This window comes from Rhinoraja longicauda, chromosome 23 (assembly GCF_053455715.1).
Source record: "Rhinoraja longicauda isolate Sanriku21f chromosome 23, sRhiLon1.1, whole genome shotgun sequence".
Classification (NCBI taxonomy): Eukaryota; Metazoa; Chordata; class Chondrichthyes; order Rajiformes; family Arhynchobatidae; genus Rhinoraja; species Rhinoraja longicauda.
In genome coordinates this window covers 33,858,739-34,002,917 of record NC_135975.1, presented here as the reverse complement: position 1 = coordinate 34,002,917, position 144,179 = coordinate 33,858,739, and the positions used below count along the sequence as shown (strand labels likewise).

At 44.8% G+C, this 144,179-nt stretch overlaps 2 protein-coding genes across 3 annotated transcripts; one reads left to right on the top strand and one right to left on the bottom strand.

Moving 5' to 3' along the window:
* The first annotated feature begins 6,138 nt into the window (after positions 1–6,138).
* Positions 6,139–32,983, top strand: ube2na (ubiquitin-conjugating enzyme E2Na). The gene is made up of 4 exons (XM_078420031.1): positions 6,139–6,281; positions 28,732–28,978; positions 29,097–29,237; positions 31,893–32,983. The coding sequence occupies exons 1-4, from the start codon at positions 6,243–6,245 to the stop codon at positions 31,940–31,942; spliced, it is 477 nt and encodes a 158-aa protein (XP_078276157.1). The 5' UTR covers positions 6,139–6,242; the 3' UTR covers positions 31,943–32,983.
* Positions 32,984–41,868: 8,885 nt separating this feature from the next.
* Positions 41,869–105,601, bottom strand: LOC144605130 (diphosphoinositol polyphosphate phosphohydrolase 2-like). Of its 2 annotated transcripts, XM_078420201.1 has the most exons (5): positions 105,254–105,601; positions 70,701–70,811; positions 58,664–58,708; positions 51,349–51,433; positions 41,869–44,149 (listed from the first exon to the last, which is right to left on the bottom strand). In XM_078420201.1, the coding sequence occupies exons 1-5, from the start codon at positions 105,350–105,352 to the stop codon at positions 43,944–43,946; spliced, it is 546 nt and encodes a 181-aa protein (XP_078276327.1). In that variant the 5' UTR covers positions 105,353–105,601; the 3' UTR covers positions 41,869–43,943. The 2 variants fall into 2 exon arrangements, with proteins under 2 accessions (XP_078276327.1, XP_078276328.1); XM_078420202.1 differs by lacking the exon at positions 58,664–58,708.
* Between the last annotated feature and the right edge of the window lie 38,578 nt (positions 105,602–144,179).

Below are 144,179 nucleotides of genomic sequence, written 5' to 3'. Positions count from 1 at the left end.
GGGGCAGGGTGTGGTGGAGAGAGACGCCCCTCCAAATAAGGGATATGTATGTAAATGTATGTAAATGTCTAAGTAAATGCCTGTATTGAATATGTAACCTCCGGGAATGTCGGATGGGTTTGTTTTAAAAATGATGTTTTGTAAATGATATTTATAACTTGAATAAAGTATTTTTTGATTAAAAAAAAAAATTAAAAAAAAATCACCCTGATCTACAAGCAGAAGGGGGAGATGAATGACTTAAGGAATTGGAGACCCATCACATTGTTGAATGTAGACTACAAGATCCTGTCTAAGGCCATCGCCAACCGGGTCAAGTCTGCTCTGGGACAGGTGATCCACCCGGACCAAACCTGTGCTGTACCTGGCAGGAAAATCTCAGACAGCCTGGTGCTGCTGAGAGATACCATTGCCTACGTGCAGGACAGACGGGTGGATGCCTGCCTGGTCAGCTTGGACCAGGAGAAGGCCTTCGACAGGATATCGCACACGTACATGAGGGACGTGCTCTCCAAAATGGGCTTTGGGGAGGGAATCAGGAAGTGGATACAACTGCTCTACTCCGATATCTGTAGTGCAGTCCAAATTAATGGGTGGGAATCAGACAGCTTCCCCGTCAGGTCTGGAGTCAGGCAGGGTTGCCCTCTTTCCCCTGTCTTGTTCGTCTGTTGCATTGAACCCTTTGCCGAATCCATCAGGAAGGATGCGAGCATAAGAGGAGTGACACTGCCAGGCAGTGGGGGCACTCAGGTCAAGGCCTCCCTGTACATGGACGATGTCGCCGTCTTCTGCTCGGATCCAGGGTCGGTCCGCAGACTGATCAGCGTCTGCGACCAGTTTGAGTTGGCCACGGGGGCCAGGGTAAACCGCAGGAAGAGCGAGGCCATGCTCTTTGGCAACTGGCCCGACCGATCTTCCAGCCCCTTCACCACCAAGCCTGACTTCCTGAAGGTGCTGGGGATCTGGTTCGGGAAGGCTGAGGCATGTAACAAAAATTGGCTGGAGTGGATAGCCAGGGTGGGGAAGAAGCTGGAGCTGTGGAAGCAGCGCTCCCTCTCCATCACGGGGAAAAACCTGGTCATCAGGTGTGAGGTGCTCTCGGGGCTGCTGTACTTGGCGCAAGTGTGGCCCGTCCCTCCCTCCTACGCCACGGGGATCACCCGGGCCGTCTTCCGTTTCATCTGGGGGTCGGCGATGGACCGGGTGCGACGAGCCACAATGCACAAGTCGGCAGACAACGGGGGTGAAGACGTGCCCAACGTCGCCCTCATTCTGATGGCCACTTTCGTGTGTGGCTGCATCAGGCGGAGCATAGAGCCAAGGCACGTGGGCACCAAATGCCACTACCTGCTGAGGTTCTACCTGTCCCCGGTGTTGCGAAGGATGGGCCTGGCGCAGATGCCACGCAATGTGCCAGTCAGCTGGACATTGCCGAACCATCTGTCGTTTGTGGACAGGTTCTTCCGGACCAACACCTTTGACCACAAGTCCATCGGGCAGTGGTCAGCACGGAACGTCCTGCAGGCACTGCAGGGGAATGACTCCATGGATCCTGTGGCGTGGTTCCCAGAACAGACAGCCCAGCTTGTCTGGCAAAATGCCTCATCGCCAGTACTCACCAACAAGCACCAAGACCTGGCTTGGCTGGCGGTGAGGGGAGCCCTCCCAGTCAGATCCTTCCTGCACCGCCGGAACCTCACTACCAGCGCACGCTGCCCTCGGGACGGCTGCTACGGAGAGGAAACGGTGGCCCACCTCTTCAAAGAGTGTGGATTTGCCAGGAGAGTCTGGAGAGGTCTGCAGGGGTCCCTGTCACGATTCATTCCGAGCAGCTCCGTCACAGAGGACTCTGTGCTCTACGGACTGTTCCCAGGGACGCATTCCGAGACTGACATTGAGTGCTGCTGGAAGGTCATCAACTCGGTGAAAGACGCTCTTTGGTCTGCCCGATCCTTGTTGACCTCCCAGCGGAGCGAGCTGTCCGTCAAGGAATGTTGCCGACTGGCCCACTGCAGACTGCAGGAGTACGTGCTGAGGGACGCTCTGAAGCTCGGTGCAGCCAACGCCAAGGCCCTGTGGGGGAGGACCACAGTCTAGGGTCCTTCCGCTGCTGGACATGGGGGGCAGGGTGTGGTGGAGAGAGACGCCCCTCCAAATAAGGGATATGTATGTAAATGTATGTAAATGTCTAAGTAAATGCCTGTATTGAATATGTAACCTCCGGAAATGTCGGATGGGTTTGTTTAAAAAAGATGTTTTGTAAATGATATTTATTACTTGAATAAAGTATTTTTTGATTAAAAAAAAAAAAGTCCATCTCCCTCTAAACCTGTCCGACCCATGTACCTGTCTAAATGTTTCTTAAATGTTGCAATAGCACCTGCCTCAACTCCCTCCTTTGGCAGCTTGTTCCATACACCTAGCAACAACTGCATGAAAAAGTTACCCCGCAGATTCCTACTAAATCTTTACCACGTTTAACATGTTCATGATTCCTCAACTCTGGGCAAGCGACTGTGTGTCCACCTGATCTATTCCTCTCATTATTTTATACACCTCTATAAGATCACATAAGATTCTATTGGCAATGTATCAACGCCATTCAATTTTTCTCTTTTAACAATAAGGCGATGAAACTCAATTGAATATTGCCCAGCAATGAAACCAGGCCCCACACCTGGAACAGGTAGACCTTTAGCATGTAGTGACACATGGTGTTGGTGTACTTGCATATTGTGCACAGCTTGATGCAACCATATAAAACGGCAGCCATTGGGACAGGGACTATGTTGGAGTGTGTAGGAAAGAACTGTAGATGCTGGTTTAAATCAAAGGTAAATACAAAATGCTGGAGTAACTCAGCAGGACAGGCAGCATTCTGGAGAGAAGGAATAGGTGTTGCTTTGGGTCGAGACCCTTCTTCGGACTGATGTCAGGGGAGTGGGTGGTACAGAGATAAAATGTAGGCTGTGGGAGAACTGGGAGTGGGGAGGGGATGGAGAGAGAGGGAAAGCAAGGGCTACCTGAAGTTAGAGAAGTCAATGTTCATACTGCTGGGGTGTAAACTTCCCAAGCGATATACGAGGTGCTGTTCCTCCAATTTGCGCTGGGCCTCACTCTGACAATGGAGGAGGCCCAGGACAGAAAGGTGTGATTGGGAATGGGAGGGGAAGTTAAAATGTTGAGCAACTGGGAGATCAGGTAGGTTTAGGCGGACTGAGCGGAGGTGTTCAGCGAAACGATCGCCGAGCCTGCGCTTGATCTCATCGACACATGGAACAGTAGATAAGTTGGAGGAGGTGCAAATGAACCTCTGCCTCACCTGAAAGACTGTTGGGGTCCTTGGACAGAGACAGGGATTAACAGGTCCCTTTCAGAATGGCAGGCAGTGACTAGCGGGGGAACTCAAAGCTCGGTGCTGAGACCGCAGCTATTTACAATATATATTAATGACTTAGATGAAGGGATTAAAAGTAACATTAGCAAATTTGCAGAAGACACAGAGCTGGATGGCAGTGTGAACTGTGAGGAGGATGCTATGAGGATGCAGGGTGACTTGGACAGGTTGTGTGAGTGGGCAGATGCATGGCAGATGCAGTTTAATGTGGATAAATGTGAGGTTATCCACTTTGATGGCAAGAACAGGAAGGCAGATTATTATCTGAATGGTGTCAAGTTAGGAAAAAGAGAAGTACAACGAGGTCTGGGTGTCCTTGTTCATCAGTCACTGAAAGTAAGCATGCAGGTATAGCAGGCAGTGAAGAAAGCCAATAGCATGTTGGCCTTCAGAACAAGAGGAGTTGAGTATAGGAGCAAAGAGGTCCTTCTGCAGTTGTACAGGGCCCTAGTGAGACCACACCTGGAGTATTGTGTGCAGTTTTGGTCTCCAAATTTGAGAAAGGACATTCTTGCTATTGAGGGAGTACTGCGTAGGTTCACTCAGGGAGTTATGAATCTGTGGAATTCTCTGCCTCAGAAGAGGCCAATTCTCTGGATGCTTTCAAGAGAGAGTTAGATATAGCTCAAAGGTAACGGAGTCAAGGGATATGGGGAAGGCAGGAACAGGGTACTGATTGTGGATGATCAGCCATGATCAGTGAATGGCAGTGCTGGCTCGAAGGGCCTACTAATGCACCTATTGTCTATTGTAAAGGGACAAGTGTTGCATCTCCTGCGGTTGCAGGGGAAAGTACCTGGGGAGGGGGTGGTTTGGGTGGGAAGGGACGAATTGACCAGGGAGTCGCGGAGGGAACGGTCTCTGCGGATAGCAGAAAGGGATGGAGATGGGAAGATGTGGCTAGCAGTGGGATCCCGTTGCAGGTGGTGAAAATGGCAGAGGATTATATGCTGTATGCGATAACTGATGGGGTGGAAGGTGAGGACAAGTAGGACTCTGTCCTTGTTACGAATGGGGGGGGGGGGGGGGGGGGAGCAAGAGTGGAACTGCAGGATATCAAGGAGACCCTAGTGAGAGCCTCATCTATAATGAAAGAGGGGAACCCCTGTTCCCTAAAGAATGAGGACATCTCCGAAGACCTGGTATGGAAACCTCATCCTGGGCGCAGATGCGGCGTAGACGGAGGAATTGGGAGTTGGGGATAGTCTTTACAGGAAGCAGGGTGGGACTAAGTTGGATATAGTTTTCCCTGTTTATCTCTGGAGACTGCACATCACAACCTATTGGGCACTGAATCTTGAGTGAACTGGAAGGTAGTTTGGGTGACAGCCACAGTACAGGAGGAGTGGGGTGTGGCCTACAGGTTCTCATCGTAATGGAAAAGGTGTGCCACTCCCAGTTTTTGTTTAACCTCAGTTATCTGGCAATTTTCTATTCACTATTGTCTATCTACTCCAATCAATGCTTGCTGAACACCCTAGCTCCTCCAAAACAATGTGATCTGGTTTCAGAATGAACTGAACTGATGAGCATTTTTATTTTTTATTATTTAATTGCAAAACGTCAACTCATTTTGTACTTTTGCTTTCACTTCCCAGCTACCACAATGTACTCACTTACACTTCCCAGCAACATATACAAAGGCACACACACCACAACAAGTAACCCTTGCTTTCCCCCTCTCTCCTCCCCCCCCCAGTCCTCTGACTAGTTTCACTGTCCTGATTAATTTTATTGATTGTATGCCCCATTGTCACTTTCCCCATAGCTAACAATGAACCATTGTACAATTCATTGATCATCGTCTGCTCGGATCTGTCGTTTTCAAACTTCCACATCTCTAGTCTCCCTCTCCCCTGACTCTCAGTCTGAAGGGTCGCGACCCTAGTCACCCATTCCTTCTCTCCAGAGATGTTGCCTGTCCCGCTCAGTTTTTCTGACATTTTGTCTCTATTTTGATACTTCTAGTCTCCCTCTGCCCTGACTCACTCTGAAGAAGGATCTCAACCAGAAACATCACTTATTCCATTTTCTCCAGAGATGCGCTGCCTCTCTGTTGAGTTACTCTAGCATTTTGTGTCTATCTTCAGTGTAAACCAGCATTTGCAGTTTCTTCCGACACACTTCCCACCCACAAAACCTGGCTTTACCTTACCGAATAGTGAAAGGCCTGGATAGAGTGGATGTGGCGAGGATATTTCCGCTTATGGGAGAGTCTAGGACCGGAGGTCACAGTCACAGTATGAAAGGGAGTAGCTTTGGAAAGGAGATGATGAGGAATTTCTTTAGCCAGGGGGCGATGAATCTGTGGAATTCATTGCCACAGACTGCTGTGGGGGCCAAGTCAATGGCTTGGGGGGGAGATTGACATATTCTCAATTGGAAAGGGTATCAGGGGAGATGACCAGAGAGTGGGGTTGAGAGGGAAAGATATATTAGCCATGATTGAATGTCGGAGTGGACTTGACCTAGTTCAGTTCTGCTCCTGGAATTTAATTTATGGCCTAAAAGTGAAGGAAGCCGCGCGGCATCCTGGGAGTTATAGTCGCCCGCAGCCAGACGCCAGGGTGAGCCCGCGCGGCATCCTGGGAGTTGTAGTCGCCCCGCAGCCAGACACCAGGGTAGGACTGCATTCTGCGTGAGCCCACGCGGCATCCTGGGTGTTGTAGTTGCCTTTGCAGCCACACGCCATTGCGGGACTACATTCCCCGTGAGCCCGCGCGGCAGTGGCGCATGCGGACGTGGGTGGGGGGGAGGGCGCAGAGAAGCCGCCGCCGCCGCTGCCCTCGCACTTCCCCGGGAAGACAAGCAGAGACCGGAGAGTCGGTGCACGGCGACGTGGAGAATGGCAATGGCGAGCGGACTACCTAGGCGAATCAGCAAGGTATGGGGTCCAGAAAGCGAGTTTGTTTGTTTTTTTAAATATTAAAATGAAAATACCTGCTATTAATAATTCCGTCAGCGTTTCTTCTCCTCTGGCGCAATCACTTCCTCTTTCAGCGAGCGAAGCCCGAGAAGAAAAAAAGCCTCATGGCGTCAAGATGGCGCAGGGCCGTGCATCGGAGGGGGGGGGAAAGAGAAAGAGAGGAGGAGGACGGTCGGCCGGCTAGATATAGTCCCCCTCTCTCCTGGCGTAGCATCGCCGCCGCCTCATTGAGGTGGGGGTGCGTGTCGAGCGAGGGAGGGAGGCCGGTGGAGGGAAGGAAGGGAGGGAGGGAGGGAGGGCGGTGGAAAGGTGGGGGGGAAGGAAGGAACGAGGCAGGGGTGGGGAGAGACCGAGACGTGGCCCGGGCGACGACTGACGAAACGGGAGGGGAGATGGAATCGGGTGTGCTGGGAACTGGGCGGAGGGGGGGTCCGTACCAAGCGCTGAGGGGGCGCAGGGAGAGGGAGGGAGGGGAGGCTGGCAGGAGGGGGGGGGGGAGATAGGGAGAGGCCGACTGAGGGAGCGGCTCGGGCGGAGCGCGCCGCGTTTAAATGGGCGCTAACGGCCGAGGCCCGCCGTCGCTGACGTCACGGCCGGGGCCAGCCGCGGGGGAAGGGGCCGAAGGGCCTGGGTAATGCATGAATTGCGGCTAACGCCCGCCTCCATCTGCCGTCCAACTCCTCAACCGAGTCAGGGCAGGGCCGATGGCGGCTGCGGCCTCCAGCTTGTGGGGGCCTGTCGTGGCGAAGTGTTTAATAACCAGGGGCGTGGATTCCAGGGGCGTAGCTGTCGCTTCAAAGTTAGATTGAGTGACATTTAACAGTTACTGACTGCTGCTGCTGCTACTACATAGTTTTACTGCCCTGGAAGCTTCTGGAAATCTTCATCGTCCAGTCTTTGGAAAAGGCTCTTATTTGTTTATTTTAGAGTTGCGAGTTTATTAGCTTCCTGGTTTATTTGCCCGGTCACAAATCTAGTTTCGAGACTCGGGTTCACATGACAGCGATACTGGAAAGAACTGCTGAAGATGGTCATGATGTTACACAAGAGGAAAAAATGACTATTAGCGAAAAACTAAATAATAAACAAGCAGCTGATTTTTGTATTCTGCGATTTCAGTTTCTGATCATTTCAAAATCCACATAAAATTAATTCCGTGTGAGCTGTAACATTACATTTCAGAGATTTGGGGGAAATCCAAACTGACAGGCTACCAAATTAACATGACAGTTTATTCCATGCAGAGATCTTTGAAAATACCTTTCCTTGCATCGACTATTGTATGTTGGAAAGGCCCATCTGCAGTCAGCATATTAATGTAATTTTATTCATGGAACGGGGTGATCTCACTATGACATACAACATTCTTACAGGACGTGACTGGATAGATGCAGTGATGCTCTGGGTGTGATCGTGGTATTAAGAGAGCCTTAGCCATTTAGGATCAATGAGAAAAAATATTTTCCCAGAGGACGGTCAATCTGGAATTTACTAGACAAGATGGGAATGGTGCTTAGATGTGTTAAAACCAGTGATTTTTTTAGATATAAGATTTGTGCAAGAAAGTGGTGCTGAGGAAAATGTCAGACATGATCTTATTGATTGCCTCACTCCTGCTTTATTGCTTCCATTTATGTTGTCTGCAAGGATGGAGCAAGAGTGAGTATTCATTTTCAGCTGAGATTTTATTTTAACTGATTCTGATAAGAACAGAAATTTGAAGGCCTGTGCATGGAATGGTGGTAACGACTCGTGTTCAATCTGATTCTGAAATAGTTTTTTAAAATACATCACGAGAAAAAAAAAAATTGTTTCCTTTAATCTTTCAAACCTGATAATCTTGGATCAATATGAGCATGTCAAATGACATCAGACAATAGACAATAGGTGCAGGAGCAGGCCATTTGAGCCAGCACTGCCATTCAATGTAATCATGGCTGATCATCTACAATCAGTGCCCTGTTCCTGCCCTCTCCCCATACCCCCCAACTCCGCTATCATTAAGAGCTCTATCTAACTCTCTCTTGAAAGCATCCAGAGAATTGGCCTCCGCTGCCTTCTGAGGCAGAGAATTCCACAGATTTACAACTCTCCGAGTGAAAAAGTTTTTCCTCATCTCCATTCTAAATGGCCTACCCCTTATTCTTAAACTGTGGCCCCTGGTTCTGGACTCCCCCAACATTGGGAACATGTTTCCTGCCTCTCGCGTGTCCAATCCCTTAATAATCTTATATGTTTCAATAAGATCCCCTCTTATCCTTCTAAATTCCAGTGTATACAAGCCCAGTCGCTCCAGTCTTTCAACATATGACAGTCCCGCCATTCCGGGAATTAACCTAGTGAACCTACGCTGCACTCCCTCAATAGCAAGAATGTCCTTCCTCAAATTTGGAGACCAAAAATGCACACACTACTCCAGGTGTGGTCTCACTAGGGCCCTGTACAACTGCAGAAGGACCTCTTTGCTTCTAATTAATCAGAAAACCTAGATAAACCTGCCTGCCAATAATAACTTATCTAATTGTGAAGTATAGATCAGCATCACAACAGCAGGATGGTTGGATTAAGATGACATTGAAACAGGGAAAACTTGAAAAGGTAAATGTTAGATTGGTTACTGCTGAGTGGGTAGGTTTGGATAAGAAATTGATAGAATAGTACTGATTAGAGATGTAATGAGTAATATTTGGAGAAGGAGACAAACCAAAGTTTGATTGTCATAGAATCATTCACTAGCTGCAGGACATTATTTGGGCCTTTGTTTCACTGTAGGATATTTTGAAGAGTTGTCCACTTAGTAATTATTGTCATTTGTCATGTCATGCCATGTTATTTTCACCAACATTGTTTACAAATATTTATCCAACTTTCTTTTGAAAATTGTTTCCTGTTTCAGGTTATGCAATCCTGATCATCATTTAATGTATAATAAAAAATTCCCCGCTTTTTTAATGTTGGAATTGAGGCGGTTTTCAGTTTACAATAAATTTTGGCTTCTGTTCAAATTTTTGGAATGGTACCAACAAGAATTGAGAGTTAGACTGAAGAACTGAGATTGCAGGTTATTTTAAAAAGAGAAAAGGCAGATGAGGTTTGATGACAGTAATGCACCTGGATTGACTGAAAGTTAATGTTTAATGCGTTTTGTTAGATGTGTTGAAATAGCCTTCCGTGAACTTGCTACTTAGCTTTCACAAACGTCACTCTTCCTGTCCTCTTCTTTCCCCCCCCCAGGTTTAGTAGGCAGTTTGAATCAAGGAGTCTTTCCTTTAAAACTTTAGGCCCTTCGTGATTGTATCAGAAAGTATTGCTATATTAGTACCAGGAAATACACTAAAGGCGGTAAATCTGAAGTTTTTAAAATAATTTAAAATGCTGTTGAATTAATTGAATGTCAAATGGCAATTCTTTGGTTATTCTTCACCTTAAGTAGCATGTCAGTTGCTAAGAAACATGAGTATTATCAGGTGTCAGTATCTAGATGACAATATACATATCATATTTTGGCAGTATATCCTGAACTGAACACTCTTTGAAAGGATTTAAGATGAGTTTGAAAACCATGCTACATATAATTTTAGAGATTAGCATCTCTTGATTGGCAATTAGCTCTTTGTGAAGGTTTCCTGGTAAATTTTATACCCAAGTTAGAGTATCCACCAGATGTAATTGAAGAGTGCAGTTTATTATTTCAATGAAGGAATGAAACCCAAATCTAATGTGCTGATTAAATGCATCGTTATTTTTGTTACTGAGAATCTGCTATACACAAATGGGCTTCTCTGGACCTAAATGGGCTATTTAACGTTTTTGTAGAAACAAGGTGCTGGTTTACTAAGGAAAGACATAAAATACTGGAATAACTCAATGGGTCACAGGCAGCATCTCTGGAAAACATGGATAGGTGACCTTTTGGGTCAGGAAGCTCATCTTTCAGCTGTTTTGTTTTTTGTTTGGCCTACTCTTACCTAATCCCAACTGCACCTATACAGTTGAAACATTTCTGTGCTATTTCCTTCATCTATTTTGTGTGGTAGCCATACCCACATGTTAATGCTTCACACAAAAAAAAGTATTCCAGCCGGGAAAGGCATGTTAAACATAAGGTGTCAATCGCAAAATGCCAACCTTGTCCCTGTATCCTGGCTGCTTTCTTCCACACGTCTTCTGATAATCTTATTGCTAGAGAATTGTGCAACATTTACATGACAGAGCTGTTTAGCCCACTAAAACAACCTTCCTGTAATATGACAATCAGAGCTGTGTGTAGTATTCAACCTAGAAACATAGAAAATAGGTGCAGGAGGAGGCCGTTCGGCCCTTCGATCCAAAGTCTCGCTGCCTTCTGGGTTGATTTTTCATCTTGGTTTTGAGCACCCTGTCCCTTCGTCTGAGACTGTCGCCTCTGGTTTTATGGTCCACATCCAGGGGAAACATCCTCAATGGATCTAGCCTGTTAAGTTCTGGAGGAATTATGTGTGTTTCTAATTTTCTTGAACTCTTGAGTAAACTAAGCCTCTATTCTTCATATGGCAAACCTATTATGCCTGGAAACAGACTTGTGAATCTTCACTGCACTCCTTTGGCGAGTAGATTTCTTGGGTAAGGAGACAAAAAGATTTACCCACTCTAGTGTGATTTTTACAATGAAGTAATTATATAATTAATTCAAGAATTGGCAGCTTCACAGCTGAGTCAGAATTTAATTGCCCATCCCTAATTGTTGTTAAAAGGATGATGGCGAGCTCCTTTCTTGAACCTGCAGTTAGAAGTTTCACCATAGTGCAGTTGAGAGAGTTGCAGGCTATTGACCCAGGGATGGTGAGGGAATGGTAGTATATTTCCAAGTCTGGGTGGCGTGGGGCTCAGAGAAACTTCCAGGTGGTGGTGTTCCCAAGATTTTGCTGCCCTTGTTCTTCCAGCTGGTAAAGGTCTTGGGTTTGGAAGGTACTGCCAAAGGAGACTTGGCGAGTTGCTGCAGTGCATCCTGTCTATGGTACTTCCTGCTGTATACAAACCCTGTTGTATAAAAGGTGAACAAGCACTTGCCTTTCTAATTGCTTTTGCATCTTTATGTTGACTTTAAAGAAAATACCATGCTTTTCTGTTTGTGCACTGATGTGCGTGACCTCGCGCTTTATTCCATCTTTCATGCTCTTGCCCATTAGTTTTCCTATATCTCTGAAATCACTCCATCCTCTGTACTCTATTCCACTTGGTTTATTGTCATTAGCAAACTCGGGGTAATATGACAAAAAGACACAAAATGGTGGAGTAACTCAACGGGACATGCAGCATCGCTGGAGAGAAGATTCTCTGGAGAGAGACGTTTCGGGTCGAGACCCCTCTTCAGACTAATCCGGGGACCCTTTACCTGGAACATCACCCATTCCTTTTCTCCAGAGATGCTGCCTGTCCCTGCTGAGTTACTCCAGCATTTTGTGTCTATGACTGGGTTTATCTTGCCTTGAAATAATGGTACGACATTGGCGGTCCTGCAATTCCCTAGCACCCTTTCTATGGCCTGGGAGGATTAAAACAATGTTGTCTGAGCCATTGCAATTTCCTTTCTGCTCTTAGCAGCCTAAAATATATTTCAAACCATGTTCAATGCACTGTTACAATGCTCAGTACATAATTGACGCTCGTCCCTGGGAATGTATCCTGAGAACAAATTATATCATGAAATATAGAGATGCGTATTGCTAAAGTGGTGCTGTGTTGGGAATCCCTGCCCAGCGGCTACTGCTCCAAGAGTTTAGAATGCAACCTACAATGAATCCCCATATGGCTAGATGTGGAGAGATTGAGTGCTGGTGTTGGGCAGGGTGGCATGTTATTGCTGGGGACTGGCAGCAGCTGCTCTGTATGGTGACAATATGCCTGGATCATTTGGCTTCTCATTGTTTTCTATTGGATGTGTAGAAATCTGTGTTGTTTCCCCCATCGTTATTTGGGACACAGTTCATTTCATTCTGGAGATTTCACAATGACAAAAAATTGTTCCAGCCCAGAGATTTATCTGTGGCAAAACAAAAATCAATGACCACCATCGAGCTTATTACTGCAGATAAATCTCGAAGCTGGAGAGAGGTTGCATGCAGACAGATGGGACAATAGCAGCTTGCATCACATCCAACAGGAAGATCTGAAATATTGTATGGTCCACACGATCAATCCACACGTTTCTGCAATGCAGCAAAGAATGCACTCGCTATACTGACAAGGGTGAACTCTCATTCCAGTGCTGATTTGCTGCATCACTTGTTCTGTCTACCCATCATCAGCCCTCAGAGGCAGTCTCCTCAGCAACCGATCGTGGGATTTGCATCTGTCATCTGACACAGCAGCATGCAGCCTGAACACTGTTCGTTGTGGGAGCAGATGTGGCATAGATGGAGAAATTGAAAATAAGGATTGGTGCCCCTGTAAGTGGTAGGGTAGGAGAACGCAGTGTCATGCATCACAAAGCCCATCAAAGTGCAAAGTATGTTGTGAGCTAGATTCCATTATTTTACCGTTCTACGTAAACTGAGACAAGTTGCATGTTGCTGGCTGAATGTTTTTTCAGGTTTGGAGATTTGGACTCTGGGACAAGATTTGTCCAATTCTTTGAAGGGCCAAGATGTGTGTCTTTTCAAGGAGTTGAGATCATTTTCAAAGAATTAATTTTCGCCGTGTTAATTGCTTATGTGAACTGCAATTAATTGAAATGCTAAATCAGTACAAGATGGAGGGGAACAATTTAATTAAATGCTCATCATTAATAATATGTCATTTTAATCAGTTACCTTAATTTAACATCAAGATAAATGAACTTAATTAAGGAACATGGACCTTAAGTAATTAAACCTTTCTGAATACAAAATAAGAAATATGAGTTTGAGTAAGATGCTCAGGTTCTCAAGCATGTCCTAGCATTATGTTTTGGATAGCCTCAACTCTACTTTTCTGCTTATTTCCTGTAATATCCAAAAGACAATCACAAATTTTAATTCAGGGTTACAAATACATTTTGGGGAAAGAAGTTCACCGCTTCAGTGGAAACCATTCTTCATTTCAGTCTTAGGGATGCATTACTTTAACCCAAAACAATGCTCCTAATTCCAATTTCCCAGCGAGGGAAAACATCCTCACAGCATCTACCTTGCCTAGTCTTCTTGGAATTGTGTATATTTTGATAAGATTACAGAATATAGAACAGTACAGTATGAGAACAGGTTCTTTGGCCCATTGTGTCTGTACCAACCATGATAAGAGAGAAATGGAGTTAATGTTTCAGGTTGATGACACTTTTGTTGTCAGTTCTTGAATAACTCGTTGATGTTTACCTGGTCCTATTTTATTTGCATTTGGATTGGTTATTAATTACTATTCTCTACGCCTCGTGTAAAGAACAAATAAACCTAATAGAAATTGCAGGAAAGTGGTATTAATAAAGGACTGAGGAAAAGATCAAATGATGAACTATAAAGAAGGAATAAGGACAACCTAAATGGTCAGGTTGGATATCATAGCAAAATTATCATTAACAACAGCGGTACAGCAATATTGTTTGAAAGCAATATGGATGAAATGGCCATAATTTGAGAGGGCATCTGCTTACGTTGAAATGTGAAACTATGAAAAACAAAAAAATGTTAAATATTGCAGGATACAATGCATTTGGGAAGAAGAGGTAGGAAAGAAAATGGCTGTAGGGATAAACTGGTAACCAGTTGGTAACATTGGATGTAAAATAATCTATATACTAATACTCTTGTTTGTTTGGTTGTTTCTGAACTACAGCCAAAACGGTACACGATAGTGCGACAATTTTAGGCCCACCTTACTCACTGTCGTCCCTTTGGTGCTAATGGAAGAAGTTTCATTGAAATCGATGTTATATTTTTAAAGTTATTCACATTTTTAAGTTTAAATCTATCTCCGAGGGAGGGGGGGTGGAGGGAGGAGGGAGGATGGGGGGGGGGGGGTGAGGGGGATGGAGTGGGGGGGAAGGGAAGGAGAGGGGGGAGGAGAGGGTGCTGCACCAATGCAGGAGAAGTTTAGGCCCAACGGGTCCACTTGGTCTAGTTTAAAATAAAAGTTAAGGAATTGGGGTAAAGCATGAATCACCATGATTGTGCCAGATTATGTGACCTGCTACTTGCAGCAATTCACTGCTTAGGTATAACATGCATTGCCACTCGGCTTTTATGCATTTACCAAACTCTTTCATGAAGCAAATGTTAGGGATTGGTCGGCAGCATTGGTGGAAAGACACCATTAATGCACCTGCAGTGTTTTTCCCCACTTTTCCAAGAGTTCCTAAGTTCAATGAGCTGACCTGCTGGTAGCTTCCATGCTGGTTGTATGGGGAAGGCTGCATGACTGACCCTTCTGCTGCGGTATCATAAATAAAGCCAGTGACCTTCCCATCTTGCATGCCCTGCTGACTGCAAGGCGAACCATATGTACTAGAGCAATTGCTTATACAACAAAAGGGATTTATCAGCCAAATTCTGGTGTAATGAAAAGTGCTTTACAAATGTAAGATTTTAATGATGAATGAAAGGTGTGGACAAATCCTTGTCCTTGTACAATTTTCTGTCCTACCTTAACTTTGTGGTTTATGTTGTTAGGCCAGTAATAATCCAGAAAATATTATTTCAAATCCTATTATGAGAATTTGGAAATTGGTTAAAACTATTTCACCATCCTTAATTGTCCACAAAGTCAGATGGTGAATGGCCTGGGAGGGGCTAGTGACAATGATAATTTCTCTGAAAGATATTATGCCAGGGAGAAATAACTGTGGCCCACCAACGAATGATAATTTTACAATAAAGAATTGATCTGACTGGTTTATAATATTTTTGTTGAAAATGTGTTTATTAGTCTCAACCTGAGAAATTTTACCAACTTAATCTCGAAGTGAACTGTAACGTGCATTTTCATTACCACCAATAACTATGATCATTCTTCTTGAGACATTTCCTGGAGATTAACAATGAGCTCACACCTAGAATGGAGTTGTTATTCTTTCAAATGTTGCTATGTGCAACACAGCTGAGTTTATCCCTGTAAGTGAAGGGTTTCCACAGCAGAACAACTTGCAATGCCTAAATTGAACTGTCATTCTGCAAAGCCTTTCAGGACACCTGAGATGATAGAATGCATTACAAAAACAGGATAAGAATGGAATCTTATAAATCCAAAACAGGGGTACAAATAACAATTAAAGTGCAATGTCAACATACACTCTGCTCAATTTAAGTTCAGATTTTACAATGGAATTATTTTTCACTTGGAAGGAAAATGTATTGATGCAAGCAAGGGAAGAGAATGTGAATGAGGGGAATCCCACCTATCAATCTGAAAATAAACAGTTAAGGCAGCTAACTAAGCAGTTAAGGCAGTAGTGGGTTGGAGGAGCCAACCTGGTAAAACTGGCAGCAATTTAGAGACAAAATCCACTGATTTCAAAAAGAAAAGGCAAAGTGTTCAATGCCCAGCAAGGAGTATAATATAAATCACGAAATAGTGATTGAGAATTGTAAAAAATGTGCAAATATACAATATTATAACATATAAAAATATATAGAAATATGCAATGAGTTTACTATATCAGTAAATGTCCCAACAAATTGGAAAAGAAAGGCACATTGAGGTTTGTTACTGGAATTCTTTCTCACTCATCACAAAGAATCATCATTTATGATATAGGAACAGAAAATAACCGTGGTGAGGATGGAGAGCATATGTAATGAGCTGTTTACACAAAGGGGTAATATTGTGCCAAATCTTGATTTTTAAATGCTTTTTCATCCATCGCCCAGAAGTTGTGTGTGTACTTCACAAATGTTAAGCCATAGTAATAGTTGTGGCAAATTCTTGGGAAAATTTAAGGGCTATTGTAAATTAATAGTAATGATAATGTAGTGGTTATTTACATGGAACATTATCCAGAGGCCCTTATAAAATGACACTCTATTAACGAAAGAGCCTACCACTGGTAAGTTACAATTCAGTTAATGAATTCTAAAATTTAAAAATTAATGATAGTAACATTGAGACCGAAACTATTGTAATATTGTTTAAAACAATAAACTGGTTCACTTTGTTTCATTTGTTTCAAATCTGTCCTCCTTGGTATGTCTTTGACTGCAGACTTGCAGTTGTGTGGGTGACCCTCAAGTGATATAACTTGCTGTACTACTTGCTTTACTGGCAGCTACAAATAGGCCTTTTCAGTGTATCGGGGACATTTAGCACAGATTTGTTCAGTAGTTGTCTGCATTTTGAGGCCAGTTCCATTGATCCAATGTATGAGCAAGATGTCTCAAGGTCCCACATAGCAGACGACCAAAGAAGAGTTGCACTTGAATTATCTATCAGAAAATGACTGGTGAACTGTATGCTGTGGATTTCTGAATGGAAATTTGTTCTTTGCTTTTTTTATGGAATATATCAATGATTTCGGTTTAAATGTAGAAGCCATGATTAAACCTTTTGCAGGTACCTTTACATGAAATGTGATAGTGAAAAAGAAAGCTGTAGTTTGCAGGATGATATTAATTGGACGAGTTGGGTATCCAGTAAAGACTGGCAACCAGGAGTTGAGCCTGGAGAATTAGCAAGGGCATATGACAGGAAATGAATATTGAAGGAATTTGAATTGCATAGTCACAGATAAAATGGTTCCTGGTTTCCAGAGGAAAATATATGGATGAACCTATATGCACGGTAGCGCAGCGGTAGAGTTGCTGCTTTACAGCGAATGCAGCGCCGGAGACTCAGGTTCGATCCTGACTACGGGTGCTGCACTGTAAGGAGTTTGTACGTTCTCCCTGTGATCTGCGTGGGTTTTCTCCGAGATCTTCGGTTTCCTCCCACACTCCAAAGACGTACAGGTTTGTAGGTTAATTGGCTGGGTAAATGTAAAAATTGTCCCTAGTGGGTGTAGGATAGTGTTAATGTACGGGGATCGCTGGGCGGCACGGACTTGGAGGGCCGAAAAGGCCTGTTTCCTGCTGTATATATATGATATGATATGATATTTAGTGAAATAGACTAAAACCGTTGAACTATATTATTTGTAATAGTGTGAAAAGTTCGAGAATCTTTTTTTCAATAAGTGAGTAATGAATATCCAGATGGCAAGTATTTTGAAGTGAAGATGGGTATAATGGATAATTTGGAATCTTGAACTAATTGAAGAAATAGAAATTATTGGCAGGGTTATACAATACATTTATTTGAGATTTTAGAAGTCTACTAGACCAAGTGGACCCGTTGGGCCCAATCCTCTCCCTCCTCCCTCCCTCCTTCCCCCCTTCCCCTCCCCCTCAACCCCCACCCCCCCCCCCCCCCTTCCTCCCTAGGATATAGATTTAAACTTTAAAATGTGAATAACTTTTAAAATATAACACTGATTTCAATGGAACTTCTTCCATTAGCACCAAAGGGAGGACGGTGAGTAAGGTGGGCCTAAAATTGTCGCTCTATCGTGTACCGTTTTGGCTGTAGTTCAGGAACAAACAAACGAGAGGTTTAGTATATAGATGTAGTAAAATACAACACAGTAAGATCGTGTTGGATTGGGGTGTTTTGAATTGAGAAGCAGATTACTGAATGTAAAGAAAGATAATAGGAGGAAAAGTTAGCTGCTAAGATTATAAAACACCCTCTTACATTTTCTTGCAAAGGATTGGTTCTTAATACTTATTTGTCACACATGATGAAATTTGAGCCTGGAGGTGTGAAGGCAGGTGGTAAAGATTGTTTGGCATGCCACCCTTCATCAGTCAGGGCATTGAGCACAAGAGTTGGGATATTGTGTAACACCTACACATGTTGCATACTTGAAGCCCTGTGTGCAGTTCTACCCATCTAGCTCAAGGAAGGATGTCTTTCGGTTGGAAAGGGTGCGGAGAAGAAGATTCACAATGTTACTGGGAGAGACTGGGTAGGCTAGGCTGTTTTTACTGGAGCTTAGAGGGGTGAGGAGTGGCCTGTTAGAGATATAGATAAAATCATGAGGGTGTAAATAAGGTGTATGGTCAATCTTGTTGCCAAGTTAAGAGGATCTAAAACTGGAAGGCATAGTTTACGGTGAGAGTGGAAAGATTCAAAAGGGACATAAGGGTAAATAAACCCAGGGGGTGGTGGTCAGAGGACGTTACAGAGGCGTTACAATTATAGCAGTTTTTTTTAATGCTTAAACCAGTACTTCGATAAAAGTTTAGAGGAATATGGGCCAAACACAGGCAAAATGAACTAGCTCAGATAGGTAGAGAAACAAGGAACTGTAGATGTAGTTTCACAAAAAAGAGACAAAGTGCTGGAGTAATTCAGCGAGTCAGGCAGCATCTCTGGAAAACATAGATGGGTGACGTTTCTGATCGGGACCCTTCTTCAGTCTCGGATAGATATTTTGGTTGGGATGAAGGACCTGTTTCTTGCTGTATAACTCCATGACATGACAGGGAAATGCACAATATATAGTAGGATACAAAAGGGTAAAATAATTGTCAGCATTTCTAAATGGTTCCAAGATGGATGTAACCTACACTGATTTTCTAATCACTGCTATCACTAACAGCATCTGTCTCTACCCTTCACTACACCCCACCTAGCTTCACCTGCTTTATTTTAATGGTTCCACCTATCACCCTCTGTCTCAAATTCCCCTATCTGGCTTCACCTGCCCTTCATCCTCCCCCTCCAACTCCTTTGTGTGGCCTCCTGTTGTCTACTAGACTCTATTTCACCTGTTTCATTTTTGTATATTGGATATCATTCCTCTGCACTATCTCCTGATGCAGAATCTTATCTGAATTGTCAACCATTCCCTTTGCTTCCACATAGCTGCTTGACCTACTGAGTTTTTTTCCCAGCAGTTTATTTTTTGCTTCTTATTCCAGCATCTACATTCACTCGTGTCTCCATTTGAAACAGTCCTTTTTGGCTGTCCTGTGTGATTGAAACAGTCCTGTGTGATTGTGTCAGGGCTCCTTTAAAAAGGGTAGATTGGAGTGAATCATAGTTTTGTGTGGGTTGGCACATTGGACAATGTTTTTCATTTATAGGAAAATTCAAATCTGTAGGCCCAAAGCAGTAGCTACTAATATTTCTAACATAGAAACAAGAGGCATTTTACCTGGAATGATTGGAATTTGGAACTTATTTGATGAGACCGCTGTTTTTTTAAAGAAAGAAATCTATTTTCCTTGTCTTTGTATACTGATGGTGAAAAGTAGTTAAAAAGGGAGGAGGTGCCATAAACATCATTTTGGGATTATTGGGTCTAATAACCTGATCTTCTACTGAATATAATGTTATCCCTTGTAACAGTTTCCTGTTTGTTTTCATCTGGTAATAGACTACAGTGATCATTTTGCTATGCCATACCATTTTCCCCAAGGACTCTATGTATTTATGTGAATTTTGAATAGGAGTGTAGTCATAGTTTTGTGTTCAGAGCTGGATAACTTTAGGCTTCTCATTGTTGTGGCCAGCTAAGCTCTAATTTAGGTTATTTTCTAGAGTTGTGCTTTAGTGCTGGGTGTAATATAGTCTTCGTGTAGAGGATTATAAAAGATGTTCTGAGATGTTGGCTGTTCCATGTTTCATTCCTGTTTGTAACTGTTGCTGTTCATTACTATGAAAGTAAAATGCATGCAATTAGGGTTTGCCTTGTCCTCAATAATGTATAGAATGAATGAATGAGGCAAGTAATTTCATTTTGTTTACATTCTATTGATGTAGGTTTATTTGCTCAATTGAATGACTCTTGGGTAAGTTATATACAAATTTTCATTTTTTAACTTTTTCTTTACCTTTAATCTTCATATATGGTTATTTCATGCAATGAAAACTGTAACTTTGAATTTGGATTTAATAATATTCTGCTAACACTTCTGGGCACAACTTTATATCTTGTAATGTTTTGCTTCGTGCCATTAGCTTTTCTCAGTTCTGCACCTCCAGGTTTATTCTCCACATCTCTGCATTTCTCTGCAATTTAAACCTATAACATTTTTCATGTTGATGAAAGCTCATGAAATATTAAATGTTCTTGTCCACAGATATGCTGCCATACCTGGGTATTTATCACATGCTTTGTATTTTAATTTTGAATTTCTGACATTTATTGTCTATTTACCATCTGCAAAGTGTACTTTGCTCATGGCCATGATTTTAGCAGCTACATATAATGACACCTAATTTGCCTGGAGACCATCTCATTGTTTCAGTTACCAGTTTGTTTATTCAAGTTGAGATCCTGCAGTTTCCTACGTGAAGACCAAGGTTATTATCTGTGCTGCCCCCCAAACTCCATAACTTTGCTTCACTCCCCTTCTAGTCATCGTTGCAGAATTGTAAAAGGAGCCATTTGACAATTGTATCTGTGCTGGTCTGAAAAGTTCAATGTATTTTGATCCCGTGCTCATCTTTGTTCAAAGTCTGGTACAAATGGCTCTTCATTTGCATCTTTCACCACACTTGTTTGGCAAAAATCTCGTAATTTCCTTGATTCCTTTTGGTAACTAAGACCTGGGGTTCTTGATTTCTGTTAGGCGAAATAGGCTCTATCTGGGCACTTGGTTTTATACACAGCAGCTGACTTTCTCCTCTATGACTAACATAATCAAAGTCCCTTGGCAGTTGGAACCACAAGCAGGATTCTAGCCATGGGTAACTGCCATCAAGAGTTTTGCATTGGCTCCTTCCCGGTGTTGTGTGCCTTGGCTCGGGGAAGTTTCAATTACGCCACCTTGTACACCTGCCCTAGTACTAATTTTTCTCTATTTTGCGGCAACTCTTGGTCCCTTGTCTTTACTCAATCTAACAGCCAGTTTTCTCATCCATTAGCCTTGATACTTCCAGACCACTATTTAAATGTCCCCCAGGGCAACTTCCCTTTCTCAGTGTAAACTGAAGTAATCTGAGTTTTAGATGAATATAATGTGCTGATCCACACCTCTTTTGATTTAAGATTTTACTCACCCATTCTATTATCTCCTAATTGGATTGGCTTTGAATTATGTTAGTGATGTGAAATTGGGGATTAGAAACTAAATTGGATTTCTTTGGATAAAACTTTGGGACTGATTATATAGCATTTTAATAAGAAAGCCTACTCTGTCAGCAGAGTGATCCATAAAAATTTGAAACCACAAGCTGAGTGGGATAATTAAAATGTCATTCATAATGTTAGTATAGGAAATCAGTGACGATGAAAGCCAAATGTTTGCAATATGAGACCATAAGACATAGGAGCAGAATTAGGCCATTCAGCCCATTGAGTCTACCCTGATATTTGATCATGGCTGATCTATTTTATCCTTCAATCCCATTCTCCTCACTTCTCCCCATAACCTTTGACACCCTTGCTAATCAATAATCTATCAGTCTCTGCTTTAAAAATACCCAATGACATGGCCTCCACAGCTGTCTGACAATAGATTCCAGGTGCCCTCCTTACCACTAACTCAACCTGCAAATTAACCGTTTCTGAATCCTGCACCAGCACTCCCCAGTACCGTTGCACCTCTGCTCTCTGAATCCTCTACATATTTAGAAAGTAGTCAGCTCCATTTTTTGCTGCTGCCAAAGTGCATGACCATATAGTTTGCTACCCTATATCTAATTTGCCTAATCTTTGCTCACTCACAATCTGTCCAAGTCCTTTTGTCACCTCCCTAATTCCTGAACAGTACCTGCCCCTCCACTTATGTTCGTATCATCCACAAACTTGGCCATTCAGCTATCAATTCCCTCATCCAGATCATTAACATATAACACAAAAAACTGCAAACTCAACACCAACCCCTGCAGAACACCGCCAGCCAAAAGGCCCCCTTTATTTTCCACTCTTTGCCTTCAGCCAGTTTGTTTAGTTTAGAGATATAGCGCAAAAACAGGCCCTTCAACCCACCGACCAGCGATTCCCGCACGTTAACACTACCCTACACACACTAGGGACTATTTTACATTTACACCAAGCCAAACAAACCTGCATGTCTTTGGAGTATGGGAGGAAACCAAAGATCTCGGGGGAAAACCCATGCAGGTCACGGGAATAACCTACAAACTCGGTACAGACAACACCTGTATTCAGGATCGAACCCATCTTCTATTTGCCAGTACCCTGCATCTAATACTATGGGCTCCTATCTTATTTAGCAGCTTCGCATGTGGCACATTATCAAAGGCCTTCTGAAAATCCAAGTAAACACCATGCACTATCCTGCTTGTTACCTCCTCAAAAAAACTCCCAACAGATTTGTCAGGCAAGATCTTACCTTAAGAAAACCATGCTGACTTTGGTCTATTTTATTATGTGCTTCCAAGAACCCCGAAACCTCATTCTGAATAACAATATATCCTGAAACCACATCTTATAGGTTTTCTCTCTTACTGACTAAGGCCACCATGTGGCTGACGATAGTATTCAAGTTATTATGAAGTTCAGCATGTGAAATTGAAGGCAGTGTTGGTCATCTAAACTGACCTCCCATCAACCAGAAGCTTTCTAACGTTTAGCTGATTGTAAAAGGGCAGAATTCTGTATTTGAATTAAGATCCCACTGTAACACAAAACAAGAGGAACCTGGCAATAATACTTGTGCTGTATACGCGCAGTTAATCTTCCACATAATATTGCTACCTATTTCAGAAAACCTATCACATCATTAAATGTTAAATTTACAATCTATTCTCCTTCGATCTACATCTAAAGTCAAGAATGTTTAATTGTCATTCATACTGGCAATGGAACAATGAAATTCTTATGGATTTGTGTCATATTCTTAAATGGGGCACAAGGATTGCTATTGTATGTCTTGTTTGTTTTTTGTGCCACTGTGGGACTTAAATGCAAACATGCTCATATTTTAGCCAAAATAGGAAAGGCTGTCTTTGATTTGTGTGGGAATATTGCTGAGTTGTAAATATCTTCTCTGCTTGGTATGTTTGCTGAATTAAAACCCACTGCTATCCCTATTTTTAAATCATGTCTGAATTTTCCATGTTTTTACGATTCTGTTTCTTCAAAAAACTGAATTATTCCTTAAGTGTAAGAAAATAACTGCAGATGCTGGTACAAATTGAAGGTATTTATTCACAAAATGCTGGAGTAACTCAGCGGGTCAGGCAGCATCTCAGGAGAGAAGGAATGGGTGACGTTTCGGGTCGAGACCCTTCTTCAGACTGACCTGAACTGGTCATTCCTTAACCTATTTTTAAAACTTGCAGGTGTCAGATTTGCAAAAAGTGTTGAGATTTTTAAGTCTGGGTATTCGTCTGCACTTGGTGCTGACCTACAAAAGTCTTCACTTCTGTTTATGCTCTGGTGCCACTTTGCATTAACAGTTCTTGTTAACCTTGTCTGACCATTCTCTGGCAAATTTAATACCTCCCTCAAAAAATGGAGCAGGCAGGCGCTTTGGACAAATGTTGCAGAGGTCCATCACTTTCCGTAGTGACAACAAATCTCCAGGTTACCCTCAAAGCTTCAGCACCAACCAAAAGACGTAACAGCAAATTGTAGTCGGAGACACTCGACTTGAGCACAAAACAGAACTTCTCTTCAAAGGAAATTAAACGACAAGAGGCTATATTTGAACTTTTGGGGAGACCAGAACAAGTCCTACCCATAAAAAGGGTTAGGAAAGCTTGACAGTTAGCCAGGCCATACTCTGACTCAGCCAGATATCCGGTTTAAATAGTCCATACAGCAGCGAAACAGGCCCTTCGGCCCAACTTGTCCGTGTTTGACACTTGGATATACTTTCCAACCTTAAGTGTTTAGCTATTAAATTATTGATTGCATTTACCATTTTAATACTTGGTCTTGTGTGTATTTAGGTAAAACACTTTGCCTCTTAAAGATACGGTTTAATGTTAGGTGTAACCAGGCACAGATGGCTGGGATTGGGTAAATCAGTGCAAGTGCCAGAGAATGGCCCAAAATCCAGTTTGAGTACTATTTCCAAACTTCAGTTTTTAAAATTAAACTGGATTTGATTTATTGTGCCATAAGTGTTTTTATTTCTCCTTTTTAGTATTTACCAAAAACCTATCAATAATTTCTCTATGAAAAATGTAATTAAAGAGATGGAATGTACATATTTGGAAAAATTGTCTGTTTTGTTTTGGATTGTGTAAACTAACTTTTGAAGAGATCTAAAACAGCATTAAGGGAAGTAGAATGAATGCATGCTTTCTTCACAAAACATGCAACATTTCATGTGCTTAAGGTGTTTGTATGCACAGGGGTCTCCTGTTTCATACTGTGTGTATGTTGAAAAAACACTTGCTCTCCTGAAGACATTCTCACTAAGCAATACAACAGCTTTGAAATGTGACCATTTGCATTGTGTTGGCTGAAGTTCAATATGACTGTTGTGTCTTTTGGAGTGAAAAGATCTAAAGTATGTAGTTTTATCCATGTTGCAAAGATGTACATGTGGTTTGAGACTGTAGGAAAATAACTGCAGATGCACAAGTTTGAGACTTGTGTATGTGGGATAAATTTCATACAGTCCCATAAATACTGTGCTGTTCAGAAATTCACTGCTTCGCAGTATTTTTCATTGACAAGGTTGATTATTTTGCCGACCTGTTTGCTGTCCAACAACAATAAAGTATTCGGTTTTCTTTTCTAAAAAAACATCACCTGATGCATTTGAGAAATGCTATACGGAATAGACACAGGCTCATCAGTCCAACATCCATGCATTCCAAGTTGACTTCCTGAGCTAGTTCCGTTCACCCAACGTGCCACCTCCCTAGGCACCTTTCCCTGCAACTGCACCTATCCCTTTACTACCTCCTTGACTTCCATCTTGGGAGCCCAACTGCCCTTCCAGGAGAGACAGGCTCACATGCATCTCTTCTAACCTCATCTACTGCATTCAGTGTTCCCAAAGTGGCCTACTTTCCAAAGATGACTGTTAGCTGAATACCTGCATTATGTTTGCCCGTTTCTGCTGGAGTTCCTGCTTGCTAACTAATTTAACTTCCCTTCCTATCTCCATACTGACTTTTTTTTATGTCCTTGGCCTTTTCCAATGCCAGAGTAAGGCCACACACCAACTGGAAGAACAGAATCTCACTTTCCGCTTGGCTAGCTTACAATCCAATTCTCTTAACTTCAAGTAATTGCTATGCACACACACGTGGTCTCCCCACTCCAGTCACCCTACTGCTATCCCCTCCTTCATGTGTTCATCTTCCATCCCCAAGTCCCACATTTCCTTTTTATAACTCCTCTCCCCTACCCCATCCATCTCCACTCATATCCCTCCCTCTGGGTTTACACGTTACTCTTTTCTTTCCTTATCTGACTTGCATCCTTTTCTTTTCACCTCTAGCCTTTTTCACTTACTTCACCCATTTGCTATTCAACATCCCCCCCCACCAACCTGTATCCACCTATCACTTGCAATGCTTTGTCCCACTCCACTTCTCTTTGCCAGATATCTCTCCCCTTTAATCGTGCTTACAGAGGGTCCCAACCTGAAATCCTGTCCTTTACCCTCCACAGATGCTACCTGATCTGAGTTCCTCCAGCAGTTTGTCTTTTGCTCAAGACACCGACATCAGCAGTTCCTTTGTCTCCATTTGGCGTGTGCGTGCACGTGTTTTTCTCGCCTCGCCGGTCTCATGTGGAGCATCTCTGGAGAAAAGGAATAGATGACGTTTCAGGTCGAGACCCTTCTCCCTGAGTTACTCCAGCATTTTGTGTCTATCTGGTGTAAACCAGCTTCTGCAGTTCCTTCTTACACACCAACCTATGCATCAATGTGAATCTTTACTAAACCCTCCCTAGGTTAATCACATCTGTCCAATAGTTTGGCGATCGGAACTGCCCACAATATTCCAGGTACATCCTTTACAGCTGTCACATGACAACCCAACTATTGTAACTCCCTGACCAATCCAATGAAAGTAACCATGCTATTTGGCATCTTAACCACTTTGTCTACCTGAGTTGCCACATGCGGTCTCTTTGTTCTACAACACTCTTCAGGGCCCTTGTTTATTGTGCAAGTCCTGCCCTGGTTTAGTGCCTTAAAATACATCACTTTTCACTTGTGTGAGTTAAATTTCACCTTCTGTTCCTTTGTCCGCTTTTCCAGTTATTGTCACTGGTTTAGTTTAGAGATACAGCAGAGAAGGCCCTTTGGCCCACCGAGACCGCACCGACCAGTGATCACCCTGTACACTAACACTATCACTATCCTAAATTGCTCCACACTAGGAACAATTTTTACCAAAGCCAATTAATCTACAAACCTGTACATCTTCGCAGTATGGGAGGAAACCGGAGCACTCGGAGAAAACCCACGTGGTCATGGAGAGAACATACGAACTCCGTACAGACAGCACCCATAGTCAGGATTAAACCTGGGTCTCTGGCGCTGTGAGGCAGCAACTGTGGGGTGTGTTGAGGGGGAAGGGGCGGGTGGAAGCGTGGGGGAAGGAGAGGATGGATTTCTAGGGAATTTTCAGTACAAACTAAAACCAATGTCAAGTCAAGTCAAGTCAATTTTATTTGTATAGCACATTTAAAAACAACCCACGTTGACCAAAGTGCTGCACATCTGATTAGAAAAAAAAGAAAAGAAATATACAGTGGGAGGCAGCCAAACACAACGGCGCGGCCATCTTGTAGTTGAGGCCAGTTCATTGGCTATATTGTGATAATAAATGCTGTAGTCACTGGAAGTGAATGGTTCCACTAATTACAAAACAAAGAAATCCAATGGTTTTGAAAGGTTCTGTGAATAATATAGGATACCACTGAGTTTCTATATCCTCTGCTCAAATGTTTCTGCATATCAAACTTAGTAACACTGGAAGGCATGAAATTTGATGAAACCCAGTATCTTATGAAGATAGGATATAATATTGTATGAACATATATATTTGTGTTCGCGGCAAAAGTCCACCGCGAGTTGCACAAATAATAATTTTAATCGTCCATTAGGACAAAGTGCTGTGAATTTTTTTCACTAATACAATGGAGTTTTATTTAGTCAAATCTTAGACTGTAACCCGCAGCAAAAACAAGAAAATAATTTTCAAATACAATATAATATAAAGCTCAGGTTAGACATTATTTGGGATACCTGTTTGGGACGTAGTCAGTCAGCCAGCCTGTCATGACACTACATCTGGAAGATACTGTTCTATGGGAGTGCAGTACAGATTCACCCAGAGTTGAAGAGATTAAATCATAAGGATAGATTAGATAATTACCTTGTAATATGTATAGAAAATATAACGGATGATGTAAAGTGTTACTGCTTAACTGTTTCTTTCTCCAAAATGTGCGATCTTGCCAATAAGAGATGTTCAACATTGTTTCTGTAAAACAATGCTCAGTTGTAACATTTGACCTACTAACACATTTTCATGACTCTGCTGTTGCTGAATGTAGATGTTTGTTACAATCTCTGAAATGATCTATAAACCTCATTGTGAAGGCATGTCTTGTCTTGAACTTTTATGCTTTATAACTGCTGGAACTGCTGACTACCAATTTTTTGTTCACTCACAAAAGGTAGAATATTTTAAATGCTTTTATGATATAAAACACACAAGCAGTTTTAAAATGTAGTTGCCATTTTACAGAATGGTTTTAGTGCACAAGGAGGCTGTTTGGCCCATCATGTCCATGATGTTTGGCCCATCATGGCTCTAGCAGCGCCGCTTTGCAGTTCCACCAACTACTTTACAAGTTTTTTTATTTCCATCATATATTTATCCAGTTCTCTCTTGAATATTACAATACACCACATTGACATGCAATGTGGAAATGAATTTATGCACAGCCACAAGATGGGGAGAAAATCCCCACAGTAGCTGTTCTCCAAAATAATGTCATTGGATCACCCACAGACTGGAACCATGGTAATACGTCTTGCCCAAGCAATGGTATTCGACAGTGTAGAAATCCCACAGGCTAGCACTGAAGTGCCAGTTTGAATAGGATTTTTACAGTGCAAGCAAGTCATGCTTTTTATTTTGGATGAGTTTGAAGCATGCACTTTTCATATTAGTACATATGGTCCCCAACGTACGATGCTTCGACTTACGATATTTCGACTTTGTGATGGTGCAAATGGCTGCGAGCCGTGGCTCGCTTCCGGCCACGTGATCAGGTGTATTACATGCATTTCGACTTACAATATTTTCAGTTTCCGATGGGTTTCTCGGAACGTAGCCCCATCGTAAGTTGAGGAGCACCTGTAATTAATTTCATGAACAATTTGCTCTTTCAGGAGACAGAATCGTGTAATTCAAAACTTTAGGTTTAATTTGTGGATTTCTAGCAATGGGGTAGGCATGTAGTTCAGTTGTGAAATTGTTATTTGGATGCTTTACTAATAGTTGTCCTTTTAATCATTTTCAGGAGACCCAACGTTTACATGCAGAGCCAGTGCCTGGTATAAAGGCAGAAGCAGATGAATCCAATGCACGCTACTTCCATGTTGTTATAGCTGGCCCACAAGACTCCCCATTCGAGGGTGGAACTTTTAAACTTGAACTATTTCTTCCAGAAGAATATCCAATGGCTGCCCCAAAGGTTCGCTTCATGACCAAAATATATCACCCAAATGTAGACAAACTGGGCAGAATCTGTTTAGATATTCTGAAAGGTAACCATTGCTTTAAAATTTTTCAGTTTTATTTAACGTCCCATGACAAAAACATCTTTAATGCAGTTTCTGTAATAAGAGGTCTCATCCAATGTCTTGTAATGTTTTGATTCCACAGATAAATGGTCTCCAGCTCTGCAGATCCGTACAGTTCTGCTTTCAATCCAGGCATTGTTAAGTGCTCCAAATCCAGATGACCCATTAGCAAATGATGTAGCTGAACAATGGAAAAGCAATGAAGCCCAAGCCATAGAGACAGGTGCTTGATTGATTTGATGTTTTACTGCATGGGGAAAATCTAGAATTAGAACACCAATGGGGGGAACCTATTCTGCAGTGTGTCATCTTAAATTTGTTTGTAGGACATCTGGAATCTGTTTGAATGCATGTAACATTTCAATGTGATAATGAGTTGACAGTGTAGATTGTAACAGTAATATGATCTAGACTCGTACAGCTTAGAAACAGGGTCTTTGCCCCAACTTGCCCACACCGACCAACATGTCCCATCTACACTAGTCTCACCCTCCTCGTTTGGCCCATATCCCTCTAAACCTGTCCTATCCATGTACCTGTCTAAATGTTTCTTAAACATTGCGATAGTACCTGCCATCTAATAGTCATTATGGAGACTGCAGATAGACTGTGGGTGATTAATATTCCAGGTTGTACCTTTTTCCAAAATAATAGGGGAGAAGGAAAAGCAGGCAGGCAGGCATCGTTGATCTAGTGGTGTTGAGTGCTGAGAGAGGTAGAATCAGCTTGGGTGGAATGGCAACGAAAAGAAGATCTATCAGCCCACAAGGGAAATAGGGTGGAGAATAACTTGAGCACCTTTGAACTACAATTGTCATGGGAGATTTTAAGTCTCTAAATTAGACGAACCAAAGTGACGAGGGTTTTGTAGAAGAATTGAGGAGTGCACCAGGGATTGCTGCTTAGTGCAGAATGTCACGGGAGCTGCACAGAATGTGCCACTTTATATCTTGTCATGCGTAATGAAGGATTAATAAGAGGTCTTCTGGTGAAAGATATAGTGATCACTGTGCAGTACAATTCCAGATGCAGCGTGAGGGTGGAAACCACACGAGCAAAACCCACTGTCTTCAACTTAAATAGGGACAGTCATAATGGTGTGAAGGTTTTTAAAAATATTTTTTGAATTTGTTTTAAAACTTACTAAATTCTGCAAAACAGAAGATTGGAAAACAGCCAGCGTGACTCCATTATTCAAAAATGGAGGAACACAAGGTGGGAAACCATACGCCAGTTAATATTGATTATTTACTCTAGTAACATGCCAATAATCAAAGAGGAAATAACTAATCCTTTAAGAAAGCTGAACATTAAATCTAGTCAGCATGATTTTATAAAACAAATAAAGCTTGAAAAGCAAGTTTGAGAATGTGGCAGGGAAAATTGATAGAGGGGAATCTGCAGATATAATGCATTTGGGTTTCCAAAGGGCATTTGTCAAGGTGCCATATAAGAGGCTGGCGCACAGCTTTGAGGCCAAGGTATTGGAGGGAGTGCGTTATGGTGGACTGAAAACTGGCTGTTGTGTAGAAAACGCAGTTGGAAAAAATGGGTTGTTCTGGGACTGGAGGGATATAATGAGGGAGCACCCTGGGGATTGGATCTTGGTCTCCAGTTGGTTTACTACTTCAATTAATAACCCAAAGACAAAAACGGTGGGTTTCCAAGTTTGCCGTCGATTTGGATGGAAGGGCGTGTTGTGGTGAGGACACTGTGATGCTAGAACAGGATGTAGATAGATAGAGCAAGTGATTAGGCAAAAAACAGTCAAATTAAGTTTAATGTGGGAAATGTGAGTTTGTGTACTTCAGGAATGATTCAAAAGCCCAATTATTAATTAAATGGAATGAGACTGCAAGTGAGTGAAGTGTGACGAGAACTTCATCAATCTCAAAACCACATCTTATGGCTCATTTAAAGATGTGGATTTTTTTTACAAGGCTCACATTTTTTTTTTTTAATGTTCAAATGCCACAGAAGTGGGGAATCGTTTGAAGTTCTGTGCAAATTTAGCCCAACCCACTTCCTCCATCTATTTTTTTGAAACCAAGCTGTGCCCATTTTGTTTTTGAAAGTCATTACCCATTTTTGTGCAGAAGGAGATAGCGTAGACAGAAGTGAGCACTGGGATTTCTGTGGGCGTATAATGTCCCTGTATATGCACGAGTTTACACAGGAGTGGTGTTATACACAAGCATGCCACTAATCTGCATCAAACTAGACTACCGGGCGGAATACAAATAGAAGGATGGATGTGGATATTATTTTCATGGATTGCACAATGGCGCAGCTGGTAGCGCTGCTACATCACAGTGCCAGAGACCTGGATCTGATCCTGACCTTGGCTGCTGTCTGTTGAGTTTGCAAGTTTTCCCTGTGGCCGCGTGGGTTTCCTGTTTCCTCCCACCTCCCAAAGGCGTGTAGATTTATAGATTACTTGGCCTCTATAAATATTCCTTAGTATGTAGTGAGTAGATGAGAAAGTATGATAACATTAAACTAGTGTGAACAGGTGATCGATGGTCAGCGTGGACTCAGTGGGCTGAAGGGCCTGTTTCCATGCTGCAACTCCAAATGTTTAAAAGACACAAAATCTCTGTGTTCAAGGACAATTGGACAGGTACATGGATAGGATGCGTTTAAAGGAATATGGGCCAAATGTGGACAGATGGGACGAGCTTAGACAGGGCATCTTGGTTAGCATGGACGAGTTGGGCCGAAGGGTCTGTATGATTCTGATTCCCAAACCACTGCCCTAAGGCTGAGATCTGATTATTTTTGTTGTTGTTATGTGTAACTGGAGAGAGACAGTAATGTATAAACTGATGTCAACTGCAAGTATTTTCTGCTTTAAACAAAATCTATTTTTATCTTGCAGCCAGGACATGGACTAGGCTATATGCCAGTGGGAACAGCAACTCGAGATGAAGTTGATGCACCTTACAGTTCTTCTAACTCTGCCAAGATCTTTCCTTGTATTCAAAGAACTGTCTTAGACAACTGCAAAATAAACCCAGACAAATAAAATTCTTGGTGTTTAAATGCATATTAGAGACTATTTGTCATGTTCAGATTCACTATTATAGCATGAGCAGAGTCTATACCACTTTGCTTTTTCTATTCCTCCCTAATTAATTTGAAAGCAGTGGTGCACCTCTACAACGATTTTTTTTTCTTAGCACTGTGAATGAAAATAGGCTTAATTAGCTGCTTTATTGTAAGTTTTTATTTTTGTGAAGCTGAAAGCATTTTTGAAAGCAGCTAACTTGTACACAGTAGATCATGCCCTTTGCCAAGACTATAACTTTTGTTTTAAGGTGCAGTAGATTAAGCATTATAGCTGATATAGTTCATCCAGTCAGTAAGGAGAAAGGAAAATGCATCATTATTGTGACACAAATATAGATTCTGAAAAGCTTGTGACTTTGTGTAGCTTGTCTGGGTGAGGAATAAGGGAGGGAGAGGATAGGAGTGGTGTGGGTTTGGGGAAGAAAAGACTTCTGTAAGACTTTGTTTTAGTAAACTTTTTTTTTGTTCTGGCTGGCTGTTGTACTGTGTTAATCTTTCTGCTGAGAACAATACAATTTAAAGAAAACAAAATCAATTTTTAGTCATTTGTTTTCTGTTCATTAATGGAAATACCTTTAAAAAGATGCGGTGTGCTTTCTTTCACCATTTCCATGCCTATAGTATCATGTTCAGATCTTGCATGCAAACACGATGAATAGACCATTTAAGAAGTGCTCCAAGACAGCGATTTTGTAACATTGAAACTGCGCGTGTAACCTTCTTTCGAGCTGATTAGCCTTTATTAATGGAGGGTTCATTTGATTTCTTCCTGTGAATTTGACCATTTGTTTTGGACCTGTGAACTGTCAGAGCATGTAAATATGTTGTCTATTTTGACTCTGTTACATATTAAAAAGGAAATTCACAATGTGAGAAATAAAAATTGGGTTTTAGAAAGTTTGCAGTGGTACATTGTTATTTGAAAGCAGCAATTTGTAATGTTTCCACACAAAGGGCCAGAGACAATGAAGCATAAATTGGGCAACTGTGGAGCAGCCTGCAATTGTGAACGGAAATGCAATACTGGTAGTTCTGCTACATTCGCAATAGTTGCTTTCCCCCAAAAAAACGTGTGTAATAAAAATATTATGTCAATGCGGGAAAGAGGTTTAGAGGCTAAAGTTTCAGGCTCGCAATACTTTATTTTTCCTGCAGGATCTTCAAAATTAAAATGTGTAGGAAGGAACTGCAGATACTAGTTTAAACCAAAGATAGACACAGAAAGCTGGAGTAACTCAGCGGGTCAGACAAACTTCAGTCTGAAGAAGGTCTCGACCTGAAACGTCACCTATTTTCTCCGGTGATGCTGTCTGACCCGCTGAGTTACTCCAGCTTATCTTCAAAATTAAAGGTCTTTCTAATGGCTATTAGTTTATTTTTGTTACTGCAAGTTAAAAATATACAATGCTCTCTATAACATTGTTTAATAGAGTATCATTGTACAAGTGTCAATGGAAGCAATTGCTGGTCATTTTCAATGGTCACCCTGAGTGAAGCTGCAGAGAGAGGCTGCATGGAGACTTCCCTTTTTTCTCTTTTTGACAATTTCAAAATTAACTTATAGGTGGTTCTCCAGCTCCCAATCAAAATTGCATTGTAACCAATTCTGTCAAATAGTGTTCCCTTCAGTCATGTTATATCTAATTAGTGTCCTGGAAAACTCGCATTATACCAGAGCTACTTGCTTGTACTTTGATCAATAATGGATTTGCTAAAACCACAACATTTTGGTTTAATGTATTGGTCAGTGACTTTCATCCAGGTTACAACCAGGATAGGTTATGTGAAAAAGGTGTGAGCTGAGAAAGCCCCAGCCTGCTTTAATGTGGTTTCACGGTTAGTTACTTGAAAGAACAATCTTCAATTAAATCTTGGTTTTAAATTTTAATTTCTAACCCAAGGGCCAACTTTTTCTGCACATTATCTAGTAGATACAGGAAACGAGCTGCAAGATGAAGTAGTTAAGGCAGGTACAATACAACATTTAAGAAACATTTGAACAGGTACATGTATAGGAAAGGTTTGGAGGGATGCAGACTAGACTGACAAATGGGACTAGCTTAGGAGGGGTATATTGGACAAGTGCTGAATGATTAACACTATAAACTCCAAAGACGTACAGGTTTGTAGAGTGTGTGCTGACCAGCCATCCACGCGCACTAACGTCATTGTGTACACGCGAGGGACAATTTACAAATGTACCAAGCCAAAGACATACATGTTTGTAGGTTAATTAGCTTGGTAAAAATGTAAAAAATGTCCCTAGTGTAGGATGGTGTTAGTGCGCGAGGATCGCTGGTTGGTGTGGGCTCGGCCGAAGGGCCTGTTTCTGCTCTGTATCTCTAAACTAAACTGAAATTTAGAAAATTGTCTATGCTTTTATTCCTATATTTGATGCTGGAATTTTGAGCAAAAAATAAAGTGCTGGATTAACTTGGCAGGTCAGGCAGCATCTGGGGAGGGAGTGGATGGGTGATATTTTAGATCAGGACCTTTCTTCTAACTTCCTGTCCATAATGACATGAGTGAATCATAGAGCAGAGGTCATTCCTTAATTTCATGCAGAACAGAATGGTTCATGGACTTATTTATGATATTTGTCTGTTGTTTATTAACTTCCAGTCAATCACTTTAGTTTAGACATACAGCTTGGAAGCAGGCCCTTCAGCCCATTGAGTCCACACCGACTAGCGATCCCCACACACTAACACTATCCTACACACTAGGGACAATTTACAATCTTTACCAAAGCCAATTAACCTACAAACCTGTACGTCTTTGGAGTGTGGGAGGCAACTAGAGCACCTGGAGAAAACCCACGGGGAGAACGTACAAATTCCCTACAGACGGCACCCGTAGTCAGGATCGAACCCGGGTCTCTGGTGCAATAAGGCAGCAACTCTACCACCGAACCACCATGCCACCCTTGAACACTTGGTGTCAATAATTTCTCCAACATATTATCTATCAGCCTTGTGGGCCAGTCTTGTGCAAGAGCATGGAATAAAGTGAATTAACTGGGAGTTGAAGTGCAGACCTAAGACATAATGGATGTGGAACATTCTTAAAGGGTGAAGCAGCCACCCCATACTTGCTAGTTTCCTTCATCAGGTTCCAACTGTTTCAAAGTATCTGTTTGGTAAAGAACATAGAACAGTACAACACAGGAACAGGCCCTGCAGCCTACAATTTCTGCACCAAACATGCCAAGTTAAACTAATCTCTGCCTGCGCACGATCCATTCAGAATCCTTCTATTCCCTGCGTATCCACGTAAATATATATAATGCCACTATCCTGTCTGCTTCCATCACTACTGGCAGCACATACCATGCATCCACCACCCTGTGTGTAGTAAACAATTGCCCTGCACATCTCCTTTAAACTTTCCCCCTCTCACCTTAAACCCACGTCCTCGAGACCCCGACATTCCCAGCCTGTCTGTGGTAACATTGATTCTCAAGTTACGTGCAGCTTCCTTGAGCAGCAAGTTGCTACCGAACAAATATTCTGGAAATTAACTACTTTTATTACCAAATATAATTACATAATTTTCTTTCAATGTAATCTTGTGCTTCCCATTTCATTTCCAAAGACCTCACGTTTCCTCATTGACAACCTACCACCTAGTCAACGGTTCAAGCTACCGACAACTGGCGCCCCAGTTTTTACCCCAAATTGTCTTTTTACCTTCCTTTCCACCACCGTCCAGGGTTCTACACAGCCCTTGCTTGTGAGGAATCCTGAACCTTTTCTAACCTCTTCTAAGCAGGTGGCACAGTGGTAGAGTTGCTGCCTCACAGCGCCAGAGACCCGGGTTCGATTCTGACTATGAGTGCTGTTTGTACTTTCTCCCCGTGACCCGAGTGGGATTTCCCTGTGAGATTCAGTTTCCTCCCACACTCCAAAGACATAGATAGGTTTGTAGGTTAATTGGCTTGCTGAAATTGTAAATTTGCCCAGTATGTGCAGGGTAATAATGTGCGGGGATCGCTGGACATCGTGGACTCTGGGCTGAAGGGCCTGTTTCTCAACGCTGTATCTCTAAACTGGTCTGCTTCATTCGATGCTCACAGTGGTCTCTTCCACACTGGTGAAGCCCAAAGTGGACCAAGTGACCATCCTTCTGAGCACCCACGCATGGCTGCAGTGGCCATCTCGATCTTCTGGTTGCATGTCACTTTAACTTTCCTTCCCACTCCCATTCGTATGTTCTCACCCTCTCCATTGCTTCACTTTAGACTTTAGAGATCCAGCGTGGAAACAGGTCCTTCGGCCCACCGAGTTCGCATTGAACCAGCGATCACCCTGTACACTTAAGGTCCTGTCCCAGTTCGGCGATTTTTAAGGCGACTGCCTGCGACTGTCATAGTCGTATCAGGTCGCCGAAAAAACGGCGACTGGACTCCCCCTACGACAATGTCTACGACAAGCTACGACAACCTATCACCTAGTCGACGGCAAGCTACCGACAACCGGCGACCCAGTCATCGCTACTTAGGACGTCCACCTACGACAGTGCCTACGACAAGCTACAACAACCAAAGTCAACCTACCTCCACCCTCGACAAGCTACAACCCTGTCGGTCACAACTGATGACAACTGTAGCCATTTCACGTAATTTTGGCGCCAAAGGGGTGTGGGTAGGGTTTCCAATCATTCTAAATCATGACTGCCAGGAAGCAACATATGATGGCATTGCTCTTACAAGAAGAAGCCCTGCTGCTTGCAAGCCCTCATGCTTAAAATTCTGCAAGGCAGAAGGACAAGAAGAATGGGGAAGAAGAAGCCCAAGAAGAGGTCTGTGTGGTTGAAGCCCTTGTCCCTGAAGAGACCCAATGCAGTGCAATGTCAAAATAAATGAAAAGAGTTCGCTTTTCAATGCAGTGCAATGCTTGTGTTTGTGTTCGTTTTATTGGTCAAAATAAATGAAATTAAAATATTTGAAAGAGATGCCATGAGAAACTACTCTGAAATACAATAACTTCAAACATCAATCTTTTGTCAAAATGTCCAAAATTTACTTATTCGAACAAACAAAATTCTTATAAAAGGTGGATAAACCTTTGTCAGCACCGACGACAACCTACGACAACCTACGACAGCGCCCACGTCAGGAGACCACAAGCTTGGCATCAAACCAGCTGTCGGCAAAAAAAATTATGCCTTTAAAACGTCAGCGACGACCAGAAAAACGCTACGACTTTTTGGAGACGACTCACGACCATGCCCGCCCGCGACACCCCTCGACACCTGGCGACAGCCTAGTCGCTTGTAGTCGCCTTACAAATCGCCGAACTGGGACATGGCCATAACACTATCCTACACACTAGGGACAATTTACAATTTTACCAAAGCCAATTAACCGACAAACCTGTACGTCTTTGGAGTGTGGGAGGAAAACCACGCTGGTCACAGGGAGAACGTACAAATTCCATACAGACAGCACCCATAGTCGGGATCGAACCAGGGTCTCTGGCACTGTTAGGCAGCAGTTCCATTGTTGTGTCACAATGCCACAGTGTGGCCAAATGCAAATTGGAAGAACAACATTTCATATTCCTCTCGGGTAGTTTGAACAATGGTATGAATTTTCCAATTTCAAGTAACCACTCCACTGGCCCGCTTGCCCCACACCCACTGGCTTGCCCCACACCCACTGGCGTGCCCCACACCCACTGGCTTGCCCCACACCCACTGGCTTGCCCCACACCCACTGGCTTGCCCCACACCCACTGGCTTGCCCCACACCCACTGGCTTGCCCCACACCCACTGGCTTGCCCCACACCCACTGGCTTGCCCCACACCCACTCGCTTGCCCCACACCCACTGGCTTCCCCCACACCCACTGGCTTCCCCCACACCCACTGGCTTGCCCCACACCCACTGGCTTGCCCCACACCCACTGGCTTGCCCCACACCCACTGGCTTGCCCCACACCCACTGGCTTGCCCCACACCCACTGGCTTGCCCCACACCCACTCGCTTGCCCCACACCCACTGGCTTCCCCCACACCCACTGGCTTCCCCCACACCCACTGGCTTCCCCCACACCCACTGGCTTGCCCCACACCCACTCGCTTGCCCCACACCCACTGGCTTGCCCCACACCCACTGGCTTGCCCCACACCCACTGGCTTGCCCCACACCCACTGGCTTGCCCCACACCCACTCACTTGCCCCACACCCACTGGCTTCCCCCACACCCACTGGCTTCCCCCACACCCACTGGCTTGCCCCACACCCACTCACTTGCCCCACACCCACTGGCTTGCCCCACACCCACTGGCTTGCCCCACACCCTCTGGCTTGCCCCACACCCACTGGCTTGCCCCACACCCACTGGCTTGCCCCACACCCACTGGCTTCCCCCACACCCACTGGCTTCCCCCACACCCACTGGCTTGCCCCACACCCACTGGCTTGCCCCACACCCACTGGCTTGCCCCACACCCACTGGCTTCCCCCACACCCACTGGCTTGCCCCACACCCACTGGCTTGCCCCACACCCACTGGCTTGCCCCACACCCACTGGCTTGCCCCACACCCACTGGCTTCCTCCACACCCACTGGCTTGCCCCACACCCACTGGCTTGCCCCACACCCACTGGCTTGCCCCACACCCACTGGCTTGCCCCACACCCACTGGCTTGCCCCACACCCACTCGCTTGTCCACCTAGTTTTCTTCTCCCTTTGTGCCTCCTATCCTTCCCTCTATTCATCAACCCCTGCCCATCCTGATCCACCCATTACCAACTAGCTTGTAACCCACCTGGTATCATCTACCCGTTGTCCCCTTTCTCCTAGTTCCACCCACCAACTAACACTTCAACTCTGCCCCCTTGTGCAGCGATGAACTAGCCACCTTTCCCATTCCCTTTCAGTCCTGAGGTAGTGTTTATACCAAAAACATCAACTTGCACCTTTTGCTTCACAGATGCTGCTTGACCTGTTTCAGCAGTGTTCTGCTACACACGTCTGTTTGGTACCAAATTAACAATGTCAATATATTTCCCTTAGTCTAAGTGTATGAAGATCTCCAGCCACACCAGGAGTAGCAACAGCTCAACATTACACACCATCTCCTACACTTCCGCTCCCACCTTTTCTCACTAATCCCAGGAGAGGAGTCCCCTTACTGGTGTTTCCCAATGGTTCAATTGTGCCCAGTCCATCACGGCTCTGACCTCCCCACCATCGAAGGGATTTATGGGAGTCGCTGCCTCAAAAAGACAGCCAGCATCATCAGAGACCCACAGGTCTCACAATCATTTCACCCCTGCCATCGGGAACAAGGTACAGGACCCTGGAAACTGTAACGTCCAGGTTCAGGAACAGCTTCTTCCCTACAGCCATCAGGCTATTAAACACTACAACCTCAAATAAGCTCTGAAGTACAATAAACTATTATTATTATTATTATTATTATTATTTACAGTGTACTATGTTTACATATTCTGTTGTGCTGCAGCAAGAATTAATTTCATTGTTCTATCTGGGACATCCATATACTAAAACTCTCGTTTGTTTGTTTGTTCCTGAACTAAAACAGTTCTGCTCTGCAATCCTAAAATGCGTCCTGCACAAAGGCGTAGGAAGGATCTGCAGATGCTGGTTTACATCGAAGAGACACCGAGTGCTGGAGTAACTCAGCGGGTCAGGCAGCATCTCCAGATGAAAAGGAATAGTTGACGTTTCGGGTGACCCAAAAAGTCACCTATTCCTGTTCCCCAGAGATGATGCCTGACCCGCTGAGTTACTCCAGCACCTTGTGTCAATCTTCTATAAAATGGCCACGGAAAGGGAACCCAAGTGGATGCCACACCAACCAAATCCACGGTAAAAGCAACAAGTTCCTTTAATTTAAGCTGATCGAAGAATCTCCTGCTGTTCAACATGAAGTCACTCAGGGTCTCACCGAGTCAACCTGTGGCAGATGCATTTGTCTACGTCAGTGTTCGAGTGTGACAATCATGATTCCTTGTAAAAATAAAGTCCAATCTACACAGTGAGGATACACTCCATTGTTAACAGATTGGCATCTCATGGTGTCAGAGGTTATGGGGAAAAGGCAAGAGAATGGGGTGAGGAGGGAGAGATAGATCAGCCATGATTGAATGGCGGAGTAGACTTGATGAATGAATGAATGAATAAGTTTATTGGCCAAGTATGTGCACATACAAGGAATGTGCCTTGGTGCTCCGCTCACAAGTAACAACACAAACATACAGTTAACAATTAAGAATAAAGCATAACCACATCAAAACAATAAGGATACAACATTACGGTCTAAACATGTGGGTGGAAATAAACCACAGCAAAAAAGAGACTCCAGACTTTGGTTATTGAGTAGAACTATCACTCGTGGGAAACAAAAGCTGTTTTTATGTCCGGCTGTGGCTGCTTTGACAGTCCGGAGTCGCCTTCCAGAGGGAAGTGCTTCGAAGAGTTTGTGGCCAGGGTGAGAGGGGTCAGAGATGATCTTGCCCGCTCGCTTCCTGACCCTTGCAATGTACAGTTCATCAATGGGGGGGGGAAGGTTGCAGCCAACAACCTTCTCTGCTGATCGTACGATCCGTTGCAGCCTCCGGATGTCGTGCTTGGTGGCTGAGCCAAACCAGACCATGATGGAGAAGGTGAGGACGGACTCAATGATAGCAGTATAGAATTGGACCGTCATTGCCTGTGGCAGATTGTGCTTCCTCAGTTGCCACAGGAAGTACATCCTCTGTTGGGCCTTTTTGACTGTGGAGTCGATGGTGGCCCCCCATTTAAGGTCCCTGGAGATGATGGTTCTAAGGAACTTAAATGACTCCACAGATGTGACTATGGTGTTGTTGATGGTGAGTGAGGGGGAGGGGAACCAGCCCAACCAGCGATCCCCGTACACTGACACAACACATAAACGATGGACAATTTACAATTTTACCCAAGCCAGTTTACCTACAAACCTGTACGTCTTTGGAGTGTGAGTGGAAACTGGAGCACCCGGAGAAAACCCATGCGGTCATGGGGAGAACGTACAAACTCCGTACAGACAGCACCCGTAGACAGGATCGAACCTGGGTCTCCGGCGCTGTGAGGCAGCAACACTACCGCTCTGTCGCCAACTTGTCTCTCTTTTTTTCTTTTGTTTGCTTCCACCTACTACCCACCTGGCTCTGTCTCCCAACTCCACTCCTCAATCCACCCTTCAATAACCTCACCTTGTCTTACCCTCCCCATCCTCTCACCACTTTATAGGACAGTCTTCCCTACAAACCTGTAATTTACCTAGAAGTAAGTCGGAGTGCAGGAGGAAACCAGAACACCCAGAGAAAACACACACAATGATCACGGGGAGAAGGTGCAAACTCCGTACAGACACCTCCGTGGTCAGGATCAAACCCGGGTCTCTGGTGCTGTCAGGCAGCAATTCTACCGAGAGCTGATGTTTTTACATGGTCAGAAATAAGATGTCTTTCTATGAGCAGCAGTTCTTGCCTGTCTACAAGACGCTGAGCAGATCCACACCAGGTACTGACCATCTTGGACAAAGTTGCAAATGGCACAGTGTATAACAATGGTTGGTGCCAAAGTAAAGTATCAAGTACACTTAGATTACACCCATAATTTTTGAAAGCTTTGAGACCTTAATGAAAACATTCAATCAATTGTGTTCATTCTCTCTCTCCCGTTCCTCAGAGCACCACCCATCCACACGTCCACACAGATCTACACACTCGTATCAGTAAATCAAACCACTCTCAGAAGCAAGTGACATTGTTCAAAATTCAGTTTTATTCAAGACTATTAGTCTCATTAAGAAAATGATTTTTTTAAAATCAAATACAGTAGACTCTCTCAAATGGTGTCTTTGGGACCGTACAGAAAGATTGTAAGGTGATGGGTTTCTAGGACAGAGGTAGAAATCAACCAACAGTGAGGCACTGCAATGAAATGAAGCAATGTTGAAAACTCAAAGACTGCAGGCTGAGAGTGGAGAAGGCAGATTCATTCCCAGAAGTGATTTGGCTACTGTTTGCAATCACAATATTACAATTAAAATGCTTGTTGGCCACAGCGGAGATAAGACGTTTGGGGAGAGAAATGGATTATTTCCATTAATACAAACCGGGATAGTGCTTCATATTAGAAGGACTCTCTACAAATCAACATCCCAGTACAGTAAGTGGTGCCCCAGGTACACATTGACCACAGGGCAAGTCTGTACTCTAGGCCTTGACTTCATTAGAAACACTCCACCTCCATTTGAATGGGGACTCCTGTAACCAGGAGAGCAGGTTAGTCGGGTCTGGATTACGATAATCCATAAAAGACAACTGCAAAATCCACAGCGTTGCCTTACTTTTTCCACAAAAAAAAAAAATCTTCCCAGCAACTGTTGAAAACAAAAAAGAAAACTAGACCCCAATTCGTCCAAGCCACTTTAGCCAATCCCAGTTCAACGGGCAAATCTAGCCTCCTGGAGTGTTACTTTGCGTAAAACAGACCACCGCTTTTTGCAATGAGCAAGGTACAAACATGTCAAATACAAACTTGCAAGCTTGCAAAATTAAATAAGACACATGAAAGGGAATTGAATGTCCAGGCTGGCGAAATGTGGGGAACTTCCTTGGTGCACGGGCATTCATTAGATTCCATCATCTTCTGCAGCATCCTCCACATAACAGGGTGGCAGTCCTTTCATTAGATTCCATCATCTTCTGCAGCATCCTCCACATAACAGGGTGGCAGTCCTTTCATTAGATTCCATCATCTTCTGCAGCATCCTCCACATAACAGGGTGGCAGTCCATTCATTCAAGAGGCAGAGAATATTTGGAAAGACAAGCTGGACTTCAAAAGGAAGCAGCAATTTTTGCATCGCATGGTGAATTTGGTATGGGATAATTAGTTTGCAGAGAAGGCAAATAAAGAAAGAGAAAGCAGGAAGAAAAAAGGGGGAAAAAAATCAAAATAAAATCTACGCATAGTGTAGAAAGTTGCAGATTTGGTACAAAAGCCAAAGTGGCTGTGATTTTATGTGTAGGAAAGAACTGCTGGTTTAAATTGAAGGTAGACACAAAATGCTGGAGTAACTCAGCGGGGCGGGCAGCATCTCTGGAGAAGGAATTCTGTCTCTCCAGAGATGCTGCCTGTCCCGCTGAGTTACTCCAGCAATTTGTGGCTGCTATTTTAATTAGCAATAGGATTGGAGAGATGAACATAGCAAATAATCGCTGGAGATATTTATATTTTCAACTGCAGTTCGGTGGAACCTTGAAATGAAAGTCTGTTGCTGCATCACACCAGGTCAAGGATACAAGCACTTCACTTCAAGATGATTTTAGTGGAGACGAGTAGGGGAGTAGGAATTCCAATCAGTTATCCAAATAATTAAAAACGGCCAATTCATTTCTCAAGGCATACATTTTGAAATCGAGTGTTGAACAAAACCACTCTTAGTGGATCTTTCAGTGTTTATTCCGAGCATTTCTCAGAATGTAAGTGGAGAAACATTCATCAGTTACCACATTACCATTGTAAAGCACCAATGGAGAAAGTAATTTTCACATCTGTGGCTTGTTATGCATATTAAAATTGAAACAGGATTAAAGATATTCTCCTGTGCAATGCAATCTTAAAACATTTAGTAGCCTGAAAGGCACATCTAACAAAATGATGCTAACATAAATCAATGTATGGCTTTGGTTTTCAACACTATCTTACATATAAAAAGTATCATATCAACACTGCAAGTATTCATGCAAAAGTATTTATACATGTACAACCTAAACTAGACCACTCTGCTTGCCACAGCAGAGTGTCGGTGATTAACGCGCTGCACCATCTGCAAGGTCACGCCAATGTCCGTTTCATCTGAGGTCAGACGGCATTGTTGGAGACTGCGATGAGGTCACGTACAAAGTAGCTGTGTCCCCCGAGAGCGTGGAGACCACCGAGTTCCCGTTGGTGCTGGAGCAGGCCAGGTTCAGCTTTTCCAAGTACTCCGCGTGTACTGGCTTGTGACACTGCAAGATCTTGATGGCATCTTCAACTTTAAACCATTCCCTTTTCCTTCCTGCAGAGGGGGGGGGGGGGGGGAGGGGAGGGGGGAGCGGCGATAAAAGCAAATGTTACTGGCGACATCGCAAGGGCATCCGACACATCTGTCAACAAACCACCAAATTCTCACATTTTAGGTCATCCCTAACAATATGATGAGCATTTGACGGCACTGGCCCGTACTCGCTGGAGTTTAGAAGGATGGGGACGGGGGACGACGACGGGGGGGGACCTCTTTGAAACTTTGCAAATAGTGAAAGAGCTGGCTAGATTGGATGAGGAGAGGATGTTTCCACTAGTGGGAGAGTCTAGGACCAGAGGCCACAACCTCAGAATTAAAGGATATTTCTTTGGGAAGAAGATGAGGAGGGATTTCTTTAGTCTGTGGAATTCTTTGCCACAGAAGGCTGTGGAGGCTACCAGTGGATATTAGGCAGAAATAGATAGGTCCTAGATTAGTACGGGTGTCAGGGGTTACGAGGAGAGGCATGAGGGTGGAGGCAGAGATAGATCATCCATGATTGAATAGCGGAGCAGACTTGATTCTGCTCCTATCACTTATAACCTTATAACCAATCCCTCCCTTTCTCTCCCCTCCCCGGCACACCACCTGGACTCTCACTTAGTTCCACCCTCCCCTCCTGCTACACCACCTGGACTCTCACTTAGTTCCACCCTCCCTTCCTGCTACATTCCTTCCTCTGGCTTCACAAGTTGCAATTCTCCAATCCTCTCTGGCCTTTGTTTTATCTGTCTACCAAAAATTGGTGTCCACCATTTGTGTACAAAATCATGAGAGAAATAGGTAAACGCAGTCGTTTGCCCAGTGTAGGGGAATCGAGATCTCATTTACTCAGTCACATACTAGCGGGTCAGATAAATACGAACCTTATCTCAATCCAGGATCTTATACTGGCAACTCTGAGATCCAACTGTTTTGAGTTTGTGATATTATTCTCAGCAGCATAACTCTCACAGCAATTAAATACCAATCAATGCAAGTAAGAGTGGCACACAGCAGGGAGATCAGGCCACAGTTATTCTTGTTTAAGGCGGCACGGCGGCGCAGTGGTAGAGTTGCTGCCTTACGGCGCTAGAGTCCTGGGTTCGATCCTGACTACGGGTGCTGTCTGTACGGAGTTTGTACATTCTTCCATGTGACTGCGTGGGTTTACTCCGGGTGCTCTGGTTTCCTCCCACATCCCAAAGACCTGCAGGTTTGCAGGTTAATTGACCCTCCCTAAATTGTCCACAGCGTGTAGGATAGAACTGGTGTACGGGTGATCGCTTGTCGACGTGGACTGGGTGGGCTGAGGAGCTTGTTTCCCCACTGAAGATGGACACAAAATGCTGGAGTAACTCAGCGGGACAGGGAGCATCTCTGGAAGGAAGGAATGGGTGACGTTTCGGTTCAAGCCCCGTTGTGTCTATCTTCGATTTAAACCAGCAAGTGCAGTTCATTCCTACACATACTGTTTCCACACTATCTCTATTGTCTAAAGACCAGGGGGACTCAGTCCTGGTCCCTTCCACCAGTGCGTCCAGGTCTTAACTATATATGGTAAACAGCAGAGGTCCCAGCACGGCCACGGTGGAACTCCACTGGCCACAGACCTCCAGCCACAATATCTACTTCCACCTCACCCTCTGTATTCTATGAATAAGCCAGTTCCAGACACATAGAAAATAGGTGCAGGAGAAGGCCATTTGGCCCTTTGAGCCTGCACCGCCATTCATTGTGACCATGGCTGATCATCCACAATCAGTAACCCGTGCCTGCCTTCTCCCCATATCCCTTGATTCTGCTAGCCCCATGAGCTCTATCTAACTCTCTTTTAAATTCATCCATTGAATTGGCCTCCACTGCCCTCTGTGGCAGAGAATTCCACAAATTCACAATTCTCTGGGTGAAAAAGTTTTTTCTCACCTCAGTTTTAAATGGCCTCCCCTTTATTCTTAGACTGTGGCCCCTGGTTCTGGACTCCCCCAACATCTGGAACATTTTTCCTGCATCTAGCTTGTCCAGTCCTGTTATAATTTTATACGTCTCTATAAGATCCCCTCTCATCCTTCTAAACTCCAGTGAATACAAGCCCAGTCTTTCCAACCTTTCCTCATATGCCAGTCCCTCCATCCTGGGGATTAACCTCGTGAACCTACGCTGCACTGCCTCAATAGTAAGGACGTCCTTCCTCAAATTAGGAAGTCTGAGTCTACATGACCAAGTCATCGCAAATCCCGAACATCTTAATGTCAACGTATTTACATCGGCGAAACCAAATGCAGGCTCGGCGATCGCTTCGCTCAACACCTGCGCTTGGTCTGCGTTAAACAAACTGATCTCCCGGTGGCTGAGCACTTCAACTCCCCCTCCCACTCCCAGTCTGACCTTTCTGTCATGGACCTCCTCCAGTGCCATAGTGAGGCCCACCGGAAATTGGAGGAACAGCACCTCATATTTCGCCTGGGCAGCTTGCAGCCCAGCGGTATGAACATTGACTTCTCCAACTTTAGATAGTTCCTGTCCCTCTCTTCCCCTCCCCCTTCCCAGATCTCCCTCTATCTTCCTGTCTCCACCTATATCCTGCCTTTGTCCCGCCCTCCTGACATCAGTCTGAAGAAGGGTCTCGACCCGAAACGTCACCCATTCCTTCTCTCCCGAGATGCTGCCTGCTGACCTGCTGAGTTACTCCACCATTTTATGAATAAATCTTAATCTTCTGGATCAGCCTACCATGAAGGACCTTATCCATGTTTACAACAACCACCGCCCTACCTTAATCAATTCCCTTTGCCACCTCCTCAATAAAAGTCAAGTTAGTGAGACACGACCTGCTGTGTATAAAGCCTTGCCGGCTATTCTGATTTGCCCATCTCTGCCAAACTCTTCTCTACCTCGAGATAGACATATCAGAGAAAGGAACGTGTCAGAGATGGAGCAAATAAACGAGAGCAGGTTGGAAGTAGATGGCCAATGTAATGAAATTCAAGTTCTGTAGAGATGCAAGATGCCATACCAATGCAGTTGTCAATGTGTCAGAGAGAAAGGTGGAGGTGGTCCCACTAAAGAGTGGTCCCAGAGACCGTTGTAGGCATCCGACAAATAGACAGTTTAGCCAGAGCCCACTGCAGTTCCCACAGCTACATCTCTAATCTGGAGAAAGGGAACAAATCATAAAGGAGATGCGGTGAGTGCAAGAACAAGTTCCAGGAATTGAATGCGTGTTTAGTTCAGCGATGCAGCTTGGAAACAGGCCCTTCGGCCAACTGAGTCCGCACTGACCAGTGATCCCCACGCATTAGCACTATCCTACACTAGGGACAATTTTTACATTTATACCAAGCCAATTAATCTATAAACCTGTATGTCTTTGGAGTGTGGGAGGAATCCGAAGTTCTCAGAGAAAACCTACGCCGAATGTACAAACTCCGTACAGACAGCACCCGTAACCAGGATCGAACCCGGGTCAAGGCAGCAACTCAACCACTGCATCACCGTGCCGCCCCCAAACAATGGTTGGCGGCACGGTGGCGCAACGGTAGAGTTGCTGCCTCACAGCGCCGGAGACCCGGGTTCAATCCAGACTACGGGTGCTGTCTGTACGGAGTTTGTATGTTCTTGTTGGTGTATGTGTAAATTGTCCTGAGTGTGTAGGACAGTGTTAATGTGAGGGCTGATCACTTTTCGGCACAGTGTCGGTGAGCCGAAGGGCTGGTTGGGCCTACGTGTGAGGAAAAAAGGGAGGGCCTCAGATGTTCCTGATGTGGGATGGAGGTGTAAAGGCAGTCAACATTACGATGAGCCAGTTGGGACCGGTGAATTGGAAACTGGCAAAGGACATCGGGAGTATCACGGAGGAAAGTGGAAAGGGACTGGACCTTGGAAAACAGGATGGAGTTAGGGCAGGAAGTTTGCCAGGGCAACAGTAGGCTGAAGCAATGGGACAATGCTGTATGTGGGCCTCAGGTTGGAGGTGAAGCAGTCAATGCAGGGTTGGGGTACCACCAGACTGAATACCTAAACATTCAGCCTGATCAGCTTTGATCCAAAATGTTGACTGGGTTCTCTTTTCACGGATGCTGTTTAATTGACTTGAGATTTAGTTTAGTTTAGTTTGGAGATACAACATGGAAACAGGCCCTTCGACCCAGAGTCCGCGCCGACCAGCTATCCCCACACATTAACACTATCCTACACACACCAGGGACAATGTTACACATACACCAAGCCAATTAACCTGCAAACCAAACGTCTTTGGAGTGTGGAAGATCTCAGAGAAAACCCACGCAAGTCACGGGGAGAACGTACAAACTCCGTACGGACAGCACCCGTAGTCGGTATGGAACCCGGGTCTGGAGCTGTAAGGCAGCAACTCTACCGCTGCGCCACCGTGCCGCCACCATTTCTGACTTGTTTCACCAGGAGTATGATCCAAGAATCATCTTTTAAGAGTAGGAAAGTCATCAAATTCAAAAACTTGTATCTAGGACCAGTAAAGTGCAATTAATTTATCTCCGTCTCAACACATTTTCGGCTGAGCCAGTTCCATCTCAGGTTAATGATCCCACCGCATATTACTGGCAGGGAAGTCAACAACATTAATTGCCTTTAAAGGGCAGAGGTTGTATGCGTTATCGACTTAGAAGGTACTTGCGTGGTGCAAATGCAAATTGGCATCTAACCAGGCCAAGTCCAACTTCCGTTGCAGCTCGCAGCAGGCAGGTACAAACTACTATTAACTGAAGCATTTTGAATGGAACTGTACAATTAGCAAACGAGCCACCACACTTCAGACTGGAGGGAAGTTGATCGATGACACAACGGGAGATGCTTGTGCTAAGATTGTCCTCAAGAGGCGAGGCTTTCAAGATGTCACACGCAGAGAAAAAAAATCAGGATGGAATGATTCATTTCAAGCTGAACCCATAAAATCAATAATCTTTCATTGGTGTCTTTGGACCTTGCTTGCATTATCACTGCTAAATTCATATTATGCCAAGTTCTGTTTTAATTACAGCTCAATAAAAGGCTAAGCGAAACTTGAATTTTTGAATGTGTAGGAAGGAACTGCAGATGCTGGTTTATACCAAAGATAGACACAATGCTGGAGCAACTCAGTGGGTCAGGCAGCATCTCTGGAGAAAAGGAATAGGTGACATTTCGGGTCGGAACCCTTCTTTAGACTGTACCTGATGTTCCAGAGATGCTGCCTGACCCGCTGAGTTACTCCAGGACTGTGTATTTATCTTGAACTTTTGAATGCTTTTAAATGTCCTTAATAATTTCACAATCCACTTGGTGTTACAGAGTGCAATCAACCAAAACTATTTTGGGATCACTTTACAAGATAAAGCCATATTTTCTGTGGGCTTCTCAAATTTCATCCTGAATGCATTATCTTTTTGATAGCAATTATTTTTAGATATGACCCCCTGCATGAATACTGAAGTCTGGGGTGGTTTGGAAACATTATTTAGGTAGTCACCAGCAATACTGCTACAAGCTGGAAACTAGCCCCAAAACAGGAATTCCTTCCAGTGTTAGGGAGATGATGGTATGAAGAGCAAAGCTGCTGATCATGTCAAAGAGCAAGTTTGCTGCCTGATACTTTGGCCAGTTATTAGGTAGGATTTTAATTGCATTAGGTTCTGTGCTTTTGAAACTGTGCTACAGACAAACAGGCATCTTTATTAACTGCATTTAAAAAAACCCAGCTCCAAAACAAATATGATTGTTTGTTTAGTTTATTGTCACGCTTTTGTTGCGTGCTAACCAGTCAACGGAAAGACAATACAGGATTACAATTGAGCCACCCACATGATAAAGGGAATAACGTGAATAACGTTTAGTGCAAGATAAAGTCCAGTAAAATCTGATTAAAGATAGACTGAGGGTTTGCAATGAGGTAGATAGAAGCTCGGGACCGCTCGCTAGTTGGTGATAGGATGGTTCAGTTGCCTGATAACAGCTGGGAAGAAAGTGTCCCTGAATATGGAGGTGTGCGTTTTCCCACTTCTGTCTCTCTTGCCTGATTGGAGAGGGGAGAAGAGAGTGTGGCCAGGGTGCGACTCAATCTCGATTATGCTGCTGGGCTTGGATTACATCAAAATCAGCAATATTTTCTCCAGGTAATAACTTGATTTAGCAAGCTGCTTTTCGTTCATAAGAAATAGGAGTGAGCCACATGGCTTAAGCTTGCTTTGCCATGCTACAAGGTCCAGGCAGATTTCATCTTGGTCTTGGAGCATACCACACTACAATACAGGAACAGGCTCTTTGGCCCACAATGCCCGTGCTGAGCATGATTCCAGGATAAACTAATCTCATCTGCTCCATATGATTTTTGCCGCCCATGATCTTTGCTCCACTTCTTGTAGCACTCCCTGTATTCCTTGACTGCCACGGGCCGAACATCTATTTTGAGCACAAATCTATCGGTAACTCAGCTTCCACAACTCTCAGGGATAGTGAAGTCATAAAATATATGATTTAATAAATTCTCCACCCCCCCCATCCATTCTGAATTTTTATCTTGAAAAAAGAGGCTTCCCCTCACGAGAGGGAAGATCCTTTCAGCATTTACATTGTAAAGCTGCATCAAAATCTCATGCTTTAAAAAGATCTCCTCTCATCCGTTTCAAGTCCAGAGAGGTTAGGCTTAACTTACTCAACCTTTTCATCACAAGACAATTCCAGGAATCCACCGAGTGAAGCTTCTCCGACCATATTCCCCCATATACATCCTCCAAAATGAAGATCATGATTACTGGGTTTGAACTGAACTTGGGGATTTTTCTTTGTTCCAAGGTTCTGCATTTATTTCTGCTGAAAATCCAGTCTAGCACTCCGCCTGCTTTCCTGTTTTAAGACACAGTGGTGTGGATGCAATATTGCTCGTAAATCAACCGAGTTATCTTGGAGTGAGGACACAAAGTGCTGGATTCACTCAGCGGGTCAGGCAGCATCTCAGGAGAACATGAATACATGATGTTTTGGGTCAGACTAATCCAATATGTCGGCTATTCATGAATGCTCCAGGGAAGCTGACGAACTCCAGCATTTTGTACCCTCTTTTATAAGCCAGCAACTTCAGTTCCTGGTTTCTACATCTGATCCAGGAGTGGTTTTCTGCAGGGTTGCATGTGACATCTTGAAGCTTGAAGGTACAACAGCTTGTTGCATTACCTGCTATGATGAAAATATTTTACACTTACCAATGTTAACCGAATCTTCCCAATCTTCTAGAATCTCCGTCACGATGAGAATATACACGTAGGTCCTGTGCTTTCGGTCTCTATTCTATTGGAGAGAAAGACAGTAAAGAGCAATCGTACAGAATCTACAGATCTCATGGCCAAACATGCTGCTTAATGTTTCTCTGTGCATCTGAGAACCAAGTCTTGATCTCCAGTTACTGAATGCCTACATATATAAAGATGCATTTTGTAATCAGATTACATCGTCTTCAAACAATGGTCAGAAGAACTGATCTCAAAAAGAACAGGGCACAAGGAGGGGAGAGAGAAGAACAAAAAAGGGGAAAAATGAGAGCAAGAGGCAGCAGTAATTGTCTTATATATTTTTATTCACACATCATTTTAAATTTGATACGAGTCAGTGACAGATTTGCCCCATAATCACTTTAATCATGGAAAGTCAAGCCAAGTTACTTGTAAACTTGTCCAAATGCAGAACGCAAAATGTTTTTTGTGCAAATGGACACAACTAGATATTAGCTTTCCACAAGTAGGTAGTTGAACATTGTTTTTCTGAACATACGCTTCTTTCAAGGATTTGATAGAATTCTTCTTTGAACTTAAAAAGTTGACTAGAAAATAACTACACAAAGTTAAAAGAAAAAGGGGGGAAAGAAACACTGATGCAACTGTTCAGAATATTATAATAGAATAAAAATGATTGCGTTATTGCAACATATTTCAAGTTGAAAGAAAGAAATAGGTCTTAGAATTAACATCTTACTATCTTTAGGTAAATAGGGCTCAAAAATGAAAACATGGAGCTCCAGATTCATTTGGTCTACACATCAAAATAATTAGAGAGGCAGCAAAAGGCAAAAACGCCAATCTGACAATTAGAAAGAAAACAAAAATTGAAAGAAATGAGTGAGATGTTCAATGCAGATTTAAAAAGGTAAGACAAAATAGAAAATAAAACCTGCAGATGCAGGAAATCAAAAATAAAAAGAGATAATGGTGGCACGGTGACGCAGAGATCATACAACCTCCATACAGACATCACCTGTAGTCAGGATGGAACCCGAGACTGTGGCGCTGTGAGGCAGCAACTCTACAGCCTCACAGCGCCACAGTCTCGGGTTCCATCCTGACTACAGGTGATGTCTGTATGGAGGTTGTATGATCTCCCGTGACCAGCGTGGGGTTTCTCCGGGTGCTCTGGTTTCCTCGCAGCGGTAGAGTTGCTGCCTCACAGCGCCGGAGACAGGTTCGATCCCGACTACGGGCGCCGTCTGTACGGAGTTTGTACGTTCTCCCGTGACCAGCGTGGGTTTTCTCCGAGATCTTCGGTTTCCTCCCACACTCCAAAGACGTACAGGTATGTAGGTTAATTGGCTGGGTAAATGTAAAAATTGTCCCTAGTGTTAATGTGCGGGGATCGCTGGGCGGCGCAGACTCGGTGGGCCGAAGGGCCTGTTTACGCGCTGTATCTCTAAATCTAAATCTAAATCTGAAGCCATGCAGGTTTGTAGGTTAATTGGTTTCGATTGGTTTCGTAGCTCTGTTAAAACTATGCCAACCTCTAAGGCTGCGCTTTCAATTCGGTTGTTTCTTGATACCTATGGCATTGCTGATGTTTGGTGTACTCTTAATCCCACTGCTCGCAAGTATTCCTTTTTTTCAGCTGTTCACAAAACATTCTCACGCATCGATTATAAGCAAGTCAGGCAATCCCTGAGATCCGGGATGAATCTAGTATGATCTGTATGGATCATTCTGTCATCAACTCACGCTTAATGAGGTTTTACCGTAACTTGTATTCATCTGAATCGCTGAAGGATGATCAATTAATGAAATAATTTCTTGAAAGCGTTGAGATCCCTCACATAGACCCTGTGTCAGCAGCCGAACCAGATTCTCCGTTTTCAACAGGAGAAATTGAGATGGCCATTAGGAGTATGCAGTGTGGAAAATCCCCTGGTCCAGAAGGATATCCAACAGAATTCTTTAAGAAATTTTCTAATCAATTGGCTCCCATTTTTAAATGTGTGTATAATGGCTCGTCAGTTGGCTCACTGCCTGAAACATTGCGACAAGCTACCATTTCACTTATTCTGAAAAAGAGCAAAAATCAACAGGAAGGTGGCTCTTATCGTCCTATCTCTAAATCAACAGGAAGGTGGCTCTTATCGTCCTATCTCTAAATCAACAGGAAGGTGGCTCTTATCGTCCTATCTCTTTGCTCAATGTGGACAGCAAAATATTTGCAAAAAATGATCGCTCGCCATCTTGAAAAAATCCTTCCAACAATAATCTCACCAGACCAGACGGGCTTCATAAAAAGTCGGCAATCCACGTTCAATGTTAGGCGCCTGTTTAACATAATTTATAGCCCTTCTCACCCGACAGTGCTTATATCTCTAGATGCTGAAAAGACTTTTGATCGGGTGGAGTGGGACTATTTATTTCATACTCTTGAGAGATTTGTATTTGGACGAATTTTTTAATCATGGATCAAAATTCTATATAGCTCGCCAATGGCAGCAGTACCTACTAATAATAATATATCACCTTATTTTTCATTGACACGAGGGACAAGACAGGGTTGTCCACTGTCCCCCCTCCTTTTTTGCGATTACAATTGAGCCGTTGGCTATAGCCTTACGTAGCAATAAAGATATTAAAGGTATTACAAGGGCAGGGTTGGAACATAAAGTCTCGCTGTATGCAGACGATATGTTACTTTATTTGTCTGATCCTTCCTCATCTCTTCCTGCAGTTCTTAATCTCTTAAGTAAATTTGGCAAAATCTCTGGCTACAAAGTTAACACACAAAAAAGTGAATTGATGCCCTTAAATCTGGTGGCAAGAGAATCCCTGTTTATACGTACGGTCCCGTTTAAAGTGTGCATGGACAAAATAAAATATCTTGGTATCTGGGTCACACATAAATTTAATGACCTTTTCTCAGCAAATTGTCCCCCTCTCCTGTCCTCTATTAAAGAGGATATTGACTATTGGGATCTGTTACTTCTATCTCTGGCAAGTAGGATTAACACTATAAAAATTAATATATTGCCCAAGCTTCTTTATAAGTTTCAGTGTATACCAGTTTTCTTAACTAAAACGTTCTTCATTTCTCTGCATAGAAAGCTTTCTTCCTTTATTTGGAATAAAAATAATCCACTTATACGCAAAGCTATACAACAGAGACATCAGCAGGGAGGGCTTGGGCTGCCAAACTTTCAGTTCTACTATTGGGCAGCAAATATTAAAAGTATTTCTTATTGGATGGAAAGAAATGTGTTAACCACTGTACCTGACTGGCTAATTCTAGAGACTCTTGTACGAACACCTCATTATTTGCCTTATTATGTTCAGGTCTGCCATATCTAGAGCCTATTACCAAATACACTTCTAACCCAGGTGTTATTAATTCTTTAAAAATATGGAAGCAATTCAGACAATCCTTTGATATCTGTAAATTCTCAATACTCGCTCCTATTGTAAGGAACCATGCATTCCTGTCACCTTCAACAGATGCTTCATTCAGTGCTTGGCTCGATCTTCGGGTCTGTTCATGTAAAGACATGTTTATAAATGGTTTGTTTGCATCTTCTGCGCAGATTGTTCAGAAATGCAATATCTCTAGGTCGCACTTCTTTAGGTATATGCAAATCCGCAGCTTCATATCTTCTAATATCACTCAATTCCCTTCACAGCCCTCAGACACACTCCTAGACTCAATCAATGACATCACATCATTCAGAAAGGGAAAGATAGGTGACATATATTCTTTATTAACGAGAGAAAACATGACAAGTCTTAACTCCCTAAAAGAGCAGTGAGAAGGGGATCTGGGGATGACCACACTCCATCTGGTCAGAGATGATTGGGGGTATATACACATCTTCCATATGCATGAAGCATACTGTTATGCAGTTTACGATTTTCCAACGACTGCACTGGGCCAAAGCTAAGCTAGCCCAATTCACACCCAATATAGACTCCATGTGTGACCGCTGCAGGCAGAACCAAGCCACTTTAATTCATATGTTTTGGGATTGTCCTAAGTTATCTCATTTTTGGCAATTAATATTCGATATGCTCTCCCAAACTACTAATGAATCCTTAGAACCATCGAGCTTTATTTGGTGTGGTAACACAAAATCTTGCATTAAATAATAATAAACTAAATCTTTTGTCTTTTGCCACGCTGGTGGCCAGACGACAAATCTTGATCAGATGGAAAGATTGTAACCCTCCAACATTTGCACAGTGAATTAGGGATATGTATTTTATTAAATTGGAGAAGATTAGGTATACTGTTAGGGAATCAGCTGATAGGTTTACATTGATATGGCAATCTTTTCTTAGTTGTATTGATGCTTTAGGCTCTGATAATTTTATTATAAGAAAATAACTGCAGATGCTGGTACAGATGGGTGGGGGGATATCTAACAGCACTAATGTGTTCATGCATTGAATTGTCAAAGCTGTATTAATAAAATATCAGAAATAAACTTTGTTCAAATTTTTTTTGTAAATTGTCCCTAGTCCGTGTAGGGGATCACTGGTCAACGCAGACTCGGTGGGCCAAAGAGCACGTTTCCATGCTGTATCTCCAAACTAAACTATGCTGGAAGTGCTGTGGGCAAGGCAACCTCTGTTTCTCTTTTCACAGATGCTCTTTGACCTGCAGATTGCTCCCAGCATTTTCTGCTTTTTAGGGGTAGAATCGTTGATTAACTTTAGATTTGTTTCCAAAGAACAGTTGATGAGGGGGGGAGGGACAGGATTGTTTTGAATTTTGCGGTAATTGTAATATTACTACCACGTAAAAAAAAAGAGGCTGGGCAAATTTGTGGCATTAAAGGAATGAGAAAAAAAAAAAGCGTGATGAACGTGTTAGTACAACTGGCAAAAGCGATGGAAGTCTTGGCATCCAAAATACAGAAAAGCTATCAGTACAGTAAACCCTTGATATAACGGACCGGGGGGGGGGGAAGGGGGAAATGGCGATTGCCCGCTGCAACCGAGTGAGGGATTATCATTGTACGCGGTTGAAACAAAGAACTGCAGGGGATGGTTTGTCTCCCCTCCCACCCATCGCTTTGCCCGCTCCACCGCCTCCTCCTCCTCCTCCAAGGTGGAGGATCTCGGTAACTCCGGGGGTCGGGGAAAAACAAAACAAAAGATGGCAAGTGGACAGAGCAACGGGAGATGGGGGAAGGTGGCAGTAGAGGAGAGAGTGGCAGAGTCAACAAAGCACCGTGAGAAGGGGGGTGGGGAGGGGGGCTGCGATGAAGAGGCAGAGAGGGCTAGATGACCAACAGAAAAGTGGTGAGAGGGAGCCCCACGATGCCCCAGCACGTCCTGTGGGAGGCAGCGGCCTGGAGAAAGCGCTGTCCCCAGGGGCTACAACGTGAACCGCAACAACAGCTGCCTCAGTGGGGGGGGGGGGGAGAAGGGCTCGCTGGTGCACCTTGTGATCCTGGGGCGGTGTCGGAAGCCTGGACGAGAAGGCCGTGCAATACGGGGAGTGGGTCAGCGGGTCCATCCACTGTAGCTGACATGCGTTATAGAGGGATCCGTTAAAACAAAGGTTTATTGTACATTGATTTTGAGAGCTTCAGCAAGTGACCGGAGGTGGTTGCAAGTGATTTTGCTTTGAAGAATGTGAATATACAGTTTATTACAAGTGTTAAGGCAAGGAACTTAATGGACACATTTTGATTTATATCACGATTTATTCACAAAATGCTGGAGTAACTCAGCAGGTCAGGCAGCATCTCGGGAGAGAAGGAATGGGTGACGTTTCGGGTCGAGACCCTTCTTCAGACTGATGTCGGGGGTGGGACAAAGGAAGGATATAGGTGGAGACAGGAAGATAGAGGGAGATCTGGGAAGGAGGAGGGGAAGGGAGGGACAGAGGAGCTATCTGAAGTTGGAGAAGTCAACGTTCATACCACCGGGCCGCAAACTGCCCAGGCGAAATATGAGGTGCTGCTCCTCCAATTTCCGGCGGGCCTCACTATGGCACTGGAGGAGGCCCATGACAGAGAGGTCAGACTGGGAATGGGAGGGGGAGTTGAAGTGCTGGGCCACCGGGAGATCAGTGGCGTTAATGCGGACCGAGCGCAGGTGTTCAGCGAAGCGATCGCCGAGCCTGCGCTTGGTTTCGCCGATATAGATGAGTTGACATCTAGAGCAGCAGATGCAATAGATGAGGTTGGAGGAGGTGCAGGTGAACCTCTGTCTCACCTGGAAAGAATGTTTGTATCACATTGGAGTGCAGTAATGAAATCAATGTCCTGACAGACTAAACTGAAAAAGCCAGTAAGACAACAAATGAGGTGATTAAAGAGAATCAAACACAGATGACCGAGCAAAAGCAATGGCTTGGTTTTAAGAGAACAATGCGAATACTCTGCAGTTTCTGGTTGCTGATGACGATGGTTATTAGTCCTGCCGGAAGTGCGTTCAGAATGACCACGCCGAGAACAAGTTTCCTAGCATCGCCTACTGAATACTAAGGCAAGATTTGATAAAGCGGTGCAAAATTAAACACTAATACAGTGATTGCTGAAAGTATAAGAGCACCCAATGATGGTCACAAGATACACATTACAGAAAAATCTTTGAATTACAAAGCTGGCTGTTTTAGGAATGCTTTGGTGTGGTTAATGTTCTGGAAAAAATATTTCAGCAAATGAATGTAGAAGTTGGGAGCTCATGTTGCAGTTATACAAGGCGTTGGTGAGGCCGCATTTAGACTCTTGTGTTAAGTTCTGGGCACCATGTTATAGGAAAGATGTTGTTAAGTTGGAAAGGGGGCAGAGAAGCATTACAAGGATGTTGCCAGGACTCGAGGGTCTGAGCTATAGGGAGAGGTAGAGCAGGCTGGGACTCTATTTTCCCAGGAGTGCAGGAGATTGAGGGGTGATCTTATAGAGGTGTACAAAATAATGAGAGGAATAGATCGGGTAGACACACAATCTCTTGCCCAGAGAAGGGGAATTGAAAACCAGAGGACATAGGTTTAAGGTGGAAAGATTTTATAGGAATCTGAGTGGTAACTTTTTCACACAAAGGGTGGTTGGTGTCTGGGACGAGCTGGCGGAGAAGGTAATTGAGGCAGGGACTATCGCAATGTTTATGAAACATTTAAACAGGTACATGGATAGGACAGGATTAGAGGGATATGGGCCAAACACAGGCAGATGAGACTAGTGTAGATGGGACACAAGTTGTTCGGTGTGCACAAGTTGTTTCTAAGCTGGTATGACTCTATAAAAAGATAAACGCAAGCATTGAAGAATGACAAACTCACCTCAAATATCCCCAGTAATCTTCCCAACTTTCCTTTTACTCCAGCCTGCACAATTAAAACAAAGAGTTGAATTATCTGTATCACAAGCTCTCTAAAAAAATATTTCACAAACTCTGCATAGCGAGAATGTATAAATCCAAAAACATTACAATTTGCAATAAACTAGATTCACCTGGCAGCCCTGGACTAAGGATTGTTTACTGACTTTGAAAGGGATGTACATGAAACTAGTACCCAGTTGCTGTGAGGTAATGGGATGGGAACAAGACATTCACTGCTCTGGATGTCTCTGCTTCAGTGTGCATGTTGTGCCAACTCAGAGCTTTGGCTAGTCAGAGAGTCTTATAGCATGGAAACAGGCCCCATGGCCTAACTTGCCAACATGCCCCATCTACACTAGTCCCACCTGCCTGCGTTTCGCCAATATCCCTCTGAACCTATCCTATCCATGTACCCGTCTAAATGTTCCTTAAACATTGCAATAGTTCCTGCCTCAATTCCCTCCTCCAGCAGCTCGTTGCACTACCTCCTCCAGCAGCTCGTTCCACACACCCACCACTTTGTGTGGAGAAAGTCACCCCTCAGGTTGCTATCAAAATCTTTTCCTGGTTCTCAATTCCCCGACTCATCGGGTCAGACGGCATCTCTGGAGAAAAGGAATAGGTGACATTTCGGGTCGAGACTCTTCCTCAGACTGAGAGTCAGGGAAATGAGAGATATAGACAGCACATAGAACAAATGAATGAACGGTTTGTAATGCTCATCACAACTTCCTTTCTCTTGTCATTTACACCGTTTTATAAATCCATGGGTTTGTGTTTTAGAAAACCATTTTCTCGATCAACCCTACCAATTTCCATAGATGAACACAAGATCATATACCCCACAGAGGCTGTGGGCAGTGTGGCCGGTTGAGGTGCTGCCTCAAAACTCAAGCAACCTCGGCTCAACCCTGACCTCTAGTGCTGCCTGTGTAGTATTTGCACTGTCTGAAGAAGTCCTTCTGAAGAAAGTTCCTGACCCGAAGCGTCACCTATCCATGGTCCCCAGAGACGCTGCCTGACCTGCTGAGTTACTCCAGCACCCATCTTTTAAAAAAGTATATAAACCAGCATCTGCCGTTCCGAGTTTCACCATTTGCACTGTCCATGTTGGCACTGATTCAACGGTACTTTGTCACCTGTAGCCTAGAAGAGTGTTTTTTTTTGCACACAGTTCAGTGACAAACTGCTTTGTGGTGGGGTGGGGGGGGGGGGGGGGAGTGTGTGTGTAGGTATGGCAATACTTTACTGCACTGTATGCAAGAAGAGAACGTCACTGGGTGTTAGCATATGTAACAATAAAGCACCATTGACAATCCCATTATACATTAGGCACAATCATACCAAGTAAGAGAATAGACTACCGAGTCCAAACACAAGAGTCACCACATTTTGGGCGCCATCTCACACTGGTGTTAGTTTAGTTTATTGTTAGGTGTATCTTGGTACAGTTAAAAGCTTTTGTTGAGTGCTAACCAGTCAGCAGAAAGATTACAATCGAGCCATTCACAGAGTACATTTGCATGATAAAGGGAATAATGTTCAGTGGAAAATAATGTTGAGCAAAGTCCAATTAAAGATAGTCCAGGGGTCCCCTGTGAGGTAGATAGTAGCTTAGGACCACAATGTAGTTGTTGATACGATGGTTCAATAGCCCGATAGTAGCTGGGAAGAAACTGTCCCTGAATCTGGAGGTGTGTGCTTTCCCACTACTGTACCTTTTGTCCGATGGGAGAGGGGAGAAGAGGGAGTGACCGGCTTCCTTCAGGTCCTCCAATCTCTCTCACATCCCAAGAGGTAGATTGTTAATTGGCCGTTACATTTACACCCCCACCCTTCCTGTAGGAGGATGGTAAAATCTGGGTGGAGATGAGGAGAATAAGGTGTTGCAGTGTTTGCCAGGACTTAATAGAGTGAAGGGGCCTTTTCCATGTTGGGCAACCCCATAATAGTCTTTGCTCCTGCACACTTTTACATTTGTCCACCAACATACATTCTCTGTTCAAATCCTTCTTACCAAAATGTAACACTTCACAATAAGTTTCACCTGCCACCTTTTTGCCCATTCCACCAGCAGTTTACATCCCCTTGAAGTCCATTAGTATTCTTCTCAGTCAATGTGCCTCTGTTTCGGGACCATTCACAAATGTGGAAAATGTGTCCTGTGCACCCAAGTCCAAGTCATTGCATGTCCCACAAACAAAAAATAGTAGAGACCCTGGGGTCTCTCTGGTCAAACAAGCTGTCACCCTGGTACACACAAAATGCTGGAGTAACTCAGCAGGTCAGGCAGCATCTCTGGAGAGAAGGAATGGGTGACATTTCTTCAGAAGGGTCTCGACGTGCAAAACATCACCTATTCCTTCTCCCCAGAGATGCTGCCTGACCCGCTGAGTTACTCCAGCATTTTGTGTCCACCTTCGATTTAAACCAGCATCTGTAGTTTTCTTTCCCAAGCTGTCAGTCTAACTGCTTCCTGCCACTTATCATTTGCTAAAGTCAATAGACAATAGGTGCAGGAGTAGGCCATTCAGCCCTTCGAGCCAGCACCACCATTCAATGCGATCATGGCTGATCACTCTCAATCAGTACCCCGTTCCTGCCTTCTCCCCATACCCCCTCACTCCGCTATCCTTAAGAGCTCTATCCAGCTCTCTTGAAAGCATCCAACGAACTGGCCTCCACTGCCTTCTGAGGCAGAGAATTCCACACCTTCACCACTCTCTGACTGAAAAAGTTATTCCTCATCTCCGTTCTAAATGGTCTACCCCTTATTCTTAAACTGTGGCCCCTTGTTCTGGACTCCCCCAACATTGGGAACATGTTTCCTGCCTCTAATGTGTCCAATCCCCGTCCCTTTTATTTTATGTCATGCACAGAACAAAATGTAGCCCACGAGAACAAAGAAGGACCCGGTGGGGAAGGGGGGCGCCAAGAACAACGAAGGACCTGGCGCGGGGAGCCGCCAAAAACAACGAGGGACCATCGGGACTATAACGAGTACTTTATAAACGTTGTCGGCACCAGATACTCTTCACATGGTGACTCTGTGTGTACATTGTGTATTGTATGCGAAAGCAAAGAATATCACTGTACCTAGGTACATGTGACGAGTGAAGTGCCCTCCATAATGTTTGGGACAAACACCCATCATTTATTTATTTGCCTCTGTATGCCACGATTTGAGATTTGTAATAGAAAAAAATCACTGTCAGATTTTAATAAAGGCCATTTTAATACATTTTGTTTTCACCATGTAGAAATTACAGCTGTGTTTATACATAATCCCCCCATTTCATAGCACCATAATGTTTGGGACACAGCAATGGCATGTAAATGAAAGTAGTTATGTTTAGTATTTTGTTGCATATCCTTTGCATGCAAAGACTGCTTGACGTCTGTGATTCATGGACATCACCAGTTGCTGGGTGTCTTCTCTGGTGATGTTCTGCCAGGCCTGTATTGCAGCCATCTTTAGCTTATGCTTGTTTCGGGGGCTAGTCCGCTTCAGTTTTCCCTTCAGCATATAGAAGTCATGCTCAACTGGGTTCAGATCGGGTGATTGACTTGGCCACTCAAGAATTGACCATTTTTTAGCTTTGAAAAACTCCTTTGTTGCTTTAGCAGTATGTTTGAGATCATTGTCTTGCTGTAGAATGAATTTTGAGGTATTTGTTTGAACTTGACCAGATAGGATGTGTCTATACACATCAGAATTCATTATGCTACTACCATCAGCAGTTGTATCATCAATGAAGATAAGTGAGCCAGTACCTTCAGCATAAGAAAATAACTGCAGATGCTGGTACAAATCGATTTATTCACAAAATGCTGGAGTAACTCAGCAGGTCAGGCAGCATCTTGGGAGAGAAGGAATGGGTGACGTTTCGGGTCGAGACCCTTCTTCAGACTACATGCCCAGGCCATAACACCCCCACCACCGTGTTTCACAGATGAGGTGGTTTGCTTTGCATGTGTAGGAAAATAACTACAGATGCTGGTACAAATCGAAGGTATCACAAAATGCTGGAGTAACTCAGCAGGTCAGGCAGTATCGAGGAGAATGGGAATGGTGACGTTTTGGGTTGAGACCCTTCTTCAGACTAATGTAATGAGCTCAGGCAGTTCCTTCTCTCCTCCATACTTTGCTCTTGCCATCACTCTGATATAAGTCAATCTTCGTCTCATCTGTCCACAAGAGCTTTTTTCCAGAACTGTGCTTGCTCTTTTAAGTACTTCTTGGCAAACTAACCTGGCCATCCTATTTTTGCGGCTCACCAATGGTTTGCATCTTGCAGTGTGGCCTCTGCAATTCTGTTCATGAAGTCTTCTGCGGAAAGTGGTCATTGACCCAACTCCTGAAGTGTTTCTGATCTGTCGGACAGGTGTTTGGGGATTTTTCTTTATTTTTGAGAGAATTCTGTTATCAGCTGTGGAGGTTTTCCTTGGCCTGCCAGTCCCTTTGCGATTAGTAAGCTCACCAGTGCCCTCTTTCTTCTTAATGATGTTTCAAACAGTTGATTTTAGCAAGCCGAAGGTTTGGCTGATGTCTCTAACAGTTTTATTCTTGTTTCTCAGTCTCATAATGGCTTCTTTGACTTTCACTGGCACAACTTTGGTCCTGATGTTTCCAAAGGTGATGGAAAGACTGGAGGAAAGACTAGGTGCTGAAAGCTCTCTTATACCTGCATTAAGGAGGCAATTAAACACACCTGAGCAATTACAAACACCTGTGAAGCCATGTGTCCCAAACATCAGTCTGTAGAAGGGTGTCGACCTGAAACATCACCCATTCCTTCTCTCCCGAGTTGCTGCCTGACCCACTGAGTTACTCCAACATTGTGTGTTAACCTCCCAAACATTATGGTGCCCTGAAATGGGGGGACTATGTATAAACACAGCTGTAATTTCTACATGGTGAGACCAAAATGTATAAAAAATACCCTTTAACAAAATCAATGTACACTTTAACCACGTGATTTTTTCTATTACAAATCTCAAATTGTGGAGTACAGAGGCAAATAAATAAATGATGGGTCTTTGCCCCAAATATTATGGAGGGCACTGTATGTGTAGGAAGGAACTGCAGATGCTGGTTTACACCGATAGACAAAATGCTGGAGTAACACAGCGGGCCAGGCAGCATCTCGAGAGAAAATTAATAGGTGACGTTTGGCTTTGGAACCCTCCTGCAGGCATTTGGAAGGGTAGAACCCATCATGACTCAGTTACTCCAGCATTTTGTTTCCATATTCAGTATAAACCAGCATCTGCAGTTCCTTCCTACACATTTGACCTTTTATAAATTCATGCTGATTTTGCCACAACAATCCTTGCTTGTCCAAGTGACCGCCAAATACTGATCATTTAAGAATCTTCCTCTCCACAGGTTAAACTGACTGGTCAGTCGGTGGTTTACTGAATTTACCCCTAGATTTTTGTTCAAAATGTAGGCAAGATTAGTAATCTTCCAGTCCTGGGGAACAAATCCTGAATCTACCTACTTGTGGGGCCAGAATAAAGCATTGCAACTGATAATTGGATTCCGGCGAGGGGAAGGGAATAGATCTGTAGAGAGAATAGATAGATAAATTTAAATGAACAAGTCACGATTGGATATGTCCTTTGTATCTGAGGTTGGAATTTGCAGTGTCCGTGGTCATAACAGTACAAACATTAGGAAGATTATACCCAGGACCATTGCAAATTCCAACCGTGGAAACATCCAATCTTGACTAGTTCATTTACATTTAAAGTGTAGCCAACTTTTCCAATATCTCCTTCATCAACTTTTAGCCCACTCAGAACATCATCTTCCTTTATCAAGATTCAGCAGCCCCCCCCCCCCCCCCCCCCCCCCCCGGTGAAGAGTGAAAAAAGACAAGACAGACAGACCGTTGGCGAGGCTGCCCTTGCTGACGGCGCCACCTGGTGGAATATTTTTTACTAAGTTCTTACTTTACCCATCATTCCCCTTTTTGGTTCCTCTTCAAACTTTCCATAACCTGTCGGGGTACTTACTAACACAAGTGTCACAAACTCTTTTCACTCTGTATCATCATACATGTAGCTCCAGTTTTCATTTTCCCCAACTCTTCCTGCCTAGACGAGCTGAAATATTTCTCCATTGTAATCAAAGCTTAGTGTTTGAACAATTTACCCAGGACAGATATATTCTCTCCCCTTCCCTGTACCCAATTATCACTTGTGTAGGAAGGAACTGCAGATGCTGGTTTAAACCGAAGATAGACACAAAATGCCGAGTAACTCAGCGGGACAGGCAGCATCTCTGGAGAGAAGGAATGGGTGACGTTTCGGGTTGGGGCCCTTCTTCAGATTTCTGTCATTTGATCTGATAACCAATGCTGAGCAAAGATTACAGTTACAATACAAAAATAAGTAGACGTTTGCAGTACCGAATTTGATGGGCCAATGTTGCTACTTACTAACCTATTAGATCTGAAGGGAAGAGAACCTATTAGATCTGCCTTGAAGACAGATCACTTTATTTTGAGACTGTGACCGATGGTGCTGGACATCCCAACATCTACCCTGTTAAGTCTCATCAGAATTTGTTATGTTTCAAGGCGACAAACCAATTCATTGAACTCAGAAGTATGGATCTGATCTGTTCAACCTATTTTCATAGAACAACCCCCCCTTCTCCCCACACCAGCAGGAATCAAATCTTCTTTTAGACTTGAGGTATGGGATGGCACAGTGGTAGAGATGCTATCCCATAGTGCCAGAGACACGGGTTTGATCCAGACTACAGGCGCTGTCTGAACAGAGTTTGCATGCTCTCCCTGTGGATTGCATGGATTATCCCAGCTGCTCCGGTTTCTCCCAAACACATGCAGGTTTGTCGGTTAATTGCTCTGTTAAATGTAAATTGTCCCTAGTGTGTAGGATAGTGCTCAGGTATGGGGTCATCACTGGTTGGCGTGGAGTTGGCAAGCCGAAGGGCCCGTTTCCAAGCTCTAGAGATAAACAGGCCTTTTGGCCCACCGAATCCACACCGACCAGTAATCCTATACACCAGGGACAATTTACACTTTTACCAAAGCCAATTAACCTTCAAACCTGCGCGCCTTGGATGTGGGAGGAAACCAGAGCACCCGGAGAAAACCCATTTCACGTGTGTCTGAAGCAGTTTTTAATCCTTCCATTCCAAGTATGTTGACTTTTACAGATTCACTCAAAACATTTTCTTAATATTTTGGCACTCACAAGCAACTGCAGACACTAATAAAATCTAGTAAATGTACATAATCCAAAAGTTATTTTTAGTCATCACATTTACATCAGCAAGTGGAAGGTTTAGTACCTAGCAACCCTTCAGCTAGTCACGTTTAGTTCTTAGAATCGTATCCCTGTCTCTACAACTATCAGAGACACGCTACTAATGTGGCACAAATATTATGTCAACTGAAAAGCTGAAAATCAAAATACATGACGCACTATTCACAATGCACTCGCATGTTTGTAATATATACAAAGATCCGTATTTTTGTTGTACAATGTTTAGTAAAAAAACAGGGCATAACCACACCCCTCTCACCTCCTTTCTGTCACAATTCTCAGAATTCAGTTATTTTTCTAGCTTACGATTCAATGGGGTTATCCTAGTGATTAAGCTAAAAAGTGTGAAGTTTTGCATTTTTTACCGTCAATTAAGAGCAGGGCACTGATAGTGCTGACGAACAGAATGCTGACGAACTAAGGGTGGGATTTCAGATCTGTACATCCCAGAAATAGGTAGCATAAGCTAATAGGAAGCACATTGGGGGGGGGGGGGGGGTTGTATTTTATGCCACAACTGATGAAGGCAAGAACAAGGAACATAATTTTTCAACTATTGTGCACAGTTCTGGGTGGCACACTACTTTATGGCGAGGAGATTCACCGGGTCCACGTTGCCTGACGGGTGTTTCAATTACGAAGAGAGACTGGGTTTGTTTTCCTTGCAGAACGGGAGTTGAAGGTGTTCAAAATTAGAAGGAAAGATGGGGTAGATTGGATGAATCTTTTTCCAATTGTGGGAGTGTAAAAACAAGAGAGCAATGGTTTAAGAGAGAGGTTAAGAGAGGATTTGAGGAGTTTTGTCTCGCCTCGGGTGTTTAGAAGCTGGCATGGGGTGCATGAGAAAATGAAGATAAAAGGCTAGGGGGGGGCACAGAGGCGCAACAGTAGAGTTGCAACCATACAGCGCTAGAGACCCAAGTTCAATCCTGACTATGGGCGCTGTCTATATGGAGTTTGTACGTTTTCCCCTTGACAATTTTACAATTTGTAAAAACTGTAAAATTATCCCTCGTGTGCATAGCTTTGGGATCGGTCAGTGCAGGCTCGGTGGGCCAAAGCGCTTGTTTCCGCACTGATCTCTAAAGTATAAAGACCACCACACAGTTTTAGTATTTACTAGACCAAGTGGACCCGTTGGGTCCAAACCTCTCCTGCATTGGTGCAGCACCCTCTCCTCCCCCTCCCCTCTTCCCCTCCACCCCCACTCCATCCCCCTCAACCCCCTTTATCCTCCCTCCTCTCCCCTCTCCCTCACTCCCTAGGAGATAGATTTAAACTTAAAAATGTGAATAACAAAAAATATAACACCGATTTCAATAAAACTACTTGCTTTACCATTAAAGTGACGACGGTCAGTAAGGTGGGCCTAAAATTGTCAAGCTATTGTGTACCGTTTTGGCTGTAGTTCGATCACAAATAAACAAACAAACGAGAGTTTTAGTATACACACATTTGAAGTGGCCAATGTATAGTCGGCAGCAGATCAAATGAAGACTGGCATTGTTAAGTACAATGATTGGCATGGACACGGTGGGCTGAAGGGCCTGTTTTTCTGCTCTAGGATATGTGGCGAAGGTAGGATCATGTTTCTGAAGTGGATGAGCAGCCATGATCACAGAACGGTGGGATAGTCCTGTAGGACCTGCTCCTTTCCCCCCCCCCTATATTTTTGCATTAATAGGTTTCAACTAATGGTGTTCATCTAGCATCAACATTAAGGGTCAAATATATTCACCATATTTGTAAATAGATGGATTGGAAAACTAGGTATCAACGTTTGCTGGTCATACCATAAGAGATTATTTTGCCAGCAGAACTGATAGAAATTGTCTTTCCATGCAACAAAGGCTTTTCACAATCCTTGAAATAAACTAAACTCAATGTTAAATTATTGAGAGAATGGGTAAAACTGTGGCATCAATGGCAAATGCATGGTCGCTCATTCTGGCTCCAAAGAATAGATCGGCATACTTTTTAAAATGTTGTCACTATCGACGCCAGAAACAAAATCTGGTGTCCATGAACAGATACAGAAATGAACCAAAAAGGACCGAGAAAAATAACAGCACTTTAGCATCTCAAAGGATTAACAGAGCTCCAACTGTGCAACATTAAACTTTTCCCCCCAAAATATAAACTTTATTGAGAATAAAAAGTGTACAAAACAAGGACTGTGCAAAAACTCCTCCGACGTTCTGAGCGGCTATACATACATTCATTAGCGTAGTATTTGGCAGTGTTGACAAAAGCTATCTTTACACCGGGCTCACTTGCCATTCACGTGACCCTTCCTTGGGTGATATCCCTTCCCTTGTTTGAGGGGCATCTCTACCACGGTCTGCCCCTCCAATGTGCAGCAGCGGAAGGACCCTAGCACTGGTCCTCCCCCTCAGAGCTTTGGCAATGGCTGCAGTGAGCTTCAATGAGTCCCTCAGCACGTACTCCTGCAGTCTGCAGCAGGCCGGTCGGCAACATTCCCTGAAGGACATGTTGCTCTGCTGGGAGGCCAACAAGTTTAGGGCAGACCAAAGAATTTTTTACCCAGTGAATGACCTTCCAGCCGCACTTGACGTCCGTCTCCGAATGTGTCCCTGGGAACAGCCCGTAAATCAGAGAGTCCTCTCTTACGGAGCTGTTCAGGATAAACTGTGACAAGGACCCTTACATCCTTCTCCAGACTCTCTTCACAAATCCACACTCTAAAGAGGTGGGCAACCGTCTCTCTCTCTTCCCCCTCCCCCCAGAATTAAAGGACGTTCCTTTAGGAAGGAGATCAGAAGATATTTCTTTAGTCAAAGGGTGGTGAATCTGTAGAATTCTTTGCCACAGAAGGCTGTGGAAGCCATCAATGGATATTTTTAAGGCAGAGATAGATTCTTGATTAGGGTGTCAGGGGTTATGGGGAGAAGACAGGAGAGTGGAGTTAGGAGGGAGATAGAAAAGTATGCACGCCAAATGCGTGTATGCGTTGCGCTACATTCACGTGTGAAAAAAGACTTATTTCCAACAGTCTGTAGTTCTTGGACTACATGTACAATGTCAGGCCTATCATGAGTATATTCTGCTATTATAGAAAGGTTATTGAACAGAAATACTGTTTACAACAAAGAAAAAATGTGTTTTGTTTTTTCTAGTTTGCTTTTTCCTTACACATCCCAATTCTCCTGGTATTGAATAAATGAACATTGGCCATAAAATGTATGACTAAGTTATGAAGAAAGAGTTTCATTTTAAAACTGCACATACCTAATTTAATTGAAGACATACTTGCTCCAGTGGTCTTCAACAGCAAATCACAATGGTCCATGTCCCCCCCAACCCTACTTCCCACCAACCCCCTCTCCCCCTCCCCCTCCCTACTCCCGCCCACCCCCCCTACTCCCCCCTACTTTTTCTTTATAAAGTTCTTTGTAAATGAAAGTACATCAAACAACTGACATAACATTTCAAAAGGAATTCTGTTTAAATACTTGTTAGAGCATTTTGATCTAAACCAAACTGTGGCATGGAAATAGTATCTGGCACAGCACTATGTTTACTGAAAATAAATAATTTGGCCCATTTTAATGATTTTAAACTTCATCTTTGCCAAAATTACAAATTTCAGGACATATTCTGGAAATAGCACAGATATGTTGGCCAATACATGCGGTAGAGCACCGAGAGATAATGGAATGATTATTACGATCAAATTACACGAGTCCTGTAAACGTCAATGATGCTTGCAGAAAAGTGGGATTTAACAAGAACATGCATTAAAATGAAAGGCAAGATAAATAAGTGACAGATTTATTAAACAGACCTCTTCGAGATTTGGATTAAAGCATATCAGCATTTCATTCTTGATTTCATCACTCAAAGAATTAAGGGAAAGCCTTCATGCTTAATATAGCCATAACAGTTACCAAAAAAATGGTGGTTTATAGCAATCAGCAAGATGGGTGTAAATAGAACGTCACACGCAGGGCAGTTAATCCCACATCGTGAGGCACTGCAGAAACTCAGACAATGAAACAAGCGTCTTGGTCTATTACCACTGCATCCGACATGGGCGGTTACTGACGTATAAGACCCAGAGTTGTGAATTCGTGGAATTCTCTGCCACAGAAGGCAGTGGATGAGTTTAAAAGAGAGTTGGGTGCTCAAGGGGCTAGTGGAATCAAGGGGTATGGGGAGAAGGCAGGCACGGGTTACTAATTGTGGATGATCAGCCTTGATCACAATGAATGGCGGTGATGGCTCGGAGGGCCGAATGGCCTCCTTCTGCACCTTTTGTCTATGTTTCTATGTAAGACACATTCATTTTAAAGTGAACAAATCTTTCCCGCCCATATTTCAGTCAAAGCACATCTTTGAACACCAATTATATGATCGGACAGACTAAGCTTTCAAATAAATTCTGATGCAGTAGTTTTCGAAGACAACTCCCGTTTCTGCAAGGTTTTTCAGGAAACGATCGCATTGCCACAGACGGCTGTGGAGGCCAAGCCAATGGGTATTTTTAAGGCGGAGATTGACAGATTCTTGATTAGCACGGGTGTCAGGGGTTAAGGGGAAAAGGCAGGAGAAAGGGGTCGAGAGGAAACGATAGACCAGCCACGATTGAATGGCAGAGTAGATTTGATGGGCCGAATGGCCCAATACTGCTCCCATAACTTATGAATTTGAGAACAATTAAAAATGGTACCAACCTCTTCATAGACTTCTCTTACAGCAGCACTGCCTGGTTCTTCATCAGGTTCCATTCCTCCCCCTGGCACAATCCATTGGTCTGGATGGCGACTACTACTCACTAACAGCACCTGTAGAAGGAGTAGAATTAGACAATGACTACTTATGCCTGGTAACAAACTGCAACATTCCTATTACATTTGCACACAAAGACTGCTATGTTTTGCAGAATCCTGGGTGGTGAAATGCATGAAACACACACAAGTTGAATGCCTTGAATAAATACACACTCAGTGGTCAGTTTGAGCACGAGGGGGAAAAAAAACTTTCCAAGCAACACTCTGTACTGGGACAGAATGTTCATAACCAAACATGCATTTGCAAGGCAGCTTCTGCGTTAGCCAGCACTCAAGAATTCAAGATTTAAAACTACAATTCTATCAGCTCCAAAATAATAACGCACAATTTCCAATTTCATTTCAAATGCAATTCCTTCTGTTGGCACAAAGCTAAAATAGTTATCAAAATGTTTGATGTTGCAATTATTTCATGGTGTGCCAGCAAGGAACAGGAGATGGGAAGATTGAGGCAGGTAAGGTGCGACAGGAGAAAATAAATTCAGAATAGCATGTCTGGATAAAGAATGCATGAAAATATCCATGCAATTCTGTACAGATATAGAAACTGCAGATGCTGGTTAATACACAAAAGGACACAAAGTGCTGGGGTCACTCTGCCGGTATCTCTGGAGAACATGGATGATGCGTGGGGTCGAAATCCTTCTTCTGAAGAAAGGTCTAGACCCGAAATATTACCCATGTTCTCCAGAGATGCTGCCTGACTTGCCGAGTTACTCCAGCACCGTGTCCGATTCCGTAGTGAGATGATGCTGGTCGAGAGTGGCTCTGATGGAGTGTGCTAATATTGGGGGGGGGGGGGGAGGGGAAGCTTAGTTCTACAAAATTCCTGTTATTTACAGGAATTACTAAATGACCAAATCAATAACTGATTAAGCTGGATGCCTTGGAGGATAGTGACACAATGCGGAGGATAGTTAAAAGCACTTGAAGATCCTATGTAGAGCAAGGTCTACACTTAACCATAACCCAATACAATGAAAACAGAATAAAAACAGTCCTGGCAGCACCAAAATCTTTGAAGACAATGAAATAAAAGAAAAATGGAAGGGAAAACTTCTTGAATTTAGAAGGGACTGCATAGTAAAGAAAGAAAAATCATAAGCTACAGCAAGTCAGAGTGGGAGTCAGTCATAGAGCACAGAAACAGGCCCTTTGGTCCAACCAATTCATGCTGAGCAAGAGGCCCCATCGAAGCTAGTTCCATTTGACTGCTTTTGGCCCTCTAAACCTTTCCTATCCTTATACCTGTCCAAGTGTTGTTTAAATGCTACCTCAACTTCCTTGTCCCCAGTAGTAAAAAATGTATTAGGTTGTTTTGTTGAAAATAAGCAGTTTGGTGCTTAGAATATGCAATAGACCATTATTATGGGGCCTGCTTTGTTGGATCAACAATTGCAGGACAGAATACCAGACAGATTTTATACAGAAATGAACTGGAGAATCATTCCAATGGATAAGTCGGAAAAACGATGCACATTTCTCTTCCATAAATTATAAATTTATTTTGTCAAAGCCTCAAGGTTTTTTTAAAAATACAAATAGTTGGTTTGTCTGACTTTGGTACAATTTAAAATTAAGGAGCAATGGAGTATAGATACATTTTTAAGAACGGATGCACAATGTGGCAAGTTTTTTGATACATTGGTGGACACGGTATTGCTGTTTATTGAGATTTTACAGACTTTGTGCGGTTGGCTGTCTGTGGAGAAAGCAACTAAAAAGAAACCGCAGACACCACAAGGTGCGATAGAATGAATACTCTGCACTTGTCCGCAAGAGAACGGCTCCATCTCAAGAAGCTTAACACCACCCAGGACAAAGGAGCCTGCCTCATTGACAGCCCAGCCACCACCAGCACACTGGCTGCAGGTTAGTTTAGTGAAACAGCGCTGAAACAGGCCCTTCGGCCCATCGAATCCGCATCGACCAGCGATCCCTGCACATCAACACTACCCCACACACACACAATTTTACATTTATACCAAGCCAATTAACATGCAAACCGGCAAGTCTTTAGAGCATGGGAGGAAACCGAAGATCTCGGAGAGAGCCCACTCATGTCACGGGGAGAACGTACAGACTCCGTTCAGACAAGCACCCATAGTCAGGATCTAACCCGATCTCTGGCACTGCAAGGCAGTAGCTTTACCACTACGTCGCTGTGTGCAAAACAAGTTATAATTACTTCCCTTGGTTACTTCTTAAACCAGAAATTTCTACGACCAAAAACAAGAGCAGTAGAATATAGGATACCACCACAGGTAGAACTTCCCCTCCCATCTCACCTGGAAATATATATCACCGTTAAAATATCATCACTAGCTCTTAATGCTGGGACTCAGCCCAGCAGCAATCTGAGAGTACTTTCATCAGAAGGACCACTTTCTCAAGGGGAATAAATATTAGCTTGCCAGCAACACTGGCATCCTGAAAAATAAGAATAGACCTGGCAAGCTTAGACCCAAATTTATTGATAGCTTTGAGGGGAGAGAAAAGCAAATAATGATCAGGGGTTAGCAGCAGGTTCTGAATGCAGAATGGAAACCAGGTATCTGATAAGCCATCTGTGGGCTATGGTGACAATCAACAGTACATCCAGTTGCCAAACATTAACACCCCCTCCCATTCTCCTACTGACTTTTCGGTGTTGGGCCTCCTCCACTGTCAGAGTGTGGCCAGGCACAAATTGGAGGAACACCACCTCATATTTCACTTCTGCATCTTACAACTCAGTGGTATGAATATCGATTTCTCTAATTTTAATTAACTCTTGCATTCCCTCTTCCTCCTTCACCTTGGGCGTCCTGCTAGTTTTACTGTTCGTAACCCTCATTATCACCTCCTGCACAGCCAACAATGGACCATTGCGAGCTCCTTGGCCTTCGGTGCCAGCTCTCATCAGTTCTGTCCCTTTGCATACCTCTAGTTTTCCTCTCCCGACTCAGTCTGAAGGGTCTTGACCCGAAAAGCCACCTATTCCTTTTCTCCAGAGATGCCCCCTGACCTGCTGAGTTACTCCAGCATTGTGTCTATCTTCGGTTTAACCAAAGCACAGGCAATCTCAGGCCTGTAACAGCTCCTATCATCAGGCAGGAGGATCATTGGATCAGAGAAATTTAAACTTAAACAAATACCACATTCAGACAGACACTTAAATAGGCAGAACATAGAAGAATACGGTACTCCTGCAGGTAACTAGGATTAGTGTAGCTGGGCAAAAAGGTCAGCATGGACAGGGTGGGCCAGAAGGCACATTTGTGCTGTACGGCTCTGTGACGCAGTACATATTGTACTGTTTAATGAGGAGATATCATCTAGTTAAGGAAACAGATGAGTTGAAAACTGAGGGAGACCATATGAGTTTCTCTTGGCAAAATTAAGTGCAAAACTGAACATTTTACTGAAATGACAGCATAAAATTCCACTATCCATTAAACATAGATGCTGAATGAATTGAAAGCACCAAGCAAGTTTCTTGTGAATATACAGCCCATGCAAAGTCCAGTGGCCCAAGCAAACAAATAAGATAGATCTGGCTCTGCGTTCCTCATCTCCACATTCTCAGCCATCCAGCAACCATGGGGGATGGCAAGAGCTGGTTGCATGAGAATTGCTTAAACAATCTCTGTACATACCTATAAATAAATTAAAATGAACCGTATATTCTGCCTTTTTATAATGTAAAATTGCAGAATAAAAAAACAGTTTTAATGCAAAATACAGCCGAAATCAAATGACTGTCACATGATGTGGCAATATTTCAGAGGACATTGTTGCTGGTTTGCCTACAACCACACACACAGTCCTTGCCTATAATTTAAGTCCTCTAATTTTTCACCAACAAAGTTGAGAACATTAGAATGAACATTTCCCCTCCCACCCGTGACCTAGCTGTCTCACTAGTCTGTTCATCTAAATTGGACTGCTTCCAACCCGTCACTCTATCCTCCCTTGCAAAGCTTGTCTCCGCTATGAAACCTGCAACCTGCCCCCTTGATCCTGCCCCCACTGCCCTTCTGAAGGATGTCATTGCAATAGCCGGTCCCAGCATCCTCTCTATTATCAACAGTTCTCTGGCCACTGGCACTGTTCCAACCAGTTTCAAGCACGCGGTGGTCCAGCCCCTACTGAAAAAACCTAACCTAGACCCCACCTTGCCTAGCAACTACAGACCCATTTCCAAACTGCCATTCCTGTCAAAAGTCCTTGAAAAGGCAATTCCAACCAATTAGTGCCCTACCTACACCAAAACACCATCCTGGAATGTTTCCAGTCAGGTTTCAGAGCCCACCACAGCACAGAGTCTGCCTTGTTGAAGGTACACAACGACCTGCTTCTCGCCATCGACACCGGCGACCGTGCAATCCTGCTCCTTCTCGACCTCAGCGCAGCGTTCGATACAGTGGACCACACCATCCTTATTGACCGTTTCCGGTACGCGGTTGGCATTGATGGCACTGCCCTGAGCTGGTTCGTTTCCTACCTCAAAGATAGGAGTTTCGCCATCAACATAGGCAGTTATTCCTCTTCTCCAGCTAGCCTCTCCTGCGGAGTTCCACAAGGCTCCATCCTAGGCCCCATTCTCTTCTCTCTATACATGCTCCCCCTTGGCCAAATCATTCAAAGGCACGGCATTTCTTTCCACTGCTATGCCGATGACACTCAGCTTTACCTCCCCCTGAAACCCAACAACCAGTCAAATTTAAACAGCCTCTCACACTGCCTTGAGGACATAAAATGTTGAATGGCACAGAACTTCCTCCAATTAAATGAGAGCAAGTCTGAGGTCATCCTATTCAGCCCCCACCCGACTCCATCAAATTGATAACAGGCAGTCTTGGAAGTCTATCCTGCCTAGTCAAACCGCATGTCAAAAACCTCGGCATGATATTTGACACTGCATTAAAATTTGATAAGCAAGTCAACGCTGTGGTAAAAGCCAGCTTCTTCCAACTTCGAACCATAGCTAAAATCAAACCTTTCCTCCAATTCGACGACACAGAAAAAATCATTCACGCTTTCATTTCCTCCCGCCTAGACTACTGCAACTCCCTATACACTGGGATCAGCCAATCTTCCCTGTCCCGCCTGCAACTGGTCCAAAACGCCGCAGCGAGACTCCTGACGGGTACCCGTAAAAGGGACCACATCACCCCGATTCTGGCCTCTCTCCACTGGCTCCCTGTACGGTACAGAATCAACTTCAAGCTCCTCCTATTCACGTATAAAGCCCCCCCTACATCAAAAATCTTCTAACCCCCCTCTCTAACTCCAGGTCCCTCAGGTCGGCCGACTTGGGGCTACTCACTATCCCGCGGTCTAGGCTTAAGCTCAGGGGTGACCGCGCTTTTGCGGTTGCAGCTCCTAGATTGTGGAACAGCATCCCTCTCCCCATCAGAACTGCCCCCTCCATCGACTCCTTTAAGTCCAGGCTCAAAACCTATTTCTACTCCCTAGCGTTTGAGGCTCATTGAGGAGGCGTGTTTCATTTTTTTTCCCCCATTGGAACCTAATCAGATGTACAGCACTTTGGTCAACGTGGGTTGTTTTTAAATGTGCTATACAAATAAAATTGATTTGACTTGACTCGACTATAAAAATAAAACAATGTCCTTTCACACTTATTTTGTATAACACATGGAAAATACAATCACTTAATTCAGTGATTACTTATCATTCTTAGAATTGTTACCGGCTGTATGAGAACTTTGGATACAAATAAGAATTTACTTTAGTTGTAAATACAACTAAGAGAGTCAAGAGGGTTTCAAGACCGGTGCAATGAAACTTTTACTTGTAGTTATAGGCATATAAGAATCTGATTGTTCTGCTCCTGTGCCAATGATAATTAATGTCCCTGAACTCTATTATAGTTGTATTTATAACTACAGCAAACTTGTTTATCTGCAAGCAACTGGCATAAAAAGACTATGAATAAATATTAAGCAATTACAAATAAGCAAGTGATTTTTCAAGCATTATACAAAATAAATGTGAAAAATCATTGTCAGTGTATATTTATACACAAGGACTATGCAGTTACAGGTCAGATATAGAAAAGAGTCATGAGTGTTTTATTGCCATTTGTCCCAAATGAAAGAGGTGATGACGAAGGGATTCAAGTAGAACAGTGGAACTAGGACGACTAAGGAGGGGGAGGTGGAGGTGGAGGGAAAGGGAACGCAAGAGTTTCTTGAAATTGGAGAAATCAATGTTCATGCCACTGGGTTGTAAGCTGCCCAAGCGAAATACGAGGTGCTTTTCCTCTATAAAGTGCTTGTGGCCTCATTCTGACAGTGGAGGACCAGGACTGAAAGGTTAGTCTGGGAAGGGGAGTTAAAATGTTTGGCAACCGGGAGATTGTGTAGGCCAAGAGTCACATCGCAATTACACACATTAGAGGCAGATAACATGTTCCCAATGTTGGGGGAGTCCAGAACAAGGGGCCACAGTTTAGGAATAAGGGGTAGGCCATTTAGAACGGAGATGAGGAAGAACTTTTTCAGTCAGAGGGTGGTGAAGGTGTGGAATTCTCTGCCTCAGAAGGCAGTGGAGGCCAGTTCGTTGGATGCTTTCAAGAGAGAGCTGGATAGAGCTCTTAAGGATAGCGGAGTGAGGGGGTATGGGGAGAAGGCAGGAACGGGGTACTGATTGAGAGTGATCAGCCATGATCGCATTGAATGGCGGTGCTGGCTCGAAGGGCTGAATGGCCTACTCCTGCACCTATTGTCTATTGCAAGAAAACAGGCTCTTTGGACCAGAATCCACACAGCTGCCAACTTACACCCATCCCACTATTCCTCCCACATTCCCATCAGCTCCTCCCTTTACAAACATTCACCCACACGCACATACACTTGGGCCAATTCACAGTGGCCAGTTAACTTACACCCAACCCTCACTGTGACGCCCATCAACAGATTCTTAGACAATCGAGATGAGGGTCAAGTCAAAACAGATGGTGATAAATGAGCAGCAGAGAAACAGGGCATTGCAAACTTGATGGCCTTCATGGCCAACTTTATTTTAGATTGAGCGAGCTCCTGTATTATTCTATCATGGACGTGCCAGGTCATAGAAAGACAGAGTTCCATTTCCTTGCACTTGTTGCAGTCCTGTGGAATATCTTCCACTCATACAATTTCCTTTTAAGCATTGCCACCTAAACATTTTCCACCAACCTTTAAAGGCTGTTTATTTCGGATCATGAAAACCACCGAGAACACAAAATGTTCTCTCCTGCCATAGCTGGTTCGTTTGTCACTCACCTTATAGTCAAAATTAGAATGATACAACATAGAAACAAGCCTCTCGGCCAAAATCATTCACATCGGCCAAGGTGCCTATCCAAACGAGTCCCAACTAACTGCACCTGCTTCACATTCCATTAAACCTTTTCTATCAATGTGCCTGTCCAAATGGCTCTTAAACATTGCAAATGTACCTACCTCTATGAGTCCCTTTTAAATCTTCCCCCACTTACCTTTAGACTTATTTAACTTTAGACATTGAGTTTGGACCCATCTTCAGACTGAAAAGTCTTCTTCAGTCTGAAGAAAGGTCCCAACCCCAAATGTCACTTATCACTTTTCTCCCGACCCGCTGAGTTACTCCAGCACTTTGTGTCTATATTAACTACTCACTGACTACAGAAGGGGAAAGCTGGGAGACTACATACCAGCTTTCATTGGCAAGTTGGCAACGGAGAGAGTTAGCAGCTTCAAATTCCTCGGTGTTAACATCGCAGAAGACCTACGCTGGGCCCAGCACATACATGAAATCTCAAAGGCATGCCAGCGTCTATGTAGAATATTGAAGAAATGTTGTATTCCAATGAATACTTTAACAAACCTCTACAGATTTAGTGTAGTTTAGAGATACACCGCAGAAACAGGTCCTTCAGACCACCGAGTCCGCACTGACCAGCGATCCCCGCACATTAACACCATCCTACACACACTAGGAACAATCCGGAGCGTGGGAGGAAACCAAAGATCTGAGAAAACCCACGCAGGTCACGGGGAGAGTGTACAAACTACGTACAGACAAGCACCCGTAGTCAGAATCGAACCCGGGTCTCAGGCACTGTAAGGCAGCAAGTCTACCGCTGTGCCACCCTGATGCACAGAAGAAAATAACCCAACAGGTGGAAGGTTGCTTCTCAGACTGGATACCTGTGACTAGTGGTGTGCCTCAGGGTTCGGTGCTGGGCCCGTTACTGTTTGTTATCTACATCAACAATTTGGATGAGAACATGCAGGGCAAGATTAGCAAGTTTGCTGATGATACAAAAGTTAGTGGTTTTGCAGACAGTAGCAGGATCTGGATCAATTGGTCAGGTGGATGGAGGAATGGTTGATGGAATTTAATACCATGTGTAAGGTGTTGCATTTTGGTCAAACAAAGGCAGGACCTACACAGTAAATGGTAGGCCTCTGGGGAGTGCTGTCAAGCAGAGGGATCCAAGAGTACAGGTGCATGGTTCCTTGAAGGTCGAGTCACAGGTCGATAAGGTGGTCAAAAAGGCTTTTGGCACTTTGGCCTTCATCAGTCAGAATATTGAGTATAGAAGTTGGGAGGTCATGTTGCAGTTGCATAAGAAGTTGGTGAGACCGCATTTAGAATATTGTGATCAGTTCTGGGCACCATGTTTTAGGAAAGATATTGTCAAGCTTGAAAGGGTTCAGAAAAGATTTACGAGGATGTTGTCAGAACTAGAGGGTGCGAGCTATAGGGAGAGGTTGAGTAGGCTGGGTCTCTATTCAATGGAGTGCAGGAGGATGAGGTGCGATCTTCTAGAGGTGTACAAAATCATGAGAGGAATAGATCGGGTAGATGCACAGAGTCTTTTACCCAGAGTAGGGGAATCGACGACCAGAGAACATAGGCTCAAGGTGAAGGGGAAAAGATTTAATAGGAATCCGAGCGGTAACTTTTCACACAAAGGTTCGTGGGTGTATGGAACCAGCTGCCAGAGGAGGTAGTTGAGGCTGGGATTATACCATCGTTTAAGAAACAGTTAGACAGGTACATGGATATGACAGGTTTGGAGGGATATGGACCAAGCACAGGCAAGTGGGACTAGTGTAGTTAGGACATTGTTGGCTGGTGTGGGTGAGTTGGGCCGAAGGGCCTGTTTCCACACTATATTACTATGACTGGTTGCATCATGGCCTGGTACGGCGATTCCAATGCATGGGAATGGAAAGGCTGCAGAGAGTGGAGGATCCAGTCGGTTCATCACAGGCACAGCCCTCCCCACCATGGAAAACATCTACCGGAGGCACTCCTGAAGACAGTGGCTTCCATCATCAAGAATCCCCACTGCCAAGACCATGCCCTCTTCCCACCTACCATCACGGAGGTACAGAAGTCTGAGGTTCCACACCATTAGATTCAGGAACTGTCCTACACAATCCTAATCCCACCTTGGCAACCGCACACAACAGATTTAGTGTTGGAAAATAACTGCAGATGCTGGTTCAAATCGAAGGTAGACACAAAATGCAAAATTCTTCAGTCTGAAGAAAGGTCTCGACCCGAAACGTCACCCATTCCTTCTCTCCTGAGATGCGCCAACCTCGCCAAGTTACTCCAGCATTTTGTGCCTACTGATTTAGTGTTGCACTATTATGATTATCTGGTGTTAAGGTTATTATTTTATTGTTCTATTGATTATTATATTTATCTGCATTTAGTTTAGAGATACAGCTGAGATAAAGGCCTTTTAGGCCCACCGAATCCACGCCGACCATCGACCCCAAACATTAACACAGGCCTACACACATTAGGAACAATTTAGACTGATACCAAGCATACAAACATAAGCCAATTAACCTACAAACCTGTACGTCGTTGTAGTGTGGGAGGAAACTGAAGATATGAGAAAACCTACGCGGTCACGGGGAGCACGTACAAACTCCGTATAGACAGCACCCGTAGTCAGAGTCGAATATGGGACTCCAGCGCTGCAAGGCAGCAGCTGCACCACCCGTAAACAAAAGGTTTCAGTCCTCCTGCCCTCAAGAAACGTTTGTTGTAAACATTCTTGACATTCCTAGCACCACCGTGCACTTGTTTTTTTAATGATGTATTTTGTACCAGTGTCTGTATTTTTCTGCAAGTTATTTGTTCTTTGTTTTTTTGCAGAATGTGTGTAATTCATGCACAAAATGAATTTTGCGTTTTCCGTCTACCTGTGAAGCTGCTGCAAACACAATTCCCCTCCCCAGGTGCTCTGGCTTCCTCCCACTCCAAAGACGTGCAGGTTTGTAGGTTAATTGGCTTCAATAAAGAATGTAAATCGCCCCTAGTGTGTAGGATAGTGCTAATGTAGTGATTGCTGGTCAGCGCGGACTCTGTGGGCCCAAGGGTTTCTGAGCAAGTAGAGGCATTGATGAGCTTTTCTTGAGACTGCATTCATGTGCTGGGCACAGGACTGGTCAGAGATATGTACGCACAGAAAGTTGAAGCTGTTGACTTTCTCCACCACTGTCCCATCGATGAAGACAGCTTCATGGATCCTTGGGTTTTCCCCTCCCTGAAGTCAACAATCAGCTTCTTGGTCTTGCTAACGTTGTGTGCAAATTCATTATTCAGGTATCATTCAACTCCAGGTATTATCAATCCTCCTCCTGACTCATGGTTAGCCGTTATTCACCCAACAATCATGGTATCTTCAGCAAATTTAAAGATGCCATTGCATACAGACACAGTTGTGGGTATAGAGAGTAGATCAGGGGACTGAGTACACAGCCTTGTTGTGGTACCATGCTGATGGTCAGCACAGCATAACACAATGTGCTGATGGTCAGCACAGCATAACACAATGTGCTGATGGTCAGCACAGCATAACACAATGTGCTGATAGCTTGGTACGCCATCCTTCTCACGATAAACATTCCATTCCTTGCAGGACCTGCATGCTAATGGATTCTTATACAAGGGCACCCAGATCACAGAACACCAATATTTAGTTTTGCACAATTAAAATATGCCATTTGATAGCTCTTCCCCACAACTTGGATTACTTCCTATACCCTTCACTATACTCCACTCTTGTACGCTCCTTGCACCCCTTTGTAAATTGTTTCTTCTCCACTACTTACTTTGCAGCCACTTTTATAATATTAATTTTAACTAATATTGGACTAAGCGTGCATATGTATCAGTAAACAGGGCGGCACAGGGGCATAGTTGTTGCCTTGCAGCACCAGAGACCTGGATTCGACCCCGACCATGGGTGCTGTATGTATGAAGTTGGTACGTTCTCCCGGTGATCTGTGTGGGTTTTCTCCAGATGCTCCAGTTTCCTCCCACACTCCAAAGACGTACAGGCTGGTAGGCTAATTGGCTTGGAAAAATTGTAAGTTGTCCTTAGTGTGTAGGACAGTGTTAGTGTGCGGAGATTGGTGGACGGCACCGACTCACTGAGCCGATGGGCCTGTTTCCACGCAGTATCTCTAATTTAAAAAAAATTAGAACCATTTACACTCAGTCCCAAGACATAATCAATTGCAAATAAGAGATTACAGAAATGATCCACTAACTACAGCTCGTCAACTTGAAAACCACCTAGGAAATGTCACAGCACATTTTTACAACATAAATGGAAGTTGCTTATTCACCAAAATTCCATCAACAGAAATCGAGGCCCAAAACAGCAATGTTTAGTTTGCGTTACTGAAATAGAAAGCAACCTATAGCATAGCAGTATTAATTGCACCAGCTGTGCTACAGTGGTACTGTATGCGTCAGGATGGACACTAAAATAGTAACGCCGTTTATAGGATACGGGCAGCTCTTTAATCCACATGTGCGCAAGGAAAGTCACAACCACACGTACACCCCTTGGCTCTTTGGCCTGTAGCGCTGGTAAATGTCAGTTACAAAACAGAATCACCGATTGCTATTTAGTGTAGCGTTTTTGTTTAGAAATACAGCGTGGAAACAGGCCTATCGACCCACCAAGTCCGCGTCGACCAGCGATCCCTGCACATTAACACTACCCTACAAACACTAGGGACAATTTTACAATTATACCAAGCCAATTAATCTACAAACCTGTATGTCTCGAGTGTGGGGGGTAACCGAAGATCTTGGAGAAAAGTCACGTGATCATAGGGAGAATGTATAAACTCTGCACGGACAGCACCCATAGTCAGGATCGAACCCGGGTCTCTAGCGCCGCAAAGCAGTAGCTCTACCACCACGCCACTGTGCCGTCCTAACAATTTAACTAGCAGCATGTTCAGCTCTTCTGCACAGTCATGAACAGAGGCCCTAATATTGCACTTCATTTTGTTGTGGACTTATCAATACATCTTTGCCATCTTGCAGCGATTCCTCAAAATTTACTCGACTACATTGACTTTCATACGGATTGTGGGGCCAAGGTTGGGTGGACAGGCAAGTAAGGAAAGTTCTTTCCTTAAATGTTCAAGTATTTTTACTTGTTCAAAACCAAGTCTTAAAATAGTTTAAATTTAAAAAAATCAAAAAATATTTCTAAACCTTAGAAGCAACAGAGAAGATAATTTATCTTAGAAATAAGAATAATATAAACAGAATTATGGGAATATTTGAGAGAAAAATAGTGCTTCACTGTGATGGCTAGTCTTCCAATGCATTTTTGTGCAGACATACTGCCTAACCCGTTGAGTATAGTCAGCCATCTCAGTTTTTATCTCAGATATCTGTAACATTTTGCTTTGCATTTAAAAGGTATCAGACCCTGCTTGGTAACTACAATAAACAGCGAGAACTAAAATTTCTCGTTGAACACAGAGTGCTGGAGTAACTCAGCGGGTCAAGGCAGCATCTCTGGACGACTTGAGACATCATCTATCCACGTCTTCCAGAGATGTAGTCTTGATCTGCTGAATTACTCCAGCACTGGTGTTTTATGCAAGATTCCAGCATCTGGGTGACATGGTAGCACAGCCATAGAGTTGATGCCGTACAGTGCCAGAGAACTTGGTTGGATCCCGACTACGGGTGCTGTCTGTATGGAATTTGTACGTTCTCCCCATGACCTGCGTAAGTTTTCTCCGGGTGCTCCATTTTCCTCCCACACTCCAAAGACATACAGGTTTGTAGGTCAATTGGCTTGGTAAAATTGTCACTAGTGCGTGGGATAGTGTTAGTGTATAGGGATCGCTGGTCGGCGAGGACTGGGTGGGCTGAAGGGCCTGTTTCTGCATTGTATATCTAAACTAAACTAACCTGCAGTTCCGTGCGTCTACACTGAACTAGAATTTCTTTCAGATATTGAAATCTGTGACCAACAAAATTACTTAACATCGTGCATTTGTTGCACCACATCAACCACAAGGACCAAAATTCAATTTCAACATCTGCAGGAATAATTCTTCAATCCAGTTCTTTGTATCTAGAAGGCACAAATTTATATGGAACAGCCATGCATGTAACATTGGTGAGTAAGAAGCATGTGCAACAGATTAATCTGTGTGCATGTTACTTGTGATGCACAGACCATAAAACTTCTAAAGTAACTTGTCTACGCCCGTGTGATGCAGGCACAAAGATTTAGTTCTCCACATCTGCAGCAGAATCACTATGTAGGTGAAGAGGGCACAACCAGTGAATCACCCAAATGCACGCTGTCATAAAGCATTATTAAAACACAGATAAGTGTAATCAACAACAAGGAATAAAACATCAGATCGTTTATCAAAACACCCAGATCTGTCCCCATCCGGTCCCAAAGTCAGAACCACAATTTTATGAGTAGGCACAAAAAAGATACAGACAAATAGAATCCAAGACGTTTTTAGGAAGTCCATGTTTAGTGCAGTCATTTACTGCATGGATGGAGAACAGAATGAGATTCATTTATTGCATGGTACAAATCACTATCCGGGGTGCAATAAGCACCAAACCTGCTCAGAATCCAACATATGCAGCCCCAAGAGACCGGAGTAAAAGAAAGACAACACAAGAGACGGCAGATGCCGGAAACTGGAACAAAAATATGCTGCTGGAAGAACTGAGCAGTACATGTGGAGGCAAAGTATTGGATGACGTTTCAGGTTGTGGCACTGCAGCACCACTGAGTGTAGAGGGAATGTAAAAAGTATACAGAAGCAAGAGGGTGGCAGAAACTAACAGATGGAATCCAATGACCTGGGGCACGAGAGCAAGTGCAAAATGAAGAGTTGGGAGGTGGGTGTGCCGAGACAGAGGCTCGTAGCCAATAGATGGAAACAAAAATAAAATTAAGCAGATGTAGAGGGGTGGGGAAAGGATAGAGGTGGAGACATAAGGAAGCGATAATGACCAGATAGAACCAGATGGTGGAGAGAGAGTCTGAGAAACAATGGGAGGGAGGGGGATAGAAAGAAGGAAAAAGATGGAGAGAGAGAATATGGGTGGACTGGTTGGAGTGAGATGGGATCACCAGGGCCGAAAAGTGGAAAGCTCAACATTCATAGCACTGGGCTGTAGGCTACCCAAGTGGAATGAGAGGTGATGTTCATCTAGTCTACGTGTGATCTCACTAAGGCAGTGAGATGAAACGCTGATCAGAGGATAGACTGTCCAGTGGAGTAACAGGCAGGAATTGATCTGACATACAATGGATGTTCAAGGCAAAGTGAAGGTGCTCTGTGACATGGTCTGCTTGGTCACCCCAATGTAGAGACCACCATAGAATCACACAGCGTGGAAACAGGCCCTTTGACTCAACTTGTCCACACTGACCAACATGTCCCATCTACATCAGTCCCACCTGCCTGTGTTTGGCCCATATCCCTCTAAACCTGTCCTATCCATGTACCTGTCTAAATGTTTCTGAAACGTTGCATGTTCCAAGTAAAGCATGGACGACACATGACAAATGCCTGCAGACCGCATCATTGGAGCAACCGCCAAGCAAACCTCCCAGTTACCCTTCCTTGAAGTTTCCAGCTCGCTGCACTCTAGCGCAAATGAGGGAAAGGCTTTTTCTTAGTGTTTTAAAGGATTTATTCTTTAAGTAAATCCAAAAACGAGATTAAAGAGAATTCAGGACACCAAAAGGAAGGGGGTATGGGGACACTGGAGGAAAGGGATTTAAACACAGGATGCAACATGATGTTTCTAGATGGCAAATTATCTCCAAGTGTTGCACGGCCCATCCCCATTTCCATTTTGTTTATTCTAAGCTTCCAAAATCTTCAATAACGCTGGCTCTTTCCTACACCAATTTTCAGACTCTGGGCTAAAAATAGTCATCTGCTTACATGAAGTGGTTCAATAGCTATTTAATGTTCCCGTAAAGCAAGAAATCATACATCAGTTTCTAAACACTGCCTGCCCCACCCTTAAGGCCAACATCTCCGGTTCACAAAACTGGCAGCAGAGCAGATTTAATACCAGGATGTTGGCATCAGAAGTGACTTGTTGGCATCAGAAGTAAGAAAGGTCCCATAAATTCATGTGTCATAGGAGCTAAATTAGGCCATTCGGCTCATCTACTCAGCCATTCAATCATGGCTGATCTGTCTTTCCCTCTCAACCCCATTCTCCTTCCTTCTCCCTGTAACCTTTGACACCCTTACTAATCAAGAACCTGTCAATCTCTGCTTTAAAAATACCCACAGACATGGCCTCCACAGCCATCTGTGCCAATGAATTCCTCACATTCACCACCCTCTGGCTAAAGAAATTCCTCCTCCTCTCCTTTCTAAAGGTACATCCTTTTATTCTGAGGCTATAGCCTCTGGACCAAGACTCTCCCACTAGTGGAAACATCCTCTCCATATCTACTCTATCTAGCCCTTCACTATTACGCAAGTTTCAAGGAGGAAATAAAACCCGGAGAAATCCCACGCGATATCTGGAGTAAATGCTCTTCCGTGTGTGTGCCTGCACTCACAGTGCATGTTAGATTGAGCAGGGTCATTAGACTATTTTGAAATGGATAGCCAAATTTCACATCATATCCAAATTAAGTAAATAGTTGCCAAATATGAAAAACAACGCTCGCGCTACCACGTGCAATCGATCTGTGTGTCCTGGCTACTTTGCTGTGCTTTAATTTTCCATCCATGTTTCATAAACAGACGTAGTCACCCTATTGTTACCAAGTGATTTTTCCCAACAATGCAAACAAAGTAAAAGAGCATACTAATAATGCCTCATTTTACAGATTAGTTTTTAATTTGCATGCGATTTTCAACCCTCACACATCATACCAGGCTTTAATTTGGCCTGGCTCTTAAATGACTATGACTCATTTTATTCTGAAATGGTGTTATCTCAGTGCTTATGAAAATATTAACACTTGGCGATATTGTAAAAGTATATATGCCAAATAAACCACAAATTTAAAGCACACATAAATTCATGCCTGAAAGGGTTAGATCCCAATATTTGCTTTAACGGGAACATATGACTTGAAACGTGCACATACAATTGATGCATTTATCCAACATGTCCCAGTCAATTACAAAAGCTGGAAGTACAAAAGTCAAGTCAAAAAAGGGTCCTGAAATTATCCAAGGCAGGCAGTATTTTTAGGGGAAAAAATGTTTATTTCATCAACACTCAAGAAAGATCAACTTTAAACAAAAAAGACAGTGCTGGAGTAACTCAGCAGCTCTGGCAAACACATATTTCAGGTCTTCAAATGTCACCTACCCATGATCGCCAGAGCTGCTGCCTGGCTCACTGAGTTAATGCAGCAGTTAATGTGGGTTTTTTTTGTATACCAGCATCTTGTTCTTTCTTTCTTCAACTTTAAGTAATATCAGTTTCTCTCTTCAGAAAATGTGCCGCGTATCTCCAGTATTTTCAGCTACAGTCTAGATTAAACCCAAATGTCCAGATACTGCATGCATAGATTCTACACTGGAACAATTTCTCATACTTGTGAGTTTGCCTGCCTGGCTTAACCTGTTCACTGCTAACCTCAAGTATACTCGGGTCATGGCCAATAGTGGGGAAAAAAACTTGCCAGCGAACAGGTTAATTGTAACAATTTGAAAGGATAAATTCAAACTCCCATATCAGAATGCAAAGATACAAACTAGACTGACACAGTGCTAAAAGAATTAGAGACGCATAGTCCCTCTGACATAAAAGCCGAAGCAAGAGCTTATCCGCCTGCTCCTTTGGAAATGTTCACATGTAGCAACCTACACCAAAAATTACCCCATTACAGTTTGTGACCTTACTATGCACATAGAGTGTCATGTTTCCTATGTAGCATCAACAGTCTAAAAGGTACTACTCATCTAAAGACATGTAAAGCACTACCATCAGCTCAATTCATCACTGTCACATCCAAGCTGCAACTACTCAAAATCCTCATGGTACAAGATGCCCATTCTTGAATTCCCTGTCCATCTATTAATGAGAGTACCACCTCCACTGCAAGTGTTTCACTGAGAGCCAATTATCACTTTTGATCATCTAGGGATGAGCAATAAATGAAAAGTCAACATCCTGGATCAAATGGAGAAACAAGCACAGGTATTAGCATCAGCTTTGTATATTGAAGGACAGGTCATACAGAACAGCAGTGATTCAATTGCAGCAGGAAACATGTTAATAAACAAAGTGCCAGTTTTTTTTCAGATAACTGCTGCCAAGCCATTCTTGCACCTTCTGTCTTATACAGCTTTAACATTTTACATATCGATGGGAAGCATGCCTTTCTTTTTAAGAATTGAAAATTATAGTTGTAACAGTTGAAAGGATTGGGTCCATGAATAATTCAGCCATAAACCCATCAACACTGTTCATAGATCGGCATAAGGTGGTAGTGCTGTCTTATAGCGCGAGAGATCCGGGTTCGATCCCGACTATGGGTGCTGTCTGTATGGAGTTTGTACGTTCTCCATGTGACCGCGTGGGTTTTCCCTGGGTGCTCCGGTTTCTACCAACACTTCAAAGACGTGCAGGTTTGTTCGTTAATTGGCTTCGGTAAGTTGTAGATTTGTCCCTAGTAAGCAGGATAGCGTTAGTGCACGGGTTGATCGTTGGTCAGAGCGGGCCTAGTTGGCCTAAGCGCCTGTTTCTATGTTGCATCTCTGAAATCTAAAGTCTATTCAAGGAACAGCTTTGCCTTCCCCCCGGACAATCTGAAGCTCCCCGGACTTAATGATGAATTCAATAGTTTTATGCAACTAGCCTCTCTTGTTTGTCACAACAGGTCAGTCTTGAGACCGGGCTATCCGCTCAAATTTTCCCTGCAGAATAATTCCATCAACCGTAGTGTTCTGGATCTCACTGTTGTAACACTTTTTGGCATTTCTTCTGCTCTCATTTATCTCCCTCCATTTACATTTCTTGCAGACAGATCGGCCATGATCAGCAAGCATTCATCATCCAGCTTTTAGGATTCAACGACAGCATGCTCCAAAGATAGGTCTTGGACCAAAAGTGTTAACTGTTGCTCTCCGCATTGATGCTGACACTGCCATTTCCAGTATTGCATTTTTCTTTCCACATTTCCAGTGACGACCTTTTTTCCCCTCCACTTTTAGGTTACAAGATCTGTCACCAATTTTGACTGGTAAACAACCTGAGCATGTGCACAAACTGACATAAGGCAAAGTTATTCTGTAAAAATACCATTATAAAAGCTCACGAGTCTATTTTGGCGTCCTAATATAAAGCCTAGAGAAAACACACATACACTTTTCAAAGTGAACATGGCAGGGTTGATGATAATGTCAGGGTTGTGGCTTAGTGAGCGGAGGGCTATACTTTCAGAGGGGGAGAGGTTGGAGTGGGTAAGGGGACCATTATGTGCTCCTTTTTTTGATCATCTTCATTGCTTTATGCATATCTTTCATTCATTTGTTCAATGTACTTATATCTCTCGATTCCTTCTCCCGACTCCAGAGGAAAGGTTGTAACCCAAAACGTCACGTAATCCTTTTCTCCAGAGATGCTGCCTGACCTGCTGAGTTACTCCAGCTTTTTGTGTTGAGCCTGGTACTTCTAATCATCATCTTCTCTTGCCCATGCACCAAAATCATCTACCTTCCTTTCAGTAGTTTAGTTCAGAGAAACAGCTTGGAAATAGCCCCTTCAAGTCCACACCGCCAAGCAATCCTAGTACATTATCGCTATCACACTAGGGGCAACTTACAATCTTTCCCCCAAAGCCAATTAACTTACAAACCTGTACGGCTTTGGAATGTGGAAGGAAACGTGAGCACCAGGGAAATTCCATGCTGTCATGGGGCGAACGGACCAACTCCATACAGACAGCACCCATAGTCAGGATCGACCCCAGGTTTCTGACACTGTAAGGCAGCAACTCAACCGCTGCGCTGCCATGCTGCCCAGTAGTAAAGTGATACTATTTTACTTGAATGCGGGCAGACTTGGTAATCAGAGGGACCCAAGGCCACAACACAGTTTGAAATCACTGGCTTTTATCCACTCAGAAATCCTAAACTTTTGGTTATTGAAAATGGAAATCCGGAATTTATGTTTAATTAATCTTGCAGGATAATTACTCTTGTTGGATTTGGGAGTGCAAAAGCTTTCACAGATTTCCCCACTTGGGGCTGAGAAATCCACCTGATCAGATCTGTTGGACTTGCAGCATTAATTTTAAGTGAGACAATTTAAAAAATATTGTTTACCATGGGATTACATACTGCAAAAGTATTTTTAATCTGTTGATGCCAAAGATGTTGAAAATATTCAACATCAATAATTGCTCTCACAGGCAGTGACCAGAGGCTTAACCAGCTAGTTGTAGGAAAACTGTTGAAGATTATGTTTCAAAATGGCCAGTACTGCTTCAGATGTTACTTTAGACATAGAGTGGAAATATGGTCTTCGGCTCACCATGTCTGCGCTGACCAGCGATCACCTCGTACACTAGCACGACCCTACACACTAGGGACAATTTACAATTATACTGAAGCCAATTAACCTACAAACTTGCAAGTCATTGGGTTGTGGGAGGAAACTAGAGCACTTGGAGGAAACCCACACGGTCACAGGGAGAATGTGTAAACTCCGAGCAGAAAGCACACGTAGTCAGGATCGAACCAGGGTCTGTAAGGCAGCAACTCTACCTCCTCCGCACTGTGCCGCCCTCAATGCGCCACTTTGCATGTCAGTAATAATTTATGCTCATCTGTCTGCTCCATAGAGACTAGGCTCAGGCAACTCTCCAGAGTATTCAGGCCATTCATAATCTAGGAATTCTGTCATTGCATAATGGAGTCATAGAGTAATAGAGTCGTACAGCGTGGAAACATGCCCTTTGGCCCAACTTTTCTGCCCCAGCCAACATGTCCCATCTACACAAGCCCTACTTCTCTGCATTTGGCCCACATCTCTCTAAACCTGTCCTACCCATGTACCTGTAAATATTTCTTAAAACGTTGCGATAGTAGCTGCCTCAATTACCTCTGGCAGCTCGTTCCATACACCCACCATCCTCTATGTGTAAAAGTTACCCCTCAGATTCTTATTAAATCTTTTCCCCTTCACTTTATTCCTTTGTTTTCTGGTTCTCTTTCCCCCAACTCTGGGTAGGAGACTGTGCTTCTACCCTATTTATTCCTCTCATGATTTTATAATCAAGCTGTCGTCAAAATCAAAACTTAAGAGATGGGCATATGGATTTGCCACTGTGGCGTCAATTATAAAACCTACACTGCTTTCCTGACCAAATAATTTTGTGGGGAAAAAAAATGGGTTTGCTCATTTGCAATGCAGAGTTTAACACTCCAGACAATTCTAACAGGTTTTCCCAAACATCTATTTTCACAAAAAAAATTAAGATTTACGTTTACTTCAAAAGATTACCTACAGAAAAATGTTGATTTTCATGCTTTTATGAAAAAATTATGTGGAAGAGCAAGTAATGTATTTCTAGTCTGTGCAATTGACATCAAGATGGAGGAGCAAGATTATCTGGTGTACAGCATTAAGAAGACAGCATTAAATAAGTAGTTAAACTAAATTACTGATGTTTGTAACAGACACTCACCGACAGAAGATTATAGGATTTTACTTTTCAAATTTCGATCTTGAGCACAGTGGGTTTTTATTAGCATACAAAACAGTGCAGAAAATTTGGCTTACTTTGTTTTGCTTAAAATGTTACAGATCAAAATAGCTCAGATTGTGAACCAAAGTCGATTAAAACGTTACCAACAACACCTGTTGAATTTCAAACTAGAGACAGACACAAAGTGCTGGAGCACCTCAGCGGGCTAGGCAGCATTTCTGGAGAACAGGATGAGTGACATTTCAGATCGGAACCCTTAAACACCACCCATCTTTTTTCTCCAGAGATGCTGCCTGACCTGCTGAGTTACTCCAGCACTTTGTGTCTATCTATCTTTGGTATAAACAACCATCTGCAGTTCCTCCCTACACACAATTTTAAACTGAACTGCATGTAGACATTCAGAGGACACAAGATCAACTGTAGAAAGGAAATACAAGGAATGCAGATGCTGGTTTACACAAAAAAAACTGTGCTGGAGTAACTCAGCGGGTCAGACAGGACTTCTGGAGAACATGGACAGATGATGTTTTGAGTTGGGTCCCTACTTCACACTTTGATTGTATATAGGTGGAGGTGGTGAACATATGCATCTATCATAGCTCAATGTTCATCCTGCACTCAAATTTACTAGGACCATCGCCGACACCTCCTTCCCCTTTCTTGACCCCAGTCTCCATCACAAGAAATAGACTATTGACTGACGTCTATTACAGACCCACTGACTCCCACAACTATCTCGACTACACTTCTTCACACCCTGCTTCCTGCAAAGACTCTATCCCCTACTCACAATTCCTCCGTTTCCACCCCATCTGCACCCAAGATGAGGTGTTCCATACTAGAACATCCAAGATGTCCTCATTCTTTAGGGAAGATGGGTTTCCCTCTCCCATCGTGGCCGAGGCCCTCACTCGTGCCTCCTCATACCCCGCAGCTCCGCCCTTGCTCCCCCTCTCCCTAGTCGCAACAGAGACAGAGGCCCTAGTCCTTCCCTTCCATCCCATCAGCCGTCGCATACAACACATAATCCTCCGAAATTTCTGCCACCTCCAACGGAATCCCACCACTAGCCACATTTTCCCCATCTCCACCCTTTCCGCCTTCCGCAGAGACCGTTCCCTCCACAACTCCCTGGTTAACTCATCCCTTCCCACCCCCTCCCCAGGTACCTTTCACTGCTTTCGCTATACCTTTCGCAATACCTCCCCCGTCGACTCTGTCCAGGGACCTCAACAGCCCTTTCAGGTTAGGCAGAGGTTCACTTGCACCTCCTCCAACCTCTTCTACTGTATCCGTTGTTCAAGATGTGGACTCTTATACATCGGCGAGACCCAACGCAGACTGGGCGATCGTTTCGCTGAACACCTTCACTCAGCCCACGTGAACCAACCTGATCTCCCGGTTGCTAGACACTTTAATTCTCCTTCTCATTCCTACACTGACCTTTGTCCTCGGTCTCCTCCATTGTCAGAGTGAGGCTAAACGCAAATTTGAGGAATAGCATCTCATATTTCGCTTGGGCAGTTTACAGCCCAGTGGTATGATATTGATTTCTCTCACTTCAGGTAGCCCCGGCATTCCCTCTCTCTCTCTATCCCTCCCCCACCCAAATCGCACCAGCTTCTCATTTTCACCATACAACCAGCTTACAATGGCCCGTTTCCTTTATCAGCATTACTTTTTTTGCACATCTTTCATTCACTGCTCTTTATCTCTCCACATCACCGCCTATATCTCGTTTCCCTTATCCCTAACCAGTCTGAAGAAGGGTCTCGACCCAAAACGTCACCCATTCCTTCTCTCAAGAGATGCTGCCTGTCCCGCTGAGTTACTCCAGCTTTGTGTCTATCGTCGTCTTAAAGGTCATCTAACGTATGGAGACGTGTTCCACCCCACCTTAAGGACACTAATCATAAATTTATTGTGGCAAGTGACTCATCCATAACCCCTAATCTAATTTCCTTTTTAGGAAAGTTTTTTTTTAAAACAGACAAAATTACTTTTGAACCTGTAATTTGCATGCAGCACAACATTCAAATAAGTTCTAAAAAAGTATTTAAATCAATTGCAATTAATTTTACATGACTGGAATGAGATATTTTACCTCAAGATTCATATTTTCTACTTGCAGCTGGGATTGAGACATGCACCAATTAATCATTGAAACAATATAGTTGTTCTGAACCCAGAGGAATATAATCTATTTAGGTCGTTCAAGCTGTCAAAAGGATAGTTACCCCCTTGGAATTAAAAAGCAACAGTACCAAAAGTATCTGTAGTTTAGTTTATTGTCATGTGTACAATGGTAGGGAAATGCTTTTGCTGTGTGCTAACCAGCCAGTAGAAAGACGATACATGATTACAATCGAGTCATCGACAGTGTAGAGGTACATGATACAGGGAATAATGTTTAGTACATGATAAAGTCCAGTAAAGTGCGATTACAGATATTCCAAGGGTCTCCAAAGAGGTACATAGAAGCTCAGGATCGCTCTCTAATCGGTGATAGGATGGTACTCTTGCCAGATAGTAGCTGGGAAGAAACTGTCCCCAAATCTGGAGGTGTGCGTTTTCACACTTCTGTACCTCTTGCCCGATGGGAGAGGGGAAAAGAGGGAGTGGACAAGGTGAGGACCCGCCCTTCATTATGCTGGTGGCCTTGCCGAGACAGGATGAAATGTAGATGGAGTCAATAGGTTGGTTTGTGTGAGTGTCTGGGCTGTGTCCACAATTCTCTGCAATTTCTTACACCAGCACGAGACTATCTGGTGCAAATGAATCTTTCACAGTGGCATCTAACTCCATACAGTGTCTGGATATAATTAAGTGTTCGAGTATTCAGAATCAAGTTTTATTCCATGTACTGACTGATCAGTTCTTGGACTTATTCATACAACCCTTACTGAATATAGGCAGATTTTAGAAGCTTCCTATCAGAGTTTAAGACAATTACTTGCTTCTGATTTTATTTCCTAAGCAATGCAAACCTTATTATCTCTTACTATTAAGATGACCAATGCTTTTTATTGCCAATCCGAATCCACCCACTTTATTTTGATAATGGCAAAAGTGGGTAGATTCGGATTGGCAATAAAAAACATTGGTCATCTCAATAGTAGGAGATAATAAGGTTTGCATTGCTTGGGAAATAAAATCATAAGCAAGTAATTGTCCATCTGCTGTTGATGATCGATAATTAGTTGGACTTTAGAGATACAGTGCAGAAACAGGCCCTTCTGCCCACTGAGTCATGCTGACCAGCGTTCACCACATACACTAGCATCCACGCGGGACAATTATATATTTTTTAACTATAGCCAAATAAACCTACAAATCTTTGGAGTATGGGAGGAAACCGGAGAAAACCCATGCAGTCACAGGGAGAACGTACAAACCCCATACAGACAGCACCCGTAGTCAGGATCGAACCCAGGTCTCTGGCGCTGTAAGGCAACAACTCTACTGCTGCACTACCGTGTCACTTAATCTCTGGACTACTCATTTGTTTGCCAGCAAGATGGATACATATCCAAATGGAGCCACAGTGAGAAAGATTGGGGGAAATACTCAGCGTAGGATTTCAAAACTGCCCAAGATGCAACTGTAACACAAGTCAATATATTACTGGCTCTCAAAACGTGGGGAAATTAGACTGCTCAGTAACATAAAATAAAACCTAAACTCTTATTTTATCCCCAAATCTTTAGTTGCTGGTGACAATAATCTGCACCCTTTCTGACCAGGAACTACACAATCACATGCTAAACTGAATCGTTGAAGTGAACAAATGACAGCATGTCTCTTACAAGCTGCAATTGCAGAGGAAGACTCAATCTGGAAAACCTCCAAATTTTGTGTTGCATCAACACGATCAAGATGAAGCAGCACTAACAGGATTATGTTGGAATTTTGGTTCTGGTACAACAAAGTGCAGCATCAGAACTGCAGTATTACCACGCCATCACTTTCAACACAGACTGGATTTGGAGCACGTAGTTTACTACTTGGCAATGAACAATCCCATTTTAAAACAATGCAATATAGTACACCAACTAATTTAACTCTACTGTTATCTTTAAATTGAATTTAAAAAGCTCACACCAGTTGCTTTAAAGTTAAAAGCATCGATAAGCCAAGGCCAAGGGGACTTAAAAAAAATATTGGTGGATGCAACTATTTGCCTTCTGACTTTAGGGATGCAACGCAGATTACAGACTAGCAATCACCCTGTACACTAGCATTGTCGTACACATGTGGGACAATTTGCAATTTTACCAAAGCCATTGAACACACAAACCTGTACGTCTTTGGAGTCTTCTGCAGTTAAGAGGGGTACTGTGCAGAATCCAAAAATGCATGGTAATCTGCTATTTATTTAAGGGCATTCAAATCAGCCAGCTTTAGTTCAAAATAATTAACAGGATTCATTACCTACCTAGAAGCCATTTTTGCTGATCAAGGAATCAAGAACAAGGTGGCACACTTTCAAGATTACGAATAGACCACTTAGGTGGAAATTCATCCTTTCACAAAAGGGGGCGTAGATCTAGAACTAGACTGAGACAGTTATTTGCTGTGAGCTCTCACTCACAATTGCTTGTGCATTCCATAGTATTTTATCCAGGATCTTTCAGATTTAAGGAAAATAAGGCATAATTCAACACCTTAATTCTGTATGAAGCCCTTCACCAAATTTTCATCAACCAAGCTGTCAGCTTGGTATTTAGGCATTCCCCCCCAAGTTTTATCCGTTACTGACATTTGAAATGCGGTATAGCATTTATCCCTCAAGTGTTGGTTTAACTTCCAATCCTCCAAAATCTATTAAGATTTGAGACTTCAAATTGGCTCCAACATCTCAGTTCATTATTAATATTTCTCCAAATTCAGATTATTTTATTTACTCAACCAGATGCATTAAACCCAATTTATCATACAATTTCCGTTACACTGATTTATCATCTCAGAAGCCTCAAATCATGCTCCAAAAGGATTTATACCCTCAGGCCTATTTATCCTTTCAGGAAAGAGGATTTGATGTACACAAAAAAGTCAATGCTCCCCCTACCATCGCCACATTCCCAATAAATTCCTCCGTTTAGCATTCTTCTGCACTTAATCCACAGTGTACATTGGTCCCACACATTATTTTATTCCCTCAAATCAAACAGACTCTTCCTGAACCTGGGTTAGTTATCTCAGCCAATATACTTCAACTTCAAGTTCAGACTTTATTGTTGATCTTATTATTTATTGTTATCTTTCAAACTCAATTTGTTATTCATTGCTCTATAACTGCCCTTATACAAATCAAAGGTATGGTTCAAATCCTTTAACTTGAACCACAGTAAATTAAATTTTATACTCATTAATTAAAAAGAACACTCCCAATAACAAATAAAACATTATTTATGTTTACTGCTTATCAAGCAAACAAGGGAGCTGTTGAAGAGTTGAGCTGGTTTTAGGAAGCCATGTTGAATGAATTCAATAAAGTAATTTACTTTCCCATTTATGCCATTTTAACCCATTACTTAGCAAGTGCCATTTTTCCATTACTGCATTTTGACCGTCACAGCTTCAGCTCAGGTGATTTATACCTTGCATCTTCAGTTCTTTAATTTATCCATTATGAATCCACTTGCAAGCTCCCGACTACCATCCCCTCTACATTCATTCCCCCCCCCCTATCTTAATTTACTATTGTTCCCTTTTTAGGGGAGCTAAATTTACCACAGGCCATTTTTCATTCAATTCCAATTTTTTTTTTCCACTTATGAGCCAGAAAGGCACATATAGGTTACCCAGGTACAGGTGGCCAATTTTCTCCCACAACTGCCAAACCACGGGGATTTTAAACAATGGTGCTGTAGTCTTGTGGTTATAACAATTTAAACCAGTTTAATTTTTTTTAAATTTCAAAAGTAAACTTTATTCTGAACAAAAATATACAAAACAAAAAACAATACATTTTCAGTGTCTATAAATTCAATATTGTTACTGTTATATGCAGTATTTGAGCAACTCCCGTTTTCCTAACAAAATGTAGCATTATTGCCACTGATGAGTTTAGTTTAGAGATACAGCACGGAAATAGGCTCTTCGGTCCAGCAAGTCTACCCCATATCTCACCATTCCCTTATATCCGAGAATCACTGGTAATTTTGAGAGGGTGGTTAGATGTGGGTGGTGGGAGGGCAGGTAGCGTTATGCCACTTTTCAGTGATGATGAAAAATTCTAATGTGGGATTGGGGAAATGCTGCTTGTATTAATTATACTTTTATCTCATTTCAGTTTTCCTACTGCTTTTTTATTTTGTTCAAAGACGAAGGGTAGAATTTGCTGTGAAAATAACATTATATATTGCACACAAATCAGACAGGTGCTGAAGAATGGTCTCGACCTGAAATGTCACCTATTCCTTTTCTCCAGATGCTGCCTGACCCGCCGAGTTATTTCATTTTTTTGTGTCTATCTTCAGACAGGTACTTCAGTTCATCCAGTTCAATGAGAAACTGTCAGATGGGCTGCTCTTCAGGAAGCTGGGTCAAAGTGAAAATTTGCCACATGGTAAAGTAATTATAAACCAAACTCAACTCAGCTAATTAGTGAGTTTGGTCCATATGTACTTTAAAAAAATTACACACATACACCACATGTAATGTCAAAAGTCTAAATGACTGCTATGACTTTGTGCTGGCTCGAAGGGCCGAATGGCCTACTCCTGCACCTATTGTCTATTGACTTGTGGGAGTTGAAATTAACTTTCAATTGTAAAGTTACCTGCCAATTATTGAAAATATTATTAATAATCTTTTTCCAGTCTAATCTTTTCTCCTCTTTTCTATATTTTGTTTATTGGACATTATATGATTCTAAATCCCACCTTGGTATTCCATACCAATAGTTCTTTGACCTATTTGTTTAGAAGACTTGCAAAGCCATTTACTTTACACACAGATCCAAATACCCTTCAGACAGTGCCTCACCATTGACCTTTCATTAACAACAACTTGCTGTGCAAAAGCTAGTGGACATTCAAAAGGCAAGAGGAAACCAAGTGCATTGCTTTTCTTTGCATTTCCTAGTCCCAATCGAGCATCTATGTGCACTCTTAAACACTGCAGTTTCTTGTTTCACACAGTTGCAGCGTTGATGTTGCTCTAACCACAAGACCCAAACTATGGTCATCCTTTTGGACTATGTTTGCTAATGCCTCACTGAATATGGAGAGAGAACGGTTCTGGTTAAATTTGGCATTTCAAACTGTCTTCTGATGATAAAGCAGCTATCTTTTGACAATGCAACTCCAAGGATGGAGTTTTGCACCACTATAATTTACAACAAAGATACTAGGCATTGGATAAGCCCAACGATGCAACTTCATCAGTATCGCACATTAAGGTGTCAAAGAACACAAATAGAAGCATGAATTCAAGAATTTTTAAAAAACACACAGCACAACGAGAGTAAAGTTAGATGGTTCAATGATACTTTATTGTACCTAGGTACAGTGAAATTTTTTTTTTTTGCACACAGTTCAGTAAAATGGTCATTTCCCTCCAAGTAAGACACACCGACTTGGAAACATGCCTTCATCATTGGCCAGATCTTGGAGGTCACAGCCCAACAGCAATGTAGGAGTCACTTCAATATCTTTCAAGATGGTTTATAGGATTTATTAGATTGGGAGGGGAGGATTATCATATGATAGGAGATAGAAGAGAATGGTGGCATCTACAAAAGTAGGAGACAATTTCACTGCAACGTACAAAATCCCCCAAATGATTTGGAAGGATAGATGCACAGAGCCTGGTTGCCCTGGATGGAGAACCCAAAGTGACCCTAAAGCAATCCTGGAACCTCATCTCAGCAGGAAAAAATTCTTCACTCACTTTGGAATTCAACTGAAGGCTATGGACAGTCAAGGAGTCCATTAAAAGCCATGGTCACCTGATTTTTAAGAAAACAGAAGGATGGACGTTATGTAAAAGTTTAGCCCAACTTTATTGCATCCCATTACACTGTCTTAAGTTCCAGATAGTGTGCTTTTCTTAAGCAAGTCTTATTCAGCTAAACCAATATAAAGTTTATCTTGGGTTCCATCCGCCCCGCCGCCTCCGATGCCATAACTCCACACAAAGAATTCACTTTCAGAGAAAGGAAGAGCAAGCTTCTTCACTGGCTGCTGTATGGACAAGAAAACTCAGTTATCAAGATCATGATAGTCAATCTTACACACTCAAGTCAAACCCTTGGCTGCACTTGAGAAAAAGTATTAATTCTCATATCTAGTGCCCAACTGAGGTCTCAGCTCATGCATGCAACTCAATTTGCCACAAACTGACACCCAAAGGCAGTTGCAAGGACATCATCAAGTGGGAGAAAAAGCAGTCTCTTGATACTGAAGATGCATTGCAAAAGCTGATTAAAGGGATGGAATGGGTTAAAATGGTCTCAGTGTTTTACTTGATGAGATTGTCACAGTAACACCATTTGTCAATAGCTCCTTGTTTAATGTTTCAAAATCATGAGGTACAAATTAAAAGGCAATTCCTGCTCTTTCCCCAGGCAAGCCAATAATTTACAAAAAAGGTCAATAAACTTTTATCAAAGTTCAAGGAACAAATTCTGAAATCTTATCTGGTGTAATTACATTGTAAAAAAAAAGCTTCTTTGTGAGACGATAATCTTTCATGATCAAATTAGCCTGGATGGTTAAAAAGGTCAACTGACAGGAAGGTACATTAAATAGCTATACACTTTGTACTCCTGAAACACCCATGCATAAATTACATGCCAGTAGGTGATGACATGAATAAAGACATTCATTGCCAACATTTCATAGCATATTACACCTCTTGGTCTTCAAGACTCTGATGCCACTCTTTTCCTTAAAGGTGCTTGGATGCATTCAACAAAATGACTACATTCGAGTGAGCAACTGGAGCACAAATTTATTAAAAACATAAAGTGCTGGAGTAATTCAGCAGGTCAGGCAGCATCTCTGGAGAACATGGAGAAGCGTTTTGGGTCGAGACCCTTCATCTTACAGCTCCATGATCGCCAACGTTGATTCTGTGCCACTGTTTAAGTTGAGAGATACAGCACGGAAACAGGCCCTTCGAGTCCTCACTGACCAGCAATGCCCATACACCAGCATTATCATTCACACTAGGTATAATCGTTACTGAAGCCAATTAACCTATACACATTTCGAGTGTGGGAGGAAGCCCACACGGTCAGGGCGAGAATGTACAAGCTCCGTACAGACAGCATCCGTTGTTAGGATCAAACCTGGATATCTGGTGCTGCAAGGCAGCAACTATCGCTGCACTGAACATTTTGAATTTTCTCCAATGGGCAACAACAATAATCAAAATGCACTTTTCAATAAACCACATCAAACATTGCTCTGCAATTATGACAGCTTGCCAAGCTGCTACACTGGCAGCCAGAATCACTAAAATAACTGGACCAAGGACAGCAGAATGTTGCATGAAGTGCCAAGCACACAACATGTGCAAGTCTTGACCACAACTTCAAATCTACAATTACTGTTTAAAATACAATCAGATGTCAACTGCTCACAACATTTTCATGTAACCAAGAAAGCATGACAGTGACTTGATCTGTGCATAGCTTGATTGCAATTAGTCTTTTCTTTGACTGGATAGCACACAGAAAAAAACTTTTCACTGTATCTGATGACATGTGGCAATAATAAACCAAACTAAAAATTAAACTTCCTCAGAAGACGAAAGAATTCAGCAATAGACTCTGACCAATTTCTACAGATGCACCATAGAAAGCATCCTATACATATGCACCACAGCTTAGCACAGCAATTGCTCTGCCCAAGAGTTGTGCAGAGCCCAATCCAGCTTTGCCCCAACAACTGCAAAAATATTTCATGCCATCTTGAGAAAGCAACCAACATAAAGGACAACATAAACTCCAGTCATTCCCTATTCTCCCCTCTACTGTCAGGCAAAAGACATTGAAGTGTGGAGGTAACACCAAATTCAAAAAACAACTACTTCCCTGTTTTTATCAGATTCTTAAATGGACCTCTCATAAACTAGGGATGAATTTCCCAATCTTTCTCGTTGTAGCCCATTTTACTAATCGGTGTGTTTTCCGTAGCTGTAACACTATATTCTGTACTCTGTGCATTTTACCTTTTGCGCAATTATATATGACATGATTTGCATGGAAAACACAAAACACGGGTTTTCACTGCATCTTGGTGCACATGACAAAAACCAATACATCCACACACTTACCAACTTCAAGGATAAGAACAAATAAATGGAAATAAAACAGGGACAGGTTTGTGTGCTCAGTGGCTCATAAAGAAACCACCTACCGAAAATAGGGAGCATTTGGTAGCAACATTATCCAAGATATCTAAAGTGGTAGAATTAGAGTCAAAGAGCTAGACAGCATGCAAATAGGCTCAAAATGCTCGAGTAACAGCGGGACAGGCAGCATCTCTGGATAGAAGGAATCGGTGATGTTTTGGGTTGAGACCCTGTCTAAAGAAGGGTCTCGACCCAAAATGTCACCCATTCCTTATATCCATAGATGCTGCCTGTCCCGCTGAGTTACTCGAGCATTTTGTGTCTATCTTCAGTGCTAACCAGCATCTGCAGCTCCTTCCTATGCAAATAGGCTCTGTGGCTCACCTTGTCCATACCAACCTGGTTAGCATTCTGGGCTAGTCCCATTTGCAGTATGTAGCCAACATCCCCCAAAATCATTCCTATATAAATCCAGTCAAATGTCTTTTAAAAGTCATAATTGTAACCAGTTCTCTAGCTTCCTCTTGCGGCCCATTCCAGATAGGTTCTTCTTAAATCTTTTCCCTCACCACAAGCCTATGGCCTCTAGTTTTAGCCTATATCTACCCTGGGAAAATGACTGAACGTTCACTTAATCTATGCATCTCGTGGTCTTGTACACCTCAATAAGGTCATCTCTTAGCTTCCTACCAGCAAGTAAAAGAGTCCCAGCAAGCTCCGAAGTGATACGAGATAGATCCTTGGCAGTTTCTATACTTGCAAACACTGAGAGACCTGCTCTGTATTCCCAGAAATGATAGGTTGAAATAGCTGGCAATTTTTTCCCTCCTATTTTATCTTTGATATTGAATCTGGCCAAACTCGGCAAACTAGTACTATCCACGTGGTTCAGAATGGTTACTAGGTGACCGGTATTGGGAAGAAGGTACAGGAGCCTGAAAACTTTAACGTCCAGGTTCATTAAAGCAGCTTGTTCCCAACACCCATCAGACTATTAAACACTACAACCTCCCATAAGCTCTGAACTACGTACACTTGGGAGCATTAGTTACGTCTTTTTGCACTATTATTGTTTGTTTGTTTTTTGTGTACATATGTGTGTGCATATGTACGTGTGTATATGTATATATGCACACACTGAACTTTTTTTCTCTTGCGTATATCATTTACAGTGTACTAAGTTTACATATTCTGTTGTGCTGCTGCGAGTAAGGATATCATTGTCCTATCTGGTACACATGACAAAACATTCTTGATTCTTGAGGTACAAGACGGGTACAGCTAGGAATTACTCGTCTGCAAGCAGCAAACTGTTTGCTTTTGGATTGATGAGCCATGTTGACATTTATGGGAGATAGTCCTTATTATTAAATCAGGACTTCTTGACTTGGAGATGATGTCCCTGTCCTCATAGGTAATAAAGACATTGGGTTTGACAGGCATTGCCAAGTAAGCCGTTGCAGGATCCTTGTAATTGATACACTCTGTCGGTATTGGGGTGTATGTTCAAAGATTTGGATGGGATAAGGCCAATAATGGTCAGTCTTTTTCCAGGGTAGGGGAGTCTAAAATTAAAGGAATGGTTTAAAACAGGACCAAAAAGATTTAAGAGAGGATTCGTGAGGCAGGGTTTTCCCCACAAAGGTTGATAAGTATATAGAACAAGCTGCCTGAGGAGGTTGTAAATGCAGGTGAGATTCCTAAGTTTTAAAGATATTTTTACAGATTCATGTACATGGACCGAGATATAAGTCAAATTTAAACAAGGACTGGCTCAGGAAGGCACTTTGGTTAGCATGGATGAGTTGAACCAAAGGCTCTATTTCCATGCTGTAAAACAATGATACTATGCAGCCTCTCCCTGTAATTCAAGCCAGTAATTTAGGGAACATCCTGGTGAATCTCTTCAGCACACTTTAAAATGTCAAATTTCTGAATGTAGCCACTGGTCAGATTTCATTTGTTAACAATTAGCAGGGCAAAATAAAATGTGCCAGTTTTTAAAGTTTTGACCAACAGATATGGCAAATTCTCTCTATGTATTAACACACTGCAATTTCCATAACAAAATTAAAAGACTGGCACCGACAATACAAAATCCTCACAAGTTACCACTGTCAGTAGGTCAAATTGCATTCCTCTAATTTCTCAACAACAAGCGGCAAACTAACAGATCCCACTTTGTAACATCTTCAATCGCTTTCGTGGATGCCAAAACGGATTTACTTTCCTCCTTTACTTTTTTAAACCAGCATCTACAGTTTCTGGTTTTTACATTTTACTTTACTCCCGTCCTCTTCCAAGCGATCGTGGCCACAGTCTGTTTTACAATGAAAAAACGTGATCTCCAAGTGACGCAGAGGTTGATTTTACTTCTATCGAGCGAGGCATCTGTCTCAATTGACACCCATACATGCAGCGTAGCTTTCGATCATCCTTCCAAAGTAACGTTATGACTGCTACTACAGAAACGGGTACATCGGATCACACGATTTAGAGTCTGAATGAGAGAGGATTAAGGGACAGAACTCAGCCCAAAGCTCTCGCTTTGTTTCCTGCCAGGCGGAATATACTGGAAATAACTCAGCAGCTGGAAATACCTCGATCTCTGGCGTGGAGATAACATTAATTGCACATTATTACCCGGAGTGCTAACAGGGATTCGTGTAGCCACATGTTACTGGAGCCAAATACCCTGTGGCTGAAGAGAGAACCCATGGGGAGGGAGATTAGGGTGCCCTTCGGCCACCGCCTCATGGCGGGGACATGGAGGGAGGAGTGGCGAGAGAGTGAGTGAGGAAAGGGAGGAACGAACGGTTTGGCACCCCACAACCAGGCCGAATCGCATTCACTCCCAGTGTAGCGGGCGTCAGGCGAAGGAAACAAAAGAGAATCAGAGAGAGAGTAAGACAAGAGAAGAGGCCATCGGGGAGAGTGGCTGGACGGTCCTCTCTCCAGACAACCTCCATGATAAGGGAGGGGGGGGGCAGTAAAAGCGGAACCAGCGGGCGGCCGGGAGGGGAGTTGGGGAGTGGGCACCCCCGCGGCAACGAGCGGCGGCTGCGATGCGATGCGATGGCGGCGGGATCTCCCCCAACGACCGGCACCGGGACCGCCTACACCTCGCCTCCCTCACCTCCTCCTCGCAGTCGTTCTTGAAGCACAGACACGCCGCCCGCTTCTTGTAGCCCTCGCCGTCGTAGGTACGTGTCTGGTTGTCCTTAATCTTCATCATCTGGCTGCGGGAGGGAGGGCGGGCGGCCGCCGGCGACACTTTTCTTGGCGCGAAGGGGTGAGGAGCGTACCTCAGCCGGAAAACCTCGCAAACGATCACTATTTATAAACAGAGGCGGCGGGCGCTCCCCATCCGCGCAGCCACCTCGCTAATGCTGCTGTTGGCGCTGTGTCGCTCCGAACTACCGGCTTCTCCTATTTAAAAGGAGCCGCATTCGTCCCGCACGCCTCCGCCATCTTGTAGGCAGGACGCCCCCGTGGCAGGGGGCGCATGCGCGTCGCATTGCGGCATGGGAGATGTAGTCCCAACCCCCCCTGCTGGTCATTGCAATGATGCTCTCTGGCTACAAGTGTATGTTTGGGTCTGACTTCATCCCTCCCTCGCCAGTCTTGCTTGCCCTGTCAGCACTCACAAAGTGAGAGGAGGCATCATCTAATCGCAAACCTGGGGACTCTTGTGTGTACTGCCTCTGTGTAAGCTACTATTCTTACACTCTTACACTTGGGTGTGATTGTCATCTTCTATATACTAAAACTCTCGTTTGTTTGTTCCTGAACTACAGCCAAAACGGTACACGATAGCGCGACAACTTTAGGCCCACCTTACTCACCGTTGTCCCTTTGGTGCTAATGGAAGAAGTTTCATTGAAATCGGTGTTATATTTCTAAAGTTATTCACATTTTAAAGTTTAAATCTATCTCCTAGGGAAGGAGGAGGGAGGATAAGAGGGGTTGAGGGGGATGGTGTGGGGGAAGGGGAGGAGAGGAGGGAGAGAGGGGAGTGAGGGGGGAGAGGGGGAGGAGAGGGTGCTACACCAATGCAGGAGAGGTTTGGGCCCAACGAGTCCACTTGGTTTAGTATTAATTAACAGCCTCAAAGATAGACACAGGGCAACTCCAACAGCCTGACCGCGGGAGAAGACGGCAGGGAAAGAGAAAAAGACATTCTGGCCTTCCATCACAGTGAGGAGGGGACTGGAGGAGACTCACTGTGATGGATGTTTCTTTTGTTTGGTGTTGGTTTATGATTGTATGTGTTATTGCACTTTTTATTGCTTATTTTTACTGGTCTTATTGTTGAACTGCGGGTAATTTTTCATTTCACTGCACATTTATGTGCATGTGACAAATAAATTGACTATTGACTCTTGAGAATGCTGGAGTAACTCAGCGGGTTAAGCAGCATCTCTGGAGAGAAGGAATAGGTGACGTTTCAGGTCAAAAACGTCACCTCTTCCTTCTCTCCAGAGATGCTGCCTGACCCGCCGAGTTACTCCAGCATTTTGTGTCTATCTTTGGTGTAAACCAGCACCTGCAATTCCTTCTTACACATAATTAATAGCCACATTGGTTCAATGCTATATGTGACCATAAAATACTGTTGAACTATTAAGGTTATTAATCAGACAGTGACATATGGTGAAAATAACAGTTTTAGGAATGTACTTCTGTTTGAGAACTAATAACACAAAAATATTTTGGGGGGATCGACCTCAGAATATGAATAGCGCATTTGTGTGGATGATCAGGTTCCCTACACTACAATGCCTTTACAGTTTAACAAGTTTTACCCATGCTGCATGTACAACTAATAAAGCAACTAAAGTGCATTTTCACCAACAAAAAACAAAATCATCATATGTTTGCAATGACATTCACATTTGAATGTTCAGGTGATTCAAATTGATTCAATTTTTCAGTTTAGAGTTGTGGTGCGGAAACAGGCCCTTTGGCCCACTGATTCCACGCCAAGCAACAATCCCCATACATTAGCACTATCCGACACACCAGGGTCAATTTACAGTTTTTCAAAACGCAAATAACCTACAAATCTGTACGTCTTTGGAGTGTGGGAGGGAACTGGAACACACCGGGGAAAACCCACGCAGGTCATGGGGAGAGCATTCAAACTCTGTATAGACAGCACCCGTATTCTGGATCGAACCGGGGTCACTGGGGCTGTAAGGCAGCAACCCTACCGCTGGGCCACAGTGCCACCACAAAGTTGAAAGTTATACCATTCACTACTGAACAGACAATATGTTGCATTTTGCACACATGTGGAATTTTGAGAATAGCCTCAATTTTTGGCACATGACTGCTCTGAGAGATCTATTGGAATCGGGGAACACCATGAGAGAGAACAGTCTGCTTTTTTTCTTTGCCCCAAATGTCATGTACTGTATGTGTGAAATGTGTGCTAGAGCACTCCAAAGTTTAATCTTCTCCAAAGGCTTCATGATGGAAATGTCTTTCAATAAAATCCATTTCGTAATTATGTGATGTGCTGTCCCTAAGTATTTTCCAATTCCATGAATAAAGCCAATGTCCCTCTAAATATGTCCCCACACATGATACTTCCTATTGTCTCACTGCAGCACAATGATGCGGCTGGTGGGAGAATCTAGGACCAGAGGGCAAAGCCTCAGAATAAAAGGACCCACCTTTTGAAAGGAGATGAGGAGGAATTTCTTTAGTCAGAGGGTGGTGAATCTGTGGAATTCGTTGCCACAGAAGGCTGGGGAGGCCAAGTCAATGGGTATTTTTAAGGTAGAGATTGACAGATATTTGATTAGTAAGTGTGTCAGGGGTTATGGGGAGAAGGCAGGAGAATGGGGTTGAGATACATGGGTTAGTGGGTTAATAAAAACTACTGTAAATTGCTTAGTGTGTAGGTGAGTGGTCGATTCTGGAAGGAGATGATGTGAACATGGGATTAGTGTAAGATTAAAGTAAATGGGTGGTTGATGGTCAGCATGAAATTGGTGAATCGAGGGCCCCTTTTCCATGCTGTATCTCTATCTTGAATTCCCAGTGATCAATAACACCTTGCATTGATGAGTAACGCATTGTTCAGTAAAATCTTAGGGTGTTGGTCTATCTATGAAAAGTCAAGTCATTATTATTAACCTGTCACGCTTTCTGCTCACAGGAATACTATTCAATAATCTGCACACTGCAATCATTACACAAATAAGCACCTTATTGTTAACCTTCAATATCTCAGTGCAATAAATGCAGTGATGTCACTTCATCACACAAAGGCAGGAGAGTTAATTGAGTGGAAATTATTGTCTAGTTTCATTCAACAATGCTGAAGGCCGTCTCAATCTTCAATTAATAGAAGTGTACCCTTTGAATAATTACATCTGAAACCTACGTATTAGATGCATGAAGCGTAGTCATATCCTGACAAAACCTTTTTTTGATTTTTTCCCTTGAAATTTGAATACAGTTCAATTTAATTTATTGTCACGTGTACCGAGGTAAAGTGAAAAGCTTTTGGGTGTTGGGAATATTTTGGGTATGGATGTTATTTATTGCCCATTTCCTGTTGCGATGCAAAAATAAGTACTAAACCCCTCTTCCTTTGAACCCCATGAGCAAAACACAGTGTTGGCGTAACTCAGCAGGTCAGACAGTATATGTGGAGGAAATGGATAGGTGGTGTGACTTCCTCATTCTGTCTTCTGAAACACAGTCTGTCCATTCCCTCCACAGATGCTGCCTGACCCGCTGATTCCTCCAGTGCTTTGTGTTTTGCTCAAAATTCCAGCATCTGCAGTTTCTTGTGTCTCCGTCATAGCTTTTAATGTAGTTTCCTTATTATTCTCGTCTCGAGTCTACGCCTTCATAATTTGTTTTTGTTTTACATTTACGACCCTTGTTTCAGACAAGTATCATAATATAACTTTTCAATTTTACTTTAACATTTGCTCATATTATGGTCATTCTTCTCTTGTAGCTCTTGGGGTGGCACAGTGGTGCAGCGGTAGAGTTACTGCCTTGTAGCGCTTGCAGCACCAGAGATCCGGGTTCGATCCCGACTATGCGTGCTCTCTGTACGGAGTTTGTATGTTCTCCCCGTGACATGCGTGGGTTTTCTCCAAGATCTTCGGTTTACTCCCACACTCTAAAGGCGGAGGTTAATTGGCTTGGTTTTGTACACTTGGTATAAGTGTAAATTGTCCCTAGTGTGTGTAGGCTTGTGTTTGTTTGCTGGTCGGCACAGACTCGGTGGGCCGAAGGGCCTGTTTCTGCGCTGTATCTCTAAAACTAAAAACTAATGCTTCTTAATTGCAAGATTATTGATTAGCCCCTTCTCAAAGACCAGAACACGTCTTGTCCTGAAACTCCTTTTCTCCGCAGATGCTGCCTGATCTGCAGAGTCCTTTCTGCGTTTTCTGTTTATGTTCGAGATGCACAGCATTGAGTTTCACTGACTCTCACAGTATTTCCAGTAGATGAATAAAAAACCTAACTGTTGAATCCAGTAAGATGTCTTTTACACCAGAGATGCTGCCTGACCCGCTGAGTTACTCCAGCACGTGGTGTCTATCTTCTGTGTAAACCAGCATCTGCGGAAGAAGGGTCTCCTGTTCCTTTTCTCCAGACCCGCTGAGTTACTCCAGCCTTTTGTATCTATCTACAGTTCCTTCCCACACAAGATGTCTTCTAATTTTGAAAAGATTCCATCTTTGACGATCTAGTTGTGTTTTGCTGAAGATTTCAGCATCTGCAGTTCCTTGTATCTCCCTTTGAACTATTGTACTTTGTGTGACAAAGTTACATCTACTGGGTTCTTAACTTCACAACATTGAAGAAGCTGCAATATATATTTTTAAATCCTGGGAAAAGTTTGTGTCCTGGAGGAGATTGTGGAGGTGAAGATATTGGTAATCAAAATTAAAAATATTGCAGATGCAGCATACTGCAATGATCAGGTCCTTCTACTACCTGCTCACTCTTCACGCCCTTCAGCGCCAGCGGCTCCCTCCTACTCCATTCTCCAGTCTTTGAGGCCGGGCTCGGTGGCGTCTGAGCTTCCCCTGCAGGTGGGGGCCTACTGGGTTCTTCTTCGTGGTTGCAAACCAAGCCTGTCGCTGCGTGTAGCCGCGGGCGACCCACTAGGTCTCCCAGGTTCTACACATCGCTCTCTCTCATCTGGACAACCAGGGGGGCTATGTGAGGATGCTGTTCATTGACTTTAGTTCAGCATTCAACACAATAGTCCCCACCAGACTGGTTCAGAAGCTGCTGGAACTGGGGCTTAGCACCCCTCTGTGTGCCTGGGTCCTGGACTTTCTCACCGCCGGGCCCCGTGGTCAGGATGGGGGAACACACATCTAGCTCCCTCACCCTGAACATAGGATCCCCCCAGGGTTGTGTCCTTAGCCCCCTACTGTACTCCCTGTACACACATGACTGTGGGGCCAGGTTCAGCTCAAACTCCATCATCAAGTTTGCTGATGACACTGTGGTGGTGGGCCAGATCTCCAACAACGATGAGAAGGCCTACCGGGAGGAGGTGGCTGATCTGGCACTCTGGTGTCAGAACAATAGCCTCCTCTTGAATGTCACTAAAACGAAGGAGCTGATTGTGGACTTCAGAAGGGCTAAACATCCAAGGACGAACACGCCACTGGAGATAAATGGGTCTACTGTGGATAGGGTGAGCAGTTTTAAATACTTGGGAGTCCGCATCACAGAGGATCTGACGTGGGCAACGCACATTGCCGCACTGGTGGGTAAGGCAAAGCAGCGACTTTACCACATAGAAACATAGAAACATAGAAAATAGGTGCAGGAGTAGGCCATTCGGCCCTTCGAGCCTGCACCGCCATTCAATATGATCATGGCTGATCATTCAGCTCAGTAGCCTGTACCTGCCTTCTCTCCATACCTCCTGATCCCTTTAGCAAAAAGGGCCACATCTAACTCCCTCTTAAATATAGCCAATGAACTGGCCTCAACTACCTTCTGTGGCAGAGAATTCCACAGACTCACCACTCTCTGTGTGAAGAAATGTTTTCTCATCTCGGTCCTAAAAGACTTCCCCCTTATCCTTAAGCTGTGACCCCTGGTTCTGGACTCCCCCAACATCGGGAACAATCTTCCCGCATCTAGCCTCTCCAACCCCTTAAGAATTTTATATGTTTCTATACCTTAGACAACTGAGGAAATTCAGAGTGTCTCTGAGGATCCTTCATTGCTTCTACTCTGGGGCTGTAGAGAGCATCCTGTCCGGCAACATTACAGTCTGGTTTGGGAACAGCTCTGCCCAGGACAGGATGGCCCTGCAGAGAGTAGTGCATTCGGCAGAACGCACCATGGGAACTACACTCGTCCCCCTGCAGGACTTATACATCAGGAGGTGCAGATCCAAGAGCAAGCAAGATCATGAGGGACCCCTGCCACCCCAGCAACGGACTGTTCCAGATGCTACGATCAGGCAAACGCCTCCGCTGTCACGCTGTGAAAACGGAGAGGATGAGACGAAGTTTCTTCCCACAGGCCATCAGGACTGTCAACTTTTATAACCCCAGAGACTAAATTTTTGTCTACACTATAGTAATTTATTAACTTTATTTATATGCTGTAACTGTAATTCTTTTTTGTGCACAATCCGCAGGTATTGCCACTTTAATTTCACTGCACATCGTGTATGTGTATGTGACAAATAAATTTGACTTGACTGACTTGACTTGAGGTCTATGTTCTCCGCGGCCAGTGGTCCGTCCTTATTCTCAGCTGCCTGCCGGGTCTCTCAGCAGCAAGTGTATAGCAGGTATATTAGTAGCACTGACCTAAAGGCCCAAAACGTCCTTCTTCCCTGTAGACTGGTTGAACCTTTAAGCCAGTGCTGCTAATATGCCTGCTGTACATTTGCTGCTGTACTAAGCTTCTTGTTAGACGGATGAACATCATTCCATCTGCGGCAACAGTTCAAGAGAACCAACGAGGGAAAACAATGGCCATTACGCCTCGTGTTGGCTGGTCTTATGCAAAAAGAATGTAAATACAATTGGGAAGATTGCAGAGAGATTCAGTAAAATGAAACATAGGGAACCAAGTCTTCTGCTTGGAGGAACGATGAGAGAAACCAGGGTTGATTTGCTGGAAATGGACAGATACACTGGGCTGAAATGAGACATACTTTATCCACTATGTAAGAACAAAAACGGTCTTGCAGTCCATGCGCAGTACCACAAGCCACGATATCTTGATTGGATCACTGGACAACTCCCTTGAAATGAAAATCTGTGGTCAAGGTGCAAGAATATTTTTGGTGGCATTTTCCACTTATTTGACTATCAATGAAGGTCAGCAGTGCAAGGCCTTGAGCCATTGTCTGAGCTAACAGAAGGTATCTAGTCATCTCCTGACTGAACAATTTGGAAAAGGCAACAACATTCCACAATTGATCATTAGTAGATAGAAGGTAAGATTCAAAATGATGTAACAGGCCACTGTTTTTAGATGGGGAAATTCAAACACCTTAACTCAAAATACAAAATACTCAAATTGCTAAGTTGCACAGAAGATTTTTTAAATAGAAATACAGCACGGAAACAGGCCCTTCGGCCCACTGAGTCCACGCCGACCACCAATCCCCACATGCTAGCACTATCCTGCACACACTAGGGACAATTTACAATTTTACCAAAGCCAATTAACCTACAAAACTGGACGTCTTTGGAGTTGGGGAGGAAACCGGAGCGCCTGGAGAAAACCCACGCAGGTCACGGGAAGAACGTACGAACTCTGTACAGACAGCACCCGCAGTCAGGATCGAAACGGGCTCTCTGGCACTGTAAGGCAGTAGCTCTACCGCTGCGCCACCGTGCCAACAGGTGTGTCCAAGATATCCTCCAAGCAAATCATACAGGAATAGAAATAACTTGCAGGATTTAGGATCACCTCAAAGCACTTTGCAGCCAATGAAATACTCCTGAAGTTTAGTTTAATTTAGAGATACAGTGTGGAAACAGGCCCTTTGGCCCACTGAGTCCATGCCGACCAGCAATTCTCATACACTAGTTCTATCCTGCACACAAGGGACAATTTTACACACGCCAATTAACCTACAAGCCTGCACATCTTTGGAGTGTAGGAGGAAACCAGAGCACCCGAAGAAAACCCTTGTGGTCACAGGGAGAACGTACAAACTCCGTACAGACAGCACCCATAGTCAGGATCAAACTGGTCTCTGATGCTGTCAGGCAGCAACTCTACTGCTGCGCCACTGTGCAGCCTCTGTGTGGCCATTGTTATAATATAGCAACATGAGAGGCAATTTGCACGAAGCAAAACTCCCAAATGACCAGTTAATGAACTTATAATGAGTTAGAAATTTTTCTTAAGCCCAAGCACTGAATGTGCAATTATGTATTGTCTCTCTGTTGTACACTTCTAAGTACGTTGGAAGTGGAGTACACTCAGCGAAGACAAGAACGTCCAGCACAAATGACCAAACATGAAAGAAACAGAGAAATTGCTGGACTAGCAGCAGGTCAGCAGAATCTCCGGAATGTGGATAGGTAACGTTTTGGGTCAGAACCTTCTTCAGAGTGACTGTAATACTCAAGGAGAAAGCTGGAAGAGAGGTTTGGGGCGGGATAAAGACTGACACAAAATAGATAGACACAAAATGCTGGAATAACTCAGCGGGTCAGGCAGCATCTCTGGAGAAAAGGAATAGATAATGTTTCGAGTCATGACCCTTCTTCAGACTGAGAGTCAGCGGAGAGGGAACCGAGAGATAGGAAATGCTATATCGAGCAAATTAATGAAAGATATGCAAAAAGACAGAACAAAGCCAGCAACGATGATCAAGGAAAGGTGGAGCCCACAATGGTCCATTGTTGGCTGTGGGGAAGGTGATGACGAGTGGATACAAACAGTGAAACTCATCAGACTGACAGTGAATCTAGTGCGATGACTAGGGTGGGGGAGGGACGGAGAGAGAGGGATTGCAAGGGTTACTTGAAGTTAGAGAAATCAATGATCAAACCGCTGGTTTGTAAGCTGTCCAAGCCAAATATAAGGTGGTGTTCCTCCAATTTGCGTACTGCTTCGCTCTGACAATGGAGGAGGCCCAGGACAGAAAGGTCAGTGTGGAAAGGTGAGTTAAGCTGTTGGGCAACCGGGAGATCGCGTAGGCCAAGCTTAGGTGTTCAGTAGTTGATACAGGTGAGAGGGGTTTTCAATGGCAGATGAACAGACAAAGGCCAGAGATAGGAATAAGGCTAAAGGCTGTGAAGTATGGAGAGAAGAGACACAAAATGTGAAACCAGATATAGGTGGAAGGGTATGGGGGGAGAGAAATGGGTAGATGTTGATTAGCTAATTAAAATTGGAGAATTCAATGTTCATACCATTGGTTTGCAAGCCATCCAAGCAGAATATGAGGGGATCCAATTTTTGTATGTGGCCTCACTCTGGCAGCGGAGGGGACCCGAGACAGAAAGGTCAATATGGAAATGGGAAGGTGTAGTGGGTCTGGACGCAGTAGGAATCAGGCAAGACGCCAGGTAGGTATTAACAGTGATTTTAATGCAGCAACAGAACATCCACTCTCTCTTCAGTCTCAAGCACGAGTTATCTCTCTAGCCCCTTCAGGCAAACCCCGTAGCACTAGTCACCTTCCCCAGCCCTGTCCAACCCGTGCCGAGGAGGATGATCCAGGGAGTGGCCTAATCCCCGGTACCGCCATAGGACCCCCCCCCAAGAACCGGAGGCAAGAAACGGACAGGGGGACGTATGAGACGACCAGCCCGTGTGTGCACCACGGCGGTCGCAGGAACCGGAACCACACCGCCAGGCGAAGAAAGCCGCGGGGAAGGCGATCAACCTGAAGTCGTTGTGCACGTGGGCACGAATGACGTCGGGCGGAAGAGGAAGGAGGTGCTACAGCGGGAGTTTAGAGAGTTGGGAAAAACGCTGAGAAGTAGGACGTCGAAGGTAGTTATCTCTGGACTGCTACCGGTACCTCGTGCTGGTGAGGCCAGGAACAGAGAGATAGAGGGTATGAATTTATGGCTGAGGGACTGGTGCAGAGAGCAGGGATTTAGATTTCTGGACCACTGGGATCTCTTCTGGGCTAGGGGTGACTTGTACAAAAGGGACGGGTTGCATCTTAACAGCAGGGGGACAAACATTCTGGCAGGCAGGTTTGCTAGTGTGACACCTGTGGCTTTAAACTAAGTAGTGGGGGGGAGGGGTTAACAAATTGTGAATATGAAGATGAGGTAAAAGGGAATACAGGAGATATTGCAAAAGACTCTCGGAAGAATGGGAACAGAAGTTCTAGAGCGGAAAAGAAATTAAGGGCAGGGCCAATTGTGAACGATGTGAGAGGGGAGGTAAATACAGAAGTTAAAGTGTTGTACTTAAATGCGCGTAGTATAAAAAATAAAGTGGATGAGCTTGAGGCTCAGTTAGTCATGGGCAAGTATGATGTTGTAGGGATCACTGAGACATGGCTACAAGAGGACCAGGGCTGGGAACTGAATATTCAGGGGTACACAACGTATAGAAAAGACAGACAGGTGGGCAGAGGGGGTGGGGTTGCTCTGATGGTAAGGAATGATATTCATTCCCTTGCAAGGGGTGACATAGAATCAGGAGATGTTGAATCAGTATGGATAGAAATGAGAAATTGTAAGGGTAAAAAGACCCTAATGGGAGTTATCTATAGGCCCCCAAACAGTAGCCTCGACTTAGGGTGCAAGTTAAATCAGGAGATAAAATTGGCGTGTCAAAAATGTAATGCTACGGTGGTTATGGGAGATTTCAACATGCAGGTAGACTGGGAAAATCAGGTTGGAAATGGACCCCAGGAAAGAGAGTTTGTAGAGTGCCTTCGAGATGGATTCTTAGAACAGCTTGTACTGGAGCCTACCAGGGAGAAGGCAATTCTGGATTTAGTGTTGTGTAATGATCCTGATCTGATAAGGGGACTAGAGGTAAAAGAGCCATTAGGAGGCAGTGATCACAACATGATAAGTTTTACTCTGCAAATGGAAAGGCAGAAGGGAAAATCGGAAGTGTCGGTATTGCAGTATAGCAAAGGGGATTACAGAGGCATGAGGCGGGAGCTGGCCAAAATTGATTGGAAGGAGGCCCTAGCAGGGAAGACGGTAGAACAGCAATGGCAGGTATTCCTGGGAATAATGCAGAGGTTGCAGGATCAATTTATTCCAAAGAGGTGGAAAGACTCTAAGGGGAGTAAGAGACACCTGTGGCTGACAAGGGAAGTCAGGGACAGCATAAAAATTAAGGAGAGGAAGTATAACATAGCAAAGAAGAGTGGGAAGACAGAGGATTGGGACTCTTTTAAAGAGCAACAAAAGTTAACTAAAAAGGCAATACGAGGAGAAAAGATGAGGTACGAGGGTAAACTAGCCAATAATATAAAGGAGGATAGCAAAAGTTTTTTTAGGTACGTGAAGAGGAAAAAAATAGTCAAGGCAAATGTGGGTCCCTTGAAGACAGAAGCAGGGGAATTTATTATGGGGAACAAAGAAATGGCAGACGAGTTAAACCGTTACTTTGGATCTGTCTTCACTGAGGAAGATACACACAATCTCCCAAATGTTCTAGGGGCTGGAGAACCTAGGGTGATGGAGGAACTGAAGGAAATCCACATTAGGCAGGAAATGGTTTTGGGTAGACTGATGGGACTGAAGGCTGATAAATCCCCAGGGCCTGATGGTCTGCATCCCAGAGTACTTAAGGAGGTGGCTCTAGAAATAGTGGAAGCATTGGAGATCATTTTTCAATGTTCTATAGATTCAGGATCAGTTCCTGTGGATTGGAGAATAGCAAATGTTATCCCACTTTTTAAGAAAGGAGGGAGAGAGAAAACGGGTAATTATAGACCAGTTAGTCTGACATCAGTGGTGGGGAAAATGCTGGAGTCAATTATAAAAGACGAAATTGCTGAGCATTTGGATAGCAGTAACGGGATCGTTCCGAGTCAGCATGGATTTACGAAGGGGAAATCATGCTTGACAAATCTACTGGAATTTTTTGAGGATGTAACTAGGAAAATTGACAAGGGAGAGTCAGTGGATGTGGTGTACCTCGACTTTCAGAAAGCCTTCGACAAGGTCCCACATAGGAGATTGGTGGGCAAAATTAGGGCACATGGTATTGGGGGTAGGGTACTGACATGGATAGAAAATTGGTTAACAGACAGAAAGCAAAGAGTGGGGATAAATGGGTCCCTTTCGGAATGGCAGGCAGTGACCAGTGGGGTACCGCAAGGTTCGGTGCTGGGACCCCAGCTATTTACGATATACATTAATGACTTAGACGAAGGGATTAAAAGTACCATTAGCAAATTTGCAGATGATACTAAGTTGGGGGGTAGTGTGAATTGTGAGGAAGATGCAATAAGGCTGCAGGGTGACCTGGACAGGTTGTGTGAGTGGGCGGATACATGGCAGATGCAGTTTAATGTAGATAAGTGTGAGGTTATTCACTTTGGAAGTAAGAATAGAAAGGCAGATTATTATCTGAATGGTGTCAAGTTAGGAGGAGGGGGGGTTCAACGAGATCTGGGTGTCCTAGTGCATCAGTCAATGAAAGGAAGCATGCAGGTTCAGCAGGCAGTGAAGAAAGCCAATGGAATGTTGGCCTTCGTAACAAGAGGAGTTGAGTATAGGAGCAAAGAGGTCCTTCTACAGTTGTACCGGGCCCTGGTGAGACCGCACCTGGAGTACTGTGTGCAGTTTTGGTCTCCAAATTTGAGGAAGGATATTCTTGCTATGGAGGGCGTGCAGCGTAGGTTCACTAGATTAATTCCCGGAATGGCGGGACTGTCGTATGTTGAAAGGCTGGAGCGATTGGGCTTGTATACACTGGAATTTAGAAGGATGAGGGGGGATCTTATTGAAACATATAAGATAATTAGGGGATTGGACACATTAGAGGCAGATAACATGTTCCCAATGTTGGGGGAGTCCAGAACAAGGGGCCACAGTTTGAGAATAAGGGGTAGGCCATTTAGAACGGAGATGAGGAAGAACTTTTTCAGTCAGAGAGTGGTGAAGGTGTGGAATTCTCTGCCTCAGAAGGCAGTGGAGGCCAGTTCGTTGGATGCTTTCAAGAGAGAGCTGGATAGAGCTCTTAAGGATAGCGGAGTGAGGGGGTATGGGGAGAAGGCAGGAACGGGGTACTGATTGATAGTGATCAGCCATGATCGCATTGAATGGCGGTGCTGGCTCGAAGGGCTGAATGGCCTACTCCTGCACCTATTGTCTATTGTCTATTGTCTATTGACGCTGGGGGTAAGGGCGCAGTATGACCCCAAGGATGAGGCCACGCCAGTAGGACCGGCTGGCCAATGTCCACGTGCGCCGGCTTCAGCCGCGCAATAGAGACCGTCTCTGGACGACCCCCCATGTCCAAAATGAAGGTGGCAGAGCCACACTCGAGCACCTTGAATGGTCCTTCATACGGACGCTGAAGAGGCGTCCGGTGTGCATCTCGGCGCAGGAAATCAAACGGACAGTCCTGCAGAGCGAAAGGGACGTGTGGCCGAACCGAACCATGGCGAGACGTCGGCACCGGTGCCAGCTTGCCCACCGTCTCCCGAAGGCGTTGCAGGGCGGCCGATGGTTCCGCCTGACCCAGGGCTGATGGAATGAACTCACCGGGCACTGTAAGCGGGGCCCCGTACACCAATTCAGCTGAGGAGGTGGCCAAGTCCTCTTTGGGCGCAGTGCGGAGGTCCAGTAAAACCCATGGCAACGCGCCGACCCAGTCCGGGCCAACGAGCCGGGCCTTCAGGGCAGCCTTGAGCTGGCGGTGGAAGCGCTCCACCAGGCCATCCGTCTGCGGATGGTACGCCGTGGTGCGGTGCAGGTTAACCCCCAGTAGGTGGCGCAGCGGTAGAGTTGCTGCCTTACAGCGAATGCAGCGCTGGAGACTCAGGTTCGATCCCGACTATGGGCATCGTCTGTACGGAGTTTGTACGTTCTCCCCGTGACCTGCGTGGGTTTTCGCCGAGATCTTCGGTTTCCTCCCACACTCCAAAGACGTACAGGTATGTAGGTTAATTGGCTGGGCAAATGTAAAAATTGCCCCTAGTGTGTGTAGGATAGTGTTAGTGTGCGGGGATCGCTGGGCGGCGCGGACCCGGTGGGCCGAAGGGCCTGTTTCCGCGCTGTATCTCTAAAAAAAAATCTAGGTGAGCCATGGCCGACCACAGTTCGGAGGTGAATTGCGGCCCCCGGTCAGACGTGATGTCGAGCGGCACTCCAAACCTGGCAGTCCAGTGTGCTGCCAAGGGCACAAGTAGAGGCAGAAGTGGAACTGCTTCCGGCCACCACGTGAAACGGTCGACCACGGTCAGGAGGTGGGTGAAGCCCCGAGAAGGCGGCAGCGGCCCCACGATGTCCATTGTCGAACCGCTGGCGAGGGACAATGAACTCATGGAGCGGTGCCCGCACATGCCGCTGTACTTTGGCACGGGATGCAGGTGCACGCCCAATGTCCAACCTGTTTACGTAACCCGTGCCACACGAAACGGGAAGCCACGAGAGTCGTCGTCGCCCGAATGGAAGGATGAGCCAGCCCGTGGAGCACCTCGAACACCCGGCGCCGCCAGGCAACGGGAACGATGGGGCGCGGCTGCCCGGTGGAGACATCGCACAGCAGCGTCGCGCCCCCAGCGCCACAGGGAACGTCCTCCAACCGCAGGCCCGAAACGGCGGTACGATAAGCGGACATCTCCTCGTCCGTCAACTGGGCCGCCGCCAGGGCTGAGTAGTCGATGTCATCGGCCAGTTGCAGGACGGCATGGACCGCGGGTCGAGACAAGGCATCGGCCACTCTGTTGTCTTTGCCCCCGATGAAACCAATTGCCGCTGCTGGCGAGCGACCTCGAGGAAGTAGCGGAAGTGGCGGACTGCGAGGTAAAGGGCGAGGAGCTCGTGGTCAAAGGCACTGTAGTTCCGCTGCGCGCCGCCCATCAATCTGCTGTTCTAGCACCGCTACATCCGAAGCGTCGACCGTCAGGCTGGTTAGTGCATCCGCCCATGGGTGCACGAGCATCGTGGCCATAGCCAGGGCGTCCTTGGCGTGTTGGAACGCCGCCACCGCATCGTCAGTCCATTCAACCTCCTTGCGCTTGCCCGCCATGAGGTGGAACAGCGGGCACATGATCCGGGCCGCAGACAGCACAAATCGGTGGTAAAAGGCCACCATCGCTACGAATTCCTGGAGGCTCCTCACAGTGGTCGGGCGTGGAAACTGGCGCACCGCGTCCACCTTGTCCGGGAGCGGCAGTGCCCCGTGCGGGGTCACGTGGTGGCCCAGGTAATTGATGGACGACACCCCGAAACGGCATTTGCCGATGTTGATGGCCAGCCCATGATCGCTGTGGCGCTGGCATAGCTGGCGGAGATGGGCAGCATGCTCCTGTCTCGAGCGGCTTGCCACCAAAATGTCATCGAGGTACACGAACACAAAGTCCAGGCCACGGCACACACAGTCCATAAGCCGCTGAAAAGCTTGCGCAGCGTTCTTGAGTCCAAACGGCATACGAAGGAATAAGAAAAGGCCAAATGGCGTCACGATGGCCGTCTTGGGGACGTCGTCTGGGTGGATGGGAATCTGATTGTAGCCACGCACCAGAAAACACCGTGACCCCAGCCAGGTGTACGTTAAAGTCCTGAATGTGGGGGACCGGATACCTGTCAGCGATGGTGGCATCGTTAAACCGACGTTAGTCACCGCAAGGGCGCCAGCCACCGTCTGCCTTGGGGACCATATGGAGCGGGGACGCCCACGGGCTGTCTGAGCAGCGCACAATACCCAGCGACTCCATAAGGCGGAACTCCTCCCGAGCGAGACGGAGCTTGTCCGGTGGAAGACGCTGCGCCCGGGCGTGCAGGGGCGGGCCAGTGGTAGGAATGTGATGCACCACCCCGTGCTTCGGGGCAGAGGAATGGAACTGGGGGTCGAGGATTTCGGGGAACTCAGCCAGAATGCGCGAGAACGTAAAGTCCACAGACGACAGGGGCCCATCAGGCAGCACGACCGGGTCGCCCACGCGGAGGGAAACAGCCTGCAAGGTGACGGAGTGCACCAAACGCTGCCGCATGACGTCCACGAGCAGCGAATGTGCCCGTAGAAAGTCTGCACCCAGCAACGGCTGGGACACATCCGCAATGACGAATAGCCATGAGAAGCGGCCCTCTCCAAGTTGAGGGAGATCGTGCGCACCACATACGAGCGGATTGGAGTCCCTTTTGCCGTGGCGAGGAGGAGGCCGCGTTTATCATAGCGGATGTCATCATTCGAAGGGGGAAGAACGCTCACCTCAGCCCCTGTGTCCACAAGGAAACGAGCCCCGATGCGGCGATCCCATGCAAAAACATGATGAATCTGGTCGGCCGCCGAAGCAACCACGGATGGCCGGCCCCTGCATTTCCCAGGAACGAGCACGGCTGCCGGCATTGACGGGCTGAAGGGCCCCAGCGGCGGTGATAGTAGCACCAGCCCCCTCTGCTGGCGTCTGTGGAAAAGGGCGGCTGTGCGGGCCGATCCGACCACCAGCGACCTCCGGTGGCGTGTGGAGGAATGGACGTCAGGATGCGCGGGGAAGACGCGCCGCCGGCCGGGTGTGCCGGGTCCCGTCGCGAAGGACGCCGAGGAGCGGTGGAGACGCGGTCGATCGAGGCACCGACCTGCTGATCGTCACCGGACATCGGAGGAACGTCCAGCGCGTCGAGAGCCAGCTGACGGGTCATCCAGAGATCATCGGCGTACTCGCCCACCGCCTGCATGTCGGTAAACGGGTCGTTGATGAGCTGCTGGCGGAGATCGGACGGCAGCCGCAGCAGGTAAGAATGTTTAAATAACAAGCAGCGCTCGTGGTCGCCCATCAGCGCTAACATATCGCCCAGCAGTACCGACGGGCGGCCGTCACCCAGGCCCGGCATCCGGAGGATCTGGGTCGACCGCTCGGCCTCGCCAAGGCTGAACTTCCTTAGGAGAAAGGCCTTGAGGCCCTCATACCTATTACCCGCCGGGGGGGCGCGGAGGAAAGGTCGGACCTATCGCGCGGTGGCCTGGTCGAGGGCGCCGATAACGTAAAAGTACTTGGTGGGGTCGGCTGTCACTCCCCGCAGTGCAAACTGCGCCTCGGTCTGGTCAAACCAGAAATCAGGGTCGTAAGTACACAGGGGAGGCAGATTCAACGCCACGGTGTGGAGAGCAGCGCGGGCGGCAGGGTCCATGGGGTGGGGTCCGGCCGGGTCCAGAGACGGCTGACCAGCAGGGCTGGGTAGTGTGGGTTGAGGAGCGGTCGGGTCCACGGGGTGGGGTCCTGCAGGGTCCACGGGGTGGGGTCCGGCAGGGTCCAGAGGCGGCTGACCGGCAGGGCTGGGTAGTGCGTGTTGAGGAGCGGTTGGGTCCATCGCGACTTGCGAGGAAATGCCGAGGTCACCAGTGTAGTGGGTCTGGACGCAGTAGGAATCAGGCAAGACGCCAGGTAGGTATTAACAGTGATTTTAATGCAGCAACAGAACATCCACACTCTCTTCAGTCTCAAGCACGAGTTATCTCTCTAGCCCCTTCAGGCAAAGCCCGTAGCACTAGTCCCTTCCCCAGCCCTGTCCAACCCGTTCTGAGGGGGATGATCTAGGGAGTGGCCTAATCCCCTGGGAACCGCCACAGAGGGATGTTAAAATGGTTAGCAACCAGGAGACCCAGCAGGTCTTGGCAAAACTAAAAATGGTGTTATTTCAGTGCCAAGCATACGGAATGGCGCTTGTGATAATTTTGTCACAATGCTGCCTTGGGAACAGGCACATCCATCCAAGAAAGCAAGCAATTCCTTACTTCTCATCAGAAAGATGGTAGCTCCGAAAGTGCAGCATTCCCTCAGTATTACGCGGGAGTATTTTGTATACTCTTGTATTTTGTACTCAAGTCCTTAGAGAAGGACTTGAGCTAATGTTCATCTGACCTGGAGTCACGGTAAATGGCATCGATTGTAACCGTGTAGTGTCCACTGACTGGTTAGCACGCAACCAAAGCTTTTCACCATACCTCAGTACACGTGACAATAAACTCAACTGATAAACTGACAGAGCCCCGAACTAATCCATGGTGGTCCTGATTTTTGCTTCAGTGATTCGGTTTCTACTTCGCTCACAACATAGCCACTCGTAGTGAAGAGTGAAGGCTGGAGTTTCGTATGAGGAAAATACCCTGAGGGGTAATCGTTCACTAACCCAGCGAGGATTCAAAAAAGTGGCAGGACTTACCCCAGCAAGGAAATAGTGGCAAAGGTACCAGTTAGGGAAACCAGACACTCAGATAAACAACCAAGGGACCTAACTTCAAATCCCACCATGGTTCCTGCGGATTTTAGATCCTGTAAATCAGGGGTGTCAAACTCATTTTCACCCCGGGCCACATCAGCATTATGGTTGCCCTCAAAGGGCCGGTTGTAACTGGCCCCCCCTTTCCCCCACTCTCTCCTCCCCCCCCACCCCCCACATTCTCTCCTCCCCCAGCCCCACACTCGCCTCCACCCCTCCTCTCCCACCCCCGCCTCCCCCACTCTCTCCTCCCCTCACCCCCCTCCCACCCCTCCCCTCCCCTCCACCCACTCGCCCCACCTGCATTCTCACCGTCTCCCTCCCCCTCACCCCCACTGTCCCCCTTCCCCCCTTCTCTCTTCCCCCCCCACCACCCCCTTCCCCCCACAATCCCTCTCTCCTCCCCCCCACCCTCCCCCTCCTTTCACTCTCACTGTTCCCTTCCCCCTCACCCACCTTTTCCTCCCTCCCCCCACTCTCCCCTCTTCCCTGACCCCCTGTCCCCCTTCCCCTCTCCACCACTCTCTCATCCCCCCCACCACCACCCCCTCCCTGCTGTTCCCTTCCCCCCACCCCTCCTCCTCCCCACCCACACTCTGCCCTCCTCCCCAGTCCCACTCTCCCTCCCACCGGCACTAGCACTCTCCCCCACCCCTCTTTCCCCACCACCCCCCTTTCCCCCACTCTCCCCTCCCCCCACCCCCTCATTCTCTCCTCCCCAGCCCCTCTCACTCTCCCCCATCCCCCCCCTTTCCACCACTCTCTCCTCCCCAGCCCCACTCTCTCTCTCCCCCACTCCTCTCATCCCCCCACCCTCACCCTCCTCCTACCCCAACCCACCCCTCCACACACTCGCCCCACACCCATTCTCACTGCCCCCCCACTGTCCCCTCTTCCCCACCCCCTGTCCCCTTCCCCCCACCCTCTTCCCCCACCACCACCCCCCCTCCCCCCACACCCCCTCTCTCCTCCCTCACTCACTCCCTCCTCCCCACCCCCTCCCTCCTCCCCACCCCTTCCTCCCCTTTCACTCACTGTCCCCGTCCCTCCACCCACCTTCTCCCCTTTCCTTCCCCCCCACTCTTCCCTGACCCCCACTGTCCCCCTTCCCCCCACCCACTCTCTCTTCCCCCCACCACCACCCCCCTCCACAGTCCCACTCCCCCTCCCACCCCCACTCTCTGCTCCTCCCACCCTCCCCTCCCCCTCCCTCTCCCCTCTTCCCTGACCCCCACTGTTCCCCTTCCCCCCACCCCCACTCTCTTTCCCAACCACCCCCCCCATCCCTGCTGTCCCCCTCCCCAGTCCCACTCTCCCCTACTCTCTCCTCACCCACTCTCTCTTTCCCCCACTCCTCCCCCCACCCATTCTCTCCTCCACCCCCCTCCTACCCCCACCCTTCCCTCCACCCACTCGGCCCTCACGTCCACTCCCCTCCATGGAGCCGTTGGCGGCGAAAGGCACTTACTGAGCGTGCAGGGAGGAGGAGGGAGCGTCTGAGGTCGGACTACTGGAATCGGGCAGCGGCGGATCTGGGAGAGTGGGGAGGGGAGAGAAGTGAGGGGACAGAGGAGAGAGGCGCGGCGGGAGGCGCGCACAAGATGGCGGAGCGTGAGGAGGCCGCCATCTTTCTGAAGTGGCGACGCCGCCATGGGTGGAAGTGGCCGCTGGAGGAGGAGGTGAAGAAGCAGCTGCCCAATGCGCTGCGGCCTGTGTGCGGTAACGGTGCGGGGCCCGGGCGGGAGGGGGGACTCGAGGACGCCATGGCGTGGGTTGAAGGGACGGAAGGGAAGGATGAGTGGACCAACAGGTCCGACCATCTCCCTCCTGCTCGGGAGTGTTCCCCGGGTGTGGGAGAGTGAGGAGAGGGGAGCCCGTGATTGCGGGCGGGCGGCTCCGCTAACGGCGTCCATCTTGTTTGTGCGAGTGAGGAGAGGCCTTGCGGTCAGACGCACAGCACTTTGAAAAATGTGTTTAGAAATGAAAGTTTGAAAATTAAAAATGTCTGTAACTTAAAAGATATTCGACCAATGACAATTAAGCTCTCGCGGGCCACATAAAATGACGTGGCGGGCCGGATTCGGCCCGCAGGCCTTGAATTTGACACATGTGCTGTAAATAATCTGGAATTTAAAAGGAACCATCTCATTTCTACATGACTCATTAGCACTGATAACCTCAAAACCAACTGATGACTTCAAAACCACTACATTCTTCTTGTAAGAACTTGTGTGGTTGACTAATGCCTATTGGGGAAGGAAGCCGGCCACCCTTGGTCAGGCCGACAGTGGGGATATTTGCTGAGCAGCGCACAATGCCATTCCAACAACTCTCACCAACATCTACAGATGCGCCGTAGAAAGCATTTTATCGGGATGCATCACAGTTTGGTTTGGGAACAGCTCCATCCAAGACCGCAAGAAATTGCAGAGAATTGTGGACGCAGCCCAGACCATCACACAAACCAACCTCCCTTCCACTGACTCCACTTACATCTCACACTGCCTCAGCATAATCAAGGACCAGTCTCACCCTGGCCACTCCCTCTTCTCCCCTCTCCCATCAGGCAAGAGGTACAGAAGTGTGAAAACGCACACCTCCAGAATCAGGGACAGTTTCTTCCCAGCTGTTATCAGGCAGCTGAACCATCCTACCGACAACTAGAGAGCAGTCCTGAACTACTTCATCGCAAGAGGATTTGAGTAGAGGAGCAAGGAGGTCCTACTGCAGTTGTACAGGGCTCTGGAGAGACCACATCTGGAGTATTGTGTGCAGTTTTGGTCTCCTAATTTGAAGAAGGTCATTCTTGCTATTAACGGAGTGCAGCGTAGGTTCACGAGGTTAATTCCCAGGATGACGGAACTATCATATGATGAAAGAATGGATCGACTGGGGTTGTATTCATTGGAATTTAGAACGATGAGAGGGGATCTTATCGAAACATATAAAATTCTTCAGGGATTGGAGGGGCTAGATGCAGGAAAAGTATTCCCAATGTTGGGGGAGTCCAGAACCAGGGGTCACTGTTTAAGAATAAGGGGTAGGCCATTTAGGATTGAGATGAGGAAAAACCTTTTCACCTAGAGAGTGTGAATCTGTGGAATTCTCTGCCGCAGAAGGCAGTGGATGGCCAATTCACTGAATGTTTTCAAGAGAGTTAGATATAGCTCTTGGGGCTAAAGGAATCAAGGGATGTGGGGAGAAAGCAGGAACAGGGTACTGTTTCTGGATGATCAGCCATGAGCATATTGAATGGCGGTGCTGGCTCATAAAGCTGAATGGTCTCCTCCTGCACCTACTTTCTATGTTTCTGTTTACTATCTACCTCATTCGAGACCCTCAGACTGTCCTTGATTGGACGTTACTGGACTCTATCTTGCACTAAACATTATTCACGTTATTCCCTTTATCATGTATCGGTACACTGTGGATGCCTTGATTATAATCATGTATTGTCTTTCCGCTGACTGGTTAGCACGCAACAAATGCTTTTCACTGTACTTCGGTACACGTGACAATAAACTCAACTCAACTCAACTCAACTAATTCACAATGTGTAGGAAGGAACTGCAGATGCTGGTTTAACCTGAAGATAGTCATCAAATGCAGGAGTAATGCAGCGGGACAGGCAGCATCTCTGGAGCGAAGGAATGGGTGACTTTTCGGGTCTAGTCTGAAGAAGGGTCTCGACCCGAATCATCACCCATTCCTTCTCTCCAGAGATGCTGCCTGTCCTGCTGAGTAACTCCAGCAAATTGTGTCTATTTTCAACTCATTCACAACTCTTCAGCAAATGAACCTACAGGTGGCAAGGCCTTCCCAATATTCAGCTTAATGAGTGTCAAGCAACATTCATGCCACGCATGTGCCAGGCAATGACCACCTCCAAACAGAGTAACTAACCACATACCCTTGTCACTCAATGGCATTATCAGTACTGAGCCTTTTACCATCAACATCCTGAGGCTCACTGCTGACTGGAAACTCAACCAACAAAAGTGCTGTAGCAGGCTGGAGATCCAGCGGCAGCTGTGAACATCTCACCTTCATCCACCATCTACAAGGCACCAAGCAAGAGTGCAATGCAACACTCCCTGCTTGTCTTTGTCAGTTCAGGTCCGACAATAGGCTGGACTCCATCCAGAATATAGCAGCCTAGTTGTTTGACATGCTTTCCACCTCCATAAACATTCATCCCCTCCACCACCAATGTATTGTGGCTCCAGTATGTACCATCTAGAACATAGAACAGCACAGAAACAGGACCTTGGATCCACATTGTCTGTGCCAGAAAAAAATGCCAAGACCAACTTTTATCTGCCTGCACCTAATCCATATCCTTCAATGCGCTGCATAACGACATGCCAATCCAAATGCCCTTTAAACACCACTATTGTATCTGCCTACACCACCAGGCACTCACCACCCTCTGTGTCAAAACATTGCCCTGCATGTCCCCTTTAAACTTGGCCCCTTTCACCTTAAAAGTTATGCCCTCTAGTATTTGATATCTCCATCCTGGGAAAAAGGGTTCTGACTGTCTACCCTATCTATGCCTATCATAATCTTATATACTTTATCAGGTCTTCTTGCAACCTCTGATGTTCCAAGAGAACACAATCCAAGCCTGTCCAACCTGTCCCCACAGCTAAAAACCTCCTAATCCAGATAGACTATGCTGCCTGCATGGGCCAGTTCAAAAGCACCTCCAAAATCCAGGAGCTTTGGCACAAGGGCAATAGTCACAAAGAGACTCCACATCTGCAGATTCCATTCCAAGAAATGCATCATTGTGACTTGAAAATCCATCTCTGGACCTTGTTCATCACTGGGCCAAAATCCTGGAACTTCCAACGCAATGATATTGAAATGTAACTTCGAGATGATGGGCCATTCCAATCATTTCAAGGACACTGATCGATGGGCAACAAATGCTGTCATTTCCAGCAATGCTTACACCCTGAAAACTGAATATGAAAAAAGTATAAGATGGATGTCAAGAGTTGGAGGGATTGTCCCTTTTTATTGTGTCTGAAGAAGGGCAGCACGGTGGCGTTAGAGCTACTGCCTTAGAGCGCCAGAGACCTGGGTTCGATCCTGACTACGGGTGCTTGTCTGTACGGAGTTTTTACGTTCTGCCCGTGACCTGCGTGGGTTTTCTCCGAGATCTTCGGTTTCCTCCCAAACTCCAAAGACGTACAGGTATGTAGATTAATTGGCTGGGTATGAACGTAAAATTGTCCCTAGTGTGTGTAGTAATGTGCAGGGATTAGCGGACAGCACGGACAGAAGGGCTCAACATCCAAAGACGTACACGCCACTGGAAATAAATGGGTCTACTGTGGATAGGGTGAGCAGTTTTAAATACCTGGGAGTCCACATGAAAGAGGATCTGACATGGGCAACGCACATTGCCGTACTGGTGGGTAAGGCAAGGCAGCGCCTTTACCACCTTGGACAGCTGAGGAAATTCAGGCTCTACTCTGGGGCTGTAGAGAGCATCCTGTCCGGTAACATCACAGTCTGGTTTGGGAACAGCTCTGCCCAGGACAGGAAGGCCCTGCAGAGAGTAGTGCATTCGGCAGAACGCACCATGGGAACTACACTCGCCCCCCTGCAGGACCTATACATCAGGAGGTGTAGATCGAGAGCAAGCAAGATTATGAGGGACCCCTACCACCCCAGCAACGGACTGTTCCAGCTGCTACGGTCAGGCAAATGCCTCCGCTGTCACGCTGTGAAAACGGAGAGGATGAGACAGAGTTTCTTCCCACAGGCCATCAGGACTGTTAACTTTTATAACTCCAGGGACTAAATTTTGTCTTCTCTGTATTAACTTTAATTTATATGCTGTAACTGTAATTCTTTTTTTGCACAATCCGCAGGCATTGCCACTTTCATTTCACTGCACATCGTGTATGTGTATGTGACAAATAAACTTGACTTGACTTGACTTGACTTGGACTCGGTGGGCCGAAGGACCTCTTTCCACGCTGTATCTCCAAACTAAACTAAACTAAGCCAAACTAAACCAAACTAAGCTAAATTAAAATAGATGTGTGACTGTTAAAGGGGTCAATTTATGGAATAGTTGCAACAATGAATTAAAAGAATGTAGTAATATGTGTAAATTCAAGAAAATGTTCAAAAATATTAAAATATGTGATCAGCACTGAAAAATGACTGACATGACAGAAATGATGGTTCTTGACTATATTTGTGTTTCTTTCTATGTTTTGTTTATCTGCTTCTGACTTATGATGTTGTGTTTTTAAAAAAATTATATTTTGTTAAGTATTAAGAGTAGAGTTGCTGCCTTACAGCGAATGCAGCGCCGGAGACTCAGGTTAGATCCTGACTACGGGCGCCATCTGTACGGAGTTTGTACGTTCTCCCCGTGACCTGCGTGGGTTTTCGAGATCTTCACATTCCAAAGACGTACAGGTATGTAGGTTAATTGACAGGGTAAATGTTTAAAAAAAATTGTCCCTAGTGTGTGTAGGATAGTGTTAATGTGCGGGGATCGCTGGGCGGCGCGAACTCGGTGGGCCGAAGGGCCTGTTTCCGCGCTGTGTCTCTAAAAAAAAAAAAGAGTAGGCACAATAAGCTTTGACTTCTGCCTACACCGGTTTTTTCTGGTCAGAAAATATCATGTGTGATTATATTGTTTTATTTTTGATACAATGATTTCGCACTATTTAACTTTCACAACTGTATGCTCAATCTGTTGTATTGTATTGACCGGAAAATAAAATAAATAAATTTAAAAAAAAGTAAACTAAACTAAGGATCCTGACCTGAAACGTCATCTCTCCATTTCCTCCATGGATGCTGCCTGACCCACTGAGTTCTTCCAGCACTTCGTGTTTTACTCAAGATTCCAGCATCTGCAGTTCCTTGTGTCTCCTTTTTTATTGTCCATTGGCATTTCTTAACCACAGTCACACAGTAATCAGGCATTTTGGTTTATCCCTCGCTGAACTTTACCCTTCTTTGGTTACACATCGTTCATCCAGCTTTCTGAGAAATTTAAAAGTAACATCCAAGCAGTTTTATTTGACTCACCTTCCAAAGGCAAGGTGCTATTATTATCTGTAATAAGTAGATTGGCCTTGAGAGTGCAAATGTCATAAAATACTCTAAGTATAGCATGACGCATTCTCTTTGAAGAATCTGCTGCCACTATGATCGACAAGATCTTTAGGTGAAATGGGCTTTTATCAGAATGCATTCAATATTTAATAAACATGCGACAGCAATTACAATGTACAATAGACTTAATATTTTCTTTGGACTTAGAAAGTGATACCTTGCTTATATTTATTGCTATTAAAGTTTTAAGTGTAAAGGCAGACAGATCTGAATAATCTGCACACTGTGTGGTGTATTCATGTTTAGTTTAATTTAGAGATACAGCGCAGAAACAGGCCCTTCGGCCCACCGAGTCCGCGCCAACCAGCGATCCCCGCACACTAACACTATCCTACACACACTAGGGATAATTTTACATTATACCAACCCAATGAACCTACATACTGTACGTCTTTTGAGTGTGAGAGGAAATCGAAGATCTCAAATTAAACCCATGTGGTCACAGGAGAATGTACAAGCTCCATGCAGACAGCTCCCGTGGTCGGGATCGAACCTGGGACTCTGGCGCTGTAAGCACTGCATAGCAACAACTCTACTGCTGCGCCACCAATATAAATGTATATAAACTGACCTGCACCAAGATACAAGTTAACCAAAGCTATTAAGTTTGTCTCATCTAACAACAGGTTTGCATTGATACCATGGCATTAGATGCGGATTAAGGTTCAAACTCAGATTACTTTATTATCATAGGCACCATTCGTGTGAACAATGAAATTCTTTGTTCGCATGAAGCTCACAGAGTAAACTTTTCAGACACAGTAATGATAAATACAACAATAAATTCCACAACCTCTCCCTCAGTGTCAACAAGACCAAGGAGATAGTCATTGACTTCAGGAAATGGGAGGTGTACCCACCTCAATCAGCGTCAATGGTGCTGCAGTGCAGCAGGTCAAGAGTTTCAAGTTCCTGAATGTAAATATCACCCACGATTTATCCTGACCTAACCACATTGACACTGTAGCCAAGATAGCGCACCAACGCCTCTACTTCCTCAGAAGATTAAGGAAATTCAGCATGTTTAGTTTAGAGATACAGCGCCGAAACAGGCCCTTCGGCCCACCGGGTTCTTGCCGCCCAGCGATCCCCGCACACTAACACTATCCTACACACACTCGGGACAATTTGCAATTTACCAAAGCCAATGAACCTACAAACCTGCACGTCTCTGGAGTGTGGGAGGAAACCGGAGCACCCAGAGAAAACCCACGCAGATCACGGGGAGAACGTACACACTCCGTACAAACAGCACCCGTAGTAGTCAGGATCGAACCCGGGTCTCTGGCTCTGTAAGGCAGCAACTTTACTGCTGCGCCACCGTGCCTTTAAAATTTCTCCAATGACTCTTACCAACTTCTATAGATGCACCATGGAAAGGTTCCTATTAGAGTGCATTACAACTTTCCTATTAGAGTGCATTACAAAGAGGTTGCAGAGAGATGTAGATGCAGCCCAATGCATCACATAGACCAGCCTCCCTCGCCCACCCCTCTTCCACTCGCTCGGCTCCACCTGCATGCTTTGGGAAAGCAGATCCGATAGTAATGTTTAAGAGGCACTAAACCAGACACACAACTGTGCTGGGATAGAGGGATGAATGCTAGGAGATGGGATTTGTGAGATTGGCGTTGAGAATGGCTTAGACATCATGGGTCGAAGAGCATGTTCCTGCTACTGTTATGAACGTGCAGGCTGGGCGGTCACGGTGGCGCAGCGGTAGAGTTGTTGCCTTACAGCGAATGCAGCGCCAGACGCCCGGGTTCCATCCCGACTACGGGTGCTGCCTGTACGGAGTTTGTACGTTCTCCCCATGACCTGCGTGGGTTTTCTCTGAGATCTTCGGTTCCCTCCCACACTCCAAAGACGTACAGGTTTGAAGGTTAATTGGCTTGGGAAATGTAAAAATTGTCCCTAATGGGTGTAGGATAGTGTTAATGTGGGGATCGCTGGTCGGCGCGGACCCAGTGGGCCGGTGGGCCTGTTTCCGCGCTGTATCTTAATCTAAACTAAAGCTGGCGGATGGTCAAGAGGCTGCTTTGTGCAGTGGTGAGGGAGTTGGAAATGTACTCTCCTCACCAAGGGGACAATTCTCCTTTGGTTGTGACTTGTTGGTGATGGAAGGCTGTGGGTTATCTGGAGGTGTATGACCTGCTACAGGATACCAAGCCTCTGACCAGTTCTTGGAGCCACAGTACTTTTGACGTAGAGGCATGAAGTTAAACGGCAAGGAAACAGGCCATTCAGCCCAAGTATTCCATGCTGACCATCAAGTGTCCATTAATTGTCTACATATCCCACTTTGTTCTCCTTGAGTTGTCGCCAACTCCTCCCAGATTCTACCATTCACTTACACATTGATCAAGAGTCGTTTAATTGTCACATGTTCCGATGCTGGAACAATGAAATCCTCACATGCAGCAGCAGCAGCATAACAGGCTTGTAAACACAATGCACATAGACAATAATCAAAAAATCCATCAATGAATAACCACACTAATAGAGTCATAGAATCACACAGCATGGAAACAGGCCCTTCGGCCCAATCTTCCCATGCCGACAAAGATGCCCAAACCACACCAGTCCTACCCGATTGCATTTGGCCCATCTATATACTGAAACTTTCATTTGTTTGTTTGTTTGTTCCTGAACTACAGACAAAACAGTACACAATAGCGCGACAATTTTAGGCCCACCTTACTCACCGTCGTCCCTTTGTGCTAATGGAAGAAGTTTCATTGAAATCGGTGTTATATTTTTAAAGTTAGTCACATTTTAAAGTTAAATCTATCTCCTAGGGAGGGAGGGGGAAGAGGGGTTGGTAAGGGGGGTTGAGGGGGATGGAGTGGGGGGGCAGGGATGGGGAATGGGGGAAGGGAGGGGGTGGGATGGGGAGGAGGGAGGGACTGGGGAGGAGGGGTGAGGGGAAGAGGGGAAGGGGGGAGGAGAGGGTGCTGCACCAATGCAGGAGAGGTTTGGGCCCAACGGGTCCACTTGGTCTAGTATCCCTCTAAACCTTTCCTATCCATGTACCTGTCTAGATGTCCTTTATATGTTGCTGTAGTACCTGCCTTAACTACCTCCTCTGGCAGCGTATTCTATATACCAACTACCCTCTGTGTGAATAGGTTGCCCCTCAGGTTCCTACTAATTCTGGCCTCTCTCACCTTAAACCTACACCCTCTGCTTCTAGGATCCCCTAATCTGGGTAATAGACCGTGTATCTATCCTATCTATTCCCTTCATTATTTTATACACCTCTAAGATCACCAGAGATAGACACAAAAAGCTGGAGTAACTCAGCAAGTCAGACAGCATCTCTGGAGAAAAGAAATGGTTGACTTTTCAGGTTGAGACCCTTCTTCAGACGGAGAGACAGGGGAAAGGGATCTGGAAAAAGGGGAAAAAATAAGATGACCCTTCATCCCTCTGTGCTCCTAGCCTGCCCAAACTCTTAGATTTTTTTAGATTTAGAGATACAACGCAGAAACAGGCCCTTCGGCCCACCGGGTCCGCATCGCCCAGCGATCCCCGCACATTAACACTATCCTACACCCACTAGGGACAATTTTTACATTTGCCCAGCCAATTAGCCTACATACCTTTGGCGTGTGGGAGGAAACCGAAGATCTCGGAGAAAACCCACGCAGGTCACGGGGAGAACGTACAAACTCCGTACAGATGGCGCCCGTAGTCAGGATCGAACCTGAGTCTCCGCCGCTGCATTCGCTGTAAGGCAGCAACTCTACCGCTGCGCCACATAGCTCAGACCCTCAAGTCCTGACAACATCCCCGTAAATCTTCTCTACACACTTTTCAGCTTCACAACATCTTTCTATATCAGGGTGACCAAAACTGAACACAATACTCCAAATGTGGCCTCACCTATATCTTGTACAACTGTGAAATAATATTTGAACTTCTAGACTCATTACCCCGACTGGTGAAGGCCAGTGTGCCGAAAACCTCCTTGATCATCCTATTGTGATGCCACTTTCAAGGAACTATGTGGCTGCACTCCCAGATCCCTCTGTTCTACAACATGCCCCAGAGCTCGGCCATTCACTGTGAGGGCCCTACTCTGGTTTGACTTCCCAACTGCAAGAAAAAAAACCCGTCAGAAGTGCAATCAACGAAAATCCATAGAAGTGCATAGTTGAGGTTCGAGCTGTATAATGTTTAAGAGCCTCGTGGTTGTTGGGAAGAAGATATATTTGAACCTTGTGATTACTGTTTGTAGACTCCTGTATCTTCTCCGTGATGGTAGGAGTGTAAGGAGAGTGTCACCAGGGTGATGTGGGTCTTTGATGATATTGGCTGTTTTTCGATCTCTGCCCCATCCCTTCAACGGTTGGAAGGTCAGTACCGGTGGTGGGCAGAGCAGTGGCTACCACTCCCTGCAATTTGTTCCTGGGTAGTTGAGTTGCCGAACCAGGCTGTCATGCAACCAGTCAATATGCTCTCTGCTGTTCGCCTGTGGAAGTTCAATTAGATATTTATCGGCATGCCAAATCTCCTCAACCTTCTGAGGAAGTAGAGACATTGATGGGCTTTCTCCAGCACAGATCTATGTCACGCCCAGGAATCTAAAGTTGTTGACTTTCTCCACCACCAACCTGTCGATGAAGACCAGCAATAATTCACATTTTGGGTTGCTAGCCCAGTCGAGCTGGTGAATGATGTCTCCACTAGAATGTTGATGGGGACTTGGTAATGGTGATGACATTGGCATTGAAGATTGAGGGAGGATAGATAGACATTCAGTTGTCGGAATTGGAAATCTCATGCATCCGAGATGACTCCCAACCCTGGTGATGCTTCATGTGCTGGGCACAGAAACGGATCTGCAATCACGCAACACAGTCGCTCCACACGTTTAAATCTCTACTCCAACAGATTCACGTTATTCCCTTCATCATGTATCTGTACACTGCAGATGGCTCAATGTTAATCATGTATTGTCTTTCCGCTAACTGAATACCACACAACAAAAGCTTTTCACTGTACCTTGGTACACGTGACACTAAACTACACTCAACTAAACTAAACTAAACTCAACTCAACTCAACGCAACTCAACTAAACTAAACACAACTAAACTAAACTCTACTCAACTCAACTCAACTGAACTCAACGCAACTCAACTCAACTCAACTAAACTAAACTAAACTCAACTGAACTCAACTCAACTAAACTCAACTGAACTGAATTCAACTAAACTCAACTCTAGTAAACTAAACAAATCTAAACTAAACTAAACTAAACCAAACCAATATGCTGATACATTTATGGAGTGACTGTCACTTGCTACTTACAGTATGAGTCTCTGTGATAGCTTGGGCCTCATCTGCAGCAGAATGTCACCATGGGCACACAGTGGTGGTGAGCTCACACAGAATTGCTCTGGGTCCTGACCAGTGCCAATTTCACTCGGTGCTTCATTCCTCACAAAATGTGCCCAAATTAACTGCAGCAGTTTACGGAAATGAACGTTTATAAATCTGTAAATATAACCCTGAGATCTGTAAAAGTGGAAACAAAGCTGTCACATGATGGTGGAGGTCAAGCCGCTTGTCCACACCCTGTAGAGGACCCAACCGCTGAGCAAGTTTAGGAGTAACTTTGAACTCACACTAATATGATTCCATCTTCACCATACTCCGTTAAAGTCCACCAGGCTCCTCTGTTTACAATTACTATCACTGTCATCTCCTCAGGTCGAACAGAGATGGACACCGATGCACCTACCCCGTCTATCTTTTACCCAGGTAAGGGAAGTCAAGAGCCAGAGAACATAGGTCTAAGGGAGAGGGGAAAGATTTAATAGGAACCTGAGGGGCAACTTTTTCATTCAGAGGCCGGTGAATATTTCAAGATTTCAAGATCAATTTATTGTCACATGTACCAATTAAGGTGCAGTGAAATTTGAGTTACCATACAGCCACACTAAGTAAAAAGCAACAAGACACACAGCCACATAAAATGAAATTTAACGTGAACATCCACCACAGCAGATTCCACATTCCTCACCGTGATGGAAGGTAACAAAGTTCAATCATCTTCCTCTTTGTTCCCCACGGTCGGGGCTGTTGAACCGTCCACGGTTGCCGCTGCCGACTGTCCGAAGCCCTCGCGTCAGGATGATCGAAACTCCCCGTGTCGGGAAGGTTGAAACCCGGTGGGTAAATGGAACGAGCTGCCAGAGGAGGCAATTGAGGCAGGTAATAGAACAGCATTTTAAAGACACTTGGACAGGCACATGGATGGGGAAGGTTTAGAGGGATGTGGGCCAAACGCAGGCAGAAATGGACCAGTTGATGGGGCATCTGGGTGGGCCTGGACAAGTCGGGCAGAAGGCCCTGTTTCCGTGCGGTATGACTCCATAACTCTGGCAAGGCAACTGAAGACAATGATAGGACATCAATGATAGGACCGAGGAGGAAGGATGCTTGAAGCCCAAACCCTACTACAGAGTTAAGTGAATACTAGACTAAGTGGACCCGTTGGGCCCAAACCTCTCCTGCATTGGTGCAGCACCCTCTCCTCCCCCCCTCCCCTCTCCCCCACCTCCTCCTCCACCTCCCCCCCTCCTCCTCGCCCCTTCCCCTTCCCTCTCTCCTCCCCTCCCTCTCCCTCCCCCTCCCCCTCCACTCCCCTTCTTCCCCTACCCTCCCCACTCCATCCCCCTTATCCTCCCTCCCCTCCCCCCTCCCTCCACCCCCTCCCTCCCTCCCTAGGAGATAGATTTAAACTTTAAAATGTGAATAACTTTTAAAATATAACACCGATTTCAATGAAACTTCTTCCATTAGCACCAAAGGGACGACGGTGAGTAAGGTGGGCCTAAAATTGTCGCGCTCTCAATAGTCAATATGTCTCGTGTACCGTTTTGGTTGTAGTTCAGGAACAAACAAACAAGAATTTTAGTATATAGAATTGTCACAGAGAGACAGGGCAGCAACGTGCCCTTTGGCCCACGAAGTCCTGGTCACCCATCCATCACCCACTTACACTAGTCTTACTTAAATGTCATTGATTTTATTCTCATCAACACCCTAGATTCCACCGGTCATCTGTAGCTAGGGGAAATTTACCGTGGCCATTTGACCCACATGCCTTTGGGGAGTGGGAGGAAATGGTAGCATTCAAAGGAAATACATGCAGTCACAGGGAGAATATGTCAACTCCCCACACATACAGGACCGAGGTTGGGATTGAACCCAGGCCTCTGCCGCGATGAGGTAACGGCTCCACTAGCTGTACCTATGTGCCACCCAGGTGAGAGGTATTAGGCTTGGTGAGGTGGTGGTGAACAGTGACTGAGATGAGCACAGCTTGCCATACACCTGGCCGCCAGTCACTTGCTGCATTGTCACTTCCTATCTGGAAGCCAAGAGTGTGATAACTCTTCTAAATGTAGACTGTCTCTTGTTGTAGCTTGCTGAGACAAGGAAAAATGGTACCCACAATGAACAACTTAATTTGTGGGCAATCTCCCCAATGCTTTGTATTTCTATCAAACCTGGTTCCATAATATGTGCCATCCTCTTCCCCATCCCGATGCCAGGTCTTGGAACCCACATGTTTGTTGGTGAGGCATTGGGACCTCCTGGAGTGCCCAGGTGGACATCTATCTAAAGGGAAATTAATAGGGTCAGGGCCATTCATTTGGAGTTTCCACTGATGGGAGAGTCTCGGACCAGAGGTAGGTCATCGCCTCAGAATTAACATCGAAAACATAGACAATAGGTGCAGGAGGAGGCCATTGGGCCCTTCGAGCCAGCACCACCATTCAATATGATCATGGCTGATCATCCACAATCAGTAACCTATGCCTGCCTTCTCCCCATATCCCTTGATTCCGCTAGCCCCTAGAGCTCTATCTAACTCTCTTTTAAATTCATCCAGTGAATTGGCCTCCACTGCCTTCTGTGGCAGAGAATTCCACAAATTCACAACTCTCTGGGTGAAAAGGTTTTTTCTCACCTCAGTTTTAAATGGCCTCCCCTTTATTCTTAGACTGTGGCTCCTGGTTCTAGGGCACTCTTTAGAAAGGAGGTGAGGAGGAACTTCTTTAGTCAGAGGGTAGTTAATCTGTGGAACGCATTGCCACCGAGGGCCGTGGAGGTCAAGTCAGTGGATGGACAAATTCTCGATTAGAACGGGTGTTGAGTTATGGGGAGAAAGCAGGACAATGGCATTGGGAGGCAGAGATCAGCCATGATTGATTTAGATTTAGATTTTTAGATTTAGAGATACAGCGCGGAAACAGGCCCTTCGGCCCACCGGGTCCGTGCCGCCCAGCGATCCCCGCACATTAACACTATCCTACACACACCAGGGACAATTTTTTCTTTTTTACATTTGCCCAGCCAGTTAACCTACATACCTGTACGTCTTTGGAGTGTGGGAGGAAACCGAAGATCTCGGAGAAAACCCACGCAGGTCACGGGGAGAACGTACAAACTCCGTACAGACGGCGCCCGTAGTCAATATCGGACCTGAGTCTCCGGCGCTGCACTCGCTGTAAGGCAGCAACTCTACTGCTGTGTCCCATTGAATGGTGGAGTGGACTCGATGGGCCGAATGGCCTAATTCTACTCCTATAACTTGTGAGCGTGTGGAGTGTTAAGCAGGACATCTCCCTTCGCACTCCAGATGAATGGCCCTGACCGGGAACGTCGACTGTCCATTTCCCTTCACAGGTACTGCCTGACCCACAGAGTTCCTCCAGCAGCTCACATTTTGAAATCTCACTGAACCAAAGCCGTGCTTGCCGCCCCACCACCAAGTGCAATTTCCCATCTGTGGATTCAGCCACAACGCAGCGTGGGGAATGCCACTTTGTTGCCTCTCCGCCTCTCATTTCATTTCGGCACCGCTCCCATCGTTCTCCCATTCCCGGACTTTGGCAAAGACTGGTTTTGTGAAGAATAAAGCAATATCCCCCCTCCCATTCCCCACCTCGCCCCCTCCCCCCACAACCCCTGCCCACCCACCAGTTCACTCCACAGTCCATCTAATATTGCCACTTGTCCATTAAGGGACTGCATTCCTCCAAGCCTGCTGGTGAGATCATGAAGAAGCTAAGCTTGTTTTCAATCTGTTGGTATGAATAACTAACTAAAAATAATCACTCCCACGGACTGGTAACTTGCTTTGCAGCGAGACGTAAGAATTAAGGACCAAAGTAAGCCTTGAACTGATGGATGATGTTGTTATACACTTGATCCATCCTACAACTCCTCAACAGCGGACCAGGCGGACAAAGTTATCTTGAACTCAACCGCTGTGAAGGCGGATGAAGGCTGCAACAGGTCTATCAGCTCCAATCGTCTCAGTTCCCTTGCCATTGGAATTAGTTGATTGATTTGTGAAGGACCGTGTGCTTCTTGGACAGCAACATCAAGCACACGTTAAACAAACACACGCACAAGCGCCTTTGTTCTGTAAGCAGCAGAAAGCTTCACTGAAGACTTTCGGCGATGGGGGAAGGGCGACAGGAGCAGGCTACGTGATGGCTGGATGGTCCTCGTCAAGAACCGGCGCGGAAGCGGTGAAGACTTGACTCAATCGCTCAACTTTGGACTCATAAGCCACCTGAGAGTTCATAAAATCAACGGAACGTAGACCATCATCCTCGACCTCGAGAGATCGCCACGACGATACACTGTGATACAAGCATAAATGTGTAGGAAGGAACTGCAGATGCTGCTTTAAACCGAAGATAGACACAAAATGCTGGAGTAACTCAGCGGGTCAGGCAGCATCCCTGGAGAGAAGGAATGGGTGACGTTTCGGGTCGAGACCCTTCTTCAGACTGATCAAGGGTCTCAGCCCGAAACGTCACCCATCCCTTCTCTCCAGGGATGCGGCCTGACCCGCTGAGTTGCTCCAGCATTTTGTGTCTCTCTTCGTGATACAAGAACAATTCTTTACCCGGCGTGGAGCACTCGATTAGCGGGCGCGTAAAGCAAGCCCAACTGCATTTTTAAACAACCATTGTAAAATGTCAAGTAATGAGAAGGTCCAACTGGTCCAACCTAGAAGAAGGCTAAGCAGAATATAAAAGGAATGGGAGAAAATATGATATAAGTTGGACAGGTACATGGATAGGACAGGTTTAGAGGGGATATGGGCCAGGCAGGCGCAGGTGGGATGAGTGTAGATGGGACATGTTGGTCGGTGTGGGCAAGTTGGGCTGAAGGGCCTGTTTCCACACTGTATCACTCTATGACTCTATGAGTTCTTTGGTCTATCATGTCCACCTTCCAAAGCTGTGGTTCCATGATCTGGCAGAACAAGAGCAGTGCGTGCATGCCAGTCTATGTCCAACACATTCTGCTCCATGTTATAAACCAGCCTCTCATCTGCATGGGGTAGAGGGAATAGCGGGGGGGGGGGGGGGGGGGGGAAGGAGCTGGGGGGTGAGGGGGGGAGGGGGTAACATTAGCAATAAATGCTTCACTTAAAAACCAATTAAGTTCACCGAAGAAGGGTCTCGACCCGAAACGTCCCCCATTCCTTCTCTGCAGAGATGCTGCCTGTCCCGCTGAGTTACTCCAGCATTTTGTGCCTATCTTTGTTCACTGTCACCGTGTCTAAACCCTGAGCTCACTCCCCCATTGGTTCTGTGGTAAGATGTCCGGCACACAGGTTGCAGCTGGTCAAGAAGGAGGACCACTACATCTTCTCAAAGTCAACTGTTCATTCATAATAAATGTAACGACAATGAACAGCAGAAAAATAGACACAGAGTACTGGAGCAACTCAGCGGGTCAGGCAGCATTTCTGGAGGACGTTTGGGTCAGCACCCTTCAGACCAATTGTAGTAGGGGGGAGACAGCTGAGAAAAGATGTCGGGGTGGGACAAACCCTGGCAAGTGATAGGTGGAAAAATAGACACAAAATGCTGGAGTAACTCAGCGGGTCAGAGAGCATCTCTGGGGAACATGGATAAGTGGCGTTATAGGTTGGGACACTTTTGCAGACTGAAGAGGAGTCCCGACCCGAAACGCCACCTATCCATGTTCCCCAGAGATGCTGCCTGACCCGCTGAGTTACTCCAGCACTCTGTGAAACGCCACCTATCCATGTTCCCCAGAGATGCTGCCTGACCCGCTGAGTTACTCCAGCACTCTGTGAAACGCCACCTATCCATGTTCTCCAGAGATGCTGCCTGACCCGCTGAGTTACTCCAGCAGTTTGTGTCTATCTATTTTGTGTCAGTCTTTGTCCTGCCCCAAACCGCTCTTCCAGCTTTCTCCTTGAATATTACACTCACTCTGAAGAAGGTTCTGACCCAAAACGTTGCCTATCCACATTCCCCGGAGATTCTGCTGACCTGCTGCTAGTCCAGCAATTTCTCTGTTTTTTCATGTTTGGTCATTTGTGCTGGACGTTCTTGTCTTCGCTGAGTGTTCTCCACTTCCAACATTTGTTTTGAAACAACTGAACCCGCACTTAGAAGTGTACAACTGAGAGCCAATACATAATTGCATATTCAGTGCTGGGACTGAAGAAAAATTTCGGACTCATTATAAGTTAATTAACTGGTCATTTGGGAGTTTTGCTTCGTGCAAATTGCCTCTCATGTTGCTATATTATAACAATGGCCACACAGAGGCCGCACAGTGGCGCAGCACTAGAGTTGCTGCCTGACAGCATCAGAGACCAGTTTGATCCTGACTATGGGTGCTGTCTGTACGGAGTTTGTACGTTCTCCCTGTGACCACAAGGGTTTTCTTCGGGTGCTCTGGTTTCCTCCTCAACTTCAAAGATGTGCAGGTTTGTAGGCACAATTGGCGTGTGTAAAATTGTCCCTTGTGTGCAGGATATGAATGAATGAATAAGTTTATTGGCCAAGTATGTGCACATACAAGGAATGTGCCTTGGTGCTCCGCTCACAAATGATAACACAGCATACAGTTAACAATCAAGAATATAGCACAACCACATCAAAACAATAAGGACACAACATCACGGTCTAAACATGTGGGTGAAAATAAACCAGAGCAAAAAAGAGAACACAGACCCTGGTCATTGAGTAGAAGTATTACTCGTGGATAGACAGTGTATGAGAATTGCTGGTCGGCGTGGACTCAGCGGGAAAAGGACCTGTTTCCACACTGTATCTCTAAACTAAACTAAACTTCAGGAGTATTTCATTGGCTGCAAAGTGCTTTGAGATGATCCTAAATCCTGCAAGTTATTTCTATTCCTGTATGATTTGCTTGGAGGATATCTTGGACACACCTGGTGGCACGGTGGCGCAGCTACTGCCTTACAGCGCCAGAGATCTGGTTTCGATCCTTACGGGTGCTGTCTGTACAGAGTTTGTATGTTCTTCCCATGACCCCCCTGGGTTTTTGCCGGGATCTCCGGTTTGCTCCCCAACTACAAAGACGTACAGGTTTGTAGGTTAATTGGCTTTGGTAAAATTGTAAATTGTCCCTAGTGTGTGCAGGATAGTGCTAGCATGTGGGGATGGGTGGTCTGCACGGACTCAGTGGGCCGAAGGGCCTGCTTCTTTGCTGTATTTCCATTTAAAAAATCTTCTGTGCAACTTAGCAATTTGAGTATTTTGTATTTTGAGTTAAGGTGTTTGAATTTCCCCATCTAAACACAGTGGCCTGTTACATCATTTTGAATCTTACCTTCGATCTACTAATGATCAATTGTGCAATGTTGGTGCCTTTTCCAAATTGTTCAGTCAGGACATGACTAGATACCTTCTGTTAGCTCAGACAATGGCTCAAGGCCTTGCACTGCTGACCTTCATTGATAGTCAAATAAGTGGAAAATGCCACCAAAAATATTCCTGCACCTTGACCACAGATTTTCATTTCAAGAGAGTTGTCCAGTGATCCAATCAAGATATCGTGGCTTGTGGTACTGTGCATGGACTGCAAGACCGTTTTTGTTCTTACATAGTGGATAAAGTATGTCTCATTTCAGCCCGGCGTATCTGTGTCACCGCTGAATTCAAAGCCATAAGGTCATGTGATAGGAGCAGAATTAGGCCATTCGGCCCATTAAGTTTACTCCGCCATTCAGTCATGGCTGATCTATCTCCAAAGCCCATTCTTCTGCCTTCTCCCCGTAACCCTTGACATCCGTACTAATCAATGTATTAATTAAGTGATTGTATAAATGCCCTGTCATGCCCCTAAAAAGCATAGAACAGTACAACATTCTACAGACTCCATACTACATACTACACACTACATACAACAGTACTACATACTACATACAACTGTACAACATACAACAGCACTACATATTACATACAACAGTACAACATACTGCACACTGCATACAACAGTACTACATACTACACACAACAGCACTACATACTAAATACAACAGTACTACATACAACAGTACTACACACTACATTCAACAGTACTACATACTACATACAGCAGTACTACATACTATATACTACATACAACAATACTACATACAACAGTACTACATAGGAACAGGCCAAAATGTGTAAGAAGGAGCTGCAGATGCTGGTTTTCACCGAAGATAGACCCAAAATACTGCAGTA

Coding starts and splice junctions, on each gene's coding strand:
- ube2na (XM_078420031.1), top strand. CDS start 6,243: ATGGCAATGGCGAGCGGACTACCTAGGCGAATCAGCAAG. Junction 6,282..28,731: donor TACCTAGGCGAATCAGCAAG/GTATGGGGTCCA, acceptor AATCATTTTCAG/GAGACCCAACGTTTACATGC. Junction 28,979..29,096: donor CTGTTTAGATATTCTGAAAG/GTAACCATTGCT, acceptor TTGATTCCACAG/ATAAATGGTCTCCAGCTCTG.
- LOC144605130 (XM_078420201.1), bottom strand. CDS start 105,352: ATGATGAAGATTAAGGACAACCAGACACGTACCTACGACGGCGAGGGC. Junction 58,709..70,700: donor TAAGAGAAGTCTATGAAGAG/GTTGGTACCATT, acceptor TTAATTGTGCAG/GCTGGAGTAAAAGGAAAGTT. Junction 44,150..51,348: donor GGAAGATTCGGTTAACATTG/GTAAGTGTAAAA, acceptor CCCCCTCTGCAG/GAAGGAAAAGGGAATGGTTT.